Consider the following 136,771-nt stretch of genomic DNA (forward strand, 5'->3'; position numbering starts at 1 on the left):
GACACACGCGGTAAACTTGGACACTTTAGTATACCGGCAGGTAGAATTTCTGGCACAATACCGGTATTGCTCTGATCGCTTTATTCCGTGTACTATGATATCGTATCTAACTTTGTATCGTCTAGTTTTTTCATCATCGTTTATAATTGTTCCATTTCAGGATTCAGATATCAGTGGTAGCTGAGTTCTCTTAATCATCGATCAAAGCAAGCAAGCAAGCAAGCAAGCAAGCAAGAAATCAAGCTCTTCTCGAATCTCAAGAAGAGGGAATTATTGAACGAACATGACGTAGTTTTGCGTCCAGCCACACCAAAATTCAGAGTGAGTGAATGCCGATAGGTCGATAGGTCGGCATAATCAATTCGAATGCCCAGACTGTTCATCGCAATCTTGGTGAAGGATAAGGTTGAGCTTGCCGTCGCTGCTCCGATAAGAAAAGACTTTGGATAATCAAAGCATCATGAACTATAGAGGAATCCATCAAGGAAAGTCGGTAGAGATGCGTATATGTGTATGTATTATATTGATGTACAACTGGGGTTATGGCTCTTGATTTATCGTATTTCCCCAGAGATGATGCAGAATGTTTGTTTTTCCCTCTTTTTTATTGAGGATCTCTTTCATGATCTCCAGCAGGGATTTAAAGTGCAAGTACTAGTACCGACCACACCGACGCACATAACCTTTCACGTCGTTTCCTTGTTTTATGATATCGTTGTCGCTTGAAATAATAACCTCATCAATGCCGTGGTGATTGTACTCATTTCACATCTTTCAACACGACTACATCAATCATACATTCCAAAACCTCTCCTGTGAATTGAAGAACCTTCTCCAACGAAATCGAACCTTTTGCATTGTCTCTATTCCACAATCTACACCTTTTCTCTGTTTTCATCCAGAAGTATTGGAAGTAACGATCTACTCAATATTACAATATTACAATATTACAATACCAAACACGATATCTTCCTTCCTCTGCGAAGTCATCATCCAGACCTTACCGTCAACCATAACACTGTAGTATCCCACGTGGTGCTCAACACTTTATCGGTCCACCAAAGTTGACAATGGACTCACAAGCAAAAAATATGTATGATGGGCAGTTTAATAATATTTTGAATTTCCGTGATGTTGGGAAAACCATCAACGATTTCTTGGGGCGCAAGTATGTACCTACCCCCATAAAGACCATCAATTGATTAAGGCTGATTGTTATCCCCAAGACTTATCAAAGAAGGACGAATATATCGCTCTGCAAGGCCAGGTGTGTACATGTTCGCCAGGCTGTGGGGCCATTCATGCCATATCCAGGACATTGGCCCATCCAGAGTGGTGGACTTTGGGCAAAACGAATTATGTTAACGAGTTTACCTGGTAGATGATGCTACGATGGCAGACAGGCAGCGTATCAAAGATCATTATGGCATCAAAACCATATTGGACCTGCGAACAGTGTAAGACATCCAGCTATCAACTATCTATCCCATCTAACCATAAGTATCGCAGAACAGAACATGATAAGCAAGCAAAGAAGCGGGTAGCAGATATGAGAGACCCTGCTCTCATAGAATCAAACAGTGCACTAAATGAATCGATGAAGATACCAGGAATCAAGTATCTTGAGATCAACGTAAATGGAAAAGGGTTTGAGAGAAGTTTAGTATGGCAATTATCACCTTATAGTATCATGTAAGTCTTAACTTGTCTTGTTCGATATTGGGAGCTGACCAAGACATGTAGAAAATTGATCGGTCTGATGGGTTTGGGATACCGTTTGGAGGCCATCGGGATTCTAGGGCGACAAGTCTTGCAACCCAGAGGGCTTATAGGATTGGGATACGACACGATACATCATTGTGGTCCGGAACTTGCTTCAGTAAACCATTATCAGCCTTTTATGAAACAACACATCTAACACATCCCAGGTTCTCAGGACATACTGCTCCCCGGAAAATTATCCAACTCTTGTCCATTGTACCCAAGGAAAAGATCGTACTGGACTTACCATCGCCTTGATCCTATTCATCCTCGAGATACCCATAGAGGCCATATCACATGATTATCTCATGAGTGAAGAGAAATTACTTCCTGAAAGAGAGAGTCGATTGAAGGAAATCCATGAGATTGGCCTGAGTGATGATTTTGCTGGATGTCCTGTGGATTTCATCAAGAAGATCTATGAGTATCTGGAGGACACTTATGGTGGTGTTGGGAATTATTTGACGACGATTGGCTTCGCGGAGGATGAACGAACGGCTCTCGCAAAAGAACTAAAGGCATAGATGCGAATAGAGAAAGCTAGACTTTTGGATTAGACCTATAGAGGATGTTAAAGAGGGTGAGTGTGCACTAAAGGTAATGCTACTAATCCCGAAGGCAGAAAACACATTTACGATTTTCATTTCGTACGGGCTGTGTAAAGATTGAACGTTAAAGAATGTTCCGAAGCATTCGCAACGTGCAAAATATAAATCATAGACTTCTAAGTCTGGTCCAGAAGATTGTGCTCCAGAATACAAAATTGCAAAATGGGTCTCATAGTGCTTGATATACTTACCGAGCAGATCAATTAAAGTACTTTGTACATCAACCCAGAATAGAAATTTCGATATGCAAAATCCAAATGAGACTGTTAAAAAACATCCGAAATCTCCGTACATGGAATATGGACTGGTCGATACTTGTAATCACATCTACAGCAATCAATATAATAAAGCTCATTATCATTATCTAATTCGAAACGCTCGTGTTCAAATTGTTAATCAAATCAGAATGAATTTTCTCTACGAGCATGTCACTCGCGTGTTTGTTGATGGACATGATGTGATCTAGAACCCAGACTCATTAGTCCTTTACTGGGTGAGTAAACCTTACTTTAATGGGATTCGGCGTTTCCGTTCTGGCGATGTTCATCCGAATGAATTGGATCAGGTGATATGATTCGATTTTCTACCTTTTTATATTGGTACTGATGTCGTACTAATGATATTGATTGTGTTGTAGAAAATAGCAAGTATTCTTTCTTTATGGAAATCTTGAGATTAGATACATTCCCCATCATAGAACCCAGGTCCAAGCATCCAAAAAATAACCATCAACACCAATTGCAAAACAATCTATATTCAGCAGATTCCTCCCTTAATCCTTTCACACCATATCACTCGTCGTAAATCTCCTAATTCCTCGGCACCATCATCATCACCCCTACCTACCCGTACCTCCCTAGCAGCACGCCATATGAAAAACAAATCAAGCCTTTCCTTCCTCTGCCCGAGAGTGGAGAAATAGCATAAACCCATACGTAGTGCCGGCCCCATAATATCCCCTTCAGGATCCTGAAACATAGAAACAATTTATGTGAAATAAGCATTACCTTACCCCAGGAAAAGGATTCCAGGATTCTTTCCTCGGTGTCAATGTAGCTATGCGAATCATTGGTGGACATGCTACTGGGGAGGAGAATGTCGGGAATGATGGGATCGTCGTTTATTTGGGGTCAACAGGGCTGTGGAAATCATTCACCGGGTTGATGTCGTGTTGTGATGGATCAATTGTTTGTGGAAGCATCTATATAAGAGCTTTAGTTCTCCCCATCTTCTTGTCCGAATAGTTTTGGAAGTATTTGCACAGGTTTGCATTCATTCGTTTTGAGTACAGTTCGTCTTTACATTCATTCATTTGTTCATTTTTGCTCGCTTTCACATCAACACACGATCTCTCTCTCTTCTGCACATCTATCTATCAGAACTTTTGATCAACTTCTTGATATTCATACACAATTTACTCCTTTCCAACAAAATGAAATTCACAACTACAATTGCCCTCAGCGGCCTCATCGCTTCCTCCCTCGCCGCTCCCTCCCGTCCCAATCAAGCACGCGGTCACCGCGGCAACACCCTCCAAAAAAGTCAAAAAGCAGGAGGATTTGCCCAACCCAGCGCTGGCTACCCAGGAGGATTTGGAGGTCAACAAGGTGGTCGGGCACGACCCACCGGTAGCTACGGTGCTGCCGGCTCCAGACAATCTTCTAGTGCTGTAGCCGCTTCAATCGTTGCAACACCTATTGCATCTAGCGCCGCTACTTCCATCGCCTCATCTGCCGTCATCAACATTGCCAGTTCCTCCACAACATCCGCCTCCGCCCCCGCAGCCACCGCGCACGCCGACGACGAATACAACATCTCCTGGGCCGGCGCCGTTCTCGACGACGGCGGCTCCACAATCTACACCGGAGTGTACACGGAATTCGTGGTGCCCATTCCCACAAAACCCACACGCGGCGAAACCTCCGCCGAAATCTGGACCGTCTCCTCCTGGGTCGGCATCGACGGGTACGAGCAGAGCAGCGAGTGTGCGGGACTCTGGCAAGCCGGCGTCGACGCCTCGATCGATAGTTCCGGAAAACTTTCCTACGACGCCTGGTACGAGTGGTATCCCGCGGACACTCTCGGATTTTCGTTCAGCGTCACCGCCGGTGACACCATCGCCGTGAATCTCACCTACTCGTCCTTCACAGAGGGAACCGTCACGATGGAAAATAAATCGACCGGGAAATCGGAGACGAAGACCGTGACGTCGACGGATCAATTGTGTGGTCAGGCTGCGGAGTGGATTATGGAGGATTTGAGCATCGATGGCTCGACCATCGGATTGGCAAACTATGGAAATGTAACGTTTAGTAATGCGTATGCGGCTACTAAGGAGGGAAAACAGGTGGGTCCCACCGGTGCGAATATCATGGATATTGAGACGACTTCGAATGAGATCTTGACGAGTTCGTCGGTTACCGAGGACAGCGTTGTTGTGGCTTATGTTTAAGCATGTGGATGAAGAGGTGGGTGTGAGATATTTGAACAATCTTACGGTTTGGATATGAGATTGATTCTGATACGGAAAATTGAATACCAAAAATGCCTGGGGCAATTATTGGTTGTAACTCACAAAATCATTTATTCTTTGTATATATACATATATATATATATATATAAACGCTTTATTATCGAGTCTAATCTAGAACTTTGATTTATGGATACAACCTAGGGTGACGCTCGCTAAAGATTCCAATCATCCTACTTTTACATGCTGCAAACAAAGTATCCTCAACATCTACAATTCCAAGCCCGCTTATTGAGTCAATATAACACAAGACATTCCAAACTCATCCCCAAGTGCGAGCCCACATGCTACTAGCCAACCCCGGCAATCTTTGCAAATCCTCATCCACACTCGTTTCTCTGCTCCTTGCAGTGAGTAGAGTCTCGGTACTACTATCATTTGCCGATCCACTTCTTGACAACCGTAGTCTCCTCAAATCACCCAATGGTGACAGTGGTCTCATGGTACTTCTCCACTCTGCTCTTGGCATTCCAACTACCGTTCCCAAGCCCATCGCGTGACCCATTGCTCTAACGATCGAAAAATCATTATCCGACTCAGTTCTACTTGAAGTGTTATTATCTCTGCCCGTTGGCGCTCTTCTTTCTGCTCTTGGCATTCCAATCACAGTTCCTATTCCTGCGGACACTCCTACCGCTGCAGCTACGGAGTTGGTGATTCTTCTCGGTCTCCTAGCCTCTCTTAAACTGTAACGACTAGTGTAATCCCAGTTACGCCATGAAGGATCAATTGATGGTCGATTTAGGTGAGAAGTTCGATTATTTCTGGGTGGATGTGTCAAGTCGTAATTGATGATGTTGGCATCATAAGTGCGGCGTATAAAATCCGGCTCAACTGCAGTAGAAGTAGGTGTGGTTGGGTGACCATGAGTAGTAGTACTAGCTCTAACAGGAGGCAAACGAACAATAGCCGAAGTGATTTCCCCGGCGGCTACGTTTTCAGCTTCGTCCAAGTGATTGTTCAAATGACCGAATCTAGCATTCCATCTTTGTAGTTCAAATGGAGTAGTGATTACGATACTGTTAAGAGATATTGATCGAGCTATAGGAGTAGGTGCCATAAATTGCCTATCTGCTGGGGTACTCTGCGACTCGGTGGAGTAAGAGCGCTGTCTATGTTGAGCACGATGGGCCGACTGTGGCGGATCAAGAGGGAGGATAATATTACGGCACATAGGACAATTATCCTTCTGAACAAGCCAACTTCCCAAACAGAGATACCCAAATTTATGATTGCAAGGCGTGACGACTATGGAACCTTCATGCCCGCCATTAAATTCCAAGGGATCGGAACAAGGATCATTCCTATCTGCATCAACTTTGACTTCTTTGACTGCAGAAACTCGTCAGCATGATTGTGTAGACGTATGTACGTAAAGATGGGAATCCCGCACAGCTCTCGAAACAAATAGGACAGGTCTCTCCTTCGTCTTCATAATCCGTTTTCCATTTTTGCAAAGCTGCTAGAACCTTGGGAAAGCGAATATCTTTATCTGGCACCATTTGACGACGTGTTTGAGACATGACGATTGGAGTGAGAGGTAGTGCTTGTTGTACGAAAGGTCGAATGTTGTCAGCCATATCAAAAGTTAGGAAGGTGGCTTGAATTCAAATGTTTTCAGATGTTATGAATGTAAGAATGCTGTTTCCGACTCTCTCAAACTAGTTTGGAGAATCTAAGATATTTTCGAATAAGAGTATGGCCAAAAATCTGTTGAAAAAACACTGTGTTTTGGGGTGAGGGAAGTGCAAAATCTAGAGGTATAGAAGTGGTAAGGAGTGAAATCCTCTGCGCCTTCCGGGTTGAATATTTGATGTATCATGGTTGCCATTCTGCTTCAAATGTCACACTTTCTCTATCTAGACTATAATCATAGCTCTTGCACTGACAGTAAATGCATTACGAACAATGGAAATCAAAGCGTACACTAGAATACAAGCTTAAAGAGTATTCGCTCGTCAACATCAAACCTCTTACTAGATTCTGAACAAAAAAACTTAAAGGATATCTAACAGTATCTTTCTAGATCACCAACTTGTTTGCACACAAGATCTTTCCAATGATAAAGCTTGAATTTGTTCACTGAACAGTGCCCTTCACCCAGAGCTAGGTATGTTTGATTTCGGAGTGTGGTTTATTAGATCCCTCGCATGGCAGCATAGCAGATGCGTGGAATATAAGAATAGTCAGAAGGTCCACTTGGAATAACACAACCCAACAAACGCATGACAATGAGGAAATCAGACGTCCTCGAAAGGCCCTTTTTTCTAACCATTAAACCAACACAGAATCTGGATTTTTCTTTTGAATGCCAATAGATTTCAGCCCTGATGGACGTAACAATATCGTTGAATTTCACACATAGTCCATACTCAACTCAATATCAACAAACCATCTCTGCAAAAGTTGAGATTCTTTTGATTATGTGTTGGAAGGAAAGCGTCGATGCAAGTACCAGAACTATCCCCGAAGTAATCCCAGCCCATCTCATCCATCTCAACTCCCCCAATCCGATTTCTAATAATCGCATTTCCATTGCATCCCTCACACTTGCATTTCCAATCATACATACGACAACTCCACAACTCCCACGATAAACAAACCTCACAACCTATAAAAAGTCTTCGAAACACGATGCATATAGACAAACATGCGGGGTAAATCGCGTGCTGCATGAGGGGTAGACAATATCCGATGGAGATTGGTGAGATGGCCCTGGGATATATGATGTGATTTTGATAATCACTTTGAAACAACGGAGTGAATGATAAGAGTTGATGATACAATATCTAGGTATTGATGATGTTAGATGTATTTATATCGTACCGGGTTGAAGATTGGGGAATCCGCTATGCATATATAATTTGGGTGTCCCTTATGTGTATCAGAAATTCTTGTGATTAGTATATAAATTAATATATCTTCTCCTTCTAAAATTCGGCATACTACAATAAAGTACTAGGCAGCACAAATCATGGCTCCATCAGCAACCCAAGATCTTGCCATTCACCCCTCAACCGCGATCAAAGATCTTGCTTCCCCTTCCAAAGCCACCTTACCTCTTCCCTCAAACGCACGGGCAAGATTAGAAAAGGCTGGAATCGATCTCTCAGACGGATATCCTACTCGTCCAGGGCGTCCTTTATATCGTATGTATCCATTCTTTATCTTCACCCACTATGTAGAATAACGAACCCAACTAATCTTCCCTTCCACAATAGTCCAAGACGTCCTCGCCATCCGCAACACACCACGAGAACACCACGATGCCGGATCTCGAGCCGATAAATCAAAGAAAAATTTGTTCGATACTATCCACAAGAATAACGGAAAGATAATTGATTTGACTAAGAATATCGGAACGGAAATAAGTGGCATTCGTCTCGATGAGTTAACAGATGAACAGAAAGATGAATTGGCATTGTTGGTTGCAGAGAGGAGTGTGGTCTTCTTGAGGGGTCAGGAAGGACTGAGTCCAAAAGTACAAAGGGATTTGGGGACTTGGTGGGGTGAAGTTGAGGTTCATGTATGTTTGCATTATGTTCTGGATTATGACGGTGAAAATGGAGATAGGATGTGAGCTGATGATTTGATGTATAGCCACAAGTTCCCCATGTACCAGGACTTCCTGGTGTGTCGGTGATGTGGCCAGCCTTGCAAGCCAGCGAAACTTCAAGAAAAACCGATTTCAGAAATCCAGGAGGCGCGAGTCGATGGCATACGTAAGTTTCCTTCAGTCTTCTCTTGACTCACTCAAGGCTATTGTAAGGACACATCACTGACATGCAAATAATAAAGAGATTTGGTGCACGAGCTTCATCCCGCAGGATTAACCCACTTGCACAACGATACCGTGCCAGAAGTTGGAGGCGACACACTTTGGGCATCGGGATATGCAGCTTACAGTAAACTTTCTCCCGAATTCCGCAAAATCATTGATGGGAGACAGGCCATATATGTTTCGGCGCATACGTACCTCGATCGAGATGATCCAACTGCTGGACCAAAACATATTGAACGAGTGCATCCTATTGTGCGTGTACATCCAGTGACAGGATGGAAAACATTGTGGGTGAATAGGGCAATGACAAAATCGATTGTCGGATTGGACAAGGCGGAGAGTGATTTGATTTTGGGATATCTGTACGATGTTTTTGAAAAGAATGTGGATATCCAAGTCAGATTCAGATGGACCGCCGGGACGAGTGCTATTTGGGTAAGTTCTTTCAGAGGACTTATTAGTCTCATTCCAACTGAAATCAATATTGGAAATGAAGAAGAAATAAGCGAATAGATGCTAATGATGATGAACAGGATAACAGAAGTACGATTCATAACGCGAGCTGGGACTATGAGGGAACAGAAGAGAGACATGGGACGAGAGTTACTAGTTTGGCAGAAAAACCTTACTATGAAGAGGGAGCAAAGTCTAGAAGGGAGGCTTTGGGTCTGAATGATGATTAGATTGAAACGTTGATGTTTATTAGATTGATTGAAAGTGGGAAGTGTTTTGAACGATCTTTTAGGTCATCGGCTTAGAGTTGTAGGTAAATGATCGTTGAATAAATTACCAGGTAGCTAAATTGATCAATAAACAAACACATTAGATAAGATGAATCTCGCAAAGCTTATCTCGTGCAATGTTGAATTGGATGCCGGGACAACCCTACTCAAAACATGATTGGACTCCACTTGCAGAGACGTGATGGTTACTTCGTACTCTTTTCGGTACGAATACAGCGCCCGCTCGCTAGATGTAACAAACAAGAGCCCTGCAGTGATCATTTTGAACGGCGTGGTGCCATCAACATCTGTCATAAAGGAATATTTGAGACCATGAACTACTTTCCCGATATATCAAACATCTGACACGTACAATCTGGTATGAAAAGCAAACAAGCTCTTTGTTGATTGGACGGTGAAGAGACGAAGATGTACAAGCGGGGCGTTCTAAGGAGATATCTTAAATCCATCCGAATCAATGACATTCACCGCTTCTTGTGTGAAAGAGGATTATTAATTCATACATTCTTGAATGGTTAATCTCTAGATCTCCGAGTTAGGAAGGCGATGAAGGAGAGAATGAAGCTCCGGGCCGTATGTATCACGTGGTGCCGTATATTGTGTTTGTCTTCTTTTCTTCTTTTGTTTCACACGGACAAGACGAAATTGTGTATCTTAAAGTGTCAGATGAAGGGAATCAACCGGTCATACAACATAATGAAGGAAATCGATGGGTCAAGTATTTGATGCATTGAAGATGCTTGGCTGATCTAGGCACTTGGGATGGAAGTTTGAGGTCCCGATGCCCGACATTGATAATCTGGGGAAGAGACGGTCTTGTCAGTTGTCCGGTTTGAAGAGGCGTCGAGTAAGCAGACGTGTATATCAAACAGAGCGGATGCATTCAGCCACTTTAGGTTAGAGTTTCCACAGAGGAAATGCTAGAGAAATGCTTATGTTGAAGATCACCGATGCGGCATAGGTGAGATTTGGACCGGCGTGTTTGCTCCCGTTCACGAACTGCACGGTACTTCGTATTTGATGATTGATCAAGATCGAACGAGTTTGGACTTTGAAGGGAATGGAAGGTTCAATAAAACATTCCACGAAATAAACTCAATTAAATGAATCCCGTAGGTAACAGTGGAACGGCATCGGATTAGCTTTTTCTAAGGTTCAACGGCGGGTGGATCTTGATGGAGCTGGACGAATGCTTCTTTTGTGTGGAGCCCTTCCTATCACCTGTTTCGTATACCTTTCGGCGACACAGATAGACAGACAGAATACAAGAATGATCCTCCATTGACTGATCTACGGAAGAGAAAGATTGTGTTCGGTTTTTCGACCGTCCCGCTTGAGCATTCGGGGCCCTCCTTCACATGTACGTTATATCATGTCAATGACTAATTGCTTACATTTACATCTACAAACTCGGGTATTATCTCGGGATTCATAAACACCGATTGGTTCACTCACCTCCACTCATACCTTCATTTCCCTACCTACGGTCCCGGAGTAGGTTCCTTCGGTTCCTTCTTTGAAATGCTGTGTGTGTATTGGTAATCGGCATATAGATAGATGGATCTATTACGCTAATACTCTGGGAGGAAAAAAGAAACATGCTACTGGTACTCCCATGCATCTTTTGCCCATGTTAAATTCACAGATTATCTATCATATCCTTGTCTAGATCCAATTGGAAAGATGCTAACCTCTGATCGCATTCGGAGGCGGCGACCGAATAATTGATAAGATGCACGGTTTCCCCTCGATAACATTTTGTTTTGCGATTTGTGATCTCTCACACAATATATCTTCTTGACGCATCTGTTACCAAGAAGCTTCAACATGGCAGATCCGCCTGGTCACGAGAAAGAATTCGCCCCTTCGGACCCTGCAGCCGCATTGGAAGATATCAATCATGCCGAACCACGAGATGAGGATGGATCTGATAGAGAGTACCTGGAGAAACATGGGGAACTATCAACTCATCAAAATTCACTCGATGCCGGGAGTCGTGAGAAGGAATATATGGAAATCTCGAGTCCAAACAATGTGGATAGCCATTCATCGGAAGGCGAAATTGACCATGAAAAAAGACCAGAAATGAAACAGGTTCAAAGCTATGCCACATCTAACAGTGCTTTAACGAGGGCAGAATCGCATGTAGATGATGCTATTGTCAAGAAGACCTGGTACAATCCATTGAGGTGGAGTGCCCCTCCTCCCGTTCCAGAAAGTCGGACACCGTCCAAAGAATACACAGCTTCATTCTTCTCTTTACTGTACTTTCAATGGATGGCACCTATAATGGATGTGAGTTCCCATTCTGAACTTACTTGAGCGCCTGTGATGCTGATGTTCTCTAGGCTGGATATCGACGGCAACTCGAGCATAACGATATATGGACGGTGAACCCCAGTCGAAGTGTAGACCTTTTATCGGACAAGTTACAAGCATCTTTCAAGAGAAGAGTGGCGAATGGAGAAAAACACCCTCTGCTATGGGCAATGCACGAAACATTTAAGTTTGAGTTTTGGGTAGGAGGAGCTTGCCAATTTACATCCAACATCCTCCAAGTTATATCGCCATTCACATTACGATACTTGATCACTTTTGCTTCGGACGCATACATAGCAGCACAGGAAGGATCTCCAGCGCCTAATATTGGAAAAGGACTAGGACTTGTGTTTGGTATCACTATAATGCAGATGTTACAATCCCTAGGCACCAATCATTTTATATACCGCGGAATGATGGTTGGAGGGCAATCGAGAGCCGTCCTTATTTCAGCCATTTTCGAAAAAGCAATGAAGATCTCCGGACGAGCTAAGGCTGGCGGTCGTTCAATCAAAAGCCAAGAAGACGAGAAGGATGCCCAAAAAGCTCAAGATCTAGTTGAACAAGCTAAAGGCAAGAAAGGCAAGAAAAATTCTAAACCAGCCGGTCCCAAAGGTGGAGTACCAGATGCTGGACGTGGTGTAGCAGGTGATGGCACTGGATGGGCAAATGGGTAAGTTTGAATCTTTACTCGACCTATCGAGGATAACACGAATACATTCACTTCGTGTTCCCTTTACCCTTTACCTTTATACTTACATGTTTGAAATTTTAGTAAAATTGTCAATCTTATGAGTACAGATACGTATCGTGTAGATCAAGCCAGCGGCATGTTTCACTTAATCTGGACAGCACCCATATCTTGCATTATAACTCTCATACTACTCCTCATCAATTTGACCTACAGCGCCCTTGCAGGGTTCGGACTGCTAGTCGTTGGACTTCCCTTATTAACTAAGGCTGTTAAGAGACTGTTTGCGAGAAGAAAGGCCATCAACAAAATTACTGATCAAAGAGTAAGTCTCACACAAGAAATTCTCCAGGCAGTGCGATTTGTAAAGTACTTTGGCTGGGAGACAGCATTCCTTGACAGACTTGCTGCAATCAGAAATAAGGAGATTCGTTCCATCCAGGTCTTACTGGCGATCAGAAATGCCATAAACGCTGTCTCCATGACTATGCCCATTTTTGCGTCGATGATAGCTTTTATCACCTACAGTTTGACGGATCACGGGTTGAGCCCAGCACGTGTATTCTCGTCGCTTGCTCTATTCAATTCATTGCGGTTGCCGTTGAATCTTCTACCTATGGTTATCGGCCAGGTTATCGATGCTTGGTCATCAATCTATCGTATCCAAGAATTCTTACTCAGTGAAGAGCAAGAAGATGATGCTAAGCCAGATAACGAACTAGAAGGAGCAATAGTCTTAAAAGGCGCCGACTTTACTTGGGAACGAACAGCTACTCAAGATTCGGAAAAGTCAGGGCCTCCTGGAAAGAAGCAGACGAAAGCTGAGGTTAAATCTGAAAAAGATGCCAAGAAACAAGCATCCAAGGATGAAAAAGCCGCTGATAAATCTTGTTCCTCTCCAATCAACAAGGATATTCCAAGCAACGACGGCACTCCTCTCGATGATGCAAGCACTGTCAATGGAGATGAAGAACCATTCAGCTTACAGAATATGAATTTCACAATTGGCAGGAATGAGCTTGTGGCTGTAATAGGTGGAGTTGGAAGCGGTAAAAGCTCTCTGCTTGCTGCTCTCGCAGGTGACATGCGAAAAACAAGAGGAGAAATGACTATGGGAGCTGATCGAGCCTTTTGCCCGCAATATGCATGGATACAGAATGCGACCGTCAGAGACAACATACTATTCGGAAAGGATATGAACAAATTGTGGTACAACAAAGTCATCGATTCTTGTGCCTTGAGACCCGATCTGGACATGCTCCCGAACGGTGATCAGACCGAAATCGGCGAGAGAGGTATCACTGTATCAGGAGGTCAGAAACAACGAATGAATATTGCACGAGCCATCTATTTTAATGCTGACTTGATTTTGATGGATGACCCGTTGAGCGCTGTCGATGCACACGTTGGTCGTCATATTTTTGACAATGCAATTATGGGCTTATTGAAGGACAAAGCTAGAATTTTAGCTACTCATCAATTATGGGTACTGAATCGCTGCGATAGGATCATATGGATGGAAGAGGGTAAAATTCAAGCGATTGACACGTTTAGCAATCTCATGAACAACCATGTTGGTTTTCAACAGCTTATGGAGACAACTGCAGTTGAAGAATCACAGGAGCCAGAGGCTGAGGAAGAAGGTATCGTAGTGGAGAAGAAGACCGAGAAAAAGAAGCATAAAGCGCCTGCTTTGATGCAAGCCGAGGAGAGATCCGTCAAGAGTGTTTCATGGACAGTATACGCCGATTATATCCGGGCTTCTGGTAGTCTTTTGAACGCACCGATTATTTTATTGCTCCTCCTCCTCTCGCAAGGTGCAAATATAGCCACTAGCTTATGGTTATCGTGGTGGACAAGCGATAAATTCGGATACTCCACTGCTGTGTATATTGGAGTGTATGCTGCGCTTGGTGCTAGTCAGGCTCTGCTGCTGTTCTTCTTTGCTTTGTAAGTTTCTTATATATAGTTCTCTTCCTTGTGAAACAGAGTATCAATTCCGCTAACCACTTCAACTCAGATCCCTCACTATTCTTGGAACAATCGCAAGTAAGGTGATGCTCAGCAAAGCCATTACAAAGGCACTCCGAGCGCCCATGTCCTTCTTTGACACCACTCCTCTGGGTCGTATTACTAATCGTTTCTCAAGAGATGTTGACGTTATGGACAACAATCTCACTGATGCCATACGCATGTTCTTTCTAACTATGGCTATGATTATCTCGGTCTTTGCCTTGATCATTGCTTACTTCCATTATTTTGCTATCGCTTTGGCGCCTCTTGCACTTCTCTTCATATTTGCAGCGGGATATTATCGTGCATCGGCACGAGAAATGAAGCGATTCGAATCAGTCTTTCGATCAAGTGTGTTTGCCAAATTTAGTGAAGGACTTTCAGGAACAGCTACTATCCGAGCATATGGACTACAAGATCGATTCATTACTGATTTGAGAAAGGCCATTGACGAGATGGACTCTGCCTATTTTCTTACGTTCTCGAACCAGCGATGGTTGTCTACTCGTTTGGACATTATCGGAAATTTGCTTGTTTTTGTAACGGGTATCCTAGTCATCACTTCTAGATTTTCCGTTGGACCATCTACTGCAGGATTGGTGTTGTCTTATATTCTTTCTATCGTTCAGATGATTCAATTTACCGTTCGCCAATTAGCGGAAGTCGAGAATGGCATGAATGCCACGGAACGTATCCATTACTACGGTACTTCGTTGGAGGAAGAGGCACCATTGCATACAATAGATGTTCGCCCTACATGGCCCGAGAGTGGTGAGATCGTCTTCAACAATGTCGATATGCGGTATAGAGAGAACCTTCCGTTAGTATTGTCCGGCCTATCAATGCACGTAAAAGGTGGTGAACGAATTGGGGTGGTTGGTCGTACGGGTGCTGGAAAATCAAGTATCATGTCTACTCTCTTCCGACTTGTTGAGATTTCCGGTGGTTCAATCACTGTTGATGGTGTAGATATTAGCAAGATTGGACTTCACGACCTCCGATCTCGTCTTGCTATTATTCCACAAGATCCTACGTTATTCAAAGGAACCATCAGAAGTAACCTAGATCCTTTCAGCCAACACAGTGATTTGGAACTTTGGTCCGCATTACGACAGTCCGACCTTGTGGCCTCAGACTCAAATCTCGAAGACGAAGTCACAGGGCGTATACATCTCGATTCTGTAGTCGAAGATGAAGGACTGAATTATTCGCTAGGTCAAAGACAATTAATGGCACTTGCGCGTGCTCTTGTCCGTGGTTCGCAAATCATTGTTTGTGACGAAGCTACAAGTTCTGTTGATATGGAAACGGACGAGAAGATTCAAAGAACTATTCAAGAGGGGTTTAGGGGCAAGACGCTTTTGTGTATTGCTCATAGACTTAAGACCATTATCGGATATGATCGCATTTGCGTGATGGATAAGGGCACGATTGCAGAATTAGATGAGCCAGTTAGGCTATGGGAGCAAGGAGGTATCTTTAGGGCCATGTGTGATAGAAGTGGCATCCGAAAAGAGGATTTTGCAAGGGCGGCAGTTCCGACCGGGATCACGAAAATTGAGTAGGGGATTAATATATTGACGAATTAGTGGATGTTGTATGTATGATGACGAAAGATGGTAATGTTATATGGTTTACATGCATTTCATGTGCATTTTCGGGCGTTTGGGGAAAGATAAGATGAGCGAGCATTTGAAAATTTTGGTTTGATAATTAGCTTGAATGCTACTGTCAAAATGTCATTGCTGGACGGGGTTTATAGCAAAGTGTATAGAACGATACGATACATAAATCTAATCAGAAAGCAAAGGATGTTTAAGAACAAGAATATAATATATATATATACATATATAGTTGTGATCCAATGTTCAAACCATGTCATCCTCCCAGGTCATTTCAATCTCTTGAGAGGTTTCATTCTTCCAAGTGTTGCCATTTATTTATTACATTCTCCGACTGGGTGAAGGTGGTAAAGCCTGATCCTGACCAAGTCTTTCCTCCGCTCAATGTTGCAATAACGAAACGTTTTACCAAGCACATATAAGCACATAGATTGCGAATCCTCAAAGACGGAAAGCAGCCCGAGTCTGGAAGAAAGTGGAGTACAAAAATTGACTGGGATTCGTACCATTAATCCTTCACAAAACCTGGTTCGGACGGTTCGGATAGTTGTGGAATTTCCGGATATGTCGCTGTACAGGGTTTTAAACGAGGCGAGCGCGAATATGTAACACAAATCAGATGCAGTCTAATTATCGCTGATTGTGATTGGTGGGTTGATACAGCATCTTTTTGATGGGAATTGTTTATGAAGCCGGGGCGTCCCCTCTTGATGGATTTTTGTTTCCGGTTTTTGGATTTCTTGCTTCTTTTCTTGTGTCGGTTTCCATACATATAGTTTGAGATTTATACAATTTTATACTCCTATACTTACTCCTATAACATTTCCGCCTCATCCGACCCGCTGTCAAAATTCTTCATCAATATCCACTTCATAAACTCACAAGCTCTCTCGCTAATCTCGGGTATCCACTATCCCCATAACGTCACGGTTGAATCGCCCCTCTCATTATATTTATTCCAATTCCTCAACTATCTTGCCAACCTACTCCAAACCTCCCACCTTCCACGCTGCCCACCCCTCGGAGTCATGCCGTGCACAGAATTTGCGCTTCTCCCCCTCACAGCCCCGCTTTCTCCGCGCCTGATCCCCAAACTCCGCACTTGCAAACATGTGCTAGAGAGAGCGTCGGGATACCCTTGTCATTTCTATCAACAGGTGGAAAATCCTTCGTATATATATATTGTCGGGACGTGGGAAAGTCCGGGACATCATGAGAGATTCCTGCCTAGTGTGGAAAATTTGGGACTTTTTGATTTGTTGAGGGGGGAGGTGGTGCTGGGGGTGGGGATTGGAGAGACGGTGGAGGGGAGGGGGATTAGGATGTGGCATTGTGAGTGTGGGTTCTTTTATTGTTTTACTACTCTTGTGTCTTCATTTTTGGGGGGTTAGGGTTGGGGTTGGGGTTAGGTCTGAGGAGTAGATTTCTGCATTTTGAGGCTGGCTATAATTACTAATTATATGATACTACAGTGGAAGGCGATGCGCTCAGTTCCCTCCGAACAGGAATAGATGAAGGAATCGGAGAAGAAGACGCAAAGAAAAAATCTCCCTTCAGTGCGCCCATTATATCATGTAATAGACATTACGTATCATCCCACAACAGGGAAGGATTTAGTGAGAAGTTTGACGAGGTAAAACATGCGTTAGAGAACGAAACGAAAGAGTATGAGATCGAGGGCGGGTGGAGGATAGAAAAGGAGGCGGAGGATAAGGAGGAATGGGTTATGTTTTGTGGGTGGGAGAGTGTGGAGAAACACATGGCTTTTAGTAAGAAGGAGAGCTTTAAAGAGTGGAGAGGGATTGTGGATTGGGTGGAGGGGTTTGAGGTTAGGCATTTGAGGCTGATTGAGGGGTTGTGATTCGGGAGCCCTTGAAGGAAAAATGGTGGGAATGATATGTGATTTTAGACCCAAACGACTTAATTCAACTGCACGGCAGTATTCGAATGCTAGCCTCTCTCAGTCATATAAAGTCATGATCGGTGTTGAGATAATCCTCGGTTTATACATTGTTAAAAGAACAACGGGGATTTCTCTTCTTCCCGAGCATTGGATCACAAGAATTAATAAAACGTATTATATATATCTTTGAATCCCGCTATATCTTCGATTCATTATTGAAAGTAACTTCGGATCTAGTGAAGAAACGGGACGCCCCAAATGTCCAAACTCGAGAGGGAAAATCGAAGTGATTTGAGTGCCACGTGATCTTAAAATGTTCAAGTTCGCTACAGGCAAAAGAATGAATCCTAAAGAATTCAGATTTACAAGAACTTTCTTTACGAATCTGCAGCGAAGTGTCAGACATGCAATGAACCATTTGGATAGGATATCAGAAAGACGATCCTAGAATTCTCACGGCAAATCTGAGTTCAACGATCAAGCCCCTATGTGGCTTATTTTATCTCGCGAAAAATCTAGCTCAAAACATTTACAACTTTGGCATTATCAGTTGCCCACTTTTGCTGGTTTGAGAACGAGAAACTTTACTCCTGAAAATAACGTCCAGTCTTGGGAATCACGTGAACGTATCCTGTTTCCGAATTTTCTGTCGAGGTACTTGTGTCTCCACATTTTGTGTAGCTGAAGAAAATACATCCACACATATACATATTACATAGATCAAGATGTTGATCAACGAACATACAGGTACTGTATCTTGTTCACATTGAATCCTCTCATGAAAAAACTAACATATGTCAGCCATTTCCACGAACAAGATACTTTTCGTACCATATGAAGAATCACACGTGATTACATATCATGAGTGGATGAAAGATGAGGTATGTGTTTGTGTTTTGCATGTATACGCAACACATGAACTACTTTTTCAAGAACTCAGAGTGGGACTAATATAATTCTAGGAAATCCAACAAGCAACCGCCTCTGAGCCCCTGAGTCTCGAGGAAGAATATGATATGCAGAGGAGTTGGAGGACAGATCATGATAAATTGACATTTATTATTTGTTTACCTGAAGAAAGGAATGCATCGCAAGAGATTAGGAAAGGAGTATCAGATGCACCTGCAAAGATGATAGGGGATGTCAATTTGTTCATATCGGAAGCAGACGAGGATGAAGAAGGATGCATAGGAGAAATTGAAATTATGATTGCGGAACGCAGCGCAAGAGGTAAGGGATTGGGAAGATCGGCGGTTGTTACTTTCCTTGAATATTTAAGAAGCAATCTGGAGAACATTTTGGAGGAGTATAGGAAGGGTATTCAGGGAAGGAGGGAAGAGGGGAAAATGAAGTTGCTGCAGTTGAGGGTTAAGATTGGAGGAAAGAATGTAGCGAGTATTGGACTTTTTGAAAGCGTGGGGTTTGTAAGGGTTGGGGAGGGGGAAAACTATTTTGGTGAGGTAGAATTGGTTTTCGAGGGATGGTGTGGGGAGGAAAGGGTGAAGGGCTTGATGGAAAGGTTTGGGGTGAAGGAGTATCGGGAGTGTGGTTATAGTTGATGTAATTTTACATTCAAAAGTTGTTAAATGTTTCTGGGCCTTCGACGTACTGCAATATCTTTCAGGATAACATGATGAATTATCAGGGCACAAAGGAGGTCCAGATGTGAGTGTTCGTTTCAGATGCCAGCTGTTTTCCTATACATGTCACAAAAGGATTATCAAACACGTCTTCTAAACTGCGCTATGAAATCGTCCTCAAACTACCACACGCATCTCTTAACAAAATTGTATCCTTCATCCCCATCGCGACTCTCAACTCTTCTTTGTCCCCGTCTATCTCATCAGTTTCAGCTGGCATGAAGCTCTCATAAATATATATACCACCTAATAATACTTCTTTCTGCAACTCCGAAAGTCCAGTGGTGCCCATTCACAGAGCTTCATCAATACATGCGTGCACGTACTTACATGCGTTGGTAGTCGGTCCCATTACGATATCCTCTGCTCTCGTGAAAGTCGCTCTAATCTCTTCCACGAGCGATTCATGCACACGTGGAGATTCAAGCACATAAAATCAAAAACCAGTTTTATTAACATTAACAGCAGTTACATCCGTCCCAGTGATGATGAGAGGACTTGCTTCAGATGTAAGTTCATCCTTTGTGTGACCATGCGTACCAGTGTCTGCGGTACTTGAGAAGAGGTAGTGGAACATATTTTGTCTGCCATATCTCCCAAGAGCTTCGAGATTCTCTTTCTCTTCGTTTTGTGTTGCGAGGCTCTTCTCAAGGAAGATGAGGTAGTCGTTTAATTTTTGTGGTGTGATGAGATCAAATATGGCATCGAGACCGCGGGGTTTGAGTCATATCTATAGGAGCTGGATCGGGGACTAGGGCATCTGCGTCAGTTAGCAAAGTTTTGGGTGTAGAAATGAACAAATTACTGGGTACATAAACCCCTCGTATTCGGCACTAGGGTAGACGTTGGTTGTCAGATTCTGTGTAGTTTCGTCCATACTAAAAAGTGACCGTCGGCAGCTGGTTTTTGCCCCTAAGCAATCATAAAGACTGTATGTATATCACGGTTTTTAGGGCCATACCCCACACGGGCATAAAAATTGTATATTATGGTTTTTATGATTGTAATTATCAGACTTCTGTTTGCCCTATTTAGTATATAGATTCCGTAGTAGTAATATGAGATGTAAGACCAATTTGCGCATGCCCCAGAAAATGTATCTGGTAATGGCTGTACGACGACTCGAAGAGCGTATCCAGGGGCTCATTTAATGCCTGCCAACTTTCATTTGAACTGGTTCAGGTGGTAGCACCTAGTTGTTGAAGCCATTATCTTGTATAACCCATCCAGATTTCGTATCCACGCAAAGGTACTTCACGTGGTTTAGGCCCTCAAGGCAAAGTCAACATATTCATGTTGAATATCTCAAGAGAGCTACGCTGAGGTCTCATAATCACCTGAACTCCTATGTGAATGAGGAGTAGCAAAAAAAAAGGAAGAAATGGCCGAAGCTCAACTATAGATCATTCGAGGAGGCATCTCTAGCCAGAAGCCAAAGCGATGGCAGCACACATAAAAACACCAGTAGCAAGGAGTCAGAATACCAAAATTTGACTATGACTAGGTACCTATAGGATGCGCGCATTTTTCACTGAATTCGCAGCTACCGATTTACTACGTAGTGTTTTTTATTTACTAAACTCTACCCATAGAAATTCCACAATCAGGAGAGAAAAGAAGCTCATGCCCACAATATTGCTTTGAAATGGCTCACCATCACTATCAATACCACTATAATTTCAAAACCTCATCCCTTTAAAATCCTTTCCCACATTATTTTATATCTCCCTTACGCATCTTACATCCTGCGTTTAATCTCATTCTCTGACTGTGAGAAGTTTGTGTGTTCTTACTCAACAAGAATATTACCAAACGCATCAGAGATTTCTCTCCGTGAAGGTGGCAATTGCATTTCAGGCTGCGTCGAAATACCAACAGCCAGTCTTTCCTCCATAAGCTTAATTAGAACTGGTGGAACACTTTCATCTGTTGCTCTGATGGTGAGGCGAACCATCTGAATGTCATAATTAGCACTAGAAGCTTGAGGGAATGGGGAATACGAACCTGGGTTCCATAATTCGGCTCCAGTCTTAATAAACAACCAAATTTGCCTCCCTCACCAGTATGCAACACACTGGCACCAACAAAGTTCTTCTTATTTGGATCCACACCATCCAAGATACCCCATCTAAAACCATCTATGGTCCTACGAACAAATCCATCAGTAAATTCACGACTGCCGCCCTTACCACCCTTGACACCAAAGATGCGTTGAGCTTCACGTGGCGCTCCTCCGATTTGCTTCCATCGTTTGAAGAAATCATCCGCTGACAATTCTGCTGGATCCATAAATTTGTGTATGGTAATTGGAAGCTTCAGTGTCAAAGCTTGAAGAGCTCCAGCCAGGTAACTGATTCTAATCGTTGGGCTCCTTTCAAACACCTTTTTAGACTCAAACATTATCATTTGTTGACTTTGTGCACCTTGATGAATTGTGCTTTCAGGCAGACCTTTTACTTCCCATGACAGGTTCTCCTTCTCGCTTGGTTCGAGATCAAGTGTTGTGGTAAAAGAACTGACAGGAGATGGGGCTTTGTTGGAGAAGTATAGGATGACGCATGCCATTTGGCCACGATATTCAGATCGCACTCCGATTTGAATTTGTCCATCTTCATATAGAACTCCCTCCGCTTTGAGAAGAAGTTTGTTGTATCCAATCTCCCAATCCGGTGAAAGATGGGCTGCGCTTGCCAAGTTTGGCGCTTTAAGGGTTTTTGGTTCCGACGGACCTTGATCCATAAGATCCAAGCCAGCAAGATCGTTGCTGGAGCCATTGTTGTGTCCGTTAGTGCCATTGACCCCCACGTTGGCTCCGGCGGCAGTGGACTTGGCTCCATTAGTACTGAAAGTACGCTTGAGACCTGGATTCTTGGCAACCACAAAATCTTTCTCATTAGCATTAGCATCTTTGCCTCCCACAATCCAAGTTCGCTTATCACTAGTTCCAGCATGCTTTTGATGTAGCCGTGAAAGTAGTGCTGACTGACGTTCCGGAAAGGGTGGCATTTCGTCGCAGACCGTTCGGAGAAGATCGTCAGTTGGTAAGCTTGCCAATGCCAAGTATTCGCAAGCTCTTTGCTGAAGCTCAGAGTCTAAGGTGTGACTGTATGCTTGGAATACATACATAAGTCGAGGTTTAATCTCTGGGAAAAGATTGACAAATTTGATAAAAGATGATAATATAATGGCTCTTGTACTGGATGAGCAGCCTTGTAGTTTCCCTTGTAATGCAAGGTACTGCTCGATTGGGCTACAACCTTTGTCCTCTGCAATCAAGTGGCCAAATTCGCCAAGTATGTATCCGCCGATCTTTACAAGTGTCTCGTGACAGTGGTCCGCTTTTACATACTGTAAAATGTTCTGTGCTGCATATACTTGAAGCTCTTCATTATTGGTAACGATTTGAATGACTCGGTGCCAAACCTCATCACTGACATGGTCTCCCGCCATTGCAATGAGTCGCAATGAAATGTCAACATACCACTGAATGTCAGTAGCGTATTTCTCGGTCAAAATGGCAATCTTTAGGACCATTTCCTCTCGGATTGCAAAATCCGCATTCTGAAGATATTGCAAGAGCTCGCCAACAATTGGTTGTGCGTTAGTTTGATCACACATGCTGTATAGCAAATCCAAACCTTTCCTCCGCACACTGATATCTCTATCCTTTAAGGACCCAATGATAATTGCTTGATGTTGCTTGATAGGATCTAATATATCAGCTCTTGCAGCCAAATGTGTCATGGCTTCCAAGCCGAGATAGCGAACGTTGGTCTCCCGTGACTGGATAAATTTTCCTAGTCTTGTTGAGATTTGTTTCATCAGATCTACTTCGGTATCAAGATGGATGACAAGGTTTATGGCCTCGAATAAAACAGCATTCTGCGCATTGTTCTGCTGAACGTTCTTAGGCATATCAGACGCATCATCCAGAATTTTTTGTATGGACTGCCGAATCAGATTTCTGACATGTGTATCCTCTAAGCATTGTTAGTATATATTTGGCTGCGGATAGTGGAACATACCTGATGCGGGATAATATTGTAACAATCTTAGAAGTTTCATTTGAAGCCACGGGCAGGGTACCTTATAATAAAGATAGTCCTGGGTGAACTCTTGGTCCACGACTATCCTTTTGACTCTTGCTGCAGCTTTAACATAGCATCCTTTGTATTGATCGAGATTGTCTTGAGCAAGAGCCATCACGAGGGAGGTGACTGAGAGAGCAACACCAATATCCACATCGTCCATTAGAGATATTATCCGTTCCGCCCATTGCGGTTGCACTATGTCGGGATGCTTTCGGTAGAGTCTGAGGAGAGTCAAAGCTGCCTTCTTTTTGACGAACGATTTGGATGTCCTGCTGTGGTATTAGAGACAATACAGAACGAAGATGAAGCGGACTTTCTCACGGTGATATCAGGAGCCTGTGAACCTCCCCACTCAGCGCCTCTCCCATTTCCCTTCCACCTACATTAGCAATGGCATGCAATGCCAAGCAGTTATATAATTCATTGTGATCCGTCAAATCTTTCCTGATACTGTTCACGACTAAATGTATCAATTCGTGCCCTTCGTGGAGAAACAAGGTCATTGCCAGGTATCCAATTTGTTTTTCCGAATATTTATTGGCAGATATAAGGTTGACCGCTTCAAGATGGCCGAAATCGACATTCCACCCCAGGATATATATGTATAACAGCTAGAACGGTGTTTATTAGAGGCATATCCGTGAAAGGCGGTCGAACGAATTACCTTGCAGACATATTTTTTCTTATGATACCCACTGAGATTTCCATCTGTTCGTCACAATTAGCCACACCCCTTTATTCTGGGCAAGATTTCGGACCTTTGAATTTCTGTCTTGAATGAGGAACAAAAGTCAGCCTTGCATGAGAAACCTTGGACCTGCAGAGAAGTAATAACCAACCTTATGTTCGCCAGTTCTTTATTGATTCTCTTTTCTTCAAGCTCTCTAGCTCTAGCATTTCTAAGATCTGCAATGAACTGCACGAGACCCCGCATATTCGAGTTATTGCTGGAGCTCCCACGGCCTAGAAAGCTTCCTGCAGAGGACGCCATCGTTGCCGTCTTTCTGTCGGCCTTCTGAATCGGGCTGTATGCTCTTGCGGTCGGAGAACAAATCGAGACGATAATACGGAGCGCGCCTATAACCAATTGTCAAAGTTGTTTGTCGGTCTCTGATCCTAATTCTTTCCACGGACTCCGGATCGTGTTGGCAAATCACTGGTGCTTTTCGAAGTGCGCTGTTGGCTGCAGAAACTTAGCCTTGCTCGTGATCCGCCATCCGCAAAATATTATGGCGTATTCGCCCCTTTTCTTGAAGATATCAAACGCAAAGATATTTGTTGTTGATGAATTCCTGGTGAGATTGGAATCTAGAGAGGTTTCAATTGTACTGAGTTTCCACTCCGTACGCGCGACATAAGGGACATCGTTGCTAGGGAATAACAGGGATTAATTTCTTAGGTAATGTAAGGCTCTCTAGTCTCAAGCTTACCTAGTAGCCTTGCTTGCAAATGATTATCCTTAACGTCACCATTCACAAACTTTAATATCTGATCCTTTTGACTTGAGGATTGTCGATGATGTTCTTCTTATTTATATAATTGTCTACAATACATTTCTCTCCCAAACATGAAGTCTTTAGCTTTACGACCGTTTTTTCCAAGGCCGTTGATAACAAGAAGACTATGTATATCTCGAAATTATGCAGTTCAATCCCCGGGATCACCTACTTTGCAGGTCTTCGATAGACATACTAAATATCTACAAAAAGAACGTGCAGCTTTAGACAAGGAGAAAAGTAGACAGGTGGATTATTTGAAGGATGAAGTAGCCATGCGACTTTCAGAAAGGTTATTGGTGAGATTGTCCAGTTCAATTGAGATCAAGTAGCTTATAATGTTATAGGATATCAACAGGCATTTTGATCATGTCCTAGATCTTGGCGCAAATTCATGTAACATAGCAAAGGCTCTCACTTTACCAGATCCAGATATTGACCTTTCGAAAACTACATCTCCTCCACTTTCCTCCCGTATCGCCCGTCTTACAGCTGCAGATTCATCTCGGAATATGTTATACCGCGACGAAGATTTGCCATTTAACAAGGAAATAAACCTCACACGCGAAGTGCTCGATGATGAGGAAAGATTACCTTATGAATCTGGAACATTTGATGCAGTGCTGAGCTCTTTGAGCATGCATTGGATCAACGACCTTCCATCACTCCTTGCGCAAATCAATCACGTATTGAAGCCTGATGCACCATTTATGGCAGCGATGTTTGGTGGCGATACGTTATTTGAATTACGAACGTCATTGCAGCTCGCAGATATGGAGCGAAGAGGTGGAGTTTCTCCGCACGTTTCTCCGCTAGCGGATGTCAGAGACATTGGAGGTTTATTGCAGAAAGCGGGGTTCAAGATGTTAACGGTAGATATCGACGACATTATCATTGATTTTCCCGACACATTTGCCCTGATGCAAGATTTACAACAGATGGGCGAAAGCAATGCCATATTAGGAAGGGAGGCAGGTGCAATCAAGAAGGATGTACTTCTTGCAAACGAGGGAATATATCGAGAGTTGCATGGAAACGAGGATGGTACAATACCCGCAACATTTAGGATGATATACATGATTGGCTGGAAGGAAGGACCTAACCAGGCACAACCATTACCCCGAGGTAGTGGGGAAATCAATATAAAAGATATCCTTGGTGGCGGAGAGGTCAAATGAATGGTCACTAATAAAAATAAACTATAATTGCGTTGTAAAGTGCTTTAGAAAGCACAATATATAAATACAGATTTCCATTTTCATCCTTCGTCGGGGAATCTAAGGGTACAAATTTTCTCATCACATTCTCCACACCCATCACCCACAGACATGTCCTAAGTACCTAATCATTTGACTCCGCCTCTATCGAAGAATGTCAAAGCCGCAAGTGCGAAGGCATCTACAGCAGTAGTCATTGTTGGCTGGATCTTTGGTGCAAAGAATGCAGAATGATTATGGGGAATACTCTCCATGGTTCCTTTAGTCTTTGCGTCTTCCCAAGTATCCTCGTCGACACAACCAAAGTTATAGAAAACATAAGGAGCATCACACCCCAACGCCAAGTACGAGAAATCCTCACTGGCACCAAAAGGATCAGCCGGAATCAAGTTCTTTCCAAAATATTCTCCAAAAGATTTCTTCAGTATTTCCGCCGCTGGAAAATCATTGACAGTGGGAGGAGCGTGCATAGTCGTTGTGAATTCCGGTTCTCGTATGGCGAGAGAACCAGAAATCTCGCACTCCGAATAAACGACACGTTTGACCGCTGCAACTAAGCGTTCGTGAATACTTGGATTGTATGAGCGGATTGAAATTTTCAGATCCACAAAGTCGGGAATGATGTTTGCGGTACTACCACCATGAATACTGGCACATCCAATCACCGCAAATTCTTCTGGTCGCACTTCTTTTGTGACAATACTTTGCAATCGCACCACAATGTGACTGGCAGTCACAACGGGATCAACACACAAGTCGGCACGACAAATATGCCCACTTTTCCCAAAAATCCGCACATCGAATGAATCCACTGCTGTTAAGATCGCACCTCCGCCAAGAGCAACCATACCAGCTTTGAAAGCATGCGTGTGTTGTCCAAGTACTATATCTGGCTTAGGGACAGCGAATCTGGATGTATCGTAAAGACCATCTTCGATCATAGCTCGTGCACCCACTGCCAGCTCTTCCGCTGGTTGAAATAAGACAACTAAAGTGCCAGACCATTCGGATTTTGCGTCGAGAAGCATCTTTGCATCAGCAAGTAACACAGCAGTATGCATCTACAATATGGGTTAGCAAAATCTTCTCATGGAAGTCCTTGGATATGTGGTTGTAAAGTCACTTTCATCGGGACGTGGAGAGAATGCAGATGGAGAATGGCCACAGGTAGCTAGGCTTCAGGGAAATTGATTACGCTTACATCGTGACCGCATGCGTGCATCACCGGTGTTTCTTTTCCGTCACTATCCTTAACAATCTTGGTACTTGCATACTCTAAATTTGTGTTCTCTAAATGAGGCAAAGCATCCATATCGGCGCGAAGAAGAACTGTAGCTCCTGATCCGTTTTCTAGGATTCCAACAACGCCATGTCCTCCGATTCCCTTGATGACTCGGTAGCCACCAAGAGATTCCAGAAACTCGACGACGAGGGCGGCCGTACGGACCTCCTGCAAAGAAAGTTCTGGATTTCGATGAATATCGCGATAGATCTCTTCAAATGGAGCAAGCTCAGGGCGATACTGTTGAACTATAGATCTTTTGTCCATGGTGGACTTTTGATACGTGAAACTGAATCCCGGATTATTTAAGGCAAGATATGAGAGCCATTGATCTGATGTAGGTTTAAAGGGACGAGGAGAAATTCTGTTGTTTTTCAAGCTGCAACTTGTGCCGCCTTGCTCGTGCTCTGGCCTTTTCTTTGCTATGCCTAACACAGAACCATAAGCTCGGGAGATGCCAGCCGAGCGAAATGAGGGAATTCCTCCGGCCTGTGCCTCTTGTCTCACAATCAGCACCAACATGTTGGGGTTTCTTTCAAATAAGAATGGCTGATGCGTCACTAGATTATCCACAACAGACATACTAGACCAAGTGATAATTCGACGTGGCAGCGACTTCGACACCTCCGTGCAATATCACAAGAGCATCACCTCTCAAACCGCCTTCAGAAGTTTTAGACCATCCAGAAAAAACTTAATCTTGATCAAAAAATCATTTTCTGCTAGCTGATAAACATAACTGGCAGTGCGGTATGAGCAGGTCGCGCTATTCATTCTAGGGATACTTGTAGGTCAATCTGGTGTCCAATTTACCTATGATGTAATATGATCATAGATGCCAGCGGCGTCATCTCAACCAATGTTTATTTGTCACTCCCTGACCAATAATTTCTGTCAATGTCATTGGTTTTAGAAGTCAACAATCTATAGGGCTTATGACGCCTATGGTAGATTTGTACGGCCAAGGTACGATGCTCGATTTGCAGGGGTAGCGCTATCTGGCCATTGCTAGAAATTACGCATAACAATTCAGGAATATCGAGCTAGTATGCGGCACAGTAAGCGACACACATTTTTGCGGTCCATTAAACTGGAACCAATCCAAAACAGTGCTACTGAAGCTAGTATGCTCTTAATTAAGAAGGTTGCAGATAATGTTGGTGGCGCTCAATAACACACGTATGCAAATTTATGCGGATTATCCTCAACCAACAAACATACGACTCGCAAGGAAGCTATCACCACTTTCGACAGAGCATCTTTTTTTCCCTCACAATGCCAAAGTTTTACATAGGTAGCATTAGTTGTCTCAATATTGATCATAACACTGTTATTACCAAGTGCCTAGGTATCTATTGATACAGATTTCACGTTGCGCGTTTTCATCCTCCTCCCCCCCACGATATTCTACCCATTTGTTTCGAGTCCATCCTATTTTGCTATCTGTGTGCCTGCCTCTATCTTGTCCATCTTGTACCCAGAAATTTCTTCCTCCACCTTCGTCACTTCTGTAGCGGCCATCCCCAGTCAAGTGAGTGCGCAAAATGACTTCTGATGATGGTTCCGAGCAACAGCCAGTGGCAGAACAAACACAAAGTCTTCCCGTCAATAGAAATGCCATCTCAACCACCGAGAAATCGAAAGTTGATGGTCATCACCATGAAGATCTACCCCCACCCAACGGTGGTTTGGTTGCTTGGACGCAGGTCACCGGCGCGTTTTTTCTTTTCTTTAATACTTGGTAGGCAAACCTATGATGCCATTGGTTTTCATGCACGATTCTCACATTTAGTTCTAGGGGAATTGTCAACACTTTCGGCGTATATCAGACATACTATCAACTTGATATGTTGGCTTCGGAATCGTCCTCAAACATTGCTTGGATTGGTTCCTTCCAAGGCTTTCTGTTATTTCTCGGAAGTGCTGTAACGGGCCCGTTTTTTGATATGGGATATCTGCGGATGCTTCTTTCCCTTGGTGCCTTTTTTCCGTATTCGGCATGATGATGACGAGTTTATGCACCAAGTATTGGCAAGCATTTCTCGCCCAGGGCTTGATAACGGGAATAGGCTTCGGCATGCTGTTCTTGCTAAGTGTTGCTATTGTATCACAGTACTTCTCGACCAAAAGGGCCTTTGCTTTTGGGATCGCTGCCAGTGGCAGTAGTCTTGGTGAGTATATAAACTAAATCTAGCTCCCCGATAAGTTATTGCTAACATGTGGAACTCAGGTGGCGTGTTTTATACTTTGATATTTCGGGCACTGCAGCCTCGTGTTGGCTTTGGATGGGCCACTCGAATCATTGCGTTTATAATGCTCGTTACTCTAGTGATCCCGGTACTTGGCATGAAGCTGCGCGGCGAGTCGAGTACTACAAGACGTGATTTTCTAGACCTGACGGCTTTCAAGGCAAAACCATACTTGGCTTTCTGTCTCAGCGACTTCTTCGGGTTCATGAGTATCTACGTAACCTTCTTTTATATTCAGCTCTATGCCGAAGAGCAGGTTAGTATCAGTTCTTTACTAGCGTCTTATCTTTTGACAATCACCAATGCGGCCTCTACAATTGGTCGATTGATTCCAAACTTCTTCGCCGATAAGATCGGACCCCTTATTATCCTTATTCCGTTTGCACTTGTAGTAACGGTTCTGTGCTTTGGATGGATTGGAATTACATCGGAGGCTGGAATAGTGGTTTTCTGTTTTCTGTATGGATTCTTTTGCGGCGCATTTGTTTCATTGCCCGGCATCATTGTCATAACGATATCGCCAAATCTGAAAACTATCGGCATTCAACTTGGGATGGCACTCAGTATCTCAGGGTTCGGTATGCTCATTGGAGAACCGATTGCGGGAGCAATATTGGATGCCAATAGCGGGTGGAAGGGGCTACAAGCTTTTTGTGGAGCAATGATACTTTTATCTGGGGCGTTCGCTCTGTTGGCACGACTCTATAGGACTGGACCTATCTTGATGGCTAAAGCGTAACCACATGTATTTTTCTATATTATGTATTGAGATTTCTGCCGAGATTGACGATGCACAAAGTGAAACTGTAGGCAATACTGTACTTCCTCTGAGCACTGATTCTCAGCGTCACGCTTGGAACTAATCTAATTAGATTAGAATTGTTTACATATCACTTATGGCAAGAACCGATAATATGACCTCTCTACTTCCATAATAGTGGTAATGCGTCTAGTAACTCTACGATGAGCATAAATATCGAGCCTTCCCCCAACAAACTGCTTCCTCTCACTTAACTTCTCCTCCTTCACCCCAGCTCACCACAAACCTGCCCACACTTATCAAAATTGGCCTTGAGAAAATTACCTCCTTTAGACTTAACCCAAAGTTCAACCAATCATGCTCGAGTTATCCAACAGATGACGGGATAATCTCGATTCAATTATGGCTCGAATTCCTCGAACAATACTAGAAGCCACAAAAAGCACGGAACGTTCCAATGTCGAAATCGATCTCTCAATGGCTGAAAATTGGCTTGTTAGACAAGAGATATTTGACATGTTGCAATAATGCATCAAGAGTAGATATCAAACTCATTTGAGTATACTTAAGATTGTCTTACATGTGAATAAACCAGAAGAGATGCTAATGTCCCTGTCTGTCCATTCAGCATCTTTCATGGCCGACTGGTTTCTGGGGAGATCCTGAACTACTAGACGCCATGTCAAACTTTTTGAATCAATACTTTGATCCAGATGTTGCAGTTTTGCCCAAGGATCTCGTAATAGCCCCAGGAGCTGCAGCTTGCTTAGATGCTCTTCTGTACAACATTTGCGATACTACAGAAGGTGTCCTGATCCCCGATCCTTATTGGAGTAAGTGATACACAAATCGAGTGACTGCTAGCCTTCATACTGATAAAGAAAACCACTAGATGGCAATGATATATTCTTGCGAATTCGTTCTCAAGCAACTCTCATCCCTGTAACCGTCTCGACATTCTCGGATTCTTTCACCACTGCGCTCCTTGATGCTCTCGACACAGCTTATTCTACCTCTTCCGTCCCGGTCAAAGCCTTACTTATTGCTAATCCACATAATCCGCTTGGCCGCTGCTATACCCCTTCTCTACTCGTCTCCCTCCAGTTCTGTGAAAAGCATGATATTCATTTTATCTCCGATGAAGTATTTGCACTCTGTACTTTTGATACTAAGGATATTACGACATAAGAACGAGTAGGCTTCACCAGTGTATCTTCATTGGATCTAGTCAGTCTGGGAATAAATTCGAGCAGAGTACATGTCGTGTGGAGTTTAAGCAAGGTGTTGGGAGCTAGTGGTATCAAATGAGTATGTTTTTCCACCCACCGGCCCAACACAGAACCAACCCGTCCAATTCTATAGATTGGCACCATGATGTTAATACAGATGCTATTATATAGGGCGTAACGATAACGCAGCACAATTCTTCTCTCCGCGATGCTCTAGCTCTTGCCTCTCATATGAATTTATCAACAATGTCCACTGTATACGCCACCTCTCTTCTCCGATCCGCGAGGCTTCCTGGTCTTCTCTCGCCCAAATCCCAACGCTTATCAAACAGTTACACTCAGATGATTGCTCTTTTCAAAAAGTATGACATCAAATATTTTCCCTGTAACGCAGGACTCTTTATCTTGGCAAGGATAGTACCAGAGGGAACTTGGGAAAAGGAATTAGGAATGGTAGATTCGTTTAAGAGGAATGGAGTTTTGATAGGGCCAGGAAAGAGATATCACGTTCTGGAGCCAGCTTGGACAAGAATCTCATTTGCGATGGAACCGGAAGTTTTGAATTTGGCCATTGAAAGGATGGACAAAGTCTTTAAACTTACCAGCGAGCAGGAAGAATGTCGAAACCGCAATTGAAAGGAGCTATGTTGTGTGATGGCGAGCATAAATGTGGATATTTGATTTCTATTCTTATTTCATTGACTTACTGGAGATAAGAGTAGGACATTGAAAGGCGGAGGATCAAGATTTTCTTTTCGTTTCTAAGGGTTTCGTAGAATCTGTGATGTCAATAATCTGAGCAAATAGTTTTCTCAAGAGTTGTATTCGATACACTTTGTCATTGTTTTATGAAGCCTTAGTGGACACCAGAATAATCTTAACCTGAGGGATACCAACACATACACTCATGCACAGCTGTACCCCTCGCATACTCCTTCATTAATTAGATTTAAAAGGGAAATTTGACACAGTAGCCCAACGAAAGTAGCTAGAATTACGTACTCAATTCTTACAAGTACCAATACTGCATATGCTCTCTTGGAGTCAAAACAAATACACACAATAGCAAAATTCAAAAACATACTGTTCTCATAAATTCACAATTCCACTGATTGGCCATGCAAAGAGTTCTTTGATCTGATGAAACACATTTTTTCTTGTAGATAAAAATCTCTTTCTCTGTCAGAGAAGAGATACCCACAATCTTGTTTCCCTTTGAGTTCAGTCACTTCATTGTCTTGAACCCATCCGATTCGATCTTGATCAACTGTATTCCTTTAAACATTATTTACTTACGCATGCGGAACATGACTCCTAGCTCCGAAGTATCGATAGCAGGACTCTTTGTCTCGAGCAGTCCCTAGTAGAACTGTCTGGTTGATAAATGAACATTTGAGCTTGACATTTCTCTTTCAGCGTGACTATAGGGTGCCTGAGATATCTCTCAATAATATAAAAACCAGTTCTTTGCTCATTTCATTGAAGTTTAGCAATCAATCACTCAACAATCAATCTCCCAATAATCAATCACTCAGCAATCGATCGCTCAAGATGACCTACCAAAATTCCCAGATTCCACGAACATGCAGAAGCTGTGGCGAGACACACAGCCCACCTAAGCTTTGCTATATTCCATTGAAATGCTGGAATTGTGGCATTGAACATTTTCCCACTCAAGAATTTTGCTACAATTGTAACGGATGGATATTACCATCACACCCTCGAGAGACAGTGGAGGAACCAAAGAAGCGTATCGACTGGAAAAAATTTCTAATCGCAAATACGGATTCGAGTGAAGTCAAGAGCGAACAGTTGAAAAATGCAGAAATCGCTATCAAAAATGATCAGTATACTGCAGTTCTTTGCGCCGAATCTCTTGATAGCCCATACGGTAAGAATGAGAAAAAGAAGACAGCGGTCTTCTTACACAGACCTGGAGGAGACAAGAGGCTGTCGTTTACAAAGCTGGGCCCGGTCGATCTCCAGGCCAGTTCTAGGAGGTGGGTGGAGATCAAACTTGCCGATTGGGCAACGTTTGAGGAAATTGTAGGAGTGACTCCATGTGAGTATTCTCATGAGTTGCAATCTGCTAGGCACCAGAGCTGACTTAGTAAACAGTACCATCCACTTTCCCGACGCCAGGCAATATTTGTTTACTAGAAGATGATGAACTAGACACAGATGTCGGGATCTTTGACGGGGGTAGTTTACTTGCTGGATCGGATGCTATTTGACTAGCTCATATGCCATATCAATATGGGTAGGACATACAGTACCTTAAACGTATGGTAGCCGTTAGCCTATACAGCCAGTCATAGTGTTCAGCCCACAAGTTTTCATTTCTTTTCTCCAAGCTATTTTTCAATTGCTCGGCGGTTTTGCTAGTAGCGGTTCGTGCTTTTGCATACAAACAAACTTGTTCACTTTTATCCTTGTACATCGGTATCATAAATGTGAATCTTAAATATTTCAAAGTAATATACCAATAGAAGGTGCACAGTACGCTGTATGGTAAAAGAATGCGAAATTCTCAAATATTGGAATAAGCATCAGCGAGCTCAACGAACTATGTACCAATTGTGTTGTACCACCGCAAAAACTCTCTGTCCTCTTTGTCAAAGTCGTACTTGTAGGTTAAGTTTTCTTTTTCTGGATCATCATCCGGATCCGAAAGCTCAGGCTCAAATACATCATGATGCTCTTGGGGCCACCCCATATTCCACTCCAGAAACGTCTTCCTCACTTTATGGCATTCACAAAATTCCTTGCTATACCATCTATTTGCGCCACCCTTTCCATGAATGCTATGACCGTCACCTCCTCCAGCTTCATATAGCTTACGAACCCTCTCTATGGCCTTTAACATCGGAGCCCAATCTTCCTTCTTGAATGTTGGGGGGCAAAACTCCAACATCTTCTCTTCGCTCGTACCGGGACCGCTTAGTAGTCGAGGTTCGCGAAGAAGTTCCACCCACCAAGGGTAGTAGCCAGCCGTTTCCCAATCAATAATTGCGGTGACCTTCCACTTTTGATCCGCATTGTCATTCGAGCCATAGATATTCCCATCATGCAAGTCGCCATGGGTTAGAACATATGGTCCACCCTTTGGGAAATCTGCTTTAGCCTTGTCTATTTGTTCGTCCACCCATTTGATCCACGCGTCGCGTGTCTTTGGGTTTTTACGCCCAGTTTTATTGCGCAACCAAAGCTTCCATAAAGGGGCTTTACGCATCGCAGGAGTTAAATTTTCCAGCCATTCTTCTTCATTTCGCCCTGTATTCACACAGGGAAATCCATAGCATTTTCCAATGTAGTTATCATAAAGTTCTCCGCCATCTACTCTCCGCATGTGAGGACTGGTAAACTGGCGAATGCTTTTGATATGGTTTTTAAGATCCATCAAAAGATCATTGTACTGTTCATCGCAAATATCTTTCAACTCTTCTAGCGGTTTTCCTTTGGCTCGAGACATCATTGTAAAATGGAACTTTTCATCGCCGCCCCCAAATCTGTACATTTCCACAAGGGGTATACCTATGTTGGCATCCCGAAGAAATTTCTGTGATGTATAGTCCACCGACTTGCCATCCTTGGCCACGTTTATTTCATCTTTCAATAGCCACGGCCCATCTGGTCCGCCAAGTTCCCATATGGCATTATTTTGTCTAATATATGTGATCTTTACGCGTGAAGTGTATCCATTTCGGGCCATATTATCATCCAATCCACAATTGTGGCAGAATATTTCACCAAAATTAGGTGGTGCGGATCTCCAGTTCTTGAGTTCACTAACTACCGTGCCATGAACAGCGTGAACAAGATCTTTGGGGTCTACCCCGGGATGAACTATAATATAGCCGATTAGTATTAAACTACTGTATGTGATGAACATTTACCCACAGGTGGTATCAAATTCTGTCATGTGCTGAACGACCCTAGGGGTTAATTCTGTGACCTTTTCCTCCTCCATTGTGAATATAGATGGAAGATTGTTGCTCTAGATGAATTGGTGTATAGCAATTGTATCAAACTTTGAAGCGAAGAGTAAAATGTACTTCATAAATGATATCTGAGTATAAAAAAGAATGAAGATTTAAGATGTAGTATTGATAACAAAGGTTCTTACTTTTTATTCTTCATTTCACAACATTAGAAAGGGGATGAATTTCTTTATTATAAATGAATCGCATTCAGATTATTCTTTATCGCCTTCAAATTCCTAGGCAGAGATTATTCCGTGCGAACACAATGAATTTTCATCTTGACAACAAATTTGAAACTTGACAACATAGGTAATGAAAGCCTGACATTACAGATGATCCGCATTTGGACGTATCTTTATTTTCTTTACATATCTGGATGGACACTTTCCACTTCCAGTAACAAAGGCGTTCACATCTTAACATTGAGCTCAAGAAACTGACAAAGGCATTGGGTGCGCGCCACAGCATTGGCGAAACTTTAGGGTAGAGGTGATTTTTTCATCAATCTAATCTCAACCTTTTTAAAACTCGTACATTCTGGGAAACTAATGAACATATAATAAATGCTTTTCATCAATTGAAATGGGCCTGGAAATCATAATACGGGAGGCTCAGGAATGAGATAAAGGGTACTATATTGGTTCGCTTAAGAGCCCCTTCGCGCAAACCTGAGGATAACAAAATGCCAACAATTTACCAACATACAACGTCGGTCTCATACAACACAATTATCATAGCGACGAAAGGGATATACCAAAAAAAAAAGTACAATTTGCGAGTTTTGTTACATGTCAAACGAAATCAACTGTTTTAGCATGAACTTTTGGACATCTGACTACGCGAGTTTAGTTGTGTAAGATTGCTATAGCTAAGATGCTACTGGCAACTTAAGCAGTATTATTTTATTGGACAGTCAAGCGTAGGATATTATATACACGTACATGTCATGGTCATGATCTATGCGTTTGAGGTAATTATAATCATAATGTTCGATCGAGGCGGCATAGGCAAGTGTATACTCTTTTGTCAAACAATAGCGCATAGTAATAGTAGAAAATTCTGAATCGATGCTGTCTATCTATCAATAGCGCATATTGAGGAAGCCTGGTATCATTTTTGTGAACATTCTGATTAATGATTTTGATGATTTGATAATTTTATTGATTTCATTTATCTATAATGCTCATCAGCCAAGAAAGCGTAAAGTTATCAAGTCTGATAAGTTTTTCTATTGACGGACGGCTAGGTGGGTGAATGAGGTTTTCGATGGAAGTTTGATAAAGCTTCAGATGACAAGACCACCGGCATTCGGAACGATTGAGGCTCTCCACACGAGCATTGCCAATCAAACGGTGAAGCATTGTCATTCAAACTTTAATTCTGTCTTAAGAAAAATGTCGTCCTCCAAATACAGTCATGCTGCCGTCGATCCGAGAGCCGTGTAGCGAGTGAGAAATTTCATTGGCTGACCACTTTCGCACAAGCTTCGGGTATTTGATTAAAGCTTATAAGGTTAATTGGGCTAGCTTACATCTTAGTATAGATCGTCACATCTCCCCACATTCTCGGATGCAGATGAATACCAATGACTGGTACTTTCATGCAACCACATCCTCCATGGTACGTCCACACCGTTGATAAGTGGGCTATTCTCGAGAAATCAAGTGCTGTAGTGTAGAATCCCTGGCTTCAATACACTGGCGTTAATTTAAAGTTTGTCAGGTCGTCTGCGTAAAGGACAGAAAACAGTAAGGCTGAATGTTTAATTCCACTGTTCAGAACTTGCCTGCCCTTGTTTCAACTCAACTCCAAGTCCGAACTCATCTCATGAGGTTCGACTTCGGGTGATCATCGGTCCAAATCTATACATGATGAAGGTGGATGGTTAGAGAGAATTAAAAGTCGACAGCTACGGATACCGTCAAGGTGTTATTGAGTTCTAAGGTGGGGAGGCAGGAATTCTAATTGGCAGCTTTGTACGGTATAATAACGGGTGACATACAAGAACACTGATGCCAGGATGGGTTGTGTGCGGTTCTAGGTAGGAAGTTGTCGATGCAGGTATCTATCCCGGCTTCATACCGGCCCATATTATGTGAGAAACCCGAATAGATCGTCAACTGTGAGAAATGTGTATAAGAAGACGACTTCTCCCAGCTGAAAGATACTCTCTATACCAGCTACCTCTCCAACAACATCCAAAACATAATCTACACTTCACCAATTTTATCCAAAGTCCTTTTCACTACCGTCAAAATGGTCCGCATCTCCTCTATCGTCATGTTCTTCCTTGCGAGCGCTTTATCAGTGCAAGCATGCACCTATTGTCAGTGCGAATTCTCAAATGGTGATCACTGCTGTGTCTATTCGGTAAGTCCTAGAAGGCTTTAAGTCTGCATCCATGAAGGTGCAATCACCCTGTGTTCTAACATTTTGAATAGGATGCTGAAATCGGCAACCTCGATTGCCCCACCTATTGCGCTAATGCTCATCGCGCAGATGGTACAAGTAATGCAGATGGTCCCGGGACTGCATGCGCAGCTGGAGGAAAATACAAGTGCGCGAGTGCATTCACAGCTTTAGACCGTACCCCATGTTACAAGCAGTAAGAAGTCCGGAGAGGACGGAGAGTTCTGAAAGATGATTGTAGGAAGGGTTCCATGGGAATCGCACTATTGTGTCTCAAACCTCATTTTGTAGGTATTGCGGAGTCAGATGGTCGAGGATATAGGGTAGAGAGTAGAGGACAATCAGATGTTGCGATCGAAGTGATGACTTCATAATTGGTGCTTAAATCATTGCTTCGCTGTGAGACATAACGCTAGTTACAATGAGTGCACAACTGCAACAGCCAGAAAATAGTGATGTCGAGTCTAACGGATACTGAAACTTGGCTTTCGTTTTCGGACATGTATGTGAAGCGTAATGAAATTGTTTATTGCCCTTTTGGTGGTTTCTGATAAAAGTATCAGACACTGATCTCTCACTTGGACAGCTGGTTCCATGGCCGTATAGATTCTCTTTGTGAAATTAGGAACACATCATAAAATTGGGAGTATTGACATAAGTGAACTTAACGAAATCAAGTGTGGGTGCAGATGTAAACACCTGGAGATGAAAACAAGCCATCTATTCCTTGTATGTATGTTGTTTCCATGCCTATTGTTTGCGATAAGACCGTAATTAAGAGCAGATGGATATTGTATATATCCATAGATACGATACCTAGTAGGTAGATTAGACATATAGGTAGGTAGATATTAATATTAACGTCGTAAATAATGCTGATGGAGAATACAAATGTGTAGTTACACAATATGAGATTGACCAATGCATAGTTAGGTCGTAGGAGCGTGTCACGTGCATGTGCATTTATCATTTCTATCCTTGATGACCATCAGCTTTCACTCTGAAATTATGTGTGCTGAGCATTGAGGCATAAGTAAAATTTGGATTTATCGCAGGAATCCAGGGTCAAATTGTGTTGTTGAGTATGTTTTCACAACTGAAGGAAGTTAGAATAACGCAGATTGTTGTCGTCTCTAGTGGAGCGATTGTGTCGGGCGGTTTGAGATAACTTGCTGCCATTTGGAAATCTAAAAACCATGAAGTGATGAGTATCATAGTGTTGCATGCCGTCAATCAGACTTATAGCTTAGTATACCTTAAATCTATCGTTAAGCACTCTGCCATAGTAGATCATTCATGGCTAGTCATCTCCATTTCAGATCTAGACTTGCATCAACTGAGCAGATACATCCAAGCCCCGATGTATGACTTATGAAAGACTTCCATCATCATCTAGCTAATGGCACCAATTAGCCGATTCTGAACATGCCAGTTGTCCAGACTGTTCCAAGAGGATAGAAAATTTCAATATGTATTCTCCTAAGATCTAGAGAGGGATGTCTTTCTTGATTTGAAGTGAGGCCAAACATTCCGCGCATTAGCACATTTACGATCACTTGAGAACATTTATGTCACGCAGAATATTTTTATATTTCTACGCGCTCCTACTATACAGTCGAGAGCAGAAGCTTAGTCTTCTTGAAAATAGTAGATCATGACTTGACGAAATCCAATCTCGGATAACTTATTGTAGATTTATGCAACCAGAGACGGTGGTGATACACATCTTGGCTTTACTCCATTATCCAGAGCAGAATGATTGGTTCTCCAGATTACATTGTAGATATCTGATATTCTTCAAAGCTATGGCAGAAGTCTTTTACAGGGAAAAGATCTGATAGTCAAGTAAAATAGGACACTACTCCCAAATGATTTCATTCCTTGCAACAAAACTCCATGGGGAGTAAAATATTTCGGTATGTTCTCTAGTCGTAATTACTAGGTAGGTTTTGATCAACGTAATCACCTATGATTAGTATCAGACTCAAATTTGTCTCCCTTCTCAGAAGAAATAACATCGTATTGCTTTTGGGCAGTCAGATTGTCTCATCTAGTCTCCCCCCATGAGAATATATTAAATTTCACAACCATATGAGCCTATTCAGACTATCTCGATTCTCCAATACCATCACACCATCACAGTCTTTGTGATCGAAGAGCATACTTTTTATATACTCTAATGATCCTAAGTTGCGTCAAACATTATTAATAAAAACAAATCATATCAATTCAAATTCAAATCCAATATATAATTTTCATGATTCTTTTACTTCGTATCCATTTATAGTACTTATCTTTGTGGTAAGAACATTATACCACGAATTCTCTCTACTCAAGCCACGCTAGAGTCCGAACTGCGTGAATATAGATGAGCGTATATTTATCTAATGATCAACCCAAGGCTCATACAAAATCCGAAAATCCTATATCCCGTATCCCTTTCAAAAGTGTACGAAGGAAAACTAATCACTCTCAATCACTCTCCCAATCTCCCAATCTCCCAATCATCCAACTCTCTCAGTTCCCTTAGAATCGACCATTATCATTGAAGCGCTTGGGATCAGGAAGATGACCTCGAATTCCCAATGAATTGCCAGGAACTTTGTTATCCGTATGCTCATTCATAATTTTCAACCACTGTTTATTGTGCTCCTCCTCCGCTTCCTTCTTTGCTTCTCCTACAAGCTTGTCTGAAGTATCAAACTTATTACTCCAATGATATCCTCCTTTGCCATCTGGAACGAGCTTTCTTGGTGCATCGCCTGCAACAGTAATTCGTGCCTTCTTGATGACATGTTCTCTAGTAGAATAAGTAGCTGGTGCTTCAGGAGCAGCTCGCTTTCTAGAATTTGAAGCGCGAGTTGAATTAATTGCGGTAGCGACATTGGAGGGGTGAGTTGTCTTTCTGCGTTGATCATAGGCTGAGACAAGTCTTTCGGGTGCCTGGACGGAAGCAATGGGTTTCTTGGCAGCGAGAAGCTTTCTTCTGTCGATAGTAGGCTTCTGCATGACAGGAGCTCGCATGGCCTCAGCCTCTCTAGTGCTAGTGGTAGCTACTACTTGGGCCTTCTGACGGGTTTTTTTCTTCTGCATATCAATCTCGGAATTTAGTCGCGAAATGGTGGCATTGGCTTCAACAACGAGCTCAGTCTGTGCCTTGAACTCAGCATTGTGGCGTTCCTTATCTTCCTTGCGCGAGGTCTTTTCCTGTGCCAGCAGCTGTCTCAATCCGTCGTTGGTTTTCTTCTGGTCCGCCAATTGTTTTGTCAGAACTTCATTGGCCTTTCTCTGATCCTTCAATCTCTGATATCGAGCCTCAGTCTTCTTCTTGATCCGAGCTTCATTTTCGCGGCGTTGGATAGCCTTCTTTTCCTCAAGCTTGCGGCGTCTAACATCTGCCTGGTGCAAGCCCTTTTGGAATGCGAGCTCTTGTGTTAATGCCTTATTGGCAGCCTTCAGCTCTTGTATAGAAAGTGGTACAGCAACCATGTTTAGAGCAACAGCGCCAGGAAGAGTCTTGGTGGCCGGTGCGGAAGCTTCGGTGACAGAAGAGTTGTTCGACCCAGTTGAACAAGGTGATGAAACAGTTGACGAAGAAGCAGAAGCAGTCGAGCTAGCTCTAGATAAAGATGAGCGAGCGGAAATGATTGCTTCAGCATCCTTCAAGGCTTGGACACCCGCAGGACCATATTCAAAAGAAGTGGCCTTGAAGATTGTAAAGTTATTGCTGTTACTCTGAGGAGAGGAAGAATGATCATAACCCAACATAGCATCGATTTCCGAGCTGTTTGCGTTAGCGATATTAGCGATGCTGAAGAAATCGGCATCAAATTTCTCGGTATTGTTCGAGGGGGCTACATTTTGGTTTGGAATGCCAGCCCATGCGAAGAAGTCATCGAAGTTATCGGTATTTTGTTGTGGAGCTGTATTTTCAACAGTTGAATCGTTGCCAAAGGTGCAGTTGGGGTCTGTCATATATGCGTCGAAGTCGAAAGCTTCGCGAATGTCATTGAGACTAGCATTGTTGAGCGATTGATCTGCAAAAGAGAGACCGGGAAAAGAAATCTCAGGAAGTGGAAGCTGTTCTTGCGAAGGAGCATCCGCATAGATAGATTTGTATGCATGAGATTTATAAGCAGCTCCGGGAGCTTGGCCAAAGATAGCAGTCGGAACACCAAAAATATTGAGCGAGGTGTTGGTCGTAGCAGTGTTAGTCAACTGAAAGGTGTTGACTGCAGCAGCATCAGCAATATCGAGAGAAGTGGATCCTTGACGACGACGATCAATCTTCTTGGTACGTCTAGTAGCCTTATCAACATGAATATTTGGCATACCAGCAGCGGCATAGTTTGCAGCAGTAAGAGGAAGATCCATGGTACCGTTTCGAGGAGTCGGAGCCAATTGAAGGGGGATGTTGGATGTGCGAGGAAGACCACGAGCTTGTCGATCGAGATATCGTTGAAGGCCAATGTTACCAGCAGCTTGGACTTTAGCGAGGCCGTGAACAGAAACTGCGGATTCAAATGAAGGGTTTTCACTCAATCGTTGACGAAGAGGATTCTTGGGAGTGGTCGTCTTCTTGCGAGATGGTGTGTTTGGTGATGCGACAATTTCAAAGTCATCTTGTGGGGCCATATCGAATTGGAGATATGCATATGGATCGACTGAAGGACCAACTTTGGATGGTGGAGTAGCTGGCGATGCAAAGTTAGTGGCATCATCGTTAGCGATGGGATTGAAATTGATCATTGTTTCCATGAGATCAAATGCAGACTCGGCGGTAGCAGGCTTAGCCTTCTTAACGTATGTGCGCTTGAGAAAACCGGCTTTGTTGGTAGGTGTCTTTTGAGAAGCAATAGTAGGAGGGGCATACATGACACCATTGTTCAAACCAAGACTGCTTTGGTTTCTAAATTGTGCCTCGAAGTAAACAGATTTCTTGACTATGATGCTAGTTAGCAAGAGTTGTGATAGTAGCGAATGATTTGACTTGCCATAGTTATCCCATTCATCTTGTCCGAGAGAAGCATAATGATTTCCAGCAGCATGAGTTCTGAGCTCAGCAAGGTTCATAACACGCTCAAGAGCACGACTAGGATGTCCGAGAGGGAAGCAAAGAGCGCAGACCCATCCCTTGGTGGTTTGGACACACTTGATATCGGCGGACTTCTTTTGGGCGGAAGTTGGGGCGCTGTTTGTTGTCTGTGTTGTAGACATCTTGACGTATCTTCGAAGCAAATTGATAAATAACAAGAAGAATATGAGGAGATTCATCAAAAGTGTAGGTGTGTCGAATATATCGAACGAGATCGTCGTAATTGATAAAATTTGCGACAAAAGTAGTAGTAGTAGTAGTAGTTCTTCCACGTATTCGGTGTGATAGTGACAAGAATCGAGTTCGAAAATAGGATTGGTAAGTTTCGTTTGAGTTAAGTTGTAACTTGAGATGGTAAAATTAATTAAGTTGCAAGTTTTCTGCCGGAGATTCTTTGCACTGAAGTTCTTGAGGAATTATCAAATAAGATGGAGATTAGAAGAAATTTTGGGTTGGTGCAGATGGAGGCTTATAAGCAAGATCAAAAGTGCTCGAAATTGTTAGTGGAAGAAGAGTGAGCCGTATGTAAACAAGTACGGCTGATACGGTAGAAGGCAAATCCCCTGAGGTTCGCTCTTGACGACGACGTGTAATTGATTGGACAAGTACGGCGAGACGAAAATTGGAGAGCCTTAGGTGAAAGATGGTGATGCGAGGAGTAGTAGAGTACACAGGCAAATGAAATCTCAAAATACCGTGAGTTGTAACCGGCACAAACAGCTTCAACAGAGTAGTTGATGGTACAAAAGTAATGGGGGTATGAGGGGAATTGAAAGATCGAAGTGTTGTTCTCACCAGATCGTGAAATGAGAAAAGGGGTACGTTCAGTTGATATTGGATTTTCTGTCCACTCGTCGTTCTTGTGTGTTGGTAGGAGGAAGAAAAACGAGAAAGTAATCAGGATATTTAGATGTTTCTTAATTGTGCGCAGAAATCAAGCTACAAAGACGAATTTCATCCATTACATTGAACGTGTGCTACCTTAATGATAGGAGGCTGGTAAGAAGTTACATAGATGATATATCGTCGCTGGTGTTCGAAGGTGAAATAGAGTGAAGTCCTTCGTTTAAACAGTGGTGAAGGACTTCGCGATATTCACCACACATCTCATCTTCATCCCTTCCCAGCCCCCTTCAAAACCCATCTGATATCGATAGAAGTATTACAAAGCGACCCTGGAATCATGTAGAGTACAATGTATATATGCTTTGGTATACTATCTCTTTAATCTCTCTCGTCTCTCACGACCTGAAGATTGCTCTGGCTTGTATCATAACGTAGCGCATTGCATCACACTATCTCCATATTCGAATTCGTAGATTATTTTATGAAGTTTTCAGAGAATCTTTTCGTCAAAATAAGCTTTCAAATCCTTACTTACTCGTCTAGTAAGCTCATCGCTAAGGACGTTGGCATTATCCCGTAGCACGTGATCGACTTCTCAGAGAAGCGAAGGGGCAAACCTTGGCATTATAGGTATCAAAATGAGGAGAGTTTTTTCTCAGACATAAAGCTGAATCTGCTCCTATCATAGCCGGTAGTTTTGTTCAATTCCAACACAATTCAAATTCCGTATTTCATACTTTCAACGTTCAAAGTGACCAATTCACTTTGCATCATTCACCTACATTTTCATCTTCACTTTTTTGCCGAACTTCATATTCACTTTCAAAGTCACTTCCCCAAAGTGAACACTTCTCACTCACCGTAAGCCAAAGCTGTATTCATAAACAGCCGTATAACTCATCTCAAATGATTGAACTTCTATCAAACGTAAGCAACAAGGCAGCCACATGGATTTCGTGTTTGCGCCATTGCGCATAACTCCCCGCTGTAGAAACTCCAGGTACGTTTCAAAGCATCGAGATTGCCGTAGACAGATCTGATGATCAGATTAACAACATGCGAGGGTGCTGTAGTGGAGGTAGTGGGCGGGAGAATCCAGAAGTGCTGTATTGCCTGGACAACACATGTCAGTTAGAAGCACCTGGGTAGTTAGCAAGGAGTCTTCGATTTCAAAAATAGAGAACCCGTTGGTGAAGTTTGTCTCTGGTGATTCAATAGTCTACATGAGGTTCATTTATTGTCCAAAAATGGGGAATTTTGTGAACATCGCATGGAAGGACGATACCACCGGAAGCTAACACAGCATTTCCTTGTATCCCTACTTTCTTATATCAGATATCTTTAGTGGAACGGTTCTTTCATCTTTATGCGTCGTGCTGGCCACGATGAACGAACGTTCCTGGCGCGACAAGAACAAGGTGTCATTTCAGAGACCGGAAAAAATCACATTTCCAAGAACCACAACAATTGAGTGCTATATTTTAGATAGAACTACCATATAGATATATATCTACTTGAGCAAAAACATCATTCCCTTGATTTCTACATAGAATATTATTGATTCCCATGATCAAACATCTTTTCCGATCAGAAGGAACAAGATTAACGGCATCAGATACCACCACTACAAAGTATCAAGAAATTTCCAATACTCTGTATACAATTCCATTGAAGAATAAGAAACTCCCAGCACTCCTTCAAGAAATCATGCCTTCTAGCTACCACACTCTGTTTCCACGATCAGGCCCAAACCCTCTGAACACATTACTCCCGCAACCTACCCACCACCAACATTCAAAGCTCTTCAAGAGCCCCAACCCCTTCCCGGATACCAATTTCTTTTAACTATCCCCCCGATATTCTCCACCACACCCAAGAACAATCTTCTCTCCCCCTTCCCAAGTCTCTTTTGGAACTCCCACACTTTCCCCCAATCCCGAATCCCTCACCCAAATCTCATCCCTCATCCGCGCCAAAAATAGTCTCCCCCAATCCTTTTACTCCCACTCCCTCGATTCCTCTCTCTTTCAAGTTTCCCAACACCATTATCGAAACCAAACCCCTCGCAAAACTTCATGACCCCCCCCTTCCCCCGATTTCCATCTAACCATGTACAAAGCACGCAACAAATTTCACCCCACAATATAATACAACGCAATCCAGTTCAATACATCACCACACCAATCCCGCAATCATCTCTCCTCCCCTCTTCTCTCTCAAATCTAGATCTAAATCCAAATACAAATCCAACTTTCTCCTTAAAAGTCAACCCTCAGAAATTTAACACTCATCCATCCATCCATCCACCTATTCATCACTGTACACTACACTCACAATCCTCCCTTCCATTCCATCCATCCCATCCATCCACTATCCACCATCCCTCTAAAGTCCCAACCCACATCATCCCATTCACATAGTCTCACACACACCTCTCTCTCCAAATCTATCTAATATTCATAATCCAAAATCCAAAATCCAAACTATCCGCCTCCACACTCACACTCACACTCACACTCACACTCCAATTCCCCAGCAGGAAATTCGGAGCCCCATCTCCAAGAAAAGATATCTACATATCTATCAAAATCACAACTAAAATCACACTCACATTCTCACGAATGAAAATCAGGATACATATATATATATATGTATTACCAACACACTAAATACACCACTTATACGACATAATAAATAAATCATGATAGATATATCGTATCAGGAATAAATAAGCTATAGTGGGTAGAATTCCCCCTCTTACCTCTTACCTCTTCTCTCATTCCTCATTCCCCTATTCCTACATAATACATAATAGTAATACACAGTACATAATACATAATACACAATAGCAAATCACAGCCATGGTGACGAAAGATAAAACGTCAAAGACCCAGTACAAGAGACAAGAATCCATGGTGATACTCCCGTAACAAATCCAATAGCCCACATCATCACCCCATTCATTCATCCATAGCACGATAACACAACAAACACACAGGACTACAAATGATATAAATCTCCATCCCTTTTGAACAACTTTAATTAGGTAAGAAAATAATAATAACTCTGGATATCATAACAATTAATTGAAAATAGTATTATGCCCTGCACAACCCATCTCCTCCAAGACCCCCGCCCCCTCTACCAATCTATCCCTATATATTCCAGTTCCAACAAAGTACCTCTCTAAACTATCAAACCTCCCTCCCTCGCACCAGAAAAATGAACGCTAGCCGCCAAATATATGCAAGAGCGAAGCAGAGCTTATACCGACACAGAACCAAGGAGCTTAAATCGCACCACCACTCAGAACCTCCCTACCTAATACTTCCACCTCTCCACTATCTGCTGTTCTCCTCCTTTCCAAGACCCATCGTTCGCCTTTGACCGGGTCGTCTTCTTTCATATAGCTAATTGACTCTACGCTTGTGGTTGATTTATGTTGTTTTGTAAATGATGGTCTTCGAACCTTTTCAATGTCCCCTTCATGCTCATTCCCTGATGATACATCTTTCGCTGCGGTATTCCCTTGTTCTAACTCGGGGGACGAATGGTTGATATTCAAATTCCCTACATCGCCAATCCCGCTCTCCATCTCTGCATTCACAAGACCAAATGCGCTACTCTTCCTGCGACTCCAAAGTGTTTGTACAAGCGGTCCTGCAGCCACAGGACTACCACTCCCGTCAACACTCTTCGGACTAGCATTTCCATTTCCATTACTACCCATACTTTTCACACTAGCTTGACTTCCACCCCACGCACGACTTCTCAACTTCAACAATGCTTCCATGCTCACATCCGAACCCTTCTCATAACTCTCCGCAATCATCAACTGTGCCAATCCCGGACTAACCATGGGGGAGCTACCTGACGGCGCATGGAGATGCGAGATCGACATGAAAGAATTCCGATTGGAGTATTCCGAGCGCTCAGTGATAGGTGTAAGGTTAGGTTCTCGAGACGCAATTCTACCGCTTTGACTTCTTATTATCCCATCCATTCCCCTTGGACCAAAATATCCGCCATTTACATACTCTGCAGAGCTAGCCGCAGGGTGTGAGTAAAACCCAAATTCTTGGCCATAAAACCCATCCTGGTCGTTTGCAAGCGCTTCTGCATTAGCAGCAGCGATGAATTCATCATCCTCTAATGCATCATCATAATCAAAATCATCATCGTAAGATGGGGATAGATGGTCATATTGGGAAGAAGTATGACCAGAATCGGTAACCAGACCAGGTTGATTTTCTTCGCGATCCGAGTCAATGTGAAATAAACTTTGCGTACTATCGCGTCTAAATTTGCCATTGGCAGCTGCACTGAAAGCAGCCGCTGCGAGGGACGCTTGGTATGCAGCAAGCTTATCTTGCGTTAAGGATTGAGTTATTAGTTGAATAGGAGCGGCATCTGAGGTTCTATTTTCAGAGAAGGATGGTTGTGGTGCTAAACCTCCAACTGGACGATTAGCCGTTGGCGACAGCAGTGATAGAGTGTCTTCTTTGGTTTCCTCAATTGCCCCTGCAACACTAGTCGGAACGACATTAGGCATTTGTGCAGCCATAAATTGATCTTTTATTGGGCGTCCATATTCATCCGTATCATTGTTATCAAATAAAGACTCATCAAAACCGCCGGCATCTCTATTCTCATCACCTTCCGCCTCTAAACCAATCATGCCATCATCAAAATACAGGTCATCGTCGTCATCAAGTCCTGCGATGTAAGGGAATGATGTTGACTTGGAGCTTTCTTGTTGGATGATATCATCTTGTGATTCATGTGGAACCTCAGTGACTATACCAAGGCCCTGAAATTTCGATACTGGAATCGATTTCCCTTCAGGCAGCTGCTTGTCTGGAAGGTACAAATTTTCATCTGGAGAGATTGGTGTGAAGACAGAACTAGGAGGATCCGGCGTAAGACAAGGCGAGTACTTCGTCATAGCGAAGCCAATAACTTGTCCATTAGAATCACGAGGTGTCGTCGCAGCTCCAGGAGTATACGGACTCATGGACTAGGTAAGTGTGGTTGAAAGGTAAAGCCTGCGACGTTTCCATCCAGCAGACCTGGTTGCGGTTCATTCTTAACGGGAGCAGTTTGTTCCATTTCTTGCTGCTCTTCTGCTTCTTCAATCTCTTCCAAGGTACTAGTGTTGATACCTGGTATGTCTTCCTCGTAGCCACCATCGAATCCGGCAAAAGCATCCTCTTCGTCATAATCCGCGTTGACACCTGGTATTCTCTCCTCCAATCCATCATCATCCATCATGTCATCATAATTAAAGTCGTCATCCTCATCATAAATTTGTTGATCGTCGTTACTATCCAAATTGTTCTTCTTCGCCAAGGCCTTCTGACGATGTCTATCTTCAAGCAGGCGTTCCTGTTCGGCAGCTCCTATCATATCGAAGCTGAACCTCGACGATGTACTCTTCATATGCTTTGGAATATCCTTTGCCGAAACATCGGATACATTTCGTGCTCGACCACCGTTTTTCGACGATGGATATGCTTTAGGCGGAGTTGATGCTGGGTCAATTGATACATGTTTCGAGTCCACTGGGCCAGGAGTTTCGGCTTTTGGTAGTACTGAAGGTCCAGCATCTGAGGACAACCTTTGTGCACTCAACCTCTTTAGATCTCCAGCTTGCAACTCATCATTTCCTTTAGACGCCGTGCCTTGATCAACTGGCCTTTGAGTTTCTCGCGCATACATAGGCTTGGGTGCGGTGAGATCAGATAAGTCATTGGCTTTCCGTACATGAGGACCAGCAGCGGGATATTGCTCCTCTTCAAAATTCTCCGTGAATACCGGTGTGTGATTTCCTGCTTTATCGCTTGTTGCTGAATCCGCATAAGGACTTCTTTGAAACGACCTCGTCCCATCCGCTGCATTGACATCATTGTGGGAGACGTTCCGTCGTGGTCCCCTTGGCACACTAAAGTCGTGGACAACTGTGCCTTTAATTCGAGGATCAAAATTATCACTCGAGTTGAAGTTTGTCGTAAGTGATTCCGGTGTTAATTGAGTTATAGCCTGGGAAGTTCTTCGCCGGGCCAGAAGAGCCATGGGATTTAGCATCTTCAGTCTTCCTTTAGATGATTGTGTGGGAGGCGCCTCGAGGGTTGGAGAAGGAATTCGAGCACCCGTAGGTCGTCTCCCAGTTGATTTAATATCTAGTTCTGGAGCCATCGGACCAAAGAACTTCTTCGTATTCGAATCGTAAATGACATTGGATTGTGATTTAGAGTGGTCAGATCCAGCATTTCTGGTTGGCACCGGTCCTGCATTTTCCGCAGACTCAGACTTTTGATTGCTCGTATATAATGGCGATTTCTGGCTGCTTCCAAACTCCGGACCTCCCTTTTGTCCATTATTAAGTTTCGCATCCACCCAGTTCTGCCCTCTTGGATCATGGCTATGTGTAGTGATTTTTCCATTGAAACTCAAATTCTCAAATGTATTTCCGTACCCCGCGCTCGAAACTCGCGCGACTGGAGGTAAAAAGGGAGGAGAGGAAACAGGCGACGATTCATCTTCGAATCTAGCATCATGAGGTCGTGGAGGATGGCCATGGTCTGGACGTGCTGGCGGTTCAAAACTAGGCACTTCTGGAATCGGGGATGAAGGGGTCGAGGGAATGCGCCGGTGAGGTCGTAAATAAGAGAACATCTTGTCGTGGGAGCTCATACAAGAATAAACAAGGTCGGAGAGATGTTTTTCAGCAGATTCTCGACAACTCCTTTAGGTTGAATTATTTAACGTTTTCACGTTCATTGTTATTCGCATAGGTGATTCAAGGCCGAGTTGTTGGCTGGTCGCAGAAGATAGAGTTTCTTCAATAGAATGGATTGTATATTTAAGTATACACTGCGCAAGGCAGGTACTATGGGATGGGGAAGATTGGATGGGATTGGATGGGATTGGATTGAATGGTAAGGTTTCGGATTGTGATTATTTAGTTAAGTGGTTTATCAAATATAAATTATAAATTGTAAATTGGTAGGCTTCGTGACGTATTTTTTTCCAAAGTTCGATTTTTTGGAAGCTTATTCCACCAACCCTGAATTTAGGTTTCAAAGGCCTGCTGTGCAATCTCACACCAGGTTTTTGTCGCGTCGCACACAGGATGTAGATAATAGATCAATCATATAGATGCATAGTAGATAGACAGATACAAAGGGAGACCGACAGATACGTATCTAGGTAAATCGACAGATAATTGAATAGTAGATACATAGATAGATAGATACATAGATACATAGATAGGACAAATATATACAAGAAGAATCTGAAAAGGGGAGTGATGTGCTTACTAGAAATAAAATGAGCTTATGAGCTTATAAAAGAAAAAGAGTAAGTTAATAGGTGCTAAGGAGGTATTTACTAGGTACATCTAGTTGGTATCTAGTTGGTATCCAGTTGGTATCTAGCTAGTATCTAGCTAGCATCTACTAATATCTACTGCTATCTACTGCTATCTACTCCTATCTACTGCTATCTACTTACCCATCTTGGATAACAACCTTAGAAACATCAGATCTCAACTACTCTGTGCGTGTAATTGGCGATTACTTGCATTTACACCACGGAATAATGGATCCCTCTCTAAAAATAAACTACATACCAGGAAGGCACTCAGTAAAGTAACATTGCCTACTTATGCCGATGTCACAATTGAACAAACGGTCTCTTGGAAACGCTCTTTAGTAGGTACCTACTACCTAGGTATTATACCCAACTTGCATATTCATCTTTGGTGGCCAACTCTAATAATATAGGTAGCTGACTCTTCAGCATCCGCAACATATATATCAACACTTTAAACGTCTCAAATTCTTTAGTAAAATCATGCAACGATAGATTTCCTTGGCCGCTAAGAATCCCTAAAAGTAATATGTTATACATAAATAGCCATCTCATCTTTCTCAATCCCTTCTTTCCTCCATCAAACATGTCTCGACAAGTTATAAAGTCATTTTCACTTCATACCTTAATAATGACGCCAGCTATAATTTGTCTCCCAGAACGCCTCTTTCGACAAGCCTATCGAGCTTTCTCCATACCATTTAATACCCTACCCTATCATATCAATACAAGTTTAGCTAATCCACATCCATTCCCGTGTCGCTAGCTTCCATCTCGGTTTCGTCTCCACCAATTCCCAACAATGATTTTTCCATCGGATCAAGACCATCCTCGTCATCATCAGACACCAAACCCAAAAGCTCCTTATCCATATCATCAAGATCATCATCCCCTCCTGCCTGTACGGTAACATGCCCATTTGCCTGGTGCTTTGGGTTATGAATAACTGCCTCGTCTGGCTCATCTTCGGTTTCATCGCTATCTCGTGCGCGATGACCATTGATGTCATTGCTTGTCAAGATGCGGTTGGTGCCCATAACTCCAAGATTCAAGCCCTTCTGACCATCCCAGCGATCAAGTCTTCTCCCAGCACGTCGAAAAGCAGCTGCATACGCTGATACTTCTTCTCCAAAATCATCCTCTTCAGCTTCGAGTTGAACTAGACCACCAAATCCACGTTCTTTAAATGGGTAAGGATTCCTGTGATAGGTGTCATCCTCACTATCGCTGAATGGATCTGACATTGCGTTCACCCTCTGGTATGCGCGAGCGAAAACGCCTTGCTGCTTACGCAACTTTCTCGCCGAGTGGTGTGCCTTTCTAATACCACGACTTAAAATATAATCGACTCGTTGGTTCCTGTTTCGCTCTACTGCGATTTGATGTGCGGTGAGCGGTCGATGTCGCCTGGAAAGAGTAGCTGGCACCTCTGGCGCTGGAGATGAACCTTCACCATTCTTTCCGCCTCGATACCTGGAGCCTGCATTAAGAACACTGTTAATACGCATGTTGCTGGAACTAAAGGCTCGAGGGGGCGGGGTTGAGCGTGTGCTGTCAAGATCGGAGTCGTGTCTGGGGCGAATCTTACTAATCAAACCAGCAGGAGTTCCAACTACATCGTCATAACGAGGCCGAACACGACTCATAATAGTAGATGAATTGGAACCCTCATCGAGGGGTAAGTTGAGCTTTGGCTTAGGACCACGTTTTGGAGGACCATTTTCTGCTTGGAAAGCGATTTGGTCTGCTTCAATGATACGTTTGCGTTCGCGCATTTTAGTATGACCATACTCTAGCTCTTCTTCTGTATCGACGTTCTCCAACAACTCTTCTTCTTCTGTCATGTCCTGCAGTCGTGGAACACCTTGATTTCTGACGTCGGTATCATAATCTACGCCAGACCCAAATGGATTCTCATCTGCCCCTTCTTCCGTGAAATCCGACTCGAGATAAAACCACATCAACCATAAGAACGCCTTTGCTCTTGACTTGCTGGTGATTTGAGTGTTCATGATGAGATCATAAAATTCACGGGTTGTAGGAAAATGCAATTCCGTAACCTTCGTGGCATGGTTAGTAAGAACGAAGATAAGGTTGACTGGGTTTGTTCGAGGAACCGGTGTTGATTTGATCTTTTCCAATGTACCAGGTTCAGGGCGATCCTCAGATGCACCCTTCAGTATAGATTTGAGTCGAGGCGCATCTTGAAGCTGCTTGTAAGAGTTCGGATCTTGTCGAGCTTGCAGAGATGGAATGGCGTGATAGGTACGGAGTTGTGCTCGCATCTCTGGAAAGACTAAAACTTTATTAATACATGCGAAAATACGAAGAAGATAATTACTCACAATTCAAAGTGGTATTCATACGACCAAGATTAACCAAAAGGCACACCATTGCCATGTTCTTTGCTGGCTCATGCTCGCTCAGTAATTTATCCCTCAAGATCTTACTCGTCTTACTACTCCTAGCCATCGTATCGATGTAGAGGTCTGCAAAAGTCTGTTTCGGTAGGGTATCATCGTAACCGTTCGTAAACACGGCGTTGTCGTCCTCAAAGATGAGCTTCAGAAAATCATATTGAATGTCCTTTCTCCAGAGAGGCTCTCCGTCATCCTTTTTCAGATGACGAACCTTATTATTCTGAGGTCCAAGATTTCCTTGCATAGTAGAGGCTTGATCTTTTGCCGATTTGTTACGTGAGCGCGACAACGTATTGCCAGCAGGCGTGGTTAAATTATTATCTGGGACGGGCGTTCTGCGTTCTTCGTCTTCCGTTGTTATATCATTTGTTGGTTTGGTCGTTGTTGGTGGAGGGTTTTGGGGAGAGTTGGTATTAGAAGTAACATTTTTTGAGGGCGAGGCTTTTGAGATTGAACGAGTTGGTGATACATCTCCCTTGTCGGAAGCGACAGTGACGACTGGATCTTGTGAATCTGCCATTTTCCGTCGCTACTGCATAGGACCGAATAGCAAAGGAGAAGTAATCAAAGTCGAAGTAAGAGCAAAAGCAATTGTGTCGATAAATCAATCGATGTTGGAATTGAAATCTCTTTGGATTTACTTATTATTGAAATTAATATTTGAATTGAAATTGGGTGAATTAAAATGGAATATTGATGAAAAAGGATTCTGATTGCAAAATGATAAAAGATAAAAGATAAAAGATAGTTGGAATTGACAGATGTTGTTTGATGGAAATTGAAGCTTCGAACTTCTATACTTTGGATTCTACATTTTGACTTAAGATGGTAGGTAGTAGGTAGGTAGCTTTTATTATTAGGTCATTGGCTGTGAATTATCAATCAGTAGGTACTATGGTGGACCAGTACTAGACAGAGTACTGAGAGTACCTCGAGTGCGTAGTTTCAGGCATCTATGGCCCTTGTGGGTCACCGTATGACCTACGATACGATGAGCTAGCTTGCTTCTCAGTCCAGCCAGCTCCCCTTATCAAATGGGGAAAAAGGCGAATATCATACTCATACCCCAACTAACTAACTGTGCATGTTCTAGAGTACAAAGCAACAGAACATTCAATATACGTAGAGTCTGTTCAACTAAAGCCAAGGTGTCAAGTGTATCACAGTCACAGGATTAAATACTGGCCCCATTCTATGCCATTTCAATCTAGATATATCTTGGTCTGCATTAATCCGTACCGAATAGACCATTGATTTCTCAGTCTCTTCTTGGGTCATTTACTAATTAATCACTATTACTCACCTTACGCCCGTAGTCCCCCTCGCTACTAACTGAAAGGAATATCACAGGCCCGGCCCCGCCTAGTACACATCGCCCATACCTCACATACCTAGTGATTCTTTACGATGGGAGCATGGAGCATCAGCTGAAACTTTGCTACGACTGCTGTCTGGATTCTGCAGATGATCTGGCATTCGATCGAACTGACTACCTAGTACCTCCCCGGCATCCTATGCACCTACCACAATCTGGCGTCAGAGTACTCATTACACGCCTCACCATTCATCATCCATCAAGCGCTTCCCAAATCTGGATATAAGGTTAAAGAATCCTCTCGTTCGCCAATATCCTAGCAGAGAAGAAGTACCAATCCCAAAACGTTTGAAATATTCCCTATTTCGCCACTCCGAATCTTCCTTCCACCATCCATACCTTGTTTCAGTCGTCAAAAATGCATCAATCCGCTTCCTAAGGATCATATTCAAGGCATTTCCGTTCTCCACACGAACTATACGAGAACTGCCGTTAAGCTCTCATCTCGTTTGTTTTCCTATCTGGAATGCTTATCTACTTTAAAATTTAGGCTGAGTGAGATGGGCAACAGGACCTGTCATATCTGGTAGCACGACATATGAACATCACAAAAGCACAGCCTCGGACGTTTATTTCCCCCCACCAATCCTGGTGAAGAATGGCTTGACAGGTTCTTAACAACTACACCATCCTTTCTATCTGTCGTACTCATTGCGAACTTCCTTGTCATTGTGTGAACTTTGCAGGTTCCGCAGGGTGGTAATTATATCGTTGAGTACAAGCTTGCCAATGGTTACATTAACATTCATGATTGGCATCCATGAGACAACCAGCGGTGGCTTCATCAGGGGTTAGCGAGTGCGGTATTACCAGAGGCCTACAATCTCACGAAGTCCATGTTTTTTCAAATGCTGATTTATGTTAAGGTTTTTGCATTGGATGAAATCTCTATAGACGTGTAAAAATACAAAGTGAGCTAAATTTACAGATTTAACTGTGGATATTGGAGCCACGCGAAAGTAAGCACCATAGAACATAGGAAATCTGGTATTACATGAGAATAGGCATCAATTGATTTCTGCCAAAAAGAAAATGACTGAAGCTTGAATGAAAGAAAAGTAGTAAGAAACCGCGTAAGTATATCGGGGCATGGTGTCGTTAAATCTATCCTCCTTTTTGTTGCTTGTCCACCGTGTGTATCGATGAAAATAAATTCTTGAATGAAAGTCGAGATAAAAGGAAAAGTCTAAGAATGTAATACAGCGTGCGATCCAGGCTATAAAAGCAGCCTGAAAAAGTGTTCCGAGGTCGTGAAATATAATCAGGTCGTTCCAGGTCGCGCACCGTCGTGGCTTTTGTCCAATGACCAGGTGAGTCATATTGGTTTAATCAGTAACCTGAAGTTCCGCTACCGCTGCCAGCTGCACTCCCATAATCGTAATAGGTCTGATCATCTTCATAGGAAGTCGCTTCCCCTCTGTAATAACCTTCCCCTTCATAAGTTGCGTCGGGGTTTTCATAATAGCTTGCCTCATCGTCTGGCCGAGACCCGTGTCTGGATGCATCCTCTTGAGCTCTACCTTTCGAAACGACATGCTTCATAGAGACAGAACCCCATGGAGAGCCACCAGCATCGGCAGTGTCATAGTATACATCATTCGAGTCAGCTGTGTGATAAGAATGGCCTGCGTGAGCACGATTCTCATCATCTCGGTCTTGACGCTCTTTGTCCGCCTTCGTCTTGTCACCTATAGAATATTAGTCACATGCTGAAGCGTGAGTGGTACGGTGATAACTTACGGAACTTCCTCTGCGCTAACCTGTTCTGCACCCTTCTTCGCTCTTCTGGATCTGTGATACCAGACCAATCGTCTTGCTTTGGCTTTGACTTCCCAGAAGAGGAGCTTTTCCCCTTGCCAGATGAAGATCGATGGGAAGAAGACATCTCGGGTTCAGTCTTAGGTGTTGACTCGAGATTTGACTCGCACTTGATGGTCTGATTGCGGTCAGGATCCTCAATTGTAATGCAAGGAGCTTCGGATGTTTCTTCCTGTTCGATGGATGTTTCGATGTGCACTGACTTATAGGCGTCTGCCCTTTCAATATTCAGAAACTGGCTGAGTGGACAGAAAACAGTATACTAACATCAACAGCGGAACTTGATACTTTTGTTGAGATCTTCTACCGCTAGACTTCGAGGATAATATGATCAGGATGACGACCGCGCTATTTGAGTTGACTTGATAGATGTATGCGGTACTTGAGAGGCGTGAAACGTAGAGCAATGAGTGACGATGTAGATAATAAGAAAGCTATAGCTTTCTTGATATCGTTAAAAGATGATTGATAGTGATGATGAGCTGATAGCTATTTGGTAAAAGGAAACTTCCCTACTTTATAGAAACCATACAGCGGCGCGGAGGGCAGATTTGATGATCGCTTTTGGATATCAACAGATATATAAAGATCTTCATAAGCAATACTGCAAGAAAAAAAAGCAGACCAAGAGTGGATGGAACGTCGAGTAGAAGCACTGCCTCCAGACGGATCATAGTTATGACCGCCACGAAAACGTGACTGACTGTAGGTGGATAAGAGTAGGATATGACTGAACGAACTATCGAGAAGGTCCCCGTTCCTCTAAGGCAGCCTCACCTGAATTGGACTACAACCTGATCCAGTGATTGGACTAAGTGCACATGTGACCTTGTATAGAGAAACTCCTCCAAATATGGGACGAGATGGGAAATACGAAACGAGATAGGGAGGATGATGAATCTAGGATCATAGTGATAGTGGAGCTTCAAGTCGATGAGATAATGGCCTTGCGGTGTGGTGGGGGCCATCCATTCTCAGGGGATTGACAGGAATCCTCATTCGCGGCATTGCCGTTTTCGACCATTTTAAATCAAAAAATTCCATGGTTGAGCTTGAATGAATAAAAGTTTGCGGTTTTTGTTTTCGTCATGAATACCGAGAACAAGAGGATAATTGGAAAGCCACTTGTGGAAATGGTAGCGAGTACCCATTGTTTTTCGAAGATGTTCAGGCAGAGATTCGGTTCCTGCATAGGCTCGTTTACACTTGGCTAGGCTGGACAAGGGATCAATTTAATGGGAGATCAGGCAGACAAGTCCCATGTTGAAAAAAAACTTCATGATCAATGAATAGACTCATCTAGGTACGGTCAGTATATCAAGTACACTTATTTTGTAAATGTACCATCTAGGTATCCTTTCCTGAGGTTAGTAGTCTGATAATGCCGGCGATACATCACGAATCAGTTCACCGGACTCGTCAAAATTTTCTACTTTCGAAGGACATCATCGTATACAAACCTCAGCTACACTCCTAGACGTTCTTCAATGCATTGCGCCGTAAGGACACTTACAATTCTGATCACTTGTTCTGAGATGAGATGACGCACACATCCATTACCATATCGACTATTTGACTCGGGACCCGTAAACGACTAAACGATGTCGTTGTGGAAATGCTTGTTAATATCCAGTTTGAGGTGCCACTATTCGCTCAATTAGTATGGAGAACGAGGAAAACATCAGACGAGAATATATCAAAGAGCCTTGCTGTGCCAAAGGGGCACAGATTAGTACACATTTGCCTTCGCTCCTGCGCGAAATGAACGACCTTTTGCTAGATGAGCATGGGATTGGCCAGCTTGAGCTGCCTGAACCGACTTGTATTGGCTTAGTAACATTGCTTCTTATGGTTTCCAGGTATTTTCCGAGATCTCTGACGCGAGTCCCGGCCGCTGGGTTAGTCTAATCTAGAGTCTAACTAATTGCTGACCTACAATGCGTTCTTTCTAATGATTGCAAGTGGGTTGTGCGTACATAATTTATGGGATTAACTATCGGCGTGGGTTGTGCAAGTAAGACTATCTAGCGAGATAGTAATCTGGAGGAAAGATCCTCCGGTCTTGCAGGAAATTTCCCAGCACAGCCAGGCCCTGGTGTCATCCACAACCATAATATCAACCAATACACCTCCATTTATCATATATAAAAGAGAAAGAATTTTGAATACTTGAAGCCGGCGGGCAAATTTCACTGAAGATGTGGTATCGGGCACATTTAGCGCAATTGCTACAATGGGAGGAGTACGAGGGGGGGGAGCACGAGCGAGCTTACGAGGGCTGCGTCCGGGGAATCATGAAATAGGAAACCATGTATCCCGATCCCGTACAGGAATCGCTTGGTTTCCGAGAAATCTTGATCAAGGTTAGCATACGGAAAAACATCGAGGGAAATATGTAGCAATTGAGGCATTTCGGCCAAAGGCGGACGGGAATGGCGTGGACTTGACGTCTACGCCGCGAAACTGTAATCTCACGTGGCCCTAGTGCCGACCTCACCCGTGTAAACCACCAATCGCTGTTCAGGATTTCGAGTTAAAATATAACTTCAATATGTTTGGGTTGATCTGCAGCCTTGCGAGTGATATCTTCTAGAAGGCCATGATCTGTGGATGAAGATCCCAGAACTATCACAGCAGAGCCACCTCCTCCTTGTGCATCCCTACACAGCCTCTAACATAATCTTACATGGACGACAAGATTGACAATCTACTCAATGTTTATCTGGCTGCACGTTTCTCCTCTCCTCTCCTCTTTGCTCGAACTTCGGCCTGTCTCCTTTCGCCTCCATCAATCTTGTGGCCTCTACGATCTTCCCACAATCCTTCTTTAACGACAATTTTCGCCGCTTGCCCTCCTTTGGAAGGTTGTACATGAGGTCCAATAATAGTGTGCGCTCCTTTGATACGTAAACCCTGAACTGGAACCATCTGCCCAGCGATACTATCCTCTGCACTGCCTCCTGTGGGTACATTGACCACTATTTTTTGTTGTCCCGGTGAGGATGTTGCGGTAGCTGTACTATGTCTCGGGTCTGATGACGGCACTTCAACTACACGCAACTCTGCAATTCCATTTTCGATGTGTTGTAAATCTCCACCAATGCCATATTGCCCTTTTCTAAATTTCTCGCGCCAGCGTAGGAGGTAGCGTCGACTCCGTGGAGGCTCAACGCCCAGCTCTCGTAGTTGATCAGAGGTCAATGTAAACAATGCTTTCCATGAAGGAATTTTCGATGCATGCTGGCTCAGATTTCGTCCAATGAGTGTGAGAAACGTTTGAGCATTCGGTACAAATGGTGTAGGACGGGGTACAGGCGATGCCTTCATGCGATAATGTAGGCTTCGTACTTGATTGCAAGTGGTTGCATCCGTAAAAGGGAGAAGAAATGAGGGAATTGGTCGTAGCTGGTAAGGCTTAAGGATCATGATGGGCAGATTCTATAGAGGAAGTCAATATGGCTGGCTATGCTTCGCACAACAGGACTAATCGTCCAGAAAGTGGGACTGAGGATTCATTGAACGTACGGCAGGAATGATATACCTATATCAAAAAGGATTCCCGCAGGTCAAAGTGTAGATACCGGAGGGAGCATAGATTTTATGTCAACTTATGGCGTCAATGTAAGTCAACTTGTGTCAACCGTTGGAAGGCTGTACCTGTCTATTTCTGGGAATCCTCCAAACTACCTATCTCACAATTCGATTTTAACCTTAGCGTTTATTCGAAAAATCCAAGATCATGTGACGTATTCGGAATAAGGTATTCCCGATGGAAGTATGGAGGTCAAGGGTATGGGTGTGTGGATGTATGGATACATGGCTCGAGCGTACCTAGGCTCCTAGGCACGTGCTAGGTTCTCTTATCTGTTATCACAGTACATGCTCGCTACTGTCGGTGCATACCTCCATACCTCTTACAGTAAACAGGCGGACAGTCTCTCTCGCGCAAGGCAGTCAGTCTGCAGTCAGTCCGCAGTCAGTCAATCACTACAGTCACATAAAACTGAAATTTCGATTTGAACCATCTGTCATTCATCTCTCATCATCCAACATTCTGCCAGAACAACAAAACATCCATCGTTGCCAATCTACCAAACACACTTACTTTTGTGCCTGTTGAACGCGGTAAAAGTAAACTCTCTCATATGTACATGGAAGCCTATGTGCGGCCCAGAAGTATACACGTCCTTTAGTGTAAAAGCCTGGTTCAGAAGTTTGATATAACGGCCCCAGTCCGGCCTGGGTGGAAAAAGGGTTTCGCAATCATTCCTGGTGACTCTATCTTTGCACAGGAGTCACAAAGAATGAATAATGCAAAAGATAATGTTCCTCTTGAGAAGGCTCCGTATGTTCTTGTTACCGATATTACGGATGCCTTGATCAATTATCTTGCCACAGATCAGGTAACTGTTATGGTTTACTATTTGTATTTCATGGATTACATTCGAAATTCTTGGCAGCAGAACTTTGAAGCTTCTCGTGTCTTTTAGAAGTACTAACTCCATATTATAGAACACGTCAGAAGAACCTCTACGGAAACGTCAGAAACTAACAACAGGATCGAAATTGGAATCATCGAATGATGCTATTTTTCGAGATTACATCACAGTCAAACAAGCTTCGCTGGAAGTCAGATGTCTTCGATCAAAGTTGTCGTTAGACTGCACCACCTTGAATAGGCAGAAGATTCGTTTTACTAGCCACTGGGGCCGTCAGGGTAGCAACCGCGAGCCATCTAATATCATCCTTCGAGATGACAACCACAACTCCTTGCTCACCATACCGTTATCACTCGAAAATACGTCGATGAATGTTCAAAATTCCTTCGATGACGTGCTCATCTGTCTGATGGTTGATCGAGATTCCAAAAAGCGTGCCCAACAATCAAGTAAGTTGTGGACAGAGGCCGGAATAAGTGTGTACAAAATGGATGATTCGGATTATGTTCGGATTGATTTTACTATTAAATGGGAGGTTACAACCAATCGAAAATCTATCCAGCCTAAAAAGACGGATGCTCTGATGAAGGTATTAAACACTTACTTTCCCGATCCAAACAGCACGAGCTTGGAACCGCTCTCTGCGCAGGACTTTTATCAATCTGCATACTCTCCAGATCCGGATGATGAAATTGCTGCCTCGATCGAAACGCCGGGATTGGAATCAACTCTCTATCCGTTCCAAAAGCGGGCTGTTCAATGGATGCTTCGTAGGGAAGGTTCTGAGTGGTCTCGCGCGGCTGGATGTATTGAGACAACTCAATCCGAGGGAATAGGCCGAATACCGCCTTCGTTTTTCGCCGCAACAGACCTACAAGGGCGTTCTTGTTATGTTAGCCATTTATTTGCAATAGTCACCTTCGATCTTGCTCCATTCTTTTGGATGGACCAGGATATCAAAGGTGGCATTCTTGCAGAAGAGATGGGCCTGGGTAAGACTGTAGAAATGATTGCCCTGATGACACTTCACACCCGTCGTAATCAAGAACCATCGGTTATCGATCCGTTTTCTGGAGAGACCTTGCAGACAACACATGCCACTCTAATAATATCACCGCCTTCGATTTCAAGTGAGTTCTGAATCAATATCGAGCGCGGATCATATTATTTATTGATTATATATAGAACAATGGATCGGTGAGATAAAGGCCCATGCGCCAAGTCTCAAGGTTACGTATTATGAAGGTATCAAGAGCCGGTCACTTCAATATGAAACCATAATCAATGATTTTGCCACCTCTGACATAGTCATTACCACGTACGCTATACTTGCATCAGAGATCCACTTCACCAGTCTCAATCCGGAGAAGACGACGCTGCGCAGCGAGTCAAGATATCAGAGGCCCAAATCACCTTTAATGAAGTTTTCGTGGTGGCGTGTATGTCTCGATGAAGCGCAAATGGTTGAAAGTGGTGTTAGTAAAGCCGCAACCGTAGCAAGGATGATACCTCGAATCAATGCCTGGGCGATCACAGGCACTCCAGTATGTATTCTCAACCTTTTATATCTTTTTATCTATTTCAATGTGGAACTTATCCGGACTATTGTCCAAAGCTCAATATTCAGAGTCGTTTTGGGGTTTCAAGCCTTATGAGACATTCATTGCATTTTGTTTGGGGAGCAATGTGGGGCTTGCTTGATATTTGTATAGATACTATCTTTCCAGTGAATTCAATGTGTCAAATTGGTTCTGCATATGAAAGAGCTCTTTAATCATGAAGAGATGATAAAGAGTTGTTGTGGGGACTGGAACGCTTCTTATTCATCGAAGGGGCTGAAATATATTGACTACAATTTAGGTCAGGAAAAACATCAACGACTTACTAGGATTACTCATTTTCTTGAAATATGAGCTTTTGGTCTCGGTGTGGCGATCGCTTGTATACTCCAAGCAGGATTTCCACAAGCTTTTCGAGGCTATTAGTTTGCGTCACTCAAAGCAGGATATTCGCGGAGAGCTTATCTTACCCAAGCAACACCGCTTCGTAATTACTATTTCTTTTAACCCAATTGAAGAGCAATTTTACCAAGAAATGTTTGGCAAGATGTGTGAAGAATCTGGATTGGATACCGAGGGCGAGCCTCTCATGAATGGCTGGGATCCAAAAGACTATGCTGAGGTTATGAGACGATGGCTTGTACGATTGAGGCAGGCAACTAATGCACTTCCCCCCAAACGAGCCACGAAACGAAAGAAAATCGGAGATGAACCAATAGTTCAAACTGCGAGTAAGTCGGATCTCCTGCTATGGGGTACTCCATGGCAAAGACTAATATCATGATCAGGTAAGGCCCTTGAACTTATGTTCTCGCAAACAGATGCTGCTATTAGAGCGAATTCTCGATCACTTCTTCTTTCTCAATTAAAGAGGGGCCAATTATACGAAGATTCCCCTCGCGTTCAAGAGGCTCTGGATATCTGGAAAGAATGCGTCACGCTCTCCTCCACGTTTGTAGATCAAGCTCGGGATGAATTATCCGCTGAGATATTGTCGGAGAAGGCGAGACTGGCATTTCATTCAGACAGTGGTTCGGATCCGAAAATAGCAGAAACTCAAAGAACGATTGCCCCGAGCGAAATCCAGAGCATTGAAGGCAATGGTGAGAAATATCTTGAAGGGCAAGATGGGTAGGAACCTCTTTCATCGCCCTTGGAACACTCTAACGTGCCCCCATACAGAATGGATCCTGCCTCACGCGTAGTGATGAGTCGAACACGGTTGAGAGCCGCCTTGGAGCTTCATCACATGGGTAAATTCTTCCTATCAAATGCTTACTTTCAGATAAAGTCAAACGAGGAAATGACAGCAGTTAATTCCGCCGAGTTTGAAAACCTCGATATGCTCGAGAGACAGGGTTACGAAGAGGCTAAGGAGTTACGGCGTGAGATACTACAAGATGTACGTTCTGTATTGCACTAGTACACTGCTATGAAATATAGTTCTAACTATTTCACGCTTTTGATTCCTTGATTTATTGCGAAGAATGAACTGCACAATTCAGATCGGATGATTGTTGTCCCACAACATGAAGATATCTGGGCTAACACATCATAGGCTTTCAAGAGAACAGATAACATGATGACCGCAATTAGAAAAGATACAGAATCTAGTGCAGCTGTTCAGTTGCCTCAGTTCGTGTCTAGTACTCTCAAAGGGGGTCCCGAAAGCCGCCGGATTATGGAAGAGTAAGCTGTGGATATTTATATCTCTATTCAATTTATCTTTTCAGATACACTTTCTCATATCTTTACGCGTCGTACCTACATACTAACTAACTATCAATGGCTAGATTCGCAAATCTTGGAACCAATTTGGATAGACAAGCACATCAAATTAATGAATGGCGAAACCACCTCATCCAGATCTTGTTGAGTCCATTAGTCGACAACGATGATGAAGGCATTGCCATCAGTGGGGATGAGTACGATAATTCCATAAAAGTACAGGAAGAAGTCGTGGTATACGTGCAAGCATTGCGGACAATGATTGCCGATCGACAGGCCTCGTTGTCTGGAGTGCAAAATTTTCTAATTGATGAAGAAGCTAAAACCGCTTTCCGGGAGGCAAAACATGGCAAAGGTCCTTTTCCAGAAAAGCTACTCGTGCTCTTTAACATAAGAGACCTGTTTCTGCACAAGGGCATTAGTGTGAGAGGGACTTTATCAGAACTCCGGACGCTTATATCCAAGCTCAAGACAAATCATTTTCAAAATGAACTCTCGGTCGTCGAAGGTCAACTGAAATTGACCCACAACTATCTCGCAGATCAAACAAAAGCAACCGCAAATCTAGAGAAGGAAATCGGGCAGTTCACAAAGTGCATGAATCTTCGAGTAGAGTACTACAAACAATTACAAGCAATTTCAAATCAGGTTGCCCCGTATACAGGCCCCAATAATGATGGTGTCAAGGAGTCTTTTCTACGAAAGGAGCATGCACTCACTCAAACCATAGCTTCGCTGAGAGCTAAGAGAAGGTATCTAGTCCATTTGAAAGAGGAGGTCGAAAATCCCAAAGATAAGCGAACGTGTGTCGTTTGCAGAGATGGATTTGAGCTTGGAGTTTTGACCGTTTGCGGTCATCAATACTGTTCCGATTGCGCCAGAGAATGGTGGAAATGTAAGAACGCAATCATCTCCAAGTGCCGCATACATATTACTGACCTATCGAAGTATCTCATAGATGCCCCATCTGTAAAGAGATGCTAATTTATGAAGAGCTTCACAATATTAGCTACAAGCCACATGAGCCAATACTGACTGCCGAAACTGAGGGCATTCGAGAACCGTTGAAGGAACGATCAGTCAACTCGAATTCCCCTCAAAAATCTGCGATCTATTCCGATGTCAGCAAAGCTACTCTCTCCGCCATCAAAAGCATTGAGTTACAAGACAACAACTCATTTGGCACCAAAATTGATACTCTGGGTATGTAAATTTTGATCTCACTGAACAAATACCACTAACAATCTTCAAAAAGCCCGTCACATTCTTTACCTTCGAGAATCAGATCCTGGCGCGAAGTCAATCGTATTTTCTCAGTTTACCGAGTTCCTACCGGTTATAGCTAGCGCATTTGATGCATTTCGCATTGGTCATTCATCCATTGATAGACCTAACGGGGTTGAGAAATTCAAAAATGATCCTGGCATAGAAGTCTTCCTCTTACATTCTCGAGCACATAGTGCTGGATTGACTTTAGTTAATGCTAGTAATATATTCTTTTGCGAACCGTTGTTGAACACGGCAATCGCACTCCAAGGGGAGTCTAGAGTTCATAGAATAGGACAAAAGTTTGAGACCAATATTTGGGTAATGGTCATGGGCAACACTGTTGATCAGTCAATCTATGAGTTATCTGCTAGAAGAAGATTGGAGCACCTAGGCCACGCAACCATATCAAAAAAGGGCAAAGGGAGAGCGGTCTCTGATGAGGAATCAGTAGCACAGGCTCTGGAAGAGGCCAATAGCCTAGAGATGCAGCAATCAGTGCCCGGGAATCTTCTCTTCAAAGGGCATGATGGTGAAGCCGTTTCGGAAAACGATCTTTGGACCTGCTTATTTAGTGGGAGAACGAAGCGTAGAACAGTGGATTTGATTGGTGGTCCTAATAATGATTTGGTAAATATAGAAGAATCCAATGGGGCTAGTACGATAGATTGTTCGACAGCGGAGGATGCATAGACAGGCAGAAGGAGTATCCATTATGATACGGTATAAACTATGGTGGAGAATTCTTGACATGAATTAAAGATGAATTGGTTAAGACCAAGTTCGGGGACATGCTTTGAGCTGTAGCACATATTCATGTATTAGCCACAAGAGTCATTGCAAGGAAATAGCTATAGGTAGCTTGCATGATTCTCAATCATTGAGTCGCTAGTAAAGGAGCATCGCGAACAATCACTTAATCTGTCGATATGATGGGTCAAAGAAGATTTAAGGTTGAACAAGATCAGACAGTTCAATACTTCTAAAAATGTTCTGTTGCCAGTCATCTTACTTGCTCTATACCACAAGAAACGTTTCACTTAACCCCCAAATATAACATGAGAAATTGAGACACTCCTTATTGCCAAAGCGTTGAACAATACTGGAAATGCAAAGAATTCGTTACCCATGATAAAGTAAACCTCATTTGATATTAGGAAAGACTCCTCTAAACCAAACGTTGCATTGTTACTCCGCCCCTCGATGTAGAATGAAAGTATGCCCCGAGCTTTCATACACCAAATCTCTCTCTATATTCCCCCAAAGCCTTCAGTGAAATATTACTTCCTCCACAAACCACAATCACCACATTCTTTCCCTCCATGGGTTCCCCATCTTCCTCTAATATCTTTTTCAGCATGCCATTGATAGCCACTGCTACACTGACACCGCACGCACTCTCAACTAACTACGTCAAAATTAGTGAATGGAACCAAAAGATCCATGAATTAATGAAACTTACAATTCTTTCCTCATCCGCCATCCACACCATACCACTCACGCTCTCCGCATCCCCCAAAACTACACTCCTCACATTCTTTCTATACTTCAATCCCCACTCCAAAGACTTCGCCGCTACCTGTGTCGCACCCAACGACGTAGCAATGCTATCGATACCGTCTAACCTGACTAACTCTTCCCTCTTCATTGCCGCATGGAAACTTGCCGTTCCCGTCGTCTCTACACCTATAACCTTCGTTCCACTGTGCGATGCCAATCTTCCACTATCCTCTAATCCTTTCATGATTCCGTTAAATAATCCTCCTCCGCCAATGCTGCAGATCACCGCATCCAAACTGTGGATGCCTAGTCCACGAACCTCCTCTTCAATCTCGGTGATCACACTACTGTGTCCATCCCAGATATCGGGGTGATCAAATGGTGGTACGTATACACCATTAGCATCGTTAGCTAATAGTTCTTCGCGTAGATGTCTATCGGCTTCGCTCCAGTGGTTTCCGGTCTGGATCACTTCGGCTTTGAGTAGTTTTATTTTGGAGATCATGTGTGAGGATGTGGTCATGGGAACGACGATGGTACAGGGGCGGTTGAGAGAGAATGCTGCGTGGGCGCAGGCGAGTCCGGCGTTGCCGCCCGAGGAACAGTAGAAGTGAACGGGGGTGTGGGGATCGGGGGAAGAGAACGGATGAGAAGATTCCCTATGCCGCGGGATTTGAACGAGCCAGATGGTTCTGAACTGTGTTAGTTATTTTGATGGATAAGGTTGAGATGTGATGGAATAGAACAGAGAAAATGAACTGTGAAAGGAGAAACAAGGTGTGAAAGGAGAAACAAGGTGGCAAAGAAGAAAGAAAACGATCAGGACATGTCGCAAAGACGAAAGATGAACTGCGCAACATTCGATAATGGAAACAGAATGTATGTATACATACGTAAATTCTCAAGCTTAAGCCAAACATTACTATCTCCGTATCAGTTTATGCTTCCAACAAGGCCGAAAGCATTCTAGAAACTCACCATCCAGCATGTCTTGATAAAGCAGCCGATCTAACCAATGGAGTTTTAATCCAAGGTTTCGATATATGTCCTTCTCCCATTCCATTTGTGATCGGAGTTGTTGAACCCATTTTGTATGGTGTGATATTTATTTCTGGATTCAAATTGTATCTTGAATCTCTTGTTGAACGAATATGTTGGTAGAAGAACTATCTTATCACCTCAAATCTCAAATGTTCCAACCAAATCTTTCTTTGAAGGAAGTGTGCGTCGCAAACCTTAAGTACTCACATCGTAAGATCTTATCCATGCTAGCTCATTCATCTTGCATCCAACCCAATCCATTCCATTTCCACGCAAGCCTACGAAATCAATCCATCTCGAACAATCCGCAGAAGCACGGAGATCGCAAATATGGAACATATTTCCTATGTAGGAAGTTTCGTATCAATATCGGGAACTTTCGCTCCCAGCACCAACATGTAGAGCTAAAGGCGTGTGTGCATGCATGATGACCCGACACCAACCCAAGCACTTGATAACACCTCCTTACTGAAACAAACCAGGATCCCTATGGTTCCGCACGCATTCCTTCGATTCGGCACTTCAGACTATCCAGCCTACTAAAGGGGAATCCGACGATAAGCGGGGATGCGCTATCTCGCTAAAACAAGTTATAGGGTAATGAACTTTTCTCAGAAAGATACACGTGGATACTTATAGGGTAATCCAAGAGAAGCTATAGGGTAATCATGATACGCGCAAGAAGTTATAGGGTAATTGGAATGATAAGGGAAGCTCGGGACGGCATGCGATTTAAAGTTATAGGGTAATGTGGAGATACTTATAGGGTAATGGTTTTATGCATAGCGCAGGTGTCGCAAATGCGGGGTGAGCTATTTTCGAGCTATTGTCCTTTTGGGTTGGTGATCTAATATTCTATATTGATGATGTATGTGACGAGCGAGGGATTCTGACTTGTTTGGGTGATTGAGAGTGAGATTTTTTAGATAGTGGAACCGACCATCCATGGGTTTGAAAATTTGAGTTTATCTTCTTGTCTCCTGTGGTGATGTTAGGGACGAGTCAGGAAAGTCGAAAGGAACACGATGATTTTATTTGGAGGGGTCACAGGAATGTCACTATTGGCATGTGGTACGGTGAATGAATCGCTCACGTCGTGTGATGGAATATCGAAATGATCACCAGAAGTTGATGTGTTCACCACAAGACAATCGTACGTTCATGCAAGCTTCATTCAACAGAAGGGAGCAACTTGGTATATGCTCATCTCAAGCAACAACGCAAGCGAAAACGAAGCAGACATACGCTCACGCTCTTCACCCCAACGCCGTTCCATTACCAACCATTTGTCTCGTCCCATATTCATCAGTCTATCCCTTCATCTCCTTGAATGAACCCCTCCTCCAATCCCAATAATTCTTTCGGATTTTATCGTACTTATCACCAAGTAACTCGAGAGCTTTGTCTGCCTTTTCCCATTCTCCCTTCTCTCCCCAGATATCCGCCAGAAAGTCCAATGCATGACTACTCCTTATATCTTCCCCCTTTCCATCTGCATTTCCAAGCTTAACAAAGTCACCCGCAAACTCCTCCAAGCTCTCAATATTCACACCCCCTTTCCTCAAAACCCCCCTCAAATAATTCCAGGAACTCTGATTCTGCGGTGCTTCATATGTCGCCGATTTCGCATATTCAATTTCTCTATCCACTATCTCCTTTGGAATCTTGCCATCAAATTCATTTGCTTTCAATCCCTTGGTCGAATATTTTGGGTCCGAGAAAACTAGGAAAAATCGATATGACCAAGCACTATTATTTCGTACATCTCTCCTTATCAGATCCTCTACACTCTTTAGTTCCGCCTCGTTAAACATATCCAATTTTAATACCAAATATTGCCTATAACTCCAAACATGATAATTTTTTGCATCTTCGTCGAACATCTGTGTCAGAAAATCTCGTTCCGAATCTGCGAGCACATTGAGCGACGAAGGAGAGGGTGAAATGGAGGGGTAGAGGTGATCGATGAGAAGTTGTCGATGGTGCCAGATCTGATAATTTTTTTGATTTTCCAGCGCAATTTGATTCACAAATGCGAGTTCGTCGGCTACAGAGGAAGATAGTGCAAAGAGAGTTGTGGCACGGTAAAGCCAGACTGTATAATGAGCTGCGTTAAGGGTAATGATGTGTTCAGTAAGTTCGAGAACGCGAGGTGAGTATTCTTTGCTTGCCATTACGGCGCGAAGGTATCCCATTGCTAGACATATCATGAGTCTTGTAGAGAGAATGAAGGATAGCAATCTTACCCTCTGCGTATTCATCCGTGTATGCAATTTGTGCTAAAGCGCCCTCACCATCATCTTGTGCTATTGGTACCACATCGTCCCAGATAGGATCCCTCTCGTATATTCCCATTCTGCCGCTTTAATATCGCAGATTGATTGCTAATATCCTTAGTCGTATGTCGTTATTCTGTCGTGGTCTTACGGCTCTCCGAATGAAATATCTCTCTTCCGCAAGCACTTGTGCTAATATGCTTCCTACTTTAAAAACCCGCTTGCGCAAACTTCGCAATGCTTAGATTTGCAAAGTTGTTGACAAAATACAATTCAGATATCTCCGTATATCAGTATACGAGTATCCTATGAGTCTTCGCGAGCTCTGCTTTCGGGGTCACTGTGAAAGGTGTGGACTGGGAGGTCAAATTAAGAGACGCATGAATAGGCCAGTGTGAGTTAAATATCTGTGCAGACCCGGAAACTAAGAACTTGAAATGCTAGAGGCTAGATTTGTGTCAAGGAAGCCTTGATCTCACAATGTGCTCTTTGTTACGAGGTCGAAAACGAAGACTCAATTGCCCATTTGAAAGGCTTCAAAAGTACGAGCTCGGCTAGCCTCAGCCTTGTGCGAGAAAGCTGTCAGGCTGAAGAAAGAAACGTTTGACAATGCGAAGAACAATGTTTTGATTCGTTTGATCATTATATATACAATTTCTTTTCATTATTGTCCACCGGTCCGTCGCATTATAGAATAACATGTTAACATAATTTACAGCGAAAGGAAGTAATTGTGCTGTCGCCAGCATTCTAATCTTCAACCTTCCAGAACTTCCATGCTTCCCTATCACCACTTTGTCCATGAACTCCAACCAATTCCTCAACTCCTTCTATACCTTCAGCGTTGAGGAATTTTTCTTGGTCGATTTCATCTCCCCCAAAATCATCATCTTCTCCATTCTTGATCACTGCGGGCCATAAAACACCCACTCCATCACAACCTAGTGTAGTCTCGAATTTTTTGTAGCCTTCAGTCTCCAATGTTTCCTCTAAACGTGCCATTCTCTCATGTGTAGTATCCGGCTTCAATAATGTAATAGAGCACCCTCCCCCTCCGGCACCAGTAAGCTTAGTCCAGCCAATTCCTTCATGGTCGACAAGTTCCCGAATGCGCTCCAGACGAGGGTGAGATACTCCTAAAGAAACTAGAAGTCCATGGTTGACTGTCATCAATTTTCCCAGGCTCTCAACGCACTCAAGATCTTTGCTATCGTACTCTGGATCTGAAATCATGGCCGCGGCTGATTGACCAACCATATCAATAGCATTCAATATCGAATCTACAATAGCTGGGTGCTTCTGCTTTAACAACCCCACTTTAGCAACCTCATGAGCCGTAGATTTTGCTTGCTGCGTGTCTACAAGCAGCAGAGGGAGTTCTGGGAAATTTCTCAATGGCTTCACAGTGGGTCCATCAGAGAATTTTTGATAGATCACTGCTTTTCCTTGCGTCGAGACTGTATTATCGACCCCAGACGGATTTCCATGTATGCACATTTCACCCACAAATGCCCAACGATTGATTCTCTCAAGTTGTAAGCTTGCCTCATTAGATGGTTGATCCGGATGTGGTCCGGATAATGTGCGAATCTGCAACAAAAGTGCGGACGAAAGACAGACAGATATCGAGGCACTACTACCAAGACCTGCACCAATTGGAATTGTTGAGCGAAGTGTATATAAACAACCCGGGAATGATTGTGAACCGAGTGATAAAAATATGTATAAAAATGACGAGGCAGAGCTCTGGTGTATCTTTCGTATGGCGGGTGATTCCTCAGGAGAAATGTTCTCAAGATGTGGTTTCATGGCTGCGACCAATTCTGGATCTAAAGATGTGACCTCATCATAATAGTGCTTCTTCTTCGACGGGTGCGAAAAGGTGCTCCATGGCAGGTCATCGATATTCCAAGTATGTGAGAGATTAATGTCGGGAAAACGAAGGGAAATCGTGCGCTTCGATTTTGAAAGGGATGTAACTAGAAGATATGATCGGAGTGAAATCGCGGCAGCAATCGCAGGCTATCTCTACTGTTAGTTTTCAAATCGCATATCTAGAGCAATGGCACCCACTTTTCCATGCACGACCGCGTGCTCTCCAAATACAATAACCTTTCCTGGAGCTGATACCATAAACGGTGGCATCATAGGAGAAGATTGCTTCCTAGTCAAAGGAGTCTTCCTTTTTCCAGTACTCGAATCATTGCTCAGGCCGTTGATAGTCGCTTTCTCCATATTCTCGCTGATTATAGCAATTCGATCGTTCTCGGTGTAGGTGCTGTCGTGCACAGGCATATGAAAAGTGGGTGAGGTCGAGGGACTTTGAGTGCTTTCAGAACTCGAGGGTGTAATTATAAGGAGTGATTTTGTGGTTGTACTCGAGCTTGATCGCGAATGTCGCTTTGTTTTGAGGGGTTCACCGAAGGACCTCTTTGTAGTTGTGCCTATCATTGCACAAAAATCAGGTCCCACACACACACACAATCAGGTCCCGTAGGAAATATGTGTTGGAAAGGTAATGATGTTTTATTTGAATTGATTCAAGATCAAGATGCAGATACAGATGCAATGCGGCGCGACAATGATTCACTTGTACAACAATAACAAGGGAAGCGAGACTTACATATAATATAATACCGTAAGGTAAGAATGAGAAGAAGATGATGAAGATCCAAGTCGGGGTCCAGTCAGCGAAAGGTCCATTATTGAACGGGACCTACTTCTGGATTGAAATCTAAGGCTAAGGTTACTCTACCCAGGAGCCAGGGAGGTAATTTATTATTAATTATTCTAGAAAAGAGAGGAACTGATCTGGGGGGAGACGCGGAGACATGGGTTCACTCAAGGGTCGCTCGTTTCATTATGGAATCAAGTATCGAGAAACTGTACTATCGACAGATAACCAGTGCTAAAACGTTGTCAACCAATAGGATCCAATAGAATCCAAACTTCTACCGTTGTAAGATGATTTCCCCTGAAGAGCTGGAATTGGTGGCTGTGCACATCAATTAAAGTCATTTGTACCCTTGACCCATAATATTCGATCAATTACTCATCAACATCTATCTAGGTATCTATTGTATCTATCAACCTGTTGTACGCAGAATATACGACTGTCTTTCCTATATTACAATTTTTTCTCAAGAACTTCCTATATTATCTAATAAGGGATTGTATTGCTCAGGTACTATTCTAGTGCGAAGCGAGGAAGCCTCCACGGCAGTGGCCCAGCGGAGCGTTATCCATGTTCTCATCTAGAGAGCTAAATATTAACATCGACTTTTTCATCTTCCATTGCTTTCATCCCGAGATGTATATATATAGTAGGAAATTGTCATTCTAGAAAGCTGCTCTCTAGCTTTATGGATATGAGTGTTGACAGTATTTATGGATCATACATCTCGAGGTGAAATTTATTATCGTGGCTGCACATACCTATTGGTATCAAAGTATATATGTTCGTTTATTTTTCTACGAACTGGTTGATATTTTATTATTCCTCACAAAATTCTAATAATGGTGTCGGGTGTATTTATATTTCTATATGAGATCAAGATGATCATTGCATAGCTCTCAAGCACAAGTTTAAAAGTACCTATATTCACCACGTTATCCCTTCTCTACATCGGTCAATATCTGAATTTCCCCCTTTATGCTTCTCGCTCGTTAGAAGTGTGTTTGTATACGGGAATTTACATCTGGAATAAGTTTAGGACATAGAATTGGGGATACCGTGATTCTTAAATGTCTCGATTAGTCCTCATTTGAATGGTATAACCATGCCGCTTCATTGATTAGACGATGCAGTGGTTTCATCGCGCCTTCCCCATAAGACGATACGAAATCAAGTAACCATCGTCCAAAGCCAATTATGCATACCTATTCTACTAATAAGCCATGGTTCTTTCTTTTTCAGTTCAATTTTTGTCTCAATCTACCAGAAATATTTGCAACCATCTTTTCCGTTTTCTTCATTGGCCTATTTCGAAATAGATATACTCTCCATGGGCTGGTCCAACCTCGCTTTCACTATTATTCCATGCGTCTCGAGTTCATCTTCTACAAACTCTTTTCATTTCCTGAAGTCGGCAAAATCATCCTCCTTTCATCCTTTCCAGGCCTGGTAGGTAAATTCTACTTCAGCTTTTAACAAATCCAGTCTCTGGCTACCGTTGCTATTGCTCTACTCCTTTTGATACTTTCGGCGGTTTGAGGCAGTCGTTTCGACCTATCTGTTTTTGAATCCCTCTTACCGGTATTCAGACTGTAAGAGCGATTCACTTCTCAAAGTTCAATCCTATGACTTATTTCACATTGGTCATCGAAATTATTCACTCAAAAAAGCACCCCAGTATCGTCTTTAAATTATCGTCCAATTGAATCATATAATTCCGGTACAATTGGGCAACTTGACGAACCGAGCGACTATCAGAATTCCACTGTCAAATATGCCAAAACCCTCAGGTGAGGAACCCAAGGGGAAGGTTTCGAGTTCACGCAAAAGGCCAGCTCCCAGAGATCGTGATGAGAATGGTAAAATTATCGGTAGTATGACTTCTAAGGCGTCGCGCAAACGCCGTTGTGCCCGAATCACCATGGCATCACTCCAAATTGATGATGAAAATGATGATCTGAGCCAGTTTACACCTAGTTTCGACGCCAATTCTCATTCGCATAATACCTGGGGTATCCCCTCTTCGGCGGTGATTGTAGCCCCGAAGCGCAAGCGTAGATCCGCCACTTCCAAGCAACGACCAGGACTCGGCCGTAATCATGCAGCACGCAGTGCAGGTCTCTTCAACCGCTACCCAGAACTGTGCAGTCCTGAGACTACACCCGAACCAGTGGAAGTGAATAGTCCAACTCGTTCTCCATTCCTGCGCTATCCCTTGGAAGTCCGTGAGCGAATCTATGGGTATTTTCTTCGTTCCCCAAACTCGATCCTCGTGAACTATGATTGGGAAGCTGTCGAACGCTGTCCCGATTTCGTTGTCAAAAAGATATTGTTCATATGCAAACAGATCAGTGCAGAGGCTCTCTTGTTCCTCTATAAAAACAATACCTTCCATGCTCTGCTCCGAGAGAACATGTCACGACTACCTGCCTGGAGCATCCCAAAAATTACAACCACCTATTTAACTTTGGTAAAAAATGTGGTTCTCGAATGTCCAAAAGACAATTGGAATCTGGACTGGTATTACAAGGCAGCAGGAAGCATTGAAACCTTGGTAGTGGCGAAGCCAGCACTGAAAACTTTCACCATCGTATTGACACCGCGGCAGGTTGGCTTCACTTCGACAGCTTTGGGATTTGAACATACTCCTATAACTTTTGCAAATTTTCTATGGGAAGATGGAGAGGTAATGAATGCTATCATGAAGTTGAGCTGCAAAAAATTAAGAATTGTTGTGAAGAAAGGTGATAGGAGGAGACTTGTTCTAGAGGTAGATATTCATGGTGGAATCCTTGCGACAACGGATGATCAGGAGGATTGGTTTAAGGAAGATAAGGTACACCGGCTATCAAGACTTTCTTTGCAAACTAGTGTGAGAAAAGAACTGGCTGGATTGAAAGATAAGTTTGAGCAGATCTTTGATGACGAGGAGAAAGCTATTGAGATGGGATGGTGCAGGGTGATGGATTCAGGCGAAAGATTAGTCAACGGTCGGCGTTGGCTATAAAGGAGCAATGGGTGATGGGCGATCGCAACCTCGGTTTGGCTCTGGATCTCCTACTTTGTGAAGAACGCCCTGCACCTTTGGAGGGGTCTTCCTCGCTAGAAGCTTCAGGATGACAATGCTCAATATTTTTCGAAGGAAGGTTGGTCGTTTTATTTTAACATTGTCAGTGCGAGTTGGCGCTACTTTCCACCCGCTTTCATTTTTTATTCTTCTCTGTATCTCGCCATATTGATATCAAATACATGCAGAAGAGTCCATTGATTTTTAGCAAGAAATCAGTAGCTCTTTGGTGGAGAGACTCTCGTTTCATCCTCAATAGCTTATCATCTGCAACTTACAGGATCTCATAGTTTTGCATTTACCGTATTAAGTTTACCAACAGTTTGTGCAGCGGCATTAGCCATCGTTTATTTCTCGAACTCATATGCATTAGGCCATTTCCACGCAAAGTGTTTTAACAAACAAGGGCCTGCAAAGTTGTGCAAGCAGCTCTCTGGAAAACAATATTCTCAATGAAAGCCGAAGAAGTAAAGGATTTGGGGAGGTTTCCGGGATTGTATGTTGGGGGGAGGGAGTTAGATTATTTCTTTAGTGCAGTATTCATATCAGTCTTTCCGGTATAACGAGTTAATACGTGTATGCTGAATTACAGTGCTCGATTATTCTTCCAGAGAAGCAATTTAGAATTGACGACGGTGATGTGGTCTAATCTTGAAGATAACCCGTCTCATACATTGTAAGCATGTACGACGTAACAGATTGAGAATAACATTGAACGTCTCATATTCTCTCGTGTCAAATCACCAAAACCACCTGAAAAAACATAAGCAGAAAAGCAAAAGGCGAATTTGAGCAAGCAACAGACCTCTGAAACGGGATTAAAGTACCTTCCTATCTCTCAATTTTGTTCTTACAATATGAAGAGAGAGAGAGAGAGAGAGAGAGAGAGAGAGATCAAGCGTGCGTACCTTCGTCGCGAGAGCACACTGGGGGGAATCACCGTAGGAACGAGTCAAATACTTCGTAAATCAAACCAAAGCCTGAATGAACATAAATAAAAAAATTAGTATTCTTCATAACATCATCATAGATTCTAGTTGACAAGAATACATGAGTAATTATGTATACTAATGACCATAGGCCGAATGACTGACGAGTGGCACAATTGCAAATTAGCTACTGTGTGCTATTGTATTCCGTTCGCGTGCATTGTAGTCTGGAGATGCGTAGGGATGCTAAACTACAGACTAAGAACATACTTCAGAAATAATGTTCGGAGCATCTGTTCACCCGTTGAGCTACCAAGCCCACACAGTTATGCAAGTCATCTCAAAATATTAATTAAAAAAAAGGTGAAATTTCTAGCGCTAATGATCACTATCGTAAGGCAGAGACATGATTCCCATTCCCTCTACCAATAACAAGGCTATAATGCTGTGATCCTCTGAACCATGAGACCACCTCCTATCCTTAATCGTGTAAATAATCGTTACAACACATGTATATGTGTGTTCACCACCACCGAAACGCCGTCCCGATGAGTTGAGTGAATCATTCCTTTACTGTGCAAGAGCACCACCACCTGGTGGTCCCTTCGGCCCTTTATCCTCGGGACCTTGGCTTCCAGGAATTGGTGCAAGTGAAGTACCCATACTTTCAGGTACTTTTATGCTTCCCGAAGGAGAAATTGCCCTACCCACCAATTTCTCTCCCTTAACAACTTTGAAGGCTTCTTCTCTATCTAACGTCTCGTAGTCCACTAAAGCCTTTGCCAAGAGATCTAGTTCCTTACGCTTGGATTCGATGAGCTTAACAGCACGAAGACGAGCCTCCTCAATGACGCGTCTAACTTCAGACTCGACAAGCAGCTTGGTTCCTGCGGAGAGATGCTCGTAGTTTGTCATCAAGTCTACATTACCAAGCTCAGGTGACATTCCAAATCTAGTGACCATATTATATGCAAGGCTTGTGGCGGTTTGGAGATCCTATTCACAAAATTAGTATTTTTCCGCTTCCTCAGAATCTTGAATATTAGTAACAAGTTGGGAAGACCTACGCTAGAAACTCCACTAGTGACCTTTGTAGGGCCATATTTGATTTCTTCTGCCACTTTACCTCCCATGCAGACGTCAAGCCTGCTCTCATACTCATCCAAAGTCATTGAGTACTTATCCATTGCTGGCAAATGGAAAGTTATACCAAGAGCACTGCCTCGGGGCATAATCGTAACCTTGTGCAAGGGATCTGTTCCTGGGGTAAACATGAGAACGAGGGCATGCCCTGCTTCATGATAGGCTGTCATCTCCTTTTCCTTCTGGGAAATGACCATGCTCCTTTTTTCCGCGCCCATCATTATTTTGTCCTTTGCCCATTCGAAATCCAACATAGATACCGCTTTTGCTTTCGCTCTACTGGCATGTACAGCAGCTTGGTTGATGACATTCTCAAGTTCCGCGCCAGAAAAGCCTGGTGTACCAGAAGCAAGTGTTTCAATGTTGACATCAGGAGAAGCAATGATCTTTTGCATGTGATGCTTCAAGATCGCCAATCGACCACGCACATCTGGTAGACCAACGACAACATTTCGATCAAATCTACCAGGTCGTGTAAGAGCCTTATCTAGCAGTTCTGGGAAATTAGTAGCAGCCAAAATGATAACGCCATTGTTTTGCGCAAATCCATCTAGTTCAGTAAGTAGCTGATTGAGAGTTTGCTTGGAATATGCGGCATCCCGAGCATTTCGTTTGCCTCCTATAGCATCCAGTTCATCGATGAATATGATGGCTGGTGATTTGCCTTTCGCAGCAGTGAAAAGTTCTCGAACTCGCTTTGCACCAACGCCAACGTATATCTCGTCGAACTCACTACCAGACATAAAGAAAAATGGAACGCCGGCCTCGCCAGCAACCGCACGGGCCAATAAAGTTTTACCAGTTCCAGGAGGGCCAACGAGCAAAACACCTTTTGGAAGTTTTCCGCCGAGCGTGGAGAACTTCTCCGGGTTCTTCAAGAAATCTACGAGTTCTTGAAGCTCATCCTTTGCTTCGTCACAACCATGAACATCCGTAAACCTGACATTTTGGTGTTCAGCCTTGGCCTCGTTATCGGCTTTAGCCCCTCCCGGTCTTCTGGCAACGATCGAATTAAAGCCTTCAATCATCATAGCAACAACGACCAGACTTATATACGTGAAAAGTGCAAAGTAGAGAGCGAATCTGACCCATTTAAAAATAGTGTTTCCCAAGGTTTCATCAACAACAACATGCATAGGAGAGTTTTTGTCGCCAGAACCAGATGCTTGACCGCGAGACATAGCAATATTACCTCCTCGAGAAGTAGCAGCGACTGCTTGACCAATAGCCTGTAATTGCGCGTTGCCGATATTTCCCGCTTGTCCGGAAGGATTTGCCATGCCACCGTTCATTTGTCCCAACATACCTAGAGCTCTATGATATGCGCCTTCACAAGCAGAATTTGATGCGAAATGACCAGTTTGATACCTGTCGGCAATGATGGCTGGCATATTTGCCTTCAATAGCGCTTGGTAGAGAGCATTCTGAGCCGTGGCACTAGTAGGATTCTTGTTCGCAGTTTCTTCCAAGTGAGAGAGTAAATTGTGTGATGTGCTACCACCGAAGAGAGATCTTCGCTGAGATTTGAAGGGTTTGGTAAATGGCATGGACTGCTGTGGTCGTAGAGATGAAGACGTGGATATTTGTCGGCAATGAGCCATGGCCAGAATCGGTGAAGATGGAATCATTGAATTTGTAGTAGAAATACGTCTTGGAACCGAGATAAATGCGTGTCGAAGACCTGGGGACAATGAGTCCATTCGTGCGCTGGAAGGTGGCACAGGAATCGATTTAGTCGAAAGCTGCGACAGCATTAGTTAGGCCAATCTAAAAGAGATAAGGTGTTTGTTTCTACGAACCATTCGCGCCGATGGAAGTGTCATCTTTGCAAATTGGGTTTCCGGTGCCTTCCGAACTAGAAGCCTTAGAGATGTAGCCATCGTAGGAAACCCATGAGTTGGTGTTGCCATGACTGGCAGAACCAAATAGAATTAGATTATGAACACCTCCTATCAACCACCACCAAGTGAATTGTTTTAAGTATTTCTCCTTGCAAAATTGGTCGACTGTATCAATATTTTGTCGGCAAAGTCTAATAAATGAAATTTTGTTGAGCCTCGATCTCGAGGACGTCTTGATTGTTGATGCCAAACTGGAACACCGAAGGCAAACTCGTAAATCACTTCCGGTAGTGCATCATGGAAGAAGGCTGATACTGCCGCTTATTAATCCACTAAGCCTATTTTGGATTAGCCCGATATGCTACCCACCAATCTAGATCTTGTTCGACTACTACCACGTGTTTATCAGAATAGTACCTTCAAACTATGTAACAATTTACTAAAGGGGGATCTAGAATATATATGTTACGGATACATTTACTATTGAGACATCGCTCCAAAAAATGTATCACGGGCAATGTTCAAGAAAAGTGAGAGTACAAGAAGTCAAGGATTCATACAACCTGCCGAACATTACCCTACATGAGCCTAATAAAGTCCTGAAAGATTCCTCCCCCGGATCAAGTATTTGCCAGTTGAGTTTCTTGTCTTGGATACACCCAATTCAAACCTCGTCTTTGATCACTGGCAGGAGAAAAGTAAACCGAGTCATAAAGTCCAGACATAGATGATATTATACTATTCATTTAGCTATTTACTACTACTATAAATACACACAAGACTTCCCGTTCCAAATTGAATACCATATCCAATTCCGATTCCCATGTCCAAAACTAATAAACATTTAAATAAGTATTGATACAGATGGCAAACCCGGCCTTGATCACCAGCCTCTAGACACAAAAAGCACGGTACGCTTCCAGATGCGCGAGTATATAACATAAAGGGAATGACCTCGTTGAACTCGTGGCGCCATAATATCACCTCCTCATTATGTACCCTCTCTCCATCTTCCTCCCCTCCCGGCCAATATTAGATCCAGCTTCATCTGTACGCAAAACCGGACGGAAACTACTATAAAACAAGAAAAATAATGAAACAAAGAAAAAGTATGTGAAAATGCCGCGACAAGCTGATTATTCCGAAATGGAGGGCTGGAACGACGGATGAGATGCATTCGTGAATGTCGTTAATGTACTAGATATATCGCGGATAGACTCGGAGAAGTGAAAACTTTTGTTGATGAAACGGAACAAACTGCAGTCCTGTGTGCCTCAGTCCTTGGGTATACGACGTCTTATTAATGATACAATCGCTAAAGAGAGTTTCGAAACGAGCGTGTGGTTTGACTGTTCAGTGTTGCTACAAATTCTCAATGCGAGCACTGGGCATTTGTAATGATGGATCATCAAATGTCTCGAGCTTATGCCATGGATCGCTGAAGACAGTAACCTGGGGATACATTGGCACGTGGCTGATCACTTCAGGTTGTTGATAAGGAGTACTCTCATACCACTGACCATGCTCGGGAGGTTGTGGATATTGGTGTTGCAATTGATGCTGCACTTGTGCGACTGGTGATGGAATCGATTGAGGTGTTGGCACGTGCTGCTGGTAATGAATCATTGGCTGTGGTTCAGTTGGTGACTGGCCATGAATAGCGTATGTAGGAACGTGAACCGAGTGCTGAGTGTGTGTATAGTAAGGTTCTTGGGAGACTGGGCTGGCGCGGGAGTGGGAAGAGTAACTACCAGGGCTGCTTTGTAGTATCTCCTGAGGGTGTCTCTCCATGGAATGTCGAGGAATGTGGTACGTTTGAATTGGAGCCGGATTGGTGTTCAAAGTTGCGACTCCTGGGTTGTTCTGCTCAGGAACATAGTAAGAGGCGTGCTGAAGACTAGGCTGTCTTTGCATAATGTGATGGTGCTGATCTGGAACAGCACCGTATGCCTGAGGACCTCCCGACAGGCTGTGTCTGTGGGCATACGCTTGTGGCATGGGGTAACCATCAATCTGTTGATGTTGTCCAAAATCCGCGAATGAGTGTGCTCTATGCATCTGATGTGCATGTGGAACACCTGGGACTGTCAAGTGTTGGGGCCACTGAATTTGACTAGAGTGATGTTGAGGAGTGGTTGGCGATTCCCCACTATCAGAATCAGATGTCTCGCCATCATCAAGCTCTGATGAATGGATGCCACGCTGATGCGAACGTCTTTGATGCTTGACCATGGTAGTCTTTCTACAAAAGCTATTGAGTGTTAGTGCTGATCAAACTACAGTTTCGCTGTAGCACAAACCTCTTCAAGCAGCCATCGTGTGCGCATTTGTAAGGTCTCTTGCCTGTGTGGATACGTCTATGACGGGCAAGACTAGATGACTATATGATAACATTAGCAATAGTCACATCAAATTCTCTTTGCATTTCTTACATCAGAAAATCGTTTGCCACAGCCAATGTGTTGACATTGATGAGGCTTTTCACCAGTATGTGTACGGATGTGGACGGTCAAGGCACTTCTTTGGATGAAGCTTTTCCCGCATCCTGGGGTCACGCATGAGTAAGGTCTCTCATTTGTATGTATGCGATAGTGACGCTGAAGGTCAGATTTTCTGTTAAAGCTCTACATTTACTGTCAGCTGACGTTGTATTCATTGCATTGGTAGGTCGTACCTTGGTGCATGTTTTCCAATCGCATTGGAAGGGGCGTGCATTTTGCTCGTTCTCGACTAGCTCCATGACGTCCATTGTGTATTCCTAGATTCTGTCTATCGAGGTTGAAGTATTAAGTCTCAAGAGAGGGCTGGCCGGTTGTGCGTCTGATGTTGTGAAAGTCTGATCGAGTAATGGACTGAGAATTTGATATGTAAGAAAAGCAGGTGTTGTGATTTGGTTGCTTGAGATGAAAGTGATGTCGATTAGAAACCCAATGGGAGAATCTTGTAAGATACAAAGCGTCCAGCGCAATAGCGTTGAGCGAGAGTGATAATTGGCGATCCGACTTGGAGAAGGCCCTGGCAAGAAAGTATTATAAAAGGAAAGCTACGATGGTTCTCGTAAACTGTGTACAAGAATAGCACGAAACTTTCAAGGAGATCTGAGGAAGTCAGAGAATTGAAGACTGGATGAGTTTGATGAAGTAGCAATGTGAGCAGGAAGAGTTCATATACATACTTTTTTTGGATGCGGGATATGGACTGGAGCTTGTTAATCATCCACCCAAACACGGAATGGTGGGGCGCACGAGCAATAGAGGGAAACTGTGAACGTGGTAAGGAGGCTAAAGTTGAGGTTCCTGGATCCAGCTCTAGCTTGTGCTGTGTCGGGTCATGCGAGTGGCTGGACAAGGTGTGAAAAAATAAGGGTTCTCGGCAGGTAGACTTGACTAACTGGTGAAAATATGGTCTGGTTGTTTCGACGTCAAAGTGTCTCTGAAGTAGTGTGGATATGTTAAAGTTGCGAAACAAGGACCATTCTTGAAGTAGAATCGTCGGGAATTCAAAGGCGGCCGAGATCGACGACTTTAGTTTTCTGGGGGAGTTGAGAAGGATGATGGTTGTAAGAGTGATTCTTGAATGTGGAGTCAGAAGAAAGATGCAGTATATGGATGTCCAGCTTTTTGTAGTGGGAAGATGCTTGATGGTTCAAAGCTTTTTAAAGTAGAGAATCTAGAGATAGCATGGCGCCTTGATAAGATATGAGATGCTTTATAGCTCGAAGGCAAGATTGCGTTCAAGATATTAGACTTTTTTTCTGACTCGTACGGCTTGTATCTGCAATACAGTGGACAGTGAATGAATGGAATTCTCGTGAGTAAATACCTTTTTCCCCACGAAGAAGAAAGTGCAAGGTAACGAGGGACCCCAGTAGGATATGCGAGGATGATATTGTAAACCAGGTAGCCAGTCAATCAACATTAACCAACAATGAGGTAGGGCAGTCAGGGCCTCCCTCGATTTCCAATTGTCAATGAAGCAATCCAAGAAGGATGGCAATATGGGTACAGTACATATGAATGGATGGATCAATAGGTATGCAAGGAAAGCAGTGGATGCAATATCGATCTCAAGAGACAAGTGAGATTTTCACATCCGAATGAATTATCCTTGACTCTTGAGATGATAGTTGACCCTCTTCCCTCTTTTGTCTAATGATAATCCGATCGGTAGTCGAATGAGTTGATGATTAATGTGGAATTGAAGATTTTAAGTTATAATATAAGTTGATGGAAGTGGAGTCCAATCCTCGTTTTTGCTTTCTCTCTTATGTGATAATAAATCCCAGAATGAACGGTTTTGTCGTCTTTTTTCTTTTCTTGTTGCTTTTTTTGCTTCCCATTTCCTATTGCTTGTTGTATGTAAACTTCCTCCTTTCTTTCGTTTTTCCTCTTCGTTCGATACAAATCGTCTCCGTCTCTCTGAGTAACAGATAGAAAAGTGGAAGTAACCAAAACATTGCATTCCGTAAGTACCTACGTATTCTACTCGTGGTGTTTGTTTTGGGCTTACTGATACAGCGAATTGTAAAGGAATTAAAGGCAGACTATTCTCCTTTGAGGCGAAGATTTAGATATTAGCCGTTCACTAGTAAACCATTCCGTCCTGCAGTCTGCAGCAAGTCTGCATCAGAATCCATACATGGGGCTCTCGAGTAGTATCATATCATTGGACTGATGAAGGACTGGCTGGGACCAGGAGGCTTCTTTTTGAAGTTGGAGATATAGGGAAAAGAACAAGGTTGGTTATTCGACAAGGATAAATAGTGGGATTTTCAGGTCCCTTTTCCGCTTTTCGCTTTCTGCCGCACTTTCTTCTGGACTAACTAGTACCTGAGTAGTACAAGTGTCCAAGTAGCTAGTACTCTATAAAGTTATATTAGTCTTTTATACTACTCTGTAATAACTAGACTCTAAAGCTGTTGCGTTATAGAATTTATATTCTTCGATTTATTCGCTTCTGATATACCTACAAGGTTAGAGATTTATATATAGTAGTTTACTATATATGTACCTATCATATACCTGATATGCTAAAAGGAAGTTTAGTTGACGATAACTGGATATCTGGTAGTGTTATATCAAGGTTTTAGTGTCGGACAAACTTTCTGGAATGGTATGAGAAAGGAGAGACCTGAGTAGTCAGTTAGCTACGCTTTACGATTCATACATACCTACTTTCTACACATATACTACCTAGGAGACATTATTGAATACTCCATAAATATGACATAACTCAATCGAAACTCGGATGTATGATAGAAATCTTGGGAATTATAAATGGGTTTCTGAGTTTTGCATGTATCTCGATATAACTGTAGTCGACAAAGGAGAAAGATCTTGCTGTATATGTCAACTGGAAGTAGCAGTAATCATTATGAAGACTTGCTTGTCAGCTCGTCCATATAGATAGTTCTAGCCGCAGCTTTCTCTGATAGACAAAAATAAGTATTTTGTACTTCATCTTTTGGAAATTGTTTATGGACGAAGCTCCGAAGGGCGAGGCAAGAGACCTTGTCGGTTGTAGTCACCCATACTCTTTCCCATGCAAGGATATTTCGCCCAAGATAGCTCCTCGACCGCATGCATGGGTTTGACTAGCATAAAGTGTGGTGGAGTCGTCACGTTACAGTGAAAACAAAATTTCTCAAGGGGAAACCATGATTCTCCATCATACCGGATCTCGCAACAGCCCAGACTATCCAGTAAGAGATATTCCAGTGCGCCTCAATTTGTCCTGCTAAGCCCCAAGGCAATTTCATGGCTAGATGTCGTTCCACTGATGATGTTGAAATGACTCTTGTTGGAATGTCGAATTCCTGAAAAGATTGCAAATACTTGAATACCGACCGGTGTTTGACCGGATCATTTAGCACTTATCGATTAATGACGCCTATTTATCTTAGAACTTAGAGGGGATTAACTTCACTCTATTGACTCGAGTGTCTAATATTCACGTTATTTGGAAACCATGAGACGTCGGAGATAAAAGTCACAGGATTAAGGACAGAAACTCCTAATTCCCCGAGTAATTCTGATGCCAGCTTTTTCGGAGCAATCTTGTCATACTATCTATCTCCAATAATAATGATGAAATTGGGTTCCCTTTTCGGCCGTTAGAGAGGTATAAGAGGATTGTTATATGACCAAATGCAGACAGAAATATCAATTAATACTACGAAAAGGTACTAGAATCAAATGCTGTTGATGGCTAACAAGAGCTAGAGCCAGGACGCTTCCTAGTAATTTCAACGAGATGCTTTACTAGCATAGCTGTATTGTCTTCTTTATATTCCTTCCCTGAAGCGAATCCGAATCGCGATTGATGACCTAACCCACGAGCAACGATGTAATAGAGTAGAAACGTTCGAATAATCTGACTAATTATTTAACCTCCAAAATCTAGATACACACACGCATTACAATTAGTGGCATCTAAAGTCTATCGTTGATAAGATTGTAGTGTTGCTCTAGAGAGATGAAATCCATTTGATAATGAAATCATGACTGATTTGAGTTTTTGGAAATTTACGGTGGCAGATATCCTGGTTGAACTCATTCTTGATTGGGATTTTCGAAGGACATTTTGAACCATTCGGCATCGTTCAATCTCCCTTGTCTCACGGATGCGTGCCGTCCACACGACTTCACAAAACCTTGTTCCCTCGCGATTACAGGGAATAAGGTGAGAGGTAGTAAAAATAGTGTCCGGAGTATGGACTACGAGTAGAGTTAGCACCAAAAGCTTAGAAAAACAGTTTAGTTTTCGTTTTAGTTTTGAAGAAAGAAAAAATATTATACGAGTACTTTAATAAACAATTCGTTTAAGCCTGATATTGTAGGAAATTTAGAAGGAAGTATACAGATAGCCTTGGAACTCCTAAGATGAAGCCAGTAGTAATATAAATTTCAAAGATAAGAGTTGGTGAACATTTACCATTATACATTTATACAATTAGGCGAGTGAAATATCGTTTATACCGCGAGATAGACAAAGTGAATTTCTAAGTTGCTGTGTCTACCTAGGTATTTGGGAGACAATTCTTCAATTTCTAAAATTTATACGTCAATGTTGGCCTCTTGACTGAAACCAAGTGAATTCATCATACACATAAATAATGTTTGAAAATTCTCCTATTCGCCCAATTCTCTGCGACGCTGCAGGAACAGTTGCATTATCCACAATGAAACAAACCTTTTGGAAAAAGAGCCACTAGTTGTGACCTTAATATCAATCACCAGCATGAATCACATGCCAGGTACTCAACTACTCGTTATTTCTTGATGATCTCAAAGGTCATCTCTTAATCTTTTGGTTTATGGTCCAAATAGAGCTAATTCTATGATGTACTTGAGCATCTCCCATGAGATTGTTACTTCTTGAGGGTACAAACGAAGGGATGTTGATTCCGACTCATAACTTACTTCACTATACCTCACCGGCAGATTATCAATGGAATTCATGGTATCTGCTACCTAGTCATGCCAGGTACAGCATTCTGAAACATACATTATATATATATATACTCCGTATATGTATCGTAAATGAGCGTATTCAATTTTTCCAAGGCCAACGCGGGGCAAGCACACTCCGTAGATTTACGTCCTATGCTAAATCAGCCGGCTGAAATGAGATTTTCACCAGCATACCATTTCTATATCCTATCTATAAACAACGGTTCTGATACTGAAAATGGATAAGGGGTTTAAGTACAGGGATTCTGCCAGGGCGTACATGAAACGACTTTCGAAACCCTCAGACTATCTTACACATCGGCATGTATCCTAATGCGGCATCGCTGTACTAATTTGTATTCCAAATTGAGTCTCTGCGCCCCCAACTATCTTGGAATTGTCATGAAAAGGAACCTCGTAGTGATGATGCTTCTGGATAGTACCTGAGACGATGAGATTCACGGGAAGCGACGAATCTTCCTGCTCCGCCATGAGGCGACGTGGAATGCTTCATTCCTTGGGAGACGGCTTGTGTTTCCTCGGCGGTATTCAATGTAGACTTGACAGAAGGCATACCTTTCATGTTTCTAAATTCGTGGCCCCTTGGTGAATGTCTTACGAATTTATCGTGACTTCAGTCATTTAAGCAGATTTACAAACTGATGTATGCTTTCGATTAAAAAAAATCTTAGTATCCAGATTCGAAACGAGCGATACAACGTCGTCTTTACCGAAAGCCTCTGGATGTTTGTCTAGACAGTTTATAAGCAACGGTCATCTGAATGTTCTAGCTTTGAGACTGCCCGCACCTTCGCTGCAAGTCTGCAAAACCACAGGCCAAGTGTTCATGAAATCAAACGTGGCTTTCTGGTTGATACGGAGAAATCTTCAAACGCAAGTCAAACGCCGGTCACAAAATCACATTAGCATCATCAACTACTTAGGAGGCAACAATTACATCCACAACTAGATGCGGTAGCTACAATTGTGCGACCTGAATTCAATAAATCATGCTACAATCCTATCGTACCTGTATAACGTGATAGGTTTTTACCGCGGAAATGAACATTGTTATCCTGACTCATTTCATCAAAGCTTTAAATGCCTTGGAAGAATGCAACTGTCACCATTTCATTGCATGGCTTAGTTTGTATTTCGTAGAGCAACCAGCCTCTCAAAGAATCGCGGGATTTACTACTCGCCAGGCACACCGGATGTTCAAAGGCATAATCCGCCACTGTTAAGCACGCCACAATAAATGATCATGAAGCTGTCAGCTTTATTCGGTAAATCCACTGCCGGATCTGCTCCTTTTTTTTTTGTTTTTCTCAATGGAGAGAAATTGCAGCTCCATTTCCATTTTCAGACTAATACAACGATGCACTTAATCACATTAAGGATTTGCAAAACAATACTTCGGTAAGGTCATACGAGATTTGGGGATCTTCAATAGAGCACTACACCGATACCCTATCTACCTAGTAGATATTCGTTTTAGCCTCAATATTTCAGTTTGTTTCTGTTAGCTTTAGGACCAATTTCCAATGCAACTGTTAGCATTTTCGGCTTAGTCTGAGCTATTCTTCTTCATTCCATGCAAACATGGAAACAGAGTGCATCATCTTCAAGTATCCCCGTTATGCATATGCACAAGAACCCGGTTCTTTTATGGTAAAAGAAAGCTCAACGTTCGCATGAGTATCTTCAAATTTGTACTATCATATCACCGCGTGAATGATTCATAGGCCATTAAAATGAGAGAAATACTACGCAACGGATCACTGCCGTGGTGCAACTACAAACAGAATCCATATGCTGGCATCATTATTACAGTGGAAAAGCACATGATAGCTACCGTGTGCCGATCAAGAACGTGCGTAGGATGAGTCCAGTCAACAAAACCCAGGGGGAGTAGGAGACTAATAATGAGATTAGCAATTGAGGGCATGGCGGGGCATGAATCTCCATGAATCTCAACAACATAGTAATGTCTCATAAACACTGTAGATTAGGCTTCGACAATCTTTACATGAGCGATTCGAGTCAATCAATCCTGAGGTGACTTTCTCGCTTATGCTTAATATGATTAGCATTGCGAAACAATCACCAAGTGCCGTGAATTAGATCGAATGCCGGCCAACACAACCCAGACTAATCCTTCAAATCCTTCCCGCCACGAAATTAGAGTTGAAAGTAATAAACAATCATTATCTCAATATACCTAATGACTGGTGGGGCCATCAAATTTCCTCGAATCACTAATCGCATCTTGTGACACGCTTTGAAGCATCGAACAATCTCGAGTCAATGATATGTGTAATTTTTATACTCACAGTTCAATATTGTCAAACCGGGAGTCGAGAGGGACATATCCGGGGAAGGCTTATTGTGTGTGACCAACAGAGAACGAACGGCCACTTGCCGAGTAAGTATCTGCGGGGTACCGACTCGTCATTCAACGTGTGATTGTCGTTGCTTTTTTCTTAAAGATAAGGGTAAAACGCGGGAACATTCCGAACAGAAGCAGTATCAAATAACGTTTTCCTTTGCTTCATTATCAAACAGCTGTAGTATTCCTTCGCCTTCGCATCGCCAATACACCAACTCGCGTACCGATCTCATTTGTTGTTACGTGGTGCTCCATATGCGTTTGCTCTTTCACCAATTAAATAAATCCATTATGGAAACCAGACAAACTGGCGGGTGCGTTATCATCAGTACGGTACATACTGTATGTATGCATGATATAAATTAATAGCTGTAAAATCTCCAACTGCAATACCGTAGTTTTTGTATCCACTTTCAGGTTTTCAACCCTTTCATGTCCTCCCTCTCCCCCCGGACTGAGCATTTAGCCGACCAACATCTCATCCCATCCCCGAACCCTGTTTTATCTCTGCATCTTTCATCGTACCTTCACAAGTCTGCAGTACTTTTGGAACATCTTTGAGTTACAGTACAATGTCTCCAATTACTGGATTTCGATGTCACGTCTCACACCGCTGAAATATGCCTATCACTACTCAATCTCCCAGTAAGCATTCTCCAGTGGTGCCTGATTGCAGCTTCTCTAGTTGGTCGCCCGTGGTCTCTTCAGGCGAAAAGCCTGATGCTGTACACATCCTAAAGCATTGACGCCGCAATTACACGGATTGGAGCACCTGCATCCTTCCCGTACCTGAGAACCACCCCTCGGTAGCGAATCTTGTACAACACGGCCCGGCACGGGTCAAGAATTAATCGTTTTCCGCTTAATGCGCTTCTCCTTTTATCTATTTGTCTCGTTGGAACAGACCTGGTAGTGAGACATCCTGTCACTTACATATTGGGCTGATGCAACTGCAAGTGACCCCGCATGCGAAAGGGGTGAATTATGAACAAAATCCATTTTATCAGATCGATTGTTAATGCCTCTTATTTCATATTAGTGGATGCACAATCTCGTGACTTAAATTGCATATCAAGATCAGCGAGTACCCAGGTAACTATGGCTGGCTGATCAGCTCCTTCTACCACAGCAAGCAAGTGCTTGGACGCTCGCAACGTGATTGTATTCATCACATGATTATCTGGAAGAAGTATCTTTTCAATATCACAAATGTCTCATAAAGATATCCACTTTTGGTTATCGCCATATCTTTTCAACAAGCAAGTCCAAGCGTACATGATCGCCTTTACTTGTCAACTCTTTGAACTGTACCTTGCATTTCTCCAACTCTTGTACATCGCCTTTGCCAAGGTTTGAGTCTTCAAACATATGCAGACAGATTGTAGTTGTCCCCCATTATTGTCTTTCAATATCTTACACAATTCATGCACTTAAGACGTCACAGAGAATGTAAATTCAAGCTTCGTTTTGTCTCTTCACTTTCCTATACACACGCGCTATGTCACTTCACATGATCAGCTTATAATAAGGGGCGTTATGAATCTACTTGTGATATCTTTCCCATCTCTAACCATATTTGATGTCAATCATGGATCACAACTGAGAAAAGGTTCTAGCTTCTCAAACTAGTCACAAATCCGTGCAATTATTATCACACTTACAGACATGACATCGCCTCTTCTGCCTTGATTTGTGACTAGTTTGGACTACCATACTTGAGCATTCATTTTGTCACAATCGTCTAACTGCAGAGAGACTGCAACTTACATTAAACACACAGACGTTTAAGATCGTGTAGACTCTACAACCATACGGACTTACAGCTTACAGAGGTTCTGGAGAGTGTTAGTGACTCAATATTAGTACTACTGCACTGACATACGATGAGGTGAACCGTCCTTCATGTCCCTTTAATTTCCACTACATGTACCTTTTCACTCATCACAAGCCTAAAATAGCAATACTCTCACTAAGCTAGGTCTTTGACCACGCAGACCATACCAGATATCTGCATGATTATCGGCTTCGACTGCGAAATACGATCACCAGCCACTTCAGAATCCAGGCGCGCCTCGATTCCCAAGCCCCTGGTGTCTCCGCAACGCTGTATTTGTGATGAACCTGTACGCACGTCTTTTTTCTTCCCCTTTAGAACGTGAACTGCAGCAGCCACGTCTATCAATAGCAGTTTGAAGACCCTGTAACAACTGCCCTGCATTGCATTACATATTACATTGCGTCGATCATACATACATATCTTCCGAAGTCCCGAAAAGCATGGTGGTCATGGAGGCATCCCAACGTCGGCGGGAAAACATCGTTAGATTGTTGGACAGTGAAATATACCTTGAAACATGGAGTCCATATTCCCTATGAATCACCAAACTCCAATAACATTCAAAGTTTTCCTATAATACATCCTGCTTATTTGCTTATTCAGATGCGAACCCCACAGTAGCTACATGGCCTGTCCCGAGTAGCTGGGAACGTTCGTAGAAAAGTTAATATCAATCCTGAACAATGATCCTCACCCCGCGATCCAGCCAGGGCCAACTTCCGCCACCATGATACCTGGAAGCGCATTTCATGCGATGCTCTCTCCTACCAGCTATCCATGTTCAATTTTGGGCTCTGAAAGTCTCTGCAGAGTTTCTTCGCTTCAAGGTCCGATTGTAAGAATTTGATTGGTTCCATTGTGACAATTTCTCAGTTGTTTGCAAGCTAACCTGCTCTGTGTTTGTACTCCGGCACCTCTGTCAAGTTACCAACACAGCATTGGCTCTTAAGCTTCCCGCGTATACTGGTAAGCTTTCCTCGGGAGGGTTCGGACAGATGTCCTGAAGCTAGTCTTGTGCCTCACTAGACATGCATTGGATTTAGAGCAGGCTGAAAAAGACTTTATTCCGTCCTGTCAATGACTCGAACGTCAAGGCCTAATTTCCCCTCCACCTTCTTACCTGAGTTACCTTGTGTGTATTAGTGACAGCCACATTACACTCACCAACGCCCTATGTTTTATCATACAATTTCCACGCAAATCGTCGAGTCATTAGTGCTAATAGCTTGTATAAATCCTCGGGTGTACGAATCCGCTTCCACCCAACGACTATTCCCGGTTTACAACGATACTGCATAAAGTAAAACATTCCGAAATGCCAAGGGGAAACCCCCCAGGTAAGGTTACCAAAACCGTAAAAAGAAATTAAACTTTCCTTAAATTCTACGATTGGGACTCCGCAATCTGTACACAGACATGATTAGTACACACCTGACATTAGATCATTGATTGCCAATTATTCTCGTGGCCCGAGGCTTTCCCGGATGAAAATCGCCCCGTTTGCCTTCAGCCTTCTTTCTATAGCAGCTTCTACACTGCAGGCTATCACCAATCCGGCACTGGAATCAACTAGATGGAAAGATTGCCACATTCAATTCAACGCTACACGAGGTCGTTCCTGGTTGCCGTTCCAAATCTCTTCTCACGATCATGAAGTCCGCCAATCCTCATCTTACTCTTGTCTAACTTCAGTGTGACACTTCAAGCTTCTCGCTACCCATTACCAATGACGATGGTGATGACTACCAAAGTTTGAACAATCACGTTTAGCTATTCACTCATATTTGTACCCACTCCGATATCACGATCCACCACTGATACTAGGTTTCCATTAGTGTGGCATTACCCGGTAAACCCTAGAAGATCATTACATTGATCCCTGTCGCTGATCAACACCTAATCCCTAAGAAACCATGATTTTTCTAGGCTCATCTATACCTTACCAATTCCTTGCTAGGTGAGTTTTTTCTCTCAACCGTAGTAGCTGACCTTTCTCCTCTAGTCCGTATACGCACTGTCTGGAAGATCTCGGATTGTAACTTTACTCTTAATTTTACGATTCGTGCCGCATTCTAGTCACTGGGTTAGAGCGATCCCAAAATATGCAGGCTCTAAGTGATGGACATTATATCCCACTGGCATATAGCTTCCCAAATTCCAAGCTACAGATATGCATGCACTCCGTACTGTACGTACAGTAGCTACAGTCAGTAACTTCTAGAATCATGCACTATTGGCGAAAGCTTGAAACTCAAATCTACACTGGCCAAAACGACATCATTGTGTGAACAAACAGGTAAGTAGCGAGAGTTTATCGACATCATCGAAAATCTTTTCTGTTGACGAAACTTCTGTTTTCTGTCAATCGATGCCATGAAGCAAGCCCATCGAACAAACTAGTCCATATCCTTCTATGATACGAGTCTATAATAGCGGAACTAGGCGGCTCACTTCCTTCTGTCTTTCCAATTGGGAGATAGCCATTCAACAATTGAATCAGTGACTTCGTACAGGGAGCCATCTATCTTATGCGACAGCCAGCCACTGAATGCCACATCTTCCCGAGGCATTGTGCGAAGTGAGGAGAAATATACCAGGACCTGATACTTGCTTCGATACCTACCCCGGTACGGATATCACTCGCAATACAATGTTTGCACTTCAAGTTTTGTCATTCGTTGTTCACATCATTTTTTCACCATCGGGGTATCCATTTTCTTCTGTGCGCGCCGCGAAGCCCGAGGTACAAGCTGGACCGTGACGAGAATACCTTAAATCAAGTCTCGAATTCAAGGTCTGTACAGGTATCAAATTAAAGGGTCGGATCTACTGGATCCATAGCCGTCACTGCGTTGCGGGAACTATGTGAGAAATCCGTAGACAGTTTGTTTTCGGCCGATTTGCGATTTTTGGCAGAGATTTCCACAGTGGACCCTTAAACACACAGACTGTATGGGCCACGAGGTCATTCGAGTGAGTGCTCGAGTGCCTTTTCCCGGAGATGTTTCCTGTGTAGGAGATAGATATGTTTACGGCAATTTCGCATCGATAGCTATCTCTAATTCTTGTTATTTTCTCTATGGATCTCCGGTATGTGCGGAGCTCTTGCCTTCAGAGTTTGTAATCCACATGGTGTTTTAGATCATCGTGTTTCGCTAAGAGCTTCCTCTCGTTGACACCATACACCTCAAATTGCCGGCCAAGTATCTTCTCGCTGGAGTGCATCGGCAAAAAGAAACTAGTCAAAATAACTCCGCGAGCCCTATTGACAAATCTCGGAGACCGAAACTCCGAGCATACGTCTACTATGGTATTTGTAATCAACTTCAAGTATGTATACTGTTAGTAATGGACGAGATTTACCCAGGTAGTTAGGGGCCGCTATCACCAGCTTACCAGCTCGCCGAGCGACGAGCTACAGAGACTATCAGCAAAAGTTTTCCGAAAGTTTTCCGAAGGCTTGATGTTTTTTTCCTTGTAGCTAGACTACTTCATACTCATGTTACTGTCTTTGTCACCTTGATCTGTATTTTTCTTGTACATTTGCGTATTTCTTTACGAAGGGGATAGAAGTATGGTTAGTGCTATACCAAGTCGCTGCCCGTCCCTTACATGATGTCCCACGCTGCGACTCGCTGGATCATTATGAGTCCAAGATCTTTGAAATGTCTCGTAAAGCTCTTGGATGGCGAGTCTCTTCGCATTTATCACTTTTACTCTTCGGCAAGGAAGTCTCACACAGTAATCCAATATGGAACTACTCATTGATTTACCAAAATCAAAACAACCCCAAATTTGCATTGAAAAGGAGATATCCATGGCTCCAGTACCACGGCCAAGATTGTCTTGGTGTTACGGTACATGCCTATAGTATCGGGAGTGTCGGTACATATCCAAGCTGTCGCAACCCGTGTAATCCGTGTAATCCGTTTGAAAAAGTAAAACATTGTTGTGTTTCTCCAAAAACCTTGCAAAGCTGGATGTTACCTTGTGAGCCGAGAAAAGCCACCGTCGCCATGGCTTCTTTTTTATTCAAGTATTGCCGTATCGCGAAGAAATGGGCTGGAACAGTGTATCTCGGGAGGTCTGCTGTGATTTTAATTGGTTGTGGTGGCGATTTGAATAGGATAATTTACGACATATCAAAGGAACAATACAACGATGATTGGATATCAAACTTCTAACGTCCAGTAGAACATAGTTCTAATGCGTAGCTCTGCATAGCTGCGTGATGATCAATCCGATCTATCATTAATGATGAATATCGAGAATTTTTAATTAGGGATTAACGTCCCGACAAATGTGTGAAGTTGTGACTGTGTGAACTAAAAAGTGCATCATCCACTACGGCTGAAATTTACATTTAACGGTGACATGAGAATAGAATGGAACACGCAAGATCATCTTACAACCAGGGTTTGGATCCATCTATGTGATAGTTATCACATCCTCGAGTATCGCCATGAAAATGCCTGCGCATTAACCCCGCGTATTGCAGGCTTACGGCAAAGCAAATCCTGATGAACCACTGGGGTCTTTGAAATTTCCGAACGTCTGGACCAACTCTGACAATTCCTTCGCGGTAAATTCGTGGGGGGGGAGGGCGGGAAAGAAATCTGGCAGTTAGATCGCTATCAATTTTTATTTCATATCTACATCTGCATGTCCACCTGCATTGGCATGTCCATCTGCACTGACATCTGCATCTGCAGGCACACGCAGCATAATACACAGAACCGGATGCCTTCCTCAAGTAGATAATCTTGCGAGTTTCCCTCCCTCTAAATGCTGACTGCTTTTCCATCCTCGTAGTGCTCGTAGTGATGCATTGTGTTTTTCTTTTTCCTTCTCTCAAAAGTAACGCTGTGATTGTACCGGTGGAGCCTGTCAGATGACGGGGGTTAGGGGTGTGCTGGTAATCCTAGAGAGAACATATCAAACATCACCAATTGTTGGACTTTGGAATTTGGAACTCGCTCGAAAGAACTGGTGTGAGTTGAGATTAGTATTTGTTTATTGGGAATTTGAGAAGAATGGTGGATTAACTAGGTACAGATAGGACTATAAATAAAGTGGTAGTTGAAACTCGAGATATGGGTTGCAGTAGGCATTTGAGTGTTCAAGTGAATCTCATGAATGATGTTTGTTGTGTTCTCGTCTCCTCTCCTCTCTCGTCCTGTCCCCAAAATTATTTCTGGGCATTCTGTGCTGCGGTGTTAATTGAGAACTTGTATCCCCCACCAATGCACAGAATTTTTTGCTTTTTTATAACAAGGAAGAAATCTGCTTTTCGAGTTGAATATGCGATTATTATTTTCAAACGCTCAATCCGATGCATCTTTTTTATTCGACATGGGTTTTCTTTTGGGAAATCGCTGCGCTTCTTTTACTTTCTATTGACTATGAAATAAAAGGCGAAAAGAGAGCAAGAGAGTTAGAGAGTTAGAAAAGCATAGGAATTTTTGTCTTATACCGAGGGAGCGAACAATAATTACTGCAGTCCTTCCAATTGATATCCTCTCTTGTAAAGAAAGGAACGCTCAATAGCGCGACTATAAGCCCCTCCTTTCCAATTGAAAATTCTTTCATCGCTTTCATTCCTCTTCATCTCAACAATGATCACAGTCGGTGACCACGAAATATCTTCATACATTCATGTCGAAATTGAATCACGACTACTTGCTTCTTGTGCCTCCCTTCCCTTGATCATGTTCTCATACATCATTGGCCTTCCACTACTTTGATTACAATAGCAAGTTCTTAGTCGTGTATGCCACTCGTGGGCCTTCTAGTCGTGTATCGTACATTTGTTGAGTATCCAGTGTATCATTATAACAAGAGCAACTACGTGCTGAGTGAAATGGCATGGAGGGGGTCACTATTGTTGGGTCTATGATATCCGGCGAACATAATTCTACAGTCGCAATTTGAAGAGAGGCATATGGGGAAATTAGATGAGATTGTGGTAATATAAAAACGTGTGAATTGCAGCTTGAAGGATTTTTATAGAGATGCTGTGTGATAACAAGCAATTATATCTGGAGCATGTATACGCCAAGGATTGGACAAATCAAGACCCCAATGGATGATATCAATCTTGAACACCCATGTACAGGTTAATGAACTGCTTAAAGTGCCTAAGTAGGGAGAGGTAGGTGATCTTGAAGAGGACATCTGTATACCACTAGCACAGTATCATTAATGATAATAATTCATTATGGTCACTGGGAAATTAAACCATTGAGTATCTTGACACCTCGATCTCAAATGGTAGTGTAAAAGCGTCGTCGAATCTACGTCTGCTTCTCTCATGATCAGTGGTCTAAAATGTACCAAATCAACGATCAACTATTCTGCAAGAATCAAAATAATAATCAAGAACCTGAAATCATATTCAGCGCAGCCGACTTTGCTCTTTTCATCGCCGGACTCTCGTCGTATACCTCCCGACTTCTCTTTCCGTTCTTTCCATGTCCTTTCTTGGTCGACTCACCAAAATACTTCTGCTCATGCGAATTCCCACTTCGCGCCTCATTCTCTCCTGAATCCTCGTTCTTTATCACAATTTCAGGATCACCACCATCCTCAAACTCATCATCCTCACGAGGAAGTACTCTCGGATATCCCCTACCCTCTTCTCCATCATCCCAATAAAACTCACCCAGCGCTTGCCAACTCACAACTTCCACCATCTCAACTCCCTCCACCAATCCCATCCACGGAGCTTTTCTTCTCCTTCCACCCATTCTCTCTCTCCTCGCCTCATCCGCCAGCTCTGCTTCCAACCACGTCACCGGATTCGGCGCATACAAAAACTTCCACTCCCGGGTAAATTGTTCATACTTCGCAAACCTTGCCAGAAAATCATCCACAGTCCATCCTCCTTGTGTTTTGACCGCTTCCCGTCCGCTTTGCCAGCAAATCGCACCGACTTGTTCCATGCCCGCGAGAACATATGCCGCCTTTTTGAAAATCGGATAAGAAACATGATTTCGAAAGCGTTGGACAAAAGTCTGGAAACAGTCTAGCAATTTAGTTTCATGAGCCGGATCGAGATAAGGATCAGTAAAATCGGCATGGTGAACACCAAAGTCCCAAGTTGGAGGTGCGGTGAGAGACACGCAGGGAGAGCTTGGATCCGGAAGATTAGAAACGAGATGACGGTCGAGAGGAAGTGTTCTCAGAGCTGCTATGCTGTCGGGTCCGAAACGAAGATCGGAGATGTATGTTAGGGCTTCTTTGACGGTTTTCTCGTTGTTGAGAGCACTGCGGAAGGCTCTCTCGTCGGGTCCGTCTTCGTTCCAGGAGGGGGAGTGGATCATTTGGTAATAGCGTGCAGAGCGATTCATGCATTCGATTATGTTAAGACGTTGACGAGAACAGAGTTTATCACCGTTATTGAAGGTGAGGAGCGGGCAGATGTAGAGGGGTTCGACGAGAGTACCGTCCCCGTGTACGTATTGGAGAGAGGCGATGTTGGGGGAATAGATAGCGTAGATGGGTTTTGTAGGGTGACGGGAGGAGACACCGATTAGGATGGAGATGAATGGCATGGCGAGGAGTGCGCTGGGAGTTATGCGATTAGGGATAGCGTCGAAGGGGGGGAGTGCCATTGGATCTTTGGAGCGAGTTTGCTTCGAAGATGATCCCGGGCGCTATAGATGCAGGATTAGTAAATGATGAAATCATTCTGGATTTTGGGGGTTCGATCTATATACGTTTTCCATGAAGTTATTGCTGCTTGATGCCATCTTATAAAGATATCGATCTGGTTTTAAAATGTAGTTGATTCTTGTGAATAGGCCCATTCATACGTGATCGTAGACCAAGATTTTCAGATGGGAAGACTTGAATTTTTGTAAATGTAAAGAATAGTTGTTGTGATTATTGGGAGGGTAGTGGCTGAAAGTCCGAGCGATTTTGAGAAGAGAATGATCACTCTAGGGGGTATCATGTGTTGATGCCGAAGTTGATATAAAGGTGAATGGTAAATTTTGAATGGATTCGCGATAAATTGGGGGTAGACTTGATTGAGGGGAACATAAAAAGGACTACCTAGGTAGCTAGACAAGCTTCTGTCGAAGTTTGGATAGTGAGTTTAAAAGATAGGGTATATCAAAGGGTGTTTCTGCCGTCTGAGTTCTGTCAAAGATGGAGAAGACGTGTCAGGGTTACTCGTGATAACCTGAGCATGTGGTCATTGCCTCAGTACCCGATAACTACAGGAATCTGGGGGTTTTTACAAACGATATAATTATTACTGTAGTCTATTTTAAAATCTATACTCGTGCAAAAAGTCGATGCTTTCGGGACAATACTCAGATCAAAACTCCATCAACCCTAAACATGATCCAAGACTGATTCCTCTGAGATTCTATTCCATAAAGGTAACGTGTTTCTTAGATTCATCCCTTGCTGGCCTAAGCGCGTTGGCCCTGAAATCCGGGTCTTCGTATCCGATCGATACCGCTACCAAAATCTCTAGATCATCAGTAATCCCGCATTCCCTTCTCACCAAATCTGGATATCCTGTCTGGCAAACCTGCACACAAGAGCCCACTCCTCTCTCCGTAAGCGCCAATAACCAACTCTGTAACCACATACCAACACTGACTCTATCTGCATTGGTCAAGTTTTTATCGATACATACTATCGCCCCTACTGGTGCATCGAAGAATTGATAGTTGCGGAGGACGGCTGCATTGCGAGCTTTCAAATCGGACCGTGGAATACCCATTCCTTCGCCATAGAGTTGACGACCAACTTCGGACCGGTAGTGGGTGTATGCGGCAGGGAGAGGGGGAATATTGGGAGTGGATTCTGACGCGGCACTGAATAATTTAGATCTGAGATTCTCCAGCGATTTGCCAGTGAGAAGGAAAACGAGATGGGGTTGGATATTTGAATTTGAGGGGGCGAAGCGAGCGAGATCGAGAGTGGATTGTATGATGGATTTTGGGACTGGAGTTGGAAGAAAAGCACGGCTTGAGTGCCGTGCGATGAGGGATTCTCTCAACGTCATCTCAGAGTAGGGTGGCTCTTCATTGGCTTTTGTTTCAATTGCGTGAGGCATGATGATTTTCGATTGGCTCTGATTGACTGGCTAAGTAGAGTAGTTTCTGAGTCGAAGTGAAATTTTCTTGACTTCTGAAAAGTATGTGTATTATGCTTTTGATGTTCTTATGGAAGATTATGGTGATCTCTGAATCCACATATCTGAGTGACCCGCTGCCCTTTTATATGTTTCTCTCCCTATGCTTTCCACGGAATTGTCAAAAGCTTCAGATAACCCGACTGCTATCCTACGGCGATGTAACGTCCAATACATCATGAATGATTAGATATTATGCATACAATGTAGTACAATTACATAGTTTTCTGCATGTCCGTGAAGATTGACCAATGGAAAAGCCGTGACTCGCAAATACACACTTGGGTGGCTGCCATCCATCGGCTTCTAAATTTTCTCCTTTGCCGCCGACTTGAAGCACAGGCTCATGATTGTAACTGACATCGGTGCTTCGCGGTCAATTATTTTCCGACCTAAAGTATGGCTATTGAGCACAGAAGAGAATGTATCGGTCCCTTACTCTTGTTCTTTGCATGGCACGCTGTGTACTTCATCCAGAGGCTCTCATGAATATGCTCGAGAACTTCTCGTTCGGGTATTGGCGGGAAAGAATGAGCTCATGACTTGAAGAGTATTTGATCGATGTAATGAAAATGTAGCCTTCAATTGTATTGGAACTCTCCATGCGGGTGTTTGAATGAATAGATTGATTGCTAGTGGAGTATATTCGCGAATCAATGAAGGTGCTGAAGAAAGGCTGTACAACGGCGAAAATTTCTGGAATATTTCAAAGCATCACATAACCATGATCAATCAGACTTCTGATATTTGAGAAATTCATTGAGTGAATTGAAGGTATTGAAGGTATTGATAAAGACTTGGTAAGATGTTGGTTGACAGTAGGCTGTTTCAAGTGAAACGTTGTCAAAACAAACAGCAGATCAGGTGTGAGATGGGAGCCTTAGAAGGCGTTGGTGGATGGATTACCTTCTGAAGATAAGGTAAGACTTATGCTACCTTAGCACCTAGTAATCCTTCAATTCCAACTTGTTAACAACAAGACCACTCTTTTATTTCCATTTAGAGGTATCAACCTACAGTCCATTTCAATATTGAACACCTATTCTATTCAATTCAATATTGGTTTAAACATGGATTTCCTTCAGGTATACCTAACTCTCCCAATTGTATCTCGGTTGAAAGTATCTGGATAATAAATACTAACTATGTCATTCCAGCGCCTTGCGCGTTCCCTCGATAGGCCACTATTCCCATGGAAGAAGCTCATCGTTGGGTTCTCTCTCGCACAATACCTATTCGAAGGTTTTCTCTCTCTCCGTCAATATCAAGTCTTAAAGCAAACACGTCCACCTAAGGTTCTCTCCAATGAAGTCTCGCAAGAAGTTTTCGACAAAAGCCAGGTATGTTATTGTCAGCCTTACCATCTCCCCACTACCACTCGCTGACTTCCAAAAAGGCATATGGACGCGCAAAAGCACAATTCGGTTTCGTTGCAGGACTCTATGGACAAATTCAAAACACGGCATTCATCTATTTCGACATTCTTCCCAAGCTTTGGGACTTCACTGGATCATGGCTTCTACGATTTGCACCCGCCCGGTTTACCGGCGAGATTTCTCACTCGATCGTTTTCGTCCTTACTTTTATTGTAATTCAACAGTTTATTTCTCTCCCAACTTCAATCTACCAGACATTTGTGTTGGAGGAGAAGTTTGGTTTCAATAAGCAGACGCCTAAACTCTTCGTTACGGACATGTTGAAGGGACAGATGCTTGCATTTACATTGACTCCACCGATCCTCGCTGGCTTTCTCACGATCATACAAAAAACTGGCCATCAATTCTTCTACTATTTGTGGTTGTTTGGTGCTGGGCTCCAGGTTTTCATGATTACAGTCTACCCGATCACGATCTTACCCTTGTTCAACAAGCTCTCGCCCCTCGAACCTGGAGAATTGAAAGATGGCGTCGAGGCTTTGGCCAAACGCTTGAACTTTCCTCTTCACGAATTGCATGTTATCGACGGCAGCAAGCGCAGTGCTCACAGTAATGCTTATTTCTTCGGTCTACCATGGAAGAAGCATATCGTCATTTACGATACTCTGATCGAGAAGAGCGACACTCAAGAAATTGTAGCCGTCCTTGCTCATGAACTTGGTCACTGGAGCCGGGGACACACTACAAAGCTCTTTGGAATCTCTCAGGTAAGCAGATTTCTGTTGGTCGTTACGGGATTGTCATTGATTATTTACAGGCCCATTTTTTCTACATCTTCTCCCTGTTTTCCGTCTTCATCAACAACCACTCCTTGTACCAATCATTTGGTTTCCATAACGAGTTCCCAATCATAATAGGGTTCATCTTGTTCTCTGATGCACTTGCCCCTATGGACACAGTCATCAAGCTGTTGATGAATATCCTCAGCAGAAAGTACGAGTTTGAAGCAGATGACTTCGCACAAGGACTTGGATACCAGGCTGAGCTAGCTCGCTCGTTGATAAAACTGCAGATCCAAAACTTGAGTACTATGGATGCGGACTGGATGTATGCAAGCTACCATTTCTCTCATCCAATATTGTCGGAGCGATTAGGTGCTTTGGGATGGAAGTCGAGCGGCCCAGTTGCACCAGCAGCTGCAAAGGATGAGAAGACCGCACAAGCTAGTGGCAGAGAATTGTAGATGTACAGCATTCTAAATTACGAGGAAACCTCTGAATGGATGTACGGTATAGACTGAATAAGAAGAATTCCGTTAACCTCGCCAAAAACGCATCAAAAATTCGTGACTTGTAGTTCTTCGTGCTCATTATGCAGCGGATTGTTTCTTCGCTTCCTTCGCCTTCAGCTCTGCCTTGTGTCTTGCCTTCTTTTCGGCTTTTCGTGCTTCTTTTTCCTTCCTGCTCAATTCTTTGGGTGGATTGGATCTTGGAGCTCCCTTTGCACTTGGCTCAACCTCAAGATCACTATCGACGCCCGCGTTATTTACTTTTTGAACCCTAGCTCCAACATCTCCTTCCTCAATACTCTGCTCCCTCTCAAACTCTTCCTTATCCTGCCACCCATCTACATCCATCTTGTCACCCCCGCTTGCATCTTCCAAACCCTGCGCAATCTCGACTGGATTTTCCTCCTCCATTTCTAATGTTGGCGCAAGCCATTCTCCGCGCAGTCCAGCTTCAACACGTTGAAGATTGTGAATCGTAACGCTAGAGTGGCTACTCCCGATAGTGGGACCCGTAGGCTCGAGTTTGGCGTTTGGGAGAAGATATGGTGTGCTGGATGCGAGAGAGAGATAATCTTGCAAGTATTTGAGAGCAATTGTTTGGTTGACGGGGATCGAAGGAATGGATTTGTGGGGTGGAAAGGCCGACGTAGACATGTTGATTGAGTCTTAAGTATAACTAGATTTGGTCGGAGTTGTAAAGGTTAAATAAATGTACGACAAATGCCAAAGTAATCGATTTTCAAAGTATACAAACAAGAAGTTTCATGAAGCCCCGAGATTTTTTGCGACTGATGCGGGAAAATGTCCGCTAGCGTAGTTTTTTGATTTTGATAGTGCATGGGGATAACCTCGAATTCTGGTCTGGGTTAAGATATTCACAAATTGTAGCAAAATGCTGTGTCTACGCTGCTCTCATGGTCTTAGGGCCACTCCAACTATAACAAGGGCGCTTTCACAATCCAATGCTATCGTTGCGAAAAGGTAGAATTTGTCAATTCATACAGCCATGTTCTTACACTAACAATCTTACAGAACATTTACTTCAATCACGCCCCTCCGACCCACGTTATCCCCCTCCGCATTCAAACCCTCAACGTCTGTAGTCATTCCTTCGGCAGTAGAACCGCTAGATCTCCTTCCTAAGATCTCAACACATCCCGCTTTGAGTACAACACAATTACGCTGTGGGCCAAGAAACACGTTCAGTCCGAGTCACTTTGTTAGGAAGAGGAGACATGGATTTTTGAGTAGAATTAGGACGAGGAAGGGGAGGGCGACACTGCAGAGGAGGAAATCGAAGAGACGAAGTACTTTGAGTCATTAGAAGAAGGGTATTAGTGGTTGGAATACCAAGAAAGATAGCCAACAATGAGAAAGCGGGGCAATATTAAGGCAGCTGTTTGGGAAGCTAAGGATGATGAGGGCAATGATGATTTGTATGATCGTACCGCGGCAAATCGATGGAGCTAATCCTGCCATGGCGGCTGTACCTCTGGATTCTCACCCACATTAAGTGTAAGATATTGAAGATATGTATGTTTAAATCAGGCTACCTACCAATTGGGTGTGGGGACCTGGTCGCTCAATTTATGAAAGATTCTTTCGTAAAGCAATGTATGGGATGTTCGAATCGAAAGACGGCAACAATTCGAATGGTGCGGTAAATTCCACAAACATGAAACTTCATAGAAATGGGATCTTTTGCCCAACTTACATTCAAATGGTATATTTTGCACATTTCAATATGCTGTTTTGGGGTTTGCAAGTGTGGCCTACATTCAACAAAGCACTTTACATTGACTGCCTGGCTTCCAAACATATTTCTGGAGCCGGGTTTCACCAGCTTGTTCGCGAGTGCCTGCCTAAGTTGGATTGAGGCCGGGAGTTTACGAGCTCCTACGGCTTTGCGCCTGGTCGAGTAGCCCACGGCCGACCATCTTTGTTTGCCTATTTTAAGAAATTTATTGATGTACGGTACAGGACGGGAAGGTCATGGCTGTCAGCGTGGTTGGCCGACTATAGGTGTCACCCGCAGTTTCTCTGTTATGCCAGATGTTGGGAAATCGTCCATTCTCAGTACATTGATACTGAGTTGAGAGTATCATACGCCCGTAAATTTGAGCTTCTTTACCGATTCTTTCGGAGATGCTGTACTGAGATGTCTTTGGTGAATGTTTAAGATTTCAGTTGTGAACCTTCGACATGTTGACTGTCCGACTTGGCTGTCGACAATCTTCCATTGACCCTTCAGGTTGTTCACGGTTGCTTTTTCGCTGTCAGCCTGAATTCATGAGTCCCAACGTAATATCGTTCCAACCTCGATATCACCAAATTGAATCCGCTTTTCGTGTGGCTTCGAAAAATCCTGCTGTGGCATTTGGGTCGAGGTGTCACCGGCCTGCCTCTACCATGTCTACTCGGCAATATGGCTTACGATATACCAACAATGCGAGCGACGAGTCTGGCTCAAATGAATATAAATATGGCTTGGTGAGTGCATAGCTTGTAGTCTCAATCTCATCAACCTCACTATCATCTTTCTCATTACCATCACTCTATTGATCTTCTTCTACCAAGCTCACACAGAACACTCGAATACTGGAATACTGAAATATCGAAATATTAAATTACAAATATGCCTTCCAACAACCCTCAGGATGTCAAAGGCAAAGGCAAAGGCAAAGCCGTTGACAATCCCAAGAAGCACCAGGGAGATTTAGGTTTCACCTTTGAAAAAGGTTCACATCGATCTGGTTCCGCCGAGTTAGTACCAGCCACCCTACCAAAGAAAAGCTCTAAAAAATCTGGTACGACCAGCTCTACAAAATCTGGTAAGATAGATACTTTATTCATACTTATACGCTTGTTAACACAAAATAGGTAAAATATATGAAAGCTCTGATTCTGAGGGCACCAAGAAAGTCAAGAGAGCTGCAACTTTGCAAACCCTCACTGGGGGTCGATAAATCTTTTCCGTTTACTCCTCCCAGCAGGAAGCTGGTCGAGGATGCGGCAAGAGAGCACGAAATTTCTTGTAAGGACAGAGGGGATATAGAGAGAGGGGTGAAAGGCGAGCAGAAGGAGATCAACTTCCTAGAGACGCTGCCCTGATGAGAAGGTCGACGGACAGAACTAAGTCATAGCCGGAGACAGGTAGAGAGCATGATAATCAGAAAAGAAAAGAAAAAAAGGGTTTGCTAGGAGTCGCTGGCGTTATTTGTATCTTTATATAGAATAGGCATCCAATAGACATTCAGGTTTTCGCAAGTTTTGCATTTTCTTGTCGACCTTTAACGAGGCATCAGATGCTGGCACTGAGGCGAACAAAAGTTCAACGCTACATGAAAACCTTGTGTTCTTGCGTGAAATCGAAGGATGTTGTCAAGTAATGACGTGTCCAAACATTATTGCATATTAATCTGTCTAAACAACGGCAAATCTGCTCGCTCTTCCTCTTCTAAATTAAAAAATCCATACCCAAAATTTGATGATCTTCCACATTAAGATTGTCTTATTTTTCCCATCCATATAGTATTGAATACGCTCAGAATCGTCTACTTCGAGCAATTCCAACTCGTTCATCTCTCGTTTCTTTCTGCTCCCCAATCACTCAATCTCCCCCAAGATTTCAAACACTTAACTCACTCATCACATTCCCAACCTCTCCCTCAAAACGCCAAAAGCCCTCCTAAAAACACTACAAGTCCCCCAATCGCAACGGGAGACATATTCTCACCCGCATTAACGAAACTTGTTCCCGTAGCGAATCCACCGGAATCTGTGAGTGTCGGTACCGTTCTGGTGCTTGTTGGTGCTCTACGTGTGCTGGTACTATTGTGACTGTTTTTATCATTAGTTTGAACTTTAAGATAGTTGGGAGGAAATACAAGGTGTAAAAAGGGCGAGAAAAAGGGAGAAAACTTACAACGTCCCGTTGGTACGGGCGCTGGTGATTGGACGACCGGAGGGAGCTTGTGCTTGAACTTGAAGGGACAGTACAAGGAGGATGGCGAGGATAGCGAGTGAGAGGGGTGATTCGTTGAACCGAGGCATCGTCAAGGTGATGTTTGATTTGTTTAATGAAATTAGTTATAGATTAGACTGTGAGATGGGATTGGTTTGTCGAAAGAAATCACTCGCAAATCCTACTTCATTTATTATATGTGTGAATTGGAAACGTCAGATCACCCCAGACTACCTGTCAAAATTCCATTCTAGGAACTTTATAAACATTCCCATTTTTAAAGCATAAGTAAAGTGCAACGTTATCGTTCAAATATGCGGCAAGATATCTTGATGTATTTTGAGGGTAGTTTTACATTCCATTCACAAGCACTCCGCGCCCAACCCCAGGATGAAACGTCTGAATAAGCTTTGACAGAATCGACCCAAATCGAAGAAAAATATACCGTCATGCTGGTACACATACAACTTTACACCCATTCGCATTACTTGCTGTCAACTTCCGCTGACCCGCCCAATCTCTTGCATCTCGACTTTCTATTCTCTTGTAAAGCTGCGCAAATTTTGCTAGCATATATGACGCCTCTACCAATGCCTTATTCTGGCCCACACAAGCACGGGGCCCTCCTCCAAAGGGCATGTATTCCCAAGGACTAGGTTTGATAGAGTACCATCTATCTGGATCGAACGATTCAATGTTAGGACCAAACACGGATTCAATACGATGTAAACCATAGAAATTTGCCCAAAGCTTCGTGCCTTTAGGTACGTAGATCGGGGAGTTGCCATCTTTACCTCCTCCTCTTGGTAAAGTTGTATCTGTCAATGAGACACGAGCGAGGGCTGGGAAAATTGGAAAGAGGCGAAGTGCTACGAATGATTAGTTTGGCCACGCAATGGTATGCTGGTAGTAAAAAAACGTTAGGTTGTCTTACATTCGTTAATGATATTGTGGAGAAAGCTCAAACCACGTAACTTATCGTACAGATGCTGCGATTCTTCTAGATCCAATGACCGAACTTCAACCCGCAGTCTATCGTATACTTTTGGGTTACGTGAAAGAAGAAATAGCGTGTTGCTGAGAAGAACAGGAGTTGTGTCCTGGACAGCCATCATTCCCTGTAAAGCATTATCGCGAATCTCAATGCGATCATCAGTTTCTTTGATAAGGCCCTGAAGAAGGCTTCTTGGATTTAATCCATTGAAATGGGAGCTGGAAACTTCATTTTCTGCACTTATCTCCGTTTCAATGAGCGAGTCAAGATATGATTGGACTTCCTTATACGCCTCGTATTTCATTGACTTTGGAATGAGGAACTGCAAGGGACCTAGCATAAATGAGAGTCCCATACCAATGAAAGACTTTTGGAAGGCTTTCAGAAAAGCAGCCACCTCGTCCGATCTCCCATCGACGCCGGGTCTGGGAGTAACCCCTAAAACAAACTTCATGGAAGTGCCAACGAACTGAAACCATAGTCAGAATCTTCCCGTTGCCACACAAGTTTTCATCATCTGTACCTACGAGACTTGCAAGGGGAGCTTGTAAATCGACTGTTGTGTGACCGTCTTGTGGAATGCCTTGAAAGAAGGCCTTAGTCAACGCTATGAACGGACTTAAATCTGATATATTCGCTTTGCTGAACGTAGGTCGAAGAAGAACTCTAGCCTTTTGCCATTCCTCATTATCAGTGGTAATAAATCCACGTCCACAAAAAGGTCCCATCACAGGAAGCCTGTAAGGTTGGTAACCCCAGTCAGAATTGTTGGTAGACCAAGCATTTTGAAGATTTTCCGAATCAATAGTCCTTATGTCCGAAGTACCCAAGTTGTTCAACCAGATGGTTTTACCGTATCTCATATGAATTTTTGACATAAAGGGAATGCCTCGATATTTCAAAGACTGTCTAATTTCTTGTAGTTTTAGGTCAAGTCCAAAGAACGGATCGATGTGGGGGTAAGTGACAGGATGCTCGCAACCATGCTGATGGTTCGATGTCTTGAATTTATTGGCTCGACTTATTACAACGACACATAACAGTATGGACAGGAATCCCGTGAGAATGAGCGAACTAGTCTCGAGCATTCTGAAAACAAAGCCGTGTAAAGTGTTCGTAGAGTGACAACAGGATAAGGTTGAGTGAGTGAATGCAGCTTTCGCATGGTGCCTCTGGGAAAGGCAAGAAGATATAGAAAATGCAAGTGGAGAAGAAACCAACAGTTACCAACAGCAATCTAACAGATCTAAAGCATGATAGCTTGGTATGTCAGAAACAGAGTGGTCATATGCTTGATAGTTGGCTCTGGAATATGAAAAAGAGTATTGCTTTATATGTCGCAGTGATCGATACGCCTAGCGAAGAACAGTATATCTTTTGCCCAGAGTTTAGTGACACAATCAAGCCGGCCTGGTAAGCACTACAACTAGCTCTTGCTATTATTGCCATGATGTGTAGATGTGCCTCCTAGCGTTGCATTGTATGCAGTGAAATCTCGAACGGGAGGTACTAGCTAGGTAGGTCCCTATTCGCCGTCCCAAGTTCCGATAATAAAATCCGATAATGCGAAATCAGAATCTGTTCTGGGAGCACCGGTGACCTTGATCATATATATGTGAAGGAAACCAAATTTTGGGATACATAGGTAGGTGTTTGTGAGGAAGTAATATTGATATTTGTTAATCTTATCTAATCTAACTGGCCCGAGGGCCCGTACCGAGCGTAAGAGGACTCGTTCGAGACTCGCAAAAGAAACATCGCCGCTACTCGAGTAATATTACGAACTGTCAATCATTGTACCGGTAACCACCCAGTATCCCCGCATACTTTAAGGATACGTCAGCGTTTAAATATTCAATTACTTCAACATACCGAATTCAGAATTCTCACCAAAAGTCAAGAGAAAGGCATTTTTCTCTTAATCCGTACTTCGATATCTAGCTCGAATCCGCATCAATCCCTTGTCACACAGCTTTAGGTTCCTTCTGCTGTGCTGCATCCCTTCATACATCAAGCATGTCTTCGAGGCATGTCTCGCAGCTCCGGAAATGGATGCTAGCCTCGCCGCCCATCGAATGGGGCATTGATAAGCTGAGAGAGTTACTCATTGGCGCATTGCGACAAGGTCCTATTCCTCAACATGTGGCATTTGTAATGGATGGGAACAGGCGATTTGCGCGAAGTCACAAGATAGAAACAGTTGAGGGGCACAATCTGGGATTTGAGGCTCTAGCAAGAGTTTGTTTTCTAGCGAAAAGTGTTGATGTGCTCCCGCTAATACAATTTATAGATATTAGAAGTCTGCTACAAGTCTGGAGTGAAGGTGGTGACCGTTTACGCATTCAGTATAGAGAACTTCAAACGCTCAAAATATGAGGTAGATGCTCTCATGGAAATGGCAAAAGTTAAGCTGGTACAATTGGCGCAACATGGGGATCTTCTGGACAGATACGGAGCCAGCGTTCGAGTTCTTGGCCAGAGGAATTTAGTCAAAGATGATGTTTTGGAGGCCATCGATAGAGCTGTGGACATGACAAAGAACAACGGAGAGTAAGTTAGGCTAAATTAACGCTGTTGAGTCTAATTTACTAACACCAGCTAGTTGCGCACTCAACATCTGCTTCCCATACACATCTCGAGATGAAATCACAACCGCAATCAAGACTACTGTAGAAAACTACTCAAAACCAACACATACACAGCAGCGACCCTTCTCGCAGACTCGAATAACACAAAAGCTCAAGTCAAGAAATGTCGATTCTACCTCAAAGTCAGCCCTAAGAGCAAGCTCCCCTACTCCGTCGAACATATCCGAACCAGACGAATCTGTGTCATCCTCCACAACCCTGAATCCTGAGCCGTCGCCGATAAGCAGCCCCGAAGCTGGAGTATTTCCTGATCCCGAATCAATATCCATAGACACGCTTGAAGAAAATCTATTCACTGCTGGGGATCCTCCCTTAGATCTCTTGATCCGAACGAGTGGAGTTAATAGATTAAGCGACTTCATGTTATGGCAATGCCATGAGGACACAGAGATAGTTTTCTTGGATTGTTTGTGGCCTGAATTTGATTTGTGGCAGTTTCTACCTGTCTTGGTAGAATGGCAATGGAAACAGAAGCATGTTGAAGAAAAGGCGCAAAGTAAAGGAAACAAGGCATCAAATATCAAAAATCGTTAGATATCCAAGGACTTTTGGGGCGGGCAATGGCATTATAGAAGGGATTCGGGAGTTGGGATGATATTTGATACCGATAATTTACCATGGCAGTCAGCATTTTCAATGTTGGTAATAAAAGGCTTGTCGAGCATATTCTTTCGAAAGTAGTGGGATATATCTAGAGTTTCTACAGATTAATAAGGATATTCAATTGTCTGTTTGTATTATTCACATCACAATGATATCGAAAAATAAATTCACTTGAGCTCGGCAGTTTAAGCTTGAAAGCCTGCAGGCCACCGTAATTAGCTTAATCTGGGCGGTGAATTAATTCTGCCCACACATTTACCCTAGCAAGACCGGAGTGATCACCCACCCAGATCTTCTGCTACTCTACAAAGTTAGCATACGTCTTAACAATCTTAAATGCTGAGACGACTTGCTCGAATCTAATGTCAGTTCCCAATGGGCTTCGAAAGTTAAAAATTACATTCGGAATCTCTTTGAATCCAATTTGCGCGTGTCGCACAACTTCCTCCTCGATTTCCTCATCTTGGCCATAGAAAATTACGTCGGTACACACGATGAAATCCACAAAAGCACCTCCTTCGGACCCCTCTTCGAGCCGCAGAGCTCAGCCTCTACGGCAAACACGAAATAATCCACCTAGATCCTCTATCTCCGGCTCTCGACCTTTGGGATCAAGAGGTTCGATTGGCGGCGGTGATGGAGTGCCAAATGCGGATCAGACCGTCGAAATATTCCCTGCAATAACCCAGTTCGCAGATGCTATATCTGCGTTGCCAAAGGAACTCGTGCGACACTTTACATTACTGAAAGAAGTTGATGCGAAAGTATTTGGGCCAGAGGAAGAGCTTGCAAGACTCGTCGACATTGCGCTCAACACCCCACCACCGACAACACTCAATTATCCTTCCAACTCAAGATCAGCATCTACAAATGGGCTTCATGGTTTATCCAATCTGAATGGTTCGTTAACAAATGGCAACGGCGGCCCCACGAGCACGTTGACGGAGATGCAAGGGGAATCGTTCGCTCCCGTCAATCCAGCGTATGCTATTTATCATGCTCCTAACATGCCTAGAAGACGGCAATTTCAAGCATGTGCTAGTTATATGCAGAATATGTTGGTTTCTCTTGATGAGAAAAACCATGTCATCTCGACGGCTGGCGAAGCACTTAATAAACAACTCTCGCGTCTTGATCAATGTTTCCCGCATATCGAGAACGAAGTGAGCGAAGAAGCACGACACGGCAGTACTACACATTGGGCATATCCCGAGAACAGAACATCCAAGGCGAATCCCGTTGGTAGCTCTAGAAGGGATGCCCCTCCTGTCAATAATACGAGTGCTGCGGCCCAACAAGTAGCAGAGGAACACGCCGCGAGGAGTGATTCTAGGAAGCAAGCATTGCTTGCAAGGAAAGGAGCCAAAACCCAGCATGCAGACTCAGATTTCGATGATACTCACGAAGGAAGAAAGGCAGATTCAAATAAAAGACCACACGGAAATAGCAAAGCTCGGAAAGCTGCTACTGTTGCTGCCGAGACACCAACGAATGTTGGACTTGGGATAACGAATGGAAATGGTACAAATGGAAATCCCCCGAAAAGGCGAAAGGTTGAGAAAACTGCGAATGTCGGTCCATCAACGGAACGTGCTCTGAATGGCGTTTTTGGTATCAATGGATCTGCGTCAAAGGGCAAAGCAGCGAGTCCCAGGGCAACTCCAGCACCAGATGGAACTAAAAAACCGGCCAGAGCTAGAGCGGCACCGAATGGACAAGCAAGAAAAAGGTATGTCGCTTATCCCCAATCGGAGAGCAAAGATTCCGCTAACCAATGATCAATTAGGAACAATACGACAACTTCTGCAATGTCGCCCTCGTTAGCATCCTCCCCGATTCGAACTACATTTCCTGATATTAAGCCTCCGGGACGAGCATCCCCTGCTCCTATAAATGGTGGAAGACCGGCTTCAGCAAGGGCCCGACAGAATTCGGTACAATCACTTGCGGATACAACACGACAACCTCAATCTTCAGCTTCGAACAAGCTAAACGGAAATACGCCTGGCACGCCTGACCTGGCAGCAGCAGCAAGTGTAACCGGGAAAACTGTCCCAGAAGTAAAGGCAACAATGAAAGAGGCTGGTACAAATGGCAAAGGAGAGCATCTCCTTGAGGATGCTCAACCACAAAATCCGGAAGTCTTAGGTGGCATAGTAGTAGGGAACAGCAGAGAAAGTATGAAACGAGAGGAGACTGTAGAATCAAATGGAGATTCTATGCAGGGAATTCAATCAACAACAGTAACAACAAAGAGTGGCAGGGCAAGTAAACCTTCAACGCCGGCAATGCCTTCTTTCGTCGAACCGCCTCGCTCAAGATCATCGCGCAGCATTCCAGACACCATATCTACAGCTAAAAGAAGTCATAAGAAAGGTGCAGGTGCAGCCGCTCAACTTATCGCTCAACAAAATTTGGAGCCTGATGATACGACAAGCAGTGCGCAAGGCGACGACGAAGACATTGAAATAGACGCAGATGAGCCTACCTACTGTTACTGCAATGGTGTTAGTTATGGGGAGATGGTAGCCTGTGATAATGGTAGTTGCCAGAAGGAGTGGTTCCATCTCGAATGTGTGGGCCTCAAAATTGCACCTAGGGGCAATGGTACGTTCTTTCTTCCACACTTGATGACCCAGAGGGACCAGTCACTAACATGGCATAGCAAAATGGTACTGTGATGATTGTAAAGAGAAAATGAAGAACAAGCGATTCAACAACGGACGATAAGTAACACCGGCCATATTATAGCAGGACAATGGAGTTTTTTAGTACGTTTATGATACCTGGATGGCTCATTCATTGTAACGTTATGGCGCATACAGGCCCCTTGGAGTATGGATATATGGGAATTAACCTTGGTCTGGGGGCTATTACATAGAAACGACGTTTGTTTATAATGTATATGATGGGAAACACTGCCATAGAAGCAATGAAATCCCACTACTCTTTTTTAATTTGAGCAAATAGAAGTGTGTTAATCGATCCAAGTTGTGAGACTCCAGATATCGAGGTATCGACGAGGCGAATAAATGTGCAAGCGGCGACTCGATCTCTTTACCGTACCAGGTAGTTTAGCGAACAGGATATTGATTGGTCCACGTGATGGAGAAAACTATTGAAACATGGCTTCGCATGGAAAGTTCGGATCGAAAGTTATCTGGGTGCAGTCGACTTTTTTGGGGTCAATGTGGAGTGCATTAGGGGGTAAAAAGTGGTAAGGATTTCTATACATGGTAAGAGCTGCCTGTCGCAAGTTGATTTACCCCGTACTTTCCCCCCTGTGCTTGTACCACCCGACTTTAGAGTAAGTTTAGACTTGCTCGTGCGCCAATGGGATCTTCACCGATTGTCTTTTCTATCCATAGTATCTTCAGGTCTAAACCTCAAAGGTTGGACCCCTTTCTTTCGATAGAACGTGGTACGAGTAACGTGGCCAAGAGACTGGGGTGACTTCACCCATAGAAGGTTAGAGGACCAATATCTATGGGTGTTGTACTTCGTCACTGTACTGCAGCTAGCCGTACGGAGGGGTTGTAGGTACTCTGGAGATAGGTAGCTAAGTAATCGAATCTGACGCAACGTAATCATCAATTGTAAGTACCTGCCTGGGTCGTAGATGAACTCATCACGAAATCTAGACCCGGAGTTTCTAAACCCCAGATCATTCATTGGATTTGGGAATGATCCATTCAATTTGGTTTGATTTGGTTTGATTTGATTGACGGTTTGATGGTTTGATGGTTTGCTAATTGACTAATTGACTGACTGATTGTCGGATTATCCTTATGTAACCGAACTTGGGCGTTTCTAAGCGATCTAAATAATTGGTAGCTGTTGTACAGATTCCACTACTCTATTCATGATGGGTAATATGAATCAATTCTGTCTGCACATCTCACGCAAAATGACATAGGAAATACGTTATGCTGCACTCCTGCTGCCATCTTCCTAGTTTCATACAGGATACTCCGTACATGATACAGCTCGTTTACTCTCATCGAATACCATCATTCCATTACATTATAAGAACCCTTTCACAATACATCTTCGAATTCTTCATGGGAGAATTGAATTCTGAAGACGTAATAGTTGCATCCTTGCCAAGGCTCATCATTTCAACTTCTCCGCTGCCAAACCTCTTTCATGCTTTTGTTTCGCAGAACTGAGAAGCTCTTCTGCTCGGATACCAGACTATTGGGAAAAGAATACATCACATGTCCCATTATTGGCTTTCAATTCGGAACCAAAACGAACAAACCAGCAGATAATCACACCTGCCTAGGTCTACAAGATATGCTGCATGCTCGGTACGTACGCATTCCTTGACAAAGAAATATTGTTGTTAGCGTCTCAGATTTGGATCTTTCATGGATCATTATGCCATATACCATGCAACTTGCGAGTTACTACCGGTAGGAATGAACAATGAAATATCGAGCAAGGATTATCAACACCTTTCTTTTCCTCTCTCCTCTCTCCTTTCCATTTTCCCCCGAGAGCTGGCGAGAAGACCCTCATGCTCGTAAAGCTAATAAAGTGGTGATGGTATAGGTATCAGCCTCTCATGATTATTTTTGTTTGCATTACTCAAACGATTCATGGATTTGGGAATCACCTGAGCATGGGAAAGTGGCATTGGGCGGCAACTCAGCTACTAGTAGATTTTCGTTCCCTTGATCTTGTTGCTGATCTACGGGACAGATACGATGTTGGTCTGTAGATGTTGTCCCATTCTGCACCACTACCCACCTAGATGTATCGGTGGACGATAAGGTTTGGATTCTCAACAGCTATTTATGATGGGAATGATTCATTCGATAATGTGCCTCAGGCTGTCAGTGTTTGTTGGATATCTGATGTCTGATATCTGATACCGTCGACATTTCTTAACATAGGAGTACCTGGCATTGAAAGAATTAATAACACAATAGTGACCAACCAACACATCGTTTGTTCCACTCTTCCTCCCTCTACGCTCACTAGACCTTCCTTTCAGGTAAAGTTTTCCCTCCAAAATCGTATCCATCAAATCAATCCAGATCAATAGCCTTCCCTGCCCAGGTAGATAGACAGCTGCCGTACGGATCATCCCTCCTTCATCTTCGCCTTACCAAAGCATAAATTGCCAACCATTCAATCAGCAACGTGAGACTCTATCTGCTGTAGCGAGTGTAGCTAGGCAATCTGCTTTCTTACCCTGATAAAAGGCTTTAACGCAGCTAAGCACGCACCGACCTAAGCATCTCAGCATCTAATAAGCACTTGAGCACCTGCACCTGCACCTGCACCTGCACACATGCAACACACCACCATCCATAACCACACAAAACACAACTCAAAAAAGTCAAGGCAACATTTAATTTTTGATATTCTTCAAATCATCATCCATTTTCTTGTCATTGATTGAACAATCCCTTTCATCTACCTACCTACCAACCTACCAACCTACCTAGTCATATTGAAAATCGTTGAGCGTGTGTCATAAAGAACCCCTCTATTTTCCCCCGCAGATTATTAAAATTGTGCTTTGGAATTCTCTTACGAAATAGACAATTCGTGACTAAGAGATTTTCTTCATCTCTCTTTTTTTTCTTCCTTTGATCAACCTCTGTACAGTGCGAGTGCAACCACATTTTTTTTAATATTTATTAAGAAAAAGAAATAGAAAGAAAGAAAGAAAGAAGAAAAAAAAGAATCACAGGGCTTGCTGGCTTGTCTATTATTCACCGTCTATTTGTCTCCCTCGTTGAATTAATTCCAACCACCTGGATTCAAAATCACACATTCTTGTAAAAGATTCCCCTCACCTCCAGGTCGCGTGCAGCATAAATCCCATCCAATATGGCTGTGGCAAATTCAAACGTACCACTGCCATCCAGGCCGATGAAATCAGCTCCTACTTTAATATCTCGCAAGCATTCAATAACGCCTCCAATGTCGGATCGTGGAGACAGGACCAGCTTTTCAAGTGTAAAAGAAAATACTTCGGGAGTTCCTCAATCTTTCACGGATTCCAAGGTTAGCTCTTACCTGAAGTACGAGGTCGACAACAACGAGAACGAGAACGAGAACGAAATCGCCATTGACGATACAAGCAGCGGCGGTTCCAGAACCCCCCCAGAAGCCGTTGAGCCCGAAATGCAAACGTTGTGGTCTACAAACCCTCACAGCACTCTTCATGGACTCGTTTGCCCTTGCGATGGCTTCCGAGGCTGGAAGCAAATTGCAGTACGTGGTAAGATTGCAAGTAAGAGCTACAGTGATTTACGGAACATGAAAATGGGTTGGGGATGGGACAGTGACTATGAGCCAAAGCCTACTCCTGAGCCGGAATTGAAGCCAGAGGCACAGCTGGTTGTGGAAGAAGTCGGAGTCGCTATTTCTGGAAAGTCTCCAATAGAGATGCTACCCGCGGAACTACTTGGTAAGCTACTTCCCTTTGTGATAAATTCCACCAACCGGATTACTGGATATATATTTACAACACGAACGCGCCTGCTCGCCCAAATCGACTCCAAGGAATCGGCCCTCAGGGTATGGGTGATGATGTAGTCACATGACTCTAGTTCCTCGGGGATATCTGGGAACAGCTTTATCTACAACTCCGTAATAATCCTGTGGATTACCAGGAGCTTGAGGTTCAACGTATGCCTATGATGACTTTGGGTATAGTGCTAACGTCAACAGGCGCTATCATTGATCAGCTTGTTACCGATATTCCTCCAGGCGGAATCACACCACGCAATGTTGACTTGATGTCTCTACTCCTTACATCGCACGCGATGCATTCGGCGACTCTAGCTTCATTGTATACGAAGATTACCATTCCACACTCTCGAGTCTTCCGCAAATTTCTGGCTCATATCAGAGAATACCCGGCTCTAGGCACGATTGTTCGACGATTGGACTTCTCCCACTTCAACCCAACAGGCATTGGCCTCACTGCTAGACAGCGCGCCGAGACATTGAACTTGATTCCTGCAACACTTCTCGAATGTCTGTCCCTAACTCCAAATTTACGGGAATTTTTGAGCCAAGAGCACATCGACGACGACATGGATGCAAAGGTCATTCAAAAACTCCTGTGCGAGTTGCCAAACATCCAAGCCTTGGATTTCTGCGCTTGCTCATCGGCTTCTTTCCGTGACTCCTTCACCACGGTCATCAACACTTGTGAGATTCCTGGAGTTCTGCCCATTACCAGATTGAGTTTCCACGAATGCACAAATTTGCCATCCTCAGTCTTTGAGACACTCATTCCACGACTTCCGCAATTGACTCACCTTGATGTCGCACATACTCGCATTACCGACGACATTCTCTTCTCTATTCCCAAGACAGCGAAGCTTACACATTTGAATATCAGCAAGTGTTCTTACCTCTCAGGAGATCGGGTAGTCGAATTCCTCAGCACACATCCAGCTGTTCAATCGCTAGCCTACCTTAACCTTGGCTCGGATATTAAATCCCACGAAATGTTCAAACGTTCTGAGGTTACAGCTTTACTTCCAATCCTACCCAACACTCTTCGATCTTTGAGTCTCAAGGGCAGCGAGATGCATGAATCGCACATTCCACTCTTCCTGCCACTTACAAAGCATCTCGAGGAGCTCGGTTTGGGTCATGGCTTGGTACTGTCTGACATTCGCCGATTATTTGTGCCAGACCAAGATGCCAGTATTGAAGAGCAAATTTCCTGGGTTCCACACACGCTGCATTACATTGACGTTTCAGATCTTTCAAAGTCTCAACTCGATCTAGGCACTTTGTTCGGTTCCAGTTGTCCAATACTCAGAAACGATACTCTACCACTTGAAGTCCTCGAGATTGGTCTAGAATGTTTCAAAGTCATGAATACTAGTTCTCTGGTGAAGCGCGCGGGTTGGTGCTTGAAAGAGGCAGGTCGAAGATACTGGTTGGTTCGCGACGATAAGACTGGGGATGGTGAAAAGGACTGTGGAGGAAGACAGTGGAAGTGGGGAGCTAATTATTGGGGAATGAGAAAAGTGCCAGTTGCTAGAGCAGAGGTGGGTGGCATGTATGGACATTATATGTTCAAGAGATAGAAGTCGTGAAGGGAGAATGGTTTCTTGTTGGATCTTATCTTATTGGTCTCATGGTTCCATGCGATTTCTTTGGGCGGTTCAGGATACCATGCTTTTTTTTGGAGCGAGCTTCTTGGGGCGACGTCTTTTGGGAGTCATTTTAGGGGAGTTTTTGTTTGGAGGATAGGCTGGTGGTTGAGTGATGGTTGGTGGTTCATTCTACTCTACTCTTTATTTTGGTCTGGCTTCAGATGGTTCGCTTTTCGGATTACGTGCATTTTCGGAGTATTGCGGAACAGGAGGGATCGGATATACCTATACCGTACGACAGCAGAAAAGGGCCAAAACTAGCATAGCATGGGATAGCATAGCGTTATTTTCGGGAGCCAAAAAAAATCACAAATGATATTACAATGATATTGCAGGGGTATCTTGTGGTGACGAGAGTTTTAGGTGACTGGATTGGATCTTGTATTTTTGTGTGATGATGTGTGACTTGATCCCGTTTTGAAGTCTAGTAGAAGACAAGTCAAGTCTTGCAAGGAGCTCATCAGGCCCTTTACGACAACTTTGCATGCCATGTAAATACTAGCTATGATAGAAATGGTGAAAACGCCCAGAGCTAAGACAAACAGAAATTGACGATCTTGAAATGTCAGACCAGACAGAAGCAGGTAGTACCAACAAGGGGCATTAATACCAACAATTTGGTTGAAAATATTTTCATTTGGCTAGCCAAGCCTTTGGCCCTCCCTCGACAAGTGGCCGAATTCAGAGTACCTACTTGCACAAAAAGACTTGGATAATACATCCTATCTTATTTTGCACCGGATGTGATGAAGATGTGAGTATGAAATAGAAGGAGATGGTCGGATGGAAATTGTAAAATCCTTCGCGACTCCTTCCCCCTTTTTAAGGATGGGGTATCGGTTGGGTGACACAGTAATACCACCTCCATACTATATGGAGTAGACACTTGTCTGTAACACGGAAAAAGTTTATGATAATCTCTAATTCGAGTCTGAATAAACTTGTCGAAATATGGCATGGACGTCAAGTCAAGTCCAATTGCTAGATCTGATTTACCATCCAGACCTCTAAATCGCGTATCTACCTAGCAGGTAAGCTACACACCATCTGGTTGGTAGACCACGTTATGGAACCGCTTCGCCACGATCTGGAATTGCCTATTTTTGTACTTGGTAAGATACTAGGTACCGATCATAATCAATCGTGCCCACCTACCTATCAATGGTTGCTATAAGATAAGGTCGGGTCACTTGGTACAGCATGGCCTGATAATTGTAGGTGTGAGGGATGAGATCTGACTTGTGTACTCCATAATCGAGTGAGTACCACCAATACCAACACATTTCTCCCGATTCTTCAACATTCTGCATGAGAGATTTTTTCCTCGAGAACTTTTGCAATATCAATTTCTTACCTCGAGTAAGGATCTTCATCTCCAATTCAGAAACAAGGGTCCTTCGCAAGGAAGAAGTAGTATCTCAATAACATTAAGCTTTACAGAGGATAGTGTCCGGATACTTGGCTGATCACTGAACGCATTAGGATAGTGACAGGGTGGATAAGACATTTTGAGTTTAGTCAGGAACCGAAAAGGGGACGTTGGATTCTTGGTTCCTACCCTATCTTGACACTTTCCTTTGCTCTTCCGTTGTTGTTTTTTTGAGGCATGCAACGAGCTACGATTTTTTTTGTAAAGAGACGATTAGTTTTTGAGTTTTTTTCCTTTATACCCTTTGGATTTTTGATTTTGGAGGAGAGATAACTACTTTTGGGTTGTCGCATTTCGCAGGGTTTGGCTGTGACGAAGAGAGAAAGAAATTGGGAACTTGGGGGTGATAATGCGATAAAGAAGATTGGACGATACAGCTCGATTTACCTTTACAGAGGGCTTCACAGACGGACTTCGCGACACCGAAGATTTTGGGGAGATACTGGGAAGGGACATTTAATTGTTAGAGGGTCGGAAGATAAGAGAGGGGAGGATGCCTAGTAGAGGGGAGAGAGAACCGCGGAAGCATAGGAGTAGGACGAGTCAAGATTTGGGTTATGGAGGGTATGATGGACAACAGGGAGATGATTATGAGGGTGGATATGGAAATGATTATGGGCAGGAGAGAACGAGAGACAAGGATAGGAAGGAGAATAGAAGATCGAGGGGTTATGATGATGGGCTCGTGAAGGAGAAGAGCGCTGCGGCTGGAAGAAGATATGATGTCCAGGCTCCTGATGCTTCGATCGTTTTGGAAGGCTACAGGGCGGATATTTTGAATGGGTTTGAGGAGCCACAGGCGCGGTACAATCCGGTGAGTTGCAGATTGTTGTTGTGCGAACGCCTTTCGAGGAGAGATCAGAGACTAATATTTTGTCATGGCATAGGCAAATACGGCGCATCCGCAAAGCTCTATGTTACTCAATATCAACGATCCTATACAAGTACATTTGTTAGTGGAGACAGCGTTATGGGATGCGAAGGAATATGAAATTCTGTCCCCAGAAGAAGTTGACGACCTGAAGAAACAATGCCAGTCCCTGAACCAACGAATCCAAACTGCGCGACAAAACTTGGTGGTCCACTCGAAATATCGCGATGCGGCTCGTTCTATGACAAAATTATATCCGGATAAGAAGAAGAGTGTGGATTTGAATGATGCCAATAAACAAAAACGCGGTATATTTGGAAATAGGAATAGAAGCAATAGCGACCAGGTTCGGGATGCTGATATAGAGCGTGCGGATAGTGAAAAGAAATGTGAAGACCTGGCAGCCGAGTTATGGTCTCTTGAAAAGCGGTTGGTTGAACCGGAGCATCGATTACTGAAGCACACAGCGGGTATTCTTCAGATGACGCATAAGGGTCCGAAGAGAGACCCCGGGGGTGATGATTCTCGTCAAGGTGGTATACCCCTGGAAGTCCGGAAAGTATGTATACATATCATAATGCTAGGAACAGTCTTGAAGTGATCGAGGATGAATTTGATGAAAGGAGCTTGTACCGGCAATTGGATCCTTTGGATATATCTTTCGGTGCTTTTGGCATGAATCAGACATTGGAAACGCCGTCTACAGAAAGGTCAAAAGAGCATATGCAACTCATTACAACTACTGAACAGAAATTGGAAGATCTTAATTCTGCTTTGAGAGAAGTAATTATCAAGGCCAATCCTGACCATGATGCAAGCCAAAATCCAGTGCCACTTGCAAGAACCAACGCTCAAGGAAAACCAACACAACCTGGAGAAACTCTACAAAGTCATCTTGATTACTTGGAGAAGGGCATCGCTGCTCTTGATCTAGAGTATACTGCTTCCAAACGACAAGCAGATGAGTTAAATGCTTCTATGGAAGACACTTTGGAAGAGTTGAATCGCGAGGTTAGGGGTCTTCTTTCCCCTACACACCCAGAGTTACAAGAGCCACCAGCAATTACCGGACAACAAACTGGCTTGAGGGAGCAATTGTATTATTTCCAGGATATTATTGCTTCAGTAGAAGAGGAGCTTACGAAAGCTGCTGAAATAGTTGCCAATCCTCCGGTCAATAAGAGTAAATCTGGAGATAGTGATCAAATGGAAGCCGTGCTCATGGGTTTGTGGGATATCATACAATCTGGAGAGGAAGAAATTCGAAAACAGAAGCAGGAGCGGAGACAAAACCGTGCGGCGAATGGTCGTGTTCCTCAGGATGATTCTGATACTGGTTCTGAGATGGGTGATCCAAATGAGCCCTTTACACTCCAATCGTTCTCTGCCAAGGTGCAGTGGCTGTATTCTTCGGCTACTAAATTAAAGGAGCATAAGAAGGTTCTTCAAAGACAAATCAAACAACAGCGAGAACTGAATAACAAATCCGATGCTCAGAAGGATGCCGAGCTTGTAAGCAAGCAAGAAGAGCTTGACAAGACTACAGGTCTTCTCGAGAGGACAGAACGCAATGCTGCTGATCTTCAAGAACAACTCAGTAACGTCATGACTGAATTGATGAAAGCTAGGCAAGCAGATAAGATGGATACCGAGGCGCAGGCTAAGGATTCCGTTGCCCTTCGAGAATTACAAGAACAGCTTGCCGAATCCCGTCGTCTACATGAGGATGAGCTTACCAATTCTCATCGTGAAGCTTCGGAGCGAATTGCAAGTCTTACTGATGCGCATCGTGATTCACAAGAACAACTTGCAATTGCGGCTCGTGATTCGCAGGAACGAATTGCTGGTCTGGCAACTACTAATCGAAATCTCGAGGATCAGCTCGCTGCTGCCAACAAAAAGATTGATGAATTGGAAAGTGAACTCCGGGAACTCAAAGACGATAACGGTATTAATAGTGCCGATGTGACAAGCAAGTTGAGTGGACATGAAGCTAGAATTGCGGAGTTGTCAACTGCTGTAGCTGCTGCTGCCACGACTAGAGTCGCTCAGGAGAATTCTCTCAGAGAAAAGGATAGATTACTGGCGGAGAAAGAGAAGGAGGTGGAAGATATCAGTATGAAGGTTGCAGAATTGCAAACGGAAGTTGTCATTGCGAGAGCAGAACTCGATGGTGCATATGGCTCACGAGCTCAGCGTGCTGCAGAAGTTGCTTCGAATCCAGTCATTCAGAAGGAAATCGATGCTATGACAAACAAGAATAAGGCGTTGCAAGAACAAATGGATGCACTTCATAATAAAAATTTCATGCTTCAAGGCGAGATTGCGGAACTCCAAGCAGCCAGATCTCCGGGCCCAACAGCGAATAGCGCGGAGGCGGAGGCGAAGCTTAAAGAACTTAAAAAGGAGCTTGAAGAGACGATAGAAGAGTATGAAATTATGACTAAAGCGTCGATTGAATGGGAAAAAGAGAGAGAGAAGTTGGAAGCGGATATTGATAAACTGAGGGATGAGAGGGAAAATCTTGAGAGTCAGTTAAGTGATGAGAAGGTTAGGAATTTGGGGATGAGGAGTCCTGGGGATGGAAGCGTGACGCCGACTATGAATAATACGAGCACGACGGTGCTGAAGAATGAGTTTAAGAAGATGATGAGGGATTCGAGGGCGGAGGGGCTGAGGGCTTTGAGGGTGAGTTTTTGGCTTTCAATTGTCGTATTTGATGGGATTGTGCTAATAAATTCATAACAGGCTGAACAAACGGAACGAAGAAGAATTGAGGAAGAATTGAGAGCAATCAAAAAGGCGCAGGGTCCGGGTAGATCGCGCTTGAGTCAAAGTGTTTCTTGATTATCGCTAGAGGTTTTGGAGTTTGACGATTATACCTTGGGCTCTTGATGCATGGGAGATTGAGCGAGGAAAAGAATAATGAAATTAGCACGTCAGAGTAGAGTGTAGCGAGTGGACATGGATGGATTGGTTTAGGTATACGGATTTCGAAACTAATATTGATGATGACATTTTGGAGGAGATTTTGAGAGCATTCATTGTATTGTTAAAAGCGGACGCGGATGGGAAAAGGAAGAGGATGGGTAGGTGGGCATGCGTGCATTAGCATTAGTATTTTTTGATAGCGTTAGCTCCAGGTGGTTACTGTTATGCTGTGAGCGGAATGATGCACTACTGTGTTGTTTGGCTGCATTGGTTGGAGTAGTGGGTATGAGGTAGTAGGTAGTAGGTTTAGACGGCTCCTTTTTTTTAGATGGAAAAGTAAAATATGAATATAAATTCTAGTACTCGAGATTCATGTGTCATTATTTGCGTGATTTGATACATAGCATCCTAGGTAGTTTTTCACATTGTTTGCTAGGTGGTGATTGATGCACGGGTGTAGAGCATGTGAAAATTGCTCGAGAGGGAAGATTGTGTGTGTGTGCTGGGATTCTCTGGAAATTTTTATTCAAGATAGAAGCGAGATGATCCCCTTTTTCTGAGAATGCTATGGATGGATGGATGGATGGATGGAAATATTAAGATAAGTATTTAGTAGGTAGGTATTCACTCATGACTTGTAAAATCTCCTCCCTCTTTTCTTCATATGCATATATTCTACCGAGATACCATAGCATACCATACCTACTTACTCCACCGTGATCCTGACTACTTCCGCCTCCAAGGTCTCAGCATCTAGTAGTACGATCTCGCCTGTCTCTTCGAAACTCGGTATCGATATTAGTCTGACGGTTTGGCCGTCTGGTCCCTGGATGCTAGCGGTGTCGAAAGAGGGTTGGTTGCCGGCGAAAAAGATGTGCGGACAAGTATTGATTATGAAGGGGTCGGCGTCTTGGAATGGGTAGGACCCTTGGGTATATTAGTCTTCTTTTCTCAAAGAAAGCGCAAACTTGTTGCGAAGCGAAAGAAGGGATGTAGGGTATAACGTACAAAGAGTATCTGGTGCAGTGGGAGCACAACATCTCCATCTACACATAGCCTCCATCATCCTCAGGCGATCCTCACCTTCTACGTATTTGAATACATCATCGACATTTTGTCCGCCCGTGCCCAAAACTCTCCATCCTTCTATTTCTCCCTCCCATGGGTTCGTCACTGTGTCAAACCATCCAGCTTCTCTCTCTTCTCCGAGAACACTCGGCGCACTCCCGCAGTACGCTCTAGCCTGAGGAAACATAGCCGGATGAATAGGCTGTTGCGGCAGACTTGCATTTGCCGGATCGCTAGGTCCAGGTAATAATGTAATGGGTAAACTTGGCAATAGCTCAGCTAGGAAATTATCAAAATGGGTGGTGGGAGCGGGATTATAGGCGCTGGCATCGTAGCCGTATTTCTTTTGTGCTTTGCGTGTATTGCCCACGGTGTCGTGTGCTATGCTATCGAGATCAGAGGCAATACTGTTGCCAGCTATTATTAGACGACTTATTTTAGAGACATCGGCTTGGGAGGAGGGGTCTAGACTTTCGCCCAGGAGATATTCGGTCAGGAGAGCCTTTTCGAGCGAGTTTTCGGCGCTGGTTCCAGAGAATGAGAGGCCGGAGACGAGGGCAATCTTTTTGCGCCCTGCTTTTCCTGTATCCATATCTGTATCTGTATCCTCTTCTTCTTTCTCTCCTGATATTTCCCATCGTGGTTCCTGCGGTGGTAAATCTGGTACTTTGATATCCACTACTTCGAAATCTCCATTGGCGTTTTCTGTCCCCATTACTGCTACTATACAGCCTGTCACCAGCAGCTCTTTATTTAGTTGTCCTCCAATCAATCGCAGTCGTCCAGATTCATCCTCGAGCATTATTTCGTCTTCGCCGTCACTGGAGAGATATTTTCTTCGAGGTGGGGGTGCTGATATCCAATGCTGCTCACAGAAACAATCAGTACCTCAAGATCATGATTTCATCCTTCCCTTCTTTCCAATTGCTCAAATGGGGAAAGGAATTCCCTACATCTTTACTTATATCTTCCAAAATATTTGGTTTCAATGGCATATTCATATAGATTGTACCTGCCACCCAACATAATTCTCCTTGTCTAACATCCAACACTCTCTCTACTTTCCGCACTTCCTCCCCAGAAATCTGGAACCCATCCCAAGCGGCGCTTGCGATTTCTTCAACTGGTTTCTTCAAAGAAGTCAATCTTAAGAAGTACATGTCTCCATATTGCTGTTGATATTGTTTTGCTTTGGAGAGTGCAAATGTAGAGAGAGGTTTGTAGGACGAGGGTACTCGAGTCGGTGGTGAGGAGTGAGAAGTGCTGTATTGAAGGAATATTAGTTTCAAACTTTACATCAACTAATTTATTTGAACAATCACTTACGTGGGGCCATGCAGTAAACTGCCATCTTCTACAGGTACCGCCATGTCGTTGTTCTCAATGTCGCTACCAATGGAACTTTTGTTTAACTACGAAGTTGGGAAACGCGCAGGGAGGCGATCCGCGAATTCTCGTGTAAATTACATACACGTGATCACTGATTACATTGACTTGCAGGGCAGACAGACAGATTTTGTTATTCAAGGGACTTCTTTTCATGTTATATTTTGGAGGTAAGGACTGCCCGCAATACTAGCCAAGATACATTATTGCCATCTAAAGCATAGCCATCCAAATATGTGATGAGACTATTTTGGACGACTTCGACTAGATAGTTGAACTCGGTTGCGGGATTTGATGTTGATGATCGAAATGATGCACTGCGGTGATGTACCACCTCATGGCGCAGCACCTGTCATGCATGCTTTATCGATTGTAAGATCTTTGACTTATGAAGTCTTGAGACGGTTGAACTCGGTCACCTTGAAAGGAAAGCTTGGCCTTACGATATGAAGAATGATACTGGGCATCTTCTTGATATACTTTCAATTTCTTCAGCAGCTCAATTTCAAGCATGTCTCAAAAGGCATGAGAATGAAGTTGTCATTTGCTACATCTTAAATGCTTACTGCACTGGAGATGGACTGAAAATGAATTGAGCCAGAGTTCTTATTTCGAGACTGGATGGTTGCCTATCAATCAATTGACGATAGAATTGACAGGGTGAACTCTCCAATTGATTTGACAGGGTGACATGCTCTGATTACATTCTGGTTGTACGAACCAAGGAAACTGAACCTTGTTGAGCATTGCCACAATGCGATAGCGATTTTGGTGCAGAGGTATAAGACCGGGTCCCTTCAAAAGAAGCCTTCAAATCCCTTCACTGATTCTTGAATTTCTACAAATTCTTCCACTCTTGTTGTTGTTTTGTGCTATGGCGGAAGCCATAGGATTAGGCGCGTCAGTTGTTGCTTTTATCGGTCTTGCTGGCCAGCTCGTGCAAGGCTGCGAATATGTCCGTCAAACAATTGATAGAATCAAGCAAGCAGAGGGCGATGTCCGAGAACTTCGAAGCGAAGTGAACTCTTTTGAACTCATCATTGACAGCTTTCGCAACGTTCTCCAAGATTTGGAAACTTCTGGTGTTCAGTTGACAGCAAGTGGTCGAATGCATGCAGTTCAATCGGTTTTGGATACAGCACACGAAGCTGTACAGAATCTAATAAAATTCATTGCGACCAACAAGTTTTCCGGGAGGAAGAGGGATAAACTCAAATTTGTGTTTTCAAGAGAAACCTGCGCAAATCACGTATCCAGAATCAATAGAGTCAAGCATGACATAGCTGTGACGCAGGCTAATACAGTATTATAAGTTCCAATTAATCTACAAGAAGTCCAACTTACTCATCGGCAAAGACACCTGGAAAATCAAAAGCTTTCACACGATCAAGCCATCAAGCGGGATCTTAACTCTCTGTCCTTGAACCTCGGCGATTCTTCGAAGATTGTCAGTACGATCCCAGCACGATTGGATGAAGTGTACGTAGCTGCATGCAATGCAAAGGAAGCCGTTTCTGTTTTGAAGAGTGATCTTTGTACAAAAATCAATGACCTCTGTAACGCGGTCAATGCAATTTCAACATCGAAATTTACTGCTTCTGCTACAATAGTGTCCGAAACAGCCGGTCATGTCCATGAGGTGGTTCAAAATGCCAGTACAGCAAACGAATTCATCGAGACGTTAAAAGCCACTTCGGAGGGCTTGAGGTTACTGCCAATGGGTATACCAAAATTCGTGAAAAGCATATTCCGCTAAGTCTTGTTGGGGTCCCATCTCGAGACTAAACACAATCGAGATTTTGGGGGGGTTCAAACCTATTTTGGGAACTGGACCTCGATGATAAGTTGTCCAACAGCGTATCTTAGAAAAGAAATATTCTCGTGCTATTGGTATAGTCACTGTACAGTCTATCATTACAACCTTCAATGAATCAGATACTAATGCCTTTAACATACGGTCACTCACTATCACTCAGACAAACGTGGATTTGTTCCCAAATCCGGAGTTACTTCAGTTGGGTATATATTGCTCTATTGTTGAGCAAGGATTCGCTGTTTCGTCATTTACCCCCGAACCCGCGTTACGAGTGTACAATATAATCGACAGCCACGCTCCAATTGTCAATGCTTGCATTTCTGGTAACCTGGCAGAGGTTAGAGAGCTCTTTATAAATGGACATTCCTCACCATGTAATCGTTTGTGGGCTGAGAGATCTCTCCTGGAACTAACACTGTGCCAAGTTATCGGAATCTTCAAGTATCGATCTATTCCCCCGCAGCGCGGTATCGAAGGACTGCTGTCCGTCTTTGAGGAATTGTTGCACCATGGTCTGGATCCAGGAGTGCCAAGAATAAAGGAGGATAGAGCTGATCAATCGCCGCTCATGACCATAGCTACTTTGTCACCAACGTCAAAGTCAGATGTTGAGTTTCTGTTGCGCTTAGGGCGAATCATAATCAAGCACAGTACCCACGCTCCACTTCAAGAAAATGGCTTGGAGAACTTGGATTGGCAAGTGCACCTTGATGGATTTCGGCGTCCCGTTTATGACCTCTTAAAGACTCAGGAAGTGTGGCCTCTAGCATGGCCAACCGCGGATGAAGTCTTGAGTTGGTACTACACTCGTCTCACCCGTTGCATAAAAAGCGACCGACCACGAGTTAATATATCTCAATCATGCCCAGGTATATTTGATTAACTTCACGACGATGTTTATTTGGAACAGATAATGAACGAACTGAATCTCGACGAAAAAATCTTGTTATTCCAAGACTTAGTTGCCTCGATCAAAAGCTTACACGCGAATACGCAATTCCACAGAGCTATCTGGGTGGCGTTCCTTGGGTACTTTGAGGATTCTGGAGTACATTTCGACAACCTATCATCATCTTTCACTTCCATTTTACCAGCTCACCTTACCCTGGTTTCACGCAATCAAGAGGTTTACTTGAATGTAATCTCCCAGGCTTTGGTGGATTACGGTTTCGATGAAGATTTTGCTGCGGATCTTGTTGAGACGGATCGTTATTTTTCTTTAGTCATGCAGCTTCACTACCTCGATCTCAATTTATTCTCCTCCCCAGACATTGTTGGATGGGATTTTTCTTTCACGCTTGTTGATCCTAGAACTGAAAGGAAATACTTACTGGATTTAGCTAATAAGCAATGGGTCGCCGGTGACCGCCCGAGTACTACAAGCGTCTCTGATGATGAGTATGAGTTTGCCAACAAGTCTAGTATTGTTTCAAGCTCTCCATACTCTAAAGACGACTTTTACGATGGATATTCTCTCTCAAGTGAAGACGAGGAAGAAGGAGAAGAAGATGGCCGTCCAGATTTTTGGGAAGACAAGGACATGTTCTTGGAGCTTCTATTCTTTTCAGATAGATCTCCCATCTTATCATCAACATCAACCACATTAATGGAAGAGGAATGCATATCGCTACCAGGATTACTCAAAGACTTGGATAAAAATACTGCTCCAACAACATCTTTATTCAACGCTTCGGAAACCTCTATACTCGAAAAATCAAATTCTAGCATTTCATTAAGCCAGACGACAACCGAGCTTGTCACAGAAGAGGAAACATGCGGACTACAAGTCGCATACAACTCATTCTTTATTTGAGTTCTGTATAATGAAGCTGCAATACATATATCAAAAGTTCAAGAACAGGGTCTAAAAGGGCTAAGAATCACACATAGATAACGCCCTTTTCACAGAATTTGCTTCCTATAGAAAGCAAAGCGCGGCGGATAGTCGGAGTACAAAGCGGGGCAGGGATTATACAAAGAGACTGATGATCATGGGTTGTAGAATAGATGATATGGGATATGACTTCTCTTGATCATAATGAAGAAATGATAAATAACAATCTCATCTTTTCGGTGGTTCTATATTTGCAAATGATTCCCACGAGATTGTGATACTCTTGGTGGAATAATTCGGAGTAATTTAGAGTTCTATTATCGTCCTGAAGGTCACCTGGGATTGCAATTATTAAAGTTTAGGTTCTAGTTATGATCCAACGAGATTAAAATGCCCCCCTGTGTATAGTAACTGACACTACATTTTTCATTGAAGTAGCAAGAGTCCAAAATAACTTTTAACCTGAATGTATTCCTTCTTGTTATGTGTGTCTATTGCCTATCCTATTGAACCAGGTAATGCCCACCTAACACCAATTCTGCATGCACATATACCCAACCCAATACACCTTGCCCGACCCCCTAATACCTTTGGGATTACCTCGTAAGATTCCCATTCCCACTCCCTATAAACTAACAGTAACCGTCATACTGTTGCTGTGCACCAACAACACTGGCGGCAGGCCCCCACATAACACCTCCAAATCCCCAAGATATCCCTCACTCGCCTCCCTACTTCCACCCGTTCCTTCAACCGGACTCGGTAAAGTAGTAAAGATAACCGCCGTCTCCTCACTTTGACTCTTAATCAATTGATTCAGAATTAGATGTTGTGCTCTACAGGGTAAATCATTGAAACTAAGCGGAATAGATTGCAGAGAGTATGAAGATCGAGTCGGAGAAGGAGGATTACGGGTAGGATTAGAAGAATTGGATGCTTCGGAAATCCGGTCGAAAGAGGGAGAGGAACGATATGCGGATGGCATGCGAGGTGCGGATTTGCGAGCGGTTGGTGGAGAGGGTGTTTCAGCGAACATTATACTAGGGCCGGGGCCGTCTTCTGTGGCCACGCGGGTCATGGGAACTGGTTTTGATGAAAACTTAGGGGTTGATGTATGTCTAGATATCGGTGGTCTCTTTCCTAGGTTACGAGGTTGTAGGAGAGATGAAGATGCTGATGAATCAGGAGCGGCGGGTGACTTTTGTGAGTCTTTCAATGATTGCACAGAGTCAGGGAAGTCTAAAACTGGTGGTGGCTGAAGACCGGATGGTTGAAGTGAACGTGGTGGTGATACAGGCGCTGAAGCGGTTGGTATCGATACATCTGGTGATTTATTGAAAGTATCAATTATCGATTGTCTTGTAGATTTCGAAATCGTAGGAGGAATTGGCTCCTCTGCTCCTGCTGCACGCTTAGATATGGGGGGACCACGTAAGCTATCGCCATGGCTTCTTCTTCGTGCAATTGGTTTGAGATCTCCAGCATGGGTATCGCTATCTGATTCAAAATCATCGAGGTCTCCTTCACTCGCTGCACTTTCGTCATCAGATTCCGGCTCCTCAGTCTGGAGTTCGGAATCACTATCGGAATCTTCGCTAGCACTTCCTTGACTAGCATGTCTGCTCATAACATCGGGCTCTAATCTCTGAGATCGCATACCCATACTAACACCTAAGCCTTTCAGATTACTCATATTCTGTCGTTTCTTTGATTTTCTTAGCAGTCGTCGGAGTCCAAGAAATCGTTCGGCCTAAAAAAAAACATTTCAAGATCAGGTCAGTTGTCATCAGAAAATAATGAATGTACAAGGATATGAAAACAAATGAACATTCATAAGTACAAGAGGTAGATCGAGCGAGTACTTACATTATTATACCGTGCACCTTGTTGAAATGATGCGTCCGGCCAAGTTGGGGCAGCATGAAATATGTTCGTTATTTGAGCCAGATCTACCGCGGCAGATGTGGTAGCTCCATGATTCCCACGAAGCTTCTGTATGTCATCCCACCAGTCTTGTCCCTTAAGACATTGTTCGACCTCATCAACTTGATTGGAGCCAGGGGTCGCACCATTGATGATGATCTCATAGGATGGAATATCACCTGATGCCAACCAGAATACAAGAATTTCAGCTTCAATGCGCAGATTTTCGAGTAGAGATTTTACCCTGCCTCTTTCTTCTTCCACGTCGTTTTCATATTCAACAAATACAGCCACGCGGAGTTTGTATGCTTTTTTCCAAGCAGGTACAGTGTTTAAAATGACACCAAGCTGGAGGATCAAAGTGTCTATTGCTATTGTTAGCTACCTCACAGATCTCAAAAGAAGGGAACTTAGAAATTGTGTATCCTACAAGTATCAAAATTGGTGGTCAAAACATTCTGCTTCACATCTCCTTCAGCTGCGATTTCAGCAGACATCTGGATGGGCCAAAGATCAATATACTTCTTGGTGTTCTCAGTATCTGGCAATTCCAGATCTCGAAAACCTTTGGCCACAGCAACGTTGATTTGCAGTTTGAAGAGTAGATCTTCTAAGATAGTGACATAGCTTGTTACGCTCATCATGCCTTCAGTCCGGCATAAATCAGTTGGGAGCACTCCTTGCATCTTTTTCTCCCTACTGTTCTGACGCCTGTAACGAGGTGGTGTCTTGAGTTTGTTAACATTGCCCGATGATGGTTCAGATGGCTCCGAAATGTCTATCAATGGCTGAGCAGTTCTAAGGTCATCTAAATTGTAGAACCCCATAACTGCGATATTGGGTCGCATTCCTCCTAGACCTGCGTTGAGAATAATATTGCGAGCACCCCATTCTAGAGCCGGAGATATGGCAATATTGACGAATGCTTTGATCTTTGAAAAATCAATATATTTGTTCCACGCTGCTTGCTGGCGACGCTACTCTCAGTAGTCAGTAAATGTGGCTTAAATGGTACGACTTATTCCCATGGTTTATGAAGCGTTGAAGCTCTACTTACAGCCTCTGGCACGGATTGGCTGAAATCATCTGTCACGATAATATGACCAAGAATATACAGACCACCCTTCTTCATGGAGTTGCAAAATTGAATAAGCTTGTATTGTCGGCGTGGGTCATTTACAAGTAAAATGACCTGAGGGCGCCAAAATTTGACATGCTCCTGTTTAAGCTTAAGAAGGTATTTTCGAATTTGATGATAGATCAAACTTTGAGATACGTCTCCCCAACTCTTTGGCTCTACGGAATAATGTATAAGAAGGAATAGCAGAAGGAGCATGCCTACACATCCCGTCGCATATACTCCGTCCACAAAGAACATTGCGACCCCTGACAAAATCGCTCCTGCAAAAGCAGTCTGCCAGTTGAAGAAATGAAAACTGGGACGCCAATTAGGCGCAGAACCGATTGAAAGGAGGAAGCAGGCTAGATTCATGACCAGAAAGGTCATCTAACAATATTAGCTAATGCTACTCATAACAGTTCTTTAGTATGAAAATGAGACTCTGGCCACTGTTGCACTCAAAACATACAAACGAATATAAAATAACATAAAAAGATGGGTGTGAATGACAGATGTATACATCAAAACACAATGTCACGCATCAGGCCAGCGCAATTGTTGATGCAATATGCAATTGAAATCAGAGAGAGGGTGTAGATAAGGGGAGTTCGTAGTCTCGCATAGTTTCGCTAAATCGTACTTACAAGATAAGTCATTGTTACAAAACTGGCGATTTGATTGAGGTCGCCCAGCATTGTAAATTGGGTAACAATGAATGTAAAGATGATGGCAAAAGTAGGTTCATCAGCTTTCTTAGTTCCCTGGCTAAATATAGCAAACCCAGGTAGCAGGCTATCTCTTGATATTGCTTGAAGAAGCTTTGCACTGCCAATAATTCCCATGAGCACGGAGAACAAGCTAGTGGACACTTCCCCTGCCAGGATTAACAACCCTGACATGTTTGTCTCTTGAAGCACATTCGTGTTTCTGAGAAAAGATGAGCGGGTCACTGTGGCAGCCATGGCTACTATGACTAGAGTGTACAAGCAAAAAGTTGTGATAAGGCCATACACAGTTCCTTTTGGGATGGCTTTGCTCGGAGACCTCAAGTCACCACTCATGCTTGCCCCAGCGAATATGCCCCCTGTTGCAGGAAATAAGATCCCAAACAGATCCTGAAAAGTCTCTCGTCCATTGATTTGACTGCCAGCGGCACCTTTAGTAAGCTGAGGCAGAAGATTCCCAGATAGTGTTTGCAAGCTAATGCCCGTGTATTCAATACCTAAACTCCGACTTTCGAAAGGGCTAACGACCAATGTAGAAAGCGGGATGCTCAATGTGGCGATGAAAAGAATAACCAGTAGCCCATTACTAGCTCTCGCAAAGATCCCAGATCCGGCCAAGCATAACAGTGTACACAGAACGAGTATCACGGTAGACCAAAGGTAGCAATACCAGTTTGTTTCAGGCAAGATATGAGCCCAATTGCCATGGTCGGCACCGAAATTTAGCGTGATACAGTCGATAAGACCCACGGCGTTCATTCCAGTATTGAAAACGAAGCCCAGATAAAAGACGAGTCCAATTGAGCCTCCAAATTCTGGACCCAAAGAACGAGATATCAAGTAATATGCACCACCTCCGCGCACTGTCCCATTCGAGGCAATCGCAGAAAGAGAGAAGGTGGTGATAAAATTGATCACGTATGACGCGACAAGCATACCTTGGGGTACTGTCAATGTGTGTTATGGTCTTGTGCATTCAGAGACTTACCTATCATGCCCAACAACCCACTTTGTCCTAGAATAAATCCAAATCGCAGGAACATCAAAATGCTCAAAACATTGAGACATGTTGGCACGTACACACCGGAAAACATCCCCAGCTTCTCTTGTCCAC

The 136,771-nt window shown here is 43.4% G+C and overlaps 47 protein-coding genes across 47 annotated transcripts in view; 22 read left to right on the plus strand and 25 right to left on the minus strand.

The window, feature by feature from the left end:
- Positions 1-1,070: 1,070 nt before the first annotated feature.
- Bfra_008660 (putative tyrosine serine protein phosphatase protein) lies at positions 1,071-2,285 on the plus strand (the record flags this gene model as incomplete). Its single annotated transcript, XM_037339018.1, has 6 exons — positions 1,071-1,168; positions 1,227-1,267; positions 1,382-1,457; positions 1,510-1,692; positions 1,744-1,879; positions 1,929-2,285. The coding sequence occupies 6 exons, from the start codon at positions 1,071-1,073 to the stop codon at positions 2,283-2,285; spliced, it is 891 nt and encodes a 296-aa protein (XP_037190584.1).
- Positions 2,286-3,801: 1,516 nt separating this feature from the next.
- Bfra_008661 (putative scytalidoglutamic peptidase protein) lies at positions 3,802-4,821 on the plus strand (the record flags this gene model as incomplete). The annotated part of the gene is made up of 1 exon (XM_037339019.1): positions 3,802-4,821. One exon carries the CDS (start codon positions 3,802-3,804, stop codon positions 4,819-4,821), a length of 1,020 nt encoding a protein of 339 aa, XP_037190585.1.
- A 340-nt stretch (positions 4,822-5,161) lies between these two features.
- Positions 5,162-6,479, minus strand: Bfra_008662 (uncharacterized protein; the record flags this gene model as incomplete). Its single annotated transcript, XM_037339020.1, has 2 exons — positions 5,162-6,231; positions 6,293-6,479. 2 exons carry the CDS (start codon positions 6,477-6,479, stop codon positions 5,162-5,164), a joined length of 1,257 nt encoding a protein of 418 aa, XP_037190586.1.
- Positions 6,480-7,873: 1,394 nt separating this feature from the next.
- Bfra_008663 (putative alpha-ketoglutarate-dependent taurine dioxygenase protein) lies at positions 7,874-9,363 on the plus strand (the record flags this gene model as incomplete). The annotated part of the gene is made up of 5 exons (XM_037339021.1): positions 7,874-8,048; positions 8,121-8,425; positions 8,500-8,621; positions 8,698-9,115; positions 9,214-9,363. The coding sequence occupies 5 exons, from the start codon at positions 7,874-7,876 to the stop codon at positions 9,361-9,363; spliced, it is 1,170 nt and encodes a 389-aa protein (XP_037190587.1).
- Positions 9,364-11,250: 1,887 nt separating this feature from the next.
- On the plus strand, positions 11,251-16,011 carry Bfra_008664 (putative abc transporter protein; the record flags this gene model as incomplete). Its single annotated transcript, XM_037339022.1, has 4 exons — positions 11,251-11,718; positions 11,772-12,415; positions 12,518-14,383; positions 14,454-16,011. 4 exons carry the CDS (start codon positions 11,251-11,253, stop codon positions 16,009-16,011), a joined length of 4,536 nt encoding a protein of 1,511 aa, XP_037190588.1.
- Positions 16,012-17,096: 1,085 nt separating this feature from the next.
- Bfra_008665 (putative n-acetyltransferase 9 protein) lies at positions 17,097-19,530 on the plus strand (the record flags this gene model as incomplete). The annotated part of the gene is made up of 4 exons (XM_037339023.1): positions 17,097-17,454; positions 17,541-17,896; positions 18,790-18,852; positions 18,934-19,530. 4 exons carry the CDS (start codon positions 17,097-17,099, stop codon positions 19,528-19,530), a joined length of 1,374 nt encoding a protein of 457 aa, XP_037190589.1.
- Positions 19,531-21,400: 1,870 nt separating this feature from the next.
- On the minus strand, positions 21,401-24,693 carry Bfra_008666 (putative ap-2 complex subunit alpha protein; the record flags this gene model as incomplete). The annotated part of the gene is made up of 7 exons (XM_037339024.1): positions 21,401-21,565; positions 21,616-23,591; positions 23,637-23,971; positions 24,024-24,313; positions 24,367-24,410; positions 24,461-24,474; positions 24,542-24,693. The coding sequence occupies 7 exons, from the start codon at positions 24,691-24,693 to the stop codon at positions 21,401-21,403; spliced, it is 2,976 nt and encodes a 991-aa protein (XP_037190590.1).
- A 576-nt stretch (positions 24,694-25,269) lies between these two features.
- Positions 25,270-26,376, plus strand: Bfra_008667 (putative methyltransferase domain-containing protein; the record flags this gene model as incomplete). Its single annotated transcript, XM_037339025.1, has 2 exons — positions 25,270-25,497; positions 25,546-26,376. 2 exons carry the CDS (start codon positions 25,270-25,272, stop codon positions 26,374-26,376), a joined length of 1,059 nt encoding a protein of 352 aa, XP_037190591.1.
- Positions 26,377-26,543: 167 nt separating this feature from the next.
- On the minus strand, positions 26,544-28,219 carry Bfra_008668 (putative peptidase m20d protein; the record flags this gene model as incomplete). Its single annotated transcript, XM_037339026.1, has 2 exons — positions 26,544-27,476; positions 27,617-28,219. 2 exons carry the CDS (start codon positions 28,217-28,219, stop codon positions 26,544-26,546), a joined length of 1,536 nt encoding a protein of 511 aa, XP_037190592.1.
- Positions 28,220-29,241: 1,022 nt separating this feature from the next.
- On the plus strand, positions 29,242-30,685 carry Bfra_008669 (putative mfs monocarboxylate transporter protein; the record flags this gene model as incomplete). The annotated part of the gene is made up of 4 exons (XM_037339027.1): positions 29,242-29,438; positions 29,496-29,674; positions 29,767-29,868; positions 29,928-30,685. The coding sequence occupies 4 exons, from the start codon at positions 29,242-29,244 to the stop codon at positions 30,683-30,685; spliced, it is 1,236 nt and encodes a 411-aa protein (XP_037190593.1).
- Positions 30,686-31,385: 700 nt separating this feature from the next.
- On the plus strand, positions 31,386-32,571 carry Bfra_008670 (putative 1-aminocyclopropane-1-carboxylate synthase protein; the record flags this gene model as incomplete). The annotated part of the gene is made up of 3 exons (XM_037339028.1): positions 31,386-31,539; positions 31,599-31,849; positions 32,107-32,571. 3 exons carry the CDS (start codon positions 31,386-31,388, stop codon positions 32,569-32,571), a joined length of 870 nt encoding a protein of 289 aa, XP_037190594.1.
- Positions 32,572-33,486: 915 nt separating this feature from the next.
- Bfra_008671sa (uncharacterized protein) lies at positions 33,487-34,169 on the plus strand (the record flags this gene model as incomplete). The annotated part of the gene is made up of 2 exons (XM_037339029.1): positions 33,487-33,997; positions 34,054-34,169. 2 exons carry the CDS (start codon positions 33,487-33,489, stop codon positions 34,167-34,169), a joined length of 627 nt encoding a protein of 208 aa, XP_037190595.1.
- A 332-nt stretch (positions 34,170-34,501) lies between these two features.
- Bfra_008672 (uncharacterized protein) lies at positions 34,502-35,905 on the minus strand (the record flags this gene model as incomplete). The annotated part of the gene is made up of 2 exons (XM_037339030.1): positions 34,502-35,781; positions 35,836-35,905. 2 exons carry the CDS (start codon positions 35,903-35,905, stop codon positions 34,502-34,504), a joined length of 1,350 nt encoding a protein of 449 aa, XP_037190596.1.
- Positions 35,906-38,174: 2,269 nt separating this feature from the next.
- Bfra_008673 (uncharacterized protein) lies at positions 38,175-38,675 on the plus strand (the record flags this gene model as incomplete). Its single annotated transcript, XM_037339031.1, has 2 exons — positions 38,175-38,288; positions 38,360-38,675. 2 exons carry the CDS (start codon positions 38,175-38,177, stop codon positions 38,525-38,527), a joined length of 282 nt encoding a protein of 93 aa, XP_037190597.1. The 3' UTR covers positions 38,528-38,675.
- Positions 38,676-40,853: 2,178 nt separating this feature from the next.
- Positions 40,854-43,544, minus strand: Bfra_008674 (uncharacterized protein; the record flags this gene model as incomplete). Its single annotated transcript, XM_037339032.1, has 1 exon — positions 40,854-43,544. The coding sequence occupies one exon, from the start codon at positions 43,542-43,544 to the stop codon at positions 40,854-40,856; it is 2,691 nt and encodes an 896-aa protein (XP_037190598.1).
- Positions 43,545-47,557: 4,013 nt separating this feature from the next.
- On the minus strand, positions 47,558-50,943 carry Bfra_008675 (uncharacterized protein; the record flags this gene model as incomplete). Its single annotated transcript, XM_037339033.1, has 2 exons — positions 47,558-49,285; positions 49,321-50,943. 2 exons carry the CDS (start codon positions 50,941-50,943, stop codon positions 47,558-47,560), a joined length of 3,351 nt encoding a protein of 1,116 aa, XP_037190599.1.
- A 1,433-nt stretch (positions 50,944-52,376) lies between these two features.
- On the minus strand, positions 52,377-54,579 carry Bfra_008676 (putative ino80 chromatin remodeling complex ies1 protein; the record flags this gene model as incomplete). Its single annotated transcript, XM_037339034.1, has 2 exons — positions 52,377-53,935; positions 53,985-54,579. The coding sequence occupies 2 exons, from the start codon at positions 54,577-54,579 to the stop codon at positions 52,377-52,379; spliced, it is 2,154 nt and encodes a 717-aa protein (XP_037190600.1).
- Positions 54,580-56,763: 2,184 nt separating this feature from the next.
- On the minus strand, positions 56,764-57,319 carry Bfra_008677sa (putative transcription factor bzip protein; the record flags this gene model as incomplete). The annotated part of the gene is made up of 2 exons (XM_037339035.1): positions 56,764-57,122; positions 57,175-57,319. The coding sequence occupies 2 exons, from the start codon at positions 57,317-57,319 to the stop codon at positions 56,764-56,766; spliced, it is 504 nt and encodes a 167-aa protein (XP_037190601.1).
- Positions 57,320-58,717: 1,398 nt separating this feature from the next.
- Positions 58,718-59,092, minus strand: Bfra_008678 (uncharacterized protein; the record flags this gene model as incomplete). Its single annotated transcript, XM_037339036.1, has 2 exons — positions 58,718-58,846; positions 58,991-59,092. 2 exons carry the CDS (start codon positions 59,090-59,092, stop codon positions 58,718-58,720), a joined length of 231 nt encoding a protein of 76 aa, XP_037190602.1.
- Positions 59,093-59,241: 149 nt separating this feature from the next.
- Bfra_008679 (uncharacterized protein) lies at positions 59,242-59,663 on the minus strand (the record flags this gene model as incomplete). Its single annotated transcript, XM_037339037.1, has 2 exons — positions 59,242-59,444; positions 59,561-59,663. The coding sequence occupies 2 exons, from the start codon at positions 59,661-59,663 to the stop codon at positions 59,242-59,244; spliced, it is 306 nt and encodes a 101-aa protein (XP_037190603.1).
- Positions 59,664-59,970: 307 nt separating this feature from the next.
- On the minus strand, positions 59,971-60,678 carry Bfra_008680 (putative igr protein domain-containing protein; the record flags this gene model as incomplete). The annotated part of the gene is made up of 1 exon (XM_037339038.1): positions 59,971-60,678. The coding sequence occupies one exon, from the start codon at positions 60,676-60,678 to the stop codon at positions 59,971-59,973; it is 708 nt and encodes a 235-aa protein (XP_037190604.1).
- An 878-nt stretch (positions 60,679-61,556) lies between these two features.
- On the plus strand, positions 61,557-66,937 carry Bfra_008681sa (putative snf2 family helicase protein; the record flags this gene model as incomplete). The annotated part of the gene is made up of 10 exons (XM_037339039.1): positions 61,557-61,655; positions 61,765-62,821; positions 62,877-63,235; positions 63,552-63,981; positions 64,039-64,381; positions 64,433-64,652; positions 64,809-64,939; positions 65,044-65,873; positions 65,927-66,181; positions 66,234-66,937. 10 exons carry the CDS (start codon positions 61,557-61,559, stop codon positions 66,935-66,937), a joined length of 4,428 nt encoding a protein of 1,475 aa, XP_037190605.1.
- Positions 66,938-67,475: 538 nt separating this feature from the next.
- On the minus strand, positions 67,476-68,832 carry Bfra_008682 (putative l-serine dehydratase protein; the record flags this gene model as incomplete). Its single annotated transcript, XM_037339040.1, has 4 exons — positions 67,476-67,652; positions 67,707-68,436; positions 68,634-68,666; positions 68,723-68,832. 4 exons carry the CDS (start codon positions 68,830-68,832, stop codon positions 67,476-67,478), a joined length of 1,050 nt encoding a protein of 349 aa, XP_037190606.1.
- Positions 68,833-70,095: 1,263 nt separating this feature from the next.
- On the minus strand, positions 70,096-71,140 carry Bfra_008683 (putative protein farnesyltransferase geranylgeranyltransferase type i alpha subunit protein; the record flags this gene model as incomplete). The annotated part of the gene is made up of 2 exons (XM_037339041.1): positions 70,096-70,982; positions 71,032-71,140. 2 exons carry the CDS (start codon positions 71,138-71,140, stop codon positions 70,096-70,098), a joined length of 996 nt encoding a protein of 331 aa, XP_037190607.1.
- A 671-nt stretch (positions 71,141-71,811) lies between these two features.
- On the minus strand, positions 71,812-73,356 carry Bfra_008684 (putative mevalonate kinase protein; the record flags this gene model as incomplete). Its single annotated transcript, XM_037339042.1, has 2 exons — positions 71,812-73,083; positions 73,135-73,356. The coding sequence occupies 2 exons, from the start codon at positions 73,354-73,356 to the stop codon at positions 71,812-71,814; spliced, it is 1,494 nt and encodes a 497-aa protein (XP_037190608.1).
- A 2,153-nt stretch (positions 73,357-75,509) lies between these two features.
- Bfra_008685 (uncharacterized protein) lies at positions 75,510-76,742 on the plus strand (the record flags this gene model as incomplete). The annotated part of the gene is made up of 1 exon (XM_037339043.1): positions 75,510-76,742. The coding sequence occupies one exon, from the start codon at positions 75,510-75,512 to the stop codon at positions 76,740-76,742; it is 1,233 nt and encodes a 410-aa protein (XP_037190609.1).
- A 1,559-nt stretch (positions 76,743-78,301) lies between these two features.
- Bfra_008686 (putative intermembrane space aaa protease iap-1 protein) lies at positions 78,302-80,784 on the minus strand (the record flags this gene model as incomplete). Its single annotated transcript, XM_037339044.1, has 3 exons — positions 78,302-78,727; positions 78,799-80,616; positions 80,674-80,784. 3 exons carry the CDS (start codon positions 80,782-80,784, stop codon positions 78,302-78,304), a joined length of 2,355 nt encoding a protein of 784 aa, XP_037190610.1.
- Positions 80,785-82,077: 1,293 nt separating this feature from the next.
- On the minus strand, positions 82,078-83,464 carry Bfra_008687 (putative zinc finger protein 32 protein; the record flags this gene model as incomplete). The annotated part of the gene is made up of 4 exons (XM_037339045.1): positions 82,078-82,966; positions 83,016-83,095; positions 83,148-83,339; positions 83,390-83,464. The coding sequence occupies 4 exons, from the start codon at positions 83,462-83,464 to the stop codon at positions 82,078-82,080; spliced, it is 1,236 nt and encodes a 411-aa protein (XP_037190611.1).
- Positions 83,465-92,524: 9,060 nt separating this feature from the next.
- On the minus strand, positions 92,525-92,873 carry Bfra_008688 (uncharacterized protein; the record flags this gene model as incomplete). Its single annotated transcript, XM_037339046.1, has 2 exons — positions 92,525-92,753; positions 92,809-92,873. The coding sequence occupies 2 exons, from the start codon at positions 92,871-92,873 to the stop codon at positions 92,525-92,527; spliced, it is 294 nt and encodes a 97-aa protein (XP_037190612.1).
- A 1,689-nt stretch (positions 92,874-94,562) lies between these two features.
- Bfra_008689 (uncharacterized protein) lies at positions 94,563-95,153 on the plus strand (the record flags this gene model as incomplete). The annotated part of the gene is given in 4 exon segments (XM_037339047.1): positions 94,563-94,602; positions 94,614-94,688; positions 94,893-94,970; positions 94,990-95,153. The coding sequence occupies 4 exon segments, from the start codon at positions 94,563-94,565 to the stop codon at positions 95,151-95,153; spliced, it is 357 nt and encodes a 118-aa protein (XP_037190613.1).
- A 904-nt stretch (positions 95,154-96,057) lies between these two features.
- On the plus strand, positions 96,058-96,576 carry Bfra_008690 (uncharacterized protein; the record flags this gene model as incomplete). Its single annotated transcript, XM_037339048.1, has 2 exons — positions 96,058-96,302; positions 96,369-96,576. 2 exons carry the CDS (start codon positions 96,058-96,060, stop codon positions 96,574-96,576), a joined length of 453 nt encoding a protein of 150 aa, XP_037190614.1.
- A 2,190-nt stretch (positions 96,577-98,766) lies between these two features.
- On the minus strand, positions 98,767-100,143 carry Bfra_008691 (uncharacterized protein; the record flags this gene model as incomplete). Its single annotated transcript, XM_037339049.1, has 2 exons — positions 98,767-100,047; positions 100,111-100,143. 2 exons carry the CDS (start codon positions 100,141-100,143, stop codon positions 98,767-98,769), a joined length of 1,314 nt encoding a protein of 437 aa, XP_037190615.1.
- A 623-nt stretch (positions 100,144-100,766) lies between these two features.
- Bfra_008692 (putative nitroreductase protein) lies at positions 100,767-101,465 on the minus strand (the record flags this gene model as incomplete). Its single annotated transcript, XM_037339050.1, has 1 exon — positions 100,767-101,465. One exon carries the CDS (start codon positions 101,463-101,465, stop codon positions 100,767-100,769), a length of 699 nt encoding a protein of 232 aa, XP_037190616.1.
- A 1,148-nt stretch (positions 101,466-102,613) lies between these two features.
- Bfra_008693 (putative caax prenyl protease 1 protein) lies at positions 102,614-104,162 on the plus strand (the record flags this gene model as incomplete). The annotated part of the gene is made up of 4 exons (XM_037339051.1): positions 102,614-102,628; positions 102,701-102,883; positions 102,940-103,686; positions 103,737-104,162. 4 exons carry the CDS (start codon positions 102,614-102,616, stop codon positions 104,160-104,162), a joined length of 1,371 nt encoding a protein of 456 aa, XP_037190617.1.
- Positions 104,163-104,288: 126 nt separating this feature from the next.
- Bfra_008694 (uncharacterized protein) lies at positions 104,289-104,861 on the minus strand (the record flags this gene model as incomplete). The annotated part of the gene is made up of 1 exon (XM_037339052.1): positions 104,289-104,861. The coding sequence occupies one exon, from the start codon at positions 104,859-104,861 to the stop codon at positions 104,289-104,291; it is 573 nt and encodes a 190-aa protein (XP_037190618.1).
- Positions 104,862-105,099: 238 nt separating this feature from the next.
- Bfra_008695 (putative ribosomal protein l34 protein) lies at positions 105,100-105,531 on the plus strand (the record flags this gene model as incomplete). Its single annotated transcript, XM_037339053.1, has 2 exons — positions 105,100-105,188; positions 105,240-105,531. 2 exons carry the CDS (start codon positions 105,100-105,102, stop codon positions 105,529-105,531), a joined length of 381 nt encoding a protein of 126 aa, XP_037190619.1.
- Positions 105,532-105,575: 44 nt separating this feature from the next.
- Bfra_008696 (uncharacterized protein) lies at positions 105,576-106,007 on the plus strand (the record flags this gene model as incomplete). Its single annotated transcript, XM_037339054.1, has 3 exons — positions 105,576-105,643; positions 105,756-105,867; positions 105,897-106,007. 3 exons carry the CDS (start codon positions 105,576-105,578, stop codon positions 106,005-106,007), a joined length of 291 nt encoding a protein of 96 aa, XP_037190620.1.
- A 1,868-nt stretch (positions 106,008-107,875) lies between these two features.
- Bfra_008697 (uncharacterized protein) lies at positions 107,876-108,260 on the minus strand (the record flags this gene model as incomplete). The annotated part of the gene is made up of 2 exons (XM_037339055.1): positions 107,876-108,047; positions 108,133-108,260. 2 exons carry the CDS (start codon positions 108,258-108,260, stop codon positions 107,876-107,878), a joined length of 300 nt encoding a protein of 99 aa, XP_037190621.1.
- Positions 108,261-108,618: 358 nt separating this feature from the next.
- Bfra_008698 (putative cytochrome p450 alkane protein) lies at positions 108,619-110,253 on the minus strand (the record flags this gene model as incomplete). The annotated part of the gene is made up of 3 exons (XM_037339056.1): positions 108,619-109,040; positions 109,106-109,634; positions 109,693-110,253. 3 exons carry the CDS (start codon positions 110,251-110,253, stop codon positions 108,619-108,621), a joined length of 1,512 nt encoding a protein of 503 aa, XP_037190622.1.
- Positions 110,254-111,181: 928 nt separating this feature from the next.
- On the plus strand, positions 111,182-112,347 carry Bfra_008699 (putative undecaprenyl diphosphate synthase family protein; the record flags this gene model as incomplete). Its single annotated transcript, XM_037339057.1, has 3 exons — positions 111,182-111,403; positions 111,456-111,715; positions 111,768-112,347. 3 exons carry the CDS (start codon positions 111,182-111,184, stop codon positions 112,345-112,347), a joined length of 1,062 nt encoding a protein of 353 aa, XP_037190623.1.
- A 563-nt stretch (positions 112,348-112,910) lies between these two features.
- On the plus strand, positions 112,911-115,146 carry Bfra_008700 (putative phd finger domain protein; the record flags this gene model as incomplete). The annotated part of the gene is made up of 3 exons (XM_037339058.1): positions 112,911-114,145; positions 114,203-115,023; positions 115,082-115,146. The coding sequence occupies 3 exons, from the start codon at positions 112,911-112,913 to the stop codon at positions 115,144-115,146; spliced, it is 2,121 nt and encodes a 706-aa protein (XP_037190624.1).
- A 3,114-nt stretch (positions 115,147-118,260) lies between these two features.
- Bfra_008702 (putative leucine rich repeat domain protein) lies at positions 118,261-120,485 on the plus strand (the record flags this gene model as incomplete). Its single annotated transcript, XM_037339059.1, has 2 exons — positions 118,261-118,843; positions 119,107-120,485. 2 exons carry the CDS (start codon positions 118,261-118,263, stop codon positions 120,483-120,485), a joined length of 1,962 nt encoding a protein of 653 aa, XP_037190625.1.
- Positions 120,486-122,476: 1,991 nt separating this feature from the next.
- Positions 122,477-125,701, plus strand: Bfra_008703 (putative involucrin repeat protein; the record flags this gene model as incomplete). Its single annotated transcript, XM_037339060.1, has 4 exons — positions 122,477-122,797; positions 122,871-123,390; positions 123,453-125,542; positions 125,603-125,701. The coding sequence occupies 4 exons, from the start codon at positions 122,477-122,479 to the stop codon at positions 125,699-125,701; spliced, it is 3,030 nt and encodes a 1,009-aa protein (XP_037190626.1).
- A 790-nt stretch (positions 125,702-126,491) lies between these two features.
- On the minus strand, positions 126,492-128,223 carry Bfra_008704 (putative dna polymerase delta small subunit protein; the record flags this gene model as incomplete). The annotated part of the gene is made up of 4 exons (XM_037339061.1): positions 126,492-126,712; positions 126,794-127,718; positions 127,807-128,116; positions 128,180-128,223. The coding sequence occupies 4 exons, from the start codon at positions 128,221-128,223 to the stop codon at positions 126,492-126,494; spliced, it is 1,500 nt and encodes a 499-aa protein (XP_037190627.1).
- Positions 128,224-128,396: 173 nt separating this feature from the next.
- Bfra_008705 (uncharacterized protein) lies at positions 128,397-128,706 on the minus strand (the record flags this gene model as incomplete). Its single annotated transcript, XM_037339062.1, has 2 exons — positions 128,397-128,588; positions 128,683-128,706. 2 exons carry the CDS (start codon positions 128,704-128,706, stop codon positions 128,397-128,399), a joined length of 216 nt encoding a protein of 71 aa, XP_037190628.1.
- A 407-nt stretch (positions 128,707-129,113) lies between these two features.
- Bfra_008706 (uncharacterized protein) lies at positions 129,114-131,868 on the plus strand (the record flags this gene model as incomplete). The annotated part of the gene is made up of 4 exons (XM_037339063.1): positions 129,114-129,542; positions 129,615-129,974; positions 130,096-130,899; positions 130,966-131,868. 4 exons carry the CDS (start codon positions 129,114-129,116, stop codon positions 131,866-131,868), a joined length of 2,496 nt encoding a protein of 831 aa, XP_037190629.1.
- Positions 131,869-132,514: 646 nt separating this feature from the next.
- The window catches only part of Bfra_008707 (putative cation chloride protein), a gene marked incomplete at both ends in the record, with an annotated part of 4,579 nt that continues 322 nt past the window's right edge, over positions 132,515-136,771 (minus strand). Inside the window, 6 exons of the mRNA XM_037339064.1 lie at positions 132,515-133,639; positions 133,756-134,177; positions 134,243-134,789; positions 134,870-135,319; positions 135,577-136,595; positions 136,646-136,771. The exon at positions 136,646-136,771 is cut by the window's right edge and continues 322 nt beyond it. Coding sequence (XP_037190630.1) covers positions 132,515-133,639; positions 133,756-134,177; positions 134,243-134,789; positions 134,870-135,319; positions 135,577-136,595; positions 136,646-136,771 — 3,689 coding nt within the window. The remainder of the gene's footprint in view (positions 133,640-133,755; positions 134,178-134,242; positions 134,790-134,869; positions 135,320-135,576; positions 136,596-136,645) is intronic.

The sequence above is a fragment of the Botrytis fragariae genome (genome assembly GCF_013461495.1).
Source record: "Botrytis fragariae strain BVB16 chromosome Unknown tig00000101, whole genome shotgun sequence".
Lineage (NCBI taxonomy): Eukaryota > Fungi > Ascomycota > Leotiomycetes > Helotiales > Sclerotiniaceae > Botrytis > Botrytis fragariae.